Source organism: Phoca vitulina, unplaced genomic scaffold (genome assembly GCF_004348235.1).
Source record: "Phoca vitulina isolate PV1807 unplaced genomic scaffold, GSC_HSeal_1.0 scaffold4, whole genome shotgun sequence".
In the NCBI taxonomy this organism is placed as follows: domain Eukaryota; kingdom Metazoa; phylum Chordata; class Mammalia; order Carnivora; family Phocidae; genus Phoca; species Phoca vitulina.
In genome coordinates, this window is record NW_022589707.1 from 59,473,078 (window position 1) to 59,617,256 (window position 144,179).

Consider the following 144,179-nt stretch of genomic DNA (forward strand, 5'->3'; position numbering starts at 1 on the left):
GAAGGTTTATCTGAAAGGCCAGAAAAATATATTTTATCTCCATAGGTCCCTCATAAGAAGACATCGATGGAGATTACTAGTTGTCCCAACTCTGTTTTCTTACAACATAGCTGTTCCTATGCAGTATTAAGGCAATCAATCATGAGACATAAAGGCATATTGATTTCTATCAAGTTGTAACAGTAGAAAGATGGCTTCTTCTTGTGGTTCCTTATTGGCTATGAGTTCCTAATCAAAAATAGAACCTAGTGTTTAAAAGCATGAATTTGGACATAGACTTCTTGACTCAAATCCTCTTCCCATCATTTAGCAATTGTGTGAACTTGGGTAAGTTACTTAACCTTTATAAACTTCATTTCTCAATTTACAGAGAAAGACTATAATCATTCCTATCTCAGGGTTATCATGAGTAGTAAATGATACAATGTGCTCTGTTTAATACAGCACATGCCACCCAGAAACCTCTTAATAAATAGAAGCTATTATTGCTGCTGTTATTAATATTGCTATCTAACATCATCATGCTCCTGTTTTCTCATCTTAAAATACAATGGGTAGGAGTTAATTTGTTATCTCCTTGGAAATGTGTGCATGTAGATTTTCTCTGTCAGCCTTCAGATTAGGTTTATTTAAATCTCTTTTAATTGTTAAGACACTATAGTTCTTGTTGTCTGACCTGGTATTAGTTTCATCCTACTACTAGCTCCCTGTGGTGCCCCATGCTTAGCACTTACTAATTAACCCACCTAACACTGAGAACACCGCTCCTAGAACTCTACTTCCTCAGCAGTAAGAGTATGTTACACTTTAGAGGAAGAGCTTAGATTGAGCTTCTGGTTCTTGAGGGAGAAGAAAGTGCTGGGGAACCCAGTTTTGGGGAATTAAAAGTAAACTCTGAACTTTTACAGACCCCAAGCAAGCACATTAAGAAGGTGAAAAATTAGATTTAATTATTTACAAGAGATGAACATGAAATATTTTGAATACTAACAGCGAGCACTTAACAAGTTTGTGAAGAGAGAAAGGAATGAGATTCAAATAAGCTTAAGAAAAGTTATGGCTGGGGCACCTGGTTGGCTCAGTTAAGCATCTGCCTTCGGCTCAGGTCATGATCCCAGGGTCCTGGGATTGAGCCCCGTGTTGGGCTCCCTGCTCAGCAGCAGCCTGCTTCTCCCTTTCTGTCTGCTATTCCCCCTGATTGTGCTCGCTCTCTCTCTCAAATAAATAAATAAAATCTTTAAAAAATATATCTTTAAAAAATCTATAGCAAAAATTACAGGGATAGGAACTTTGCAGTATGCTCATGCTATTTGTATATTGCATGTTTTGTATATTTGTATATTTATTTCTTTAAAAATATTCATATACATGTGAGTAATACAAATATGAAGACTGATCCAAAAAATTTGCATGCATGTCTAATCAGAGTTTATTGGAGTGGGCAGTAGTCCATCAGTCTTGTCTGTACTTAGCAGAGGCCAGGGCAAATGTTCCTATCACATGGTAAAACCAGCACCTTGTAGGAGTCCGGTGACCAAATAAAAAGAAGATTGACTTCGGCATCAGGGCTGGTTCTGAAATATGACTCTATGACTTATTATCTTGGTGACTTTGGGCATATTTATACTTCTCTTTAAAATATCCCGTTACTTCATCTATAAAATATCCTAGTGCCTGAAAAAATACTACTGCAATGATTGGAAATAATGCTTGTAAATGGCCTGGAATATGTAAGATACTTGAATAGTAGCTACTGCAACCAAAGAGTAGCTTAATGTCAAAACTGATGTGAAGTATATTCACATTTTTATTTAGATTTATGTGTTGTGAAGAATTTGACCTAGACCAAAGAGGCCTGGAGAATGTCCTAATAAAAATGTTTTTGTTTACCTGGGGGCTTTGGTGCACAAAGATAGTCTAAAAATGTGATTTAGATAGGGACTTTCATGGAAAGAGCCCAGATGTCCATCAACAGATGAATGGATAAAGAAGATGTGGTATATATACCACATAATGGAATATTACTCAGCCATCCAAAAAACGAAATCTTGCCATTTCCAACGACATGGATGGAACTAGAGGGTATTATGCTAAGTGAAATAAGTCAATCAGAGAAAGACAATTATCGTATGGCCAAGTTTGTGGTAGATGATGGGGATTTAAATTTATATAAAACATGGACAATCATGCAGGCTGGTGGGGGACACATATGCCAATTAATAGTGAGAGACCAATGAGATACATGCAGAAAGAAGGGCATGCAAGGTGGAGTGGTGGAACCAAGTAGGAAAGGAGTGTTGGGAGGTAGCCAGCCAGGGACGGCCGCACAGAAGATACAATGAGTGGGGCTTTGAAGGATGGAGTCAGTAACAGTGTAGGAGAGGAACAGCACGTTAAAAGGCCCAGGAGCATGAAACAACACAGGGTTTTGTCATGCTGGGCCATAATGCACATGAGGCACAGGACAGAGAGGAGGCTAGATCAGTAGGGACTGGAATGTCATGTTAGCAGTTTGGTCACCAGTCTTTAAGCCAATGGTTTTCTATCATTTTTGAGTCTCCAGTAGAGAACTGAATGGAAAATAACATGATATCACAGCAGGTTAAAATATATAAAGATATTCAATACTGTGTGTATGTGTGTATATATATCTATATACCACTACTACTAAATGAAGTACTCATACGTGGAATTTAAGAAACCACATAGAGGATCATAGGGGAAGGGAAGGAAAAATAAGATGAAATCAGAGAGAGAGACAAACTATAAGAGACTCTTAACTCTACAAAACAAACTGAGGTTTGCTGGAGGGAAGGTGGGTGGGGGGATGAGGTAACTGGCGGATGGGCATTAAGGGCACATGATGTAATGAGCACTGGGTATTATATGTAACTGATGAATAACTGAACTCTACATCTGATACTAAGGATACACTATGTGTTAATTAATTGAATTTAAATAAAATAAGATTAAAGAAAAGAACAGGGACTTTGGTCACACAGTATTAGCTCAGCCTTCCAATGAGCTGGAGAGTAAGATTAGCCATGTGGACAGCCAGCCAGGTCTATGTATTCAGTGAAACTTCTGGATACCCCAGCTTGGGTGAGCTTCCCTGATGAGCAATTCATACTCTGTTGCCAGGAAAGTTAATGCAATCAGAATGTTGAGGAGAGGACAAGTGGAAGCTCCATGTTTTGAACTTTCCTGGACTCTGCTCTATGGGTCTCTTCCCTTGGCTGATTTTAATCTATTTCCTTTTGCTGTAATAAACTGTAGCTGAGAGTATAACAGATTTCAGTGAGTTTTATGAGTCCTTCTAGTGAATCATCAAAATTGAGAGTGGTCTTGGGGATCTCCGAACTTACAACTGGTATAAGAAGTGAGGGTGATTTGGGGTAATGTTTCCTAACTTTGCAGCTTGCTTTGCAAATTATCTGTAAATCTAAAATTACTACAAATAAAGAGTTTATTTGAAAACAACCCCAGAATCATAGAACCTGCTCTGGCTAGATAAAGCAGAACAGGTAATATCCTGTATCACCTTAATATAGGGATATTAGGTAAAGGAATCTTAAGGCTAAGGAACAAAGCCCCAAATCACCCCATGAAATTTTACTAACTTGATTTTACTGCAATCACTGGTAGCTCTATCACTGGGGCTGCTTCTGCCTCGGAAACTCAACCTTGCAAACACTAGGATATCACCACCCCTGCTGTTCCTGTCACCTGCAAAATAAATAAGTTAGTTAGTTGATTTTTAAGAATTTAAAAAATGGAGTTTCCATTTACAGCATCCCAATCTGATATAAGTTAGCTGCAAAGGACGTTTGGAAATTGAGTCCTGTCAGGACATCTCTGTTGGGGAGGGATGACTTCTTTTGTGAGAAAAGAAAAGATGTAACACCAAGTAGATGACAGAATAAAAATTCCAAAGAGAAAAAAGAGACTGCAACTCTAACTTATTTCTTGATGGGTAGAAAGTTATTAATCCCATGGAGAGGTAGAAATCAGCAAATATAAAAGTAATAAACACTATTATTAGTTTAGTATCTATTATGTGCCGGGCACTGTATATACACTCACTCTAAACTCTCTAATAGCCCTATATGGTAAGCATTATTATCCTCATGTTATAAATGACAGAACTGGAGTCAGAGAAGTTAAACATAACCAGTATCACACAGCAACAAATCTGACTGACTCCTAATCCTCTCCATCTCTCCATCTGTTGCTTCCAGAATGCCACCAGAGCACCTGAAGCTAAGGAGACATTTCTACAGGAGTCATGTAGTAAAGTATATTGGAAGTTGAACTGTGTTCAGTTTTCCTTGAAGAATGGTTTTCATCCTGAAATCCCAGTCAATGCCATGGTTCCAGGCATTGCAATAGAAATGTCTAAGCCCAGGTAAATGCTAGTGAACAAAGGGTCAAGAGAGGTGCCCACTCAGAGATGGTCACAGAGCAGGGAATATAAGACAGGTGACTTTAGACATGGAGGATACAAAGGTTCTGTCTGGCTTCAGAAACACTGTAGAGGTTCACCTTCCCAAGGATGGGATGCCTGGATCAGGCAGCCAGTCTACTGCTTAGCTGCTCATCTGGTGGAACCTGCCAGAGGGCCTGATGATGATACACAATAAACAAAACAAAACAAAACAAAACCCTGCCCATTTTCTAAACTTCCAAGTTTATCATTAGGACATTGTATACTTTTTACCCTGGTTGGGAACTGCCATCAGATTTTCTGCCAGAGACTTAAAAGACCTACCTCTATGTTTTAGCTGAAATATTATTGGGGGAAGGTTATGATTCTCAATAGAAAATTCATATATGGGAGAATAGGAAGGTGGCAGGGTAATTTCTTTGTCTGACTTGCCACATTTAAATTTCTCTTTCTAATCATCCTTGACGATTTCAATGATGTGGACTTGTTTTTGCATAATGTGTGTGGCATAAATGGTTCAGTACCCATGAACAATGCTTTCTTTAGTATCCAAATGAAAGCATACCCGAGTGATGTATTTAACATGCAAATTGGATCACGTGAGGCCTCTGTTTAAATCCCTTCAATGGCTTTCCTTTTAGAATAAAATCCAAACTCTTTACCACAATGGAAAAGAAAAAATGTGCCTGCCGTTGTTATTTCTTTTGACCTTGGTCTTATACGCTTGAATGAATTTATCTACCCAGCTCTGCAGCCATGTGGCTCCTTACAGAGATTCAGGAAATATAGTTCAATTTAGTTAAATAATAATCAGCAAGTATCTGTCATGGGCCAAGTTTGTGGTAGATGATGGGGATTTAAATTTATATAAAACATGGACAATCATGCAGGCTGGTGGGGGACACATATGCCAATTAATAGTGAGAGACCAATGAGATATATGCAGAAAGAAGGGCATGCAAGGTGGAGTGGTGGAACCAAGTAGGAAAGGAGTGTTGGGAGGTAGCCAGCCAGGGACGGCCGCACAGAAGATACAATGAGTGGGGCTTTGAAGGATGGAGTCAGTAACAGTGTAGGAGAGAAACAGCATGTTAAAAGGCCCAGGAGCATGAAACAACACAGGGTTTTGTCATGCTGGGCCATAATGCACATGAGACACAGAACAGAGAGGAGGCTAGATCAGTAGGGACTGGAATGTCATGTTAGCAGTTTGGTCACCATGGTTTTCTATCATTTTTGAGTCTCCAGTAGAGAACTGAATGGAAAATAACATGATATCACAGCAGGTTAAAATATATAAAGATATTCAGTACTGTGTGTATGTGTGTATATATATCTATATACCACTACTACTAAATGAAGTACCATAATTATTCTAAACTGTAATTGTAAATTAATCTACGTTTTAAAGTGATGAATCTTGAACTATTTATAGCCAACCAGTTGACCCCTGTCCCCTCAGGCGATTCAGGAAGTCACCATCAGACATTTCCCTCAAACCCCAACATCTTTTTGTCATCTGAGGGCTTTTCCTGGTGGTAAAAAAAAAAAATATTCTTCAGGTTGTACAAGGGGGAAGCCAAAAGTGCCTAGGGGAGCCAGGATGCCCCTCAAACAATGAAGGAGGAGTATTAGAAAATATTTCTGCGTCTTCAACCCCCAGGGAGACTATTCTCAGGGTTTTGTTTTGGGGTTTGTTTTTTTGTTTTGTTTTGTTTTAACACCTTTTTCCAGAAGTCCCTTGCAGACAGCAATAACAGCACAGCAACATGCCCATTCGTGGCTCTCTTTCCTTCCCCATCTCCCTGCTCCACCCCTTACCATGCTTCCTCCAGTCACCCCCCAAATAATCCTTGTCTCAGGGTTTAGGATGTTAATCTATTCTAGGTATTTTAGCAAAGTTAGGAAAAAATTATAAGCCTCATTTCATGTTCCAGAAAACTCATTTTTCTCTTTTTCATACATCATAAAATTATAGAAGATTGTGAGACTTACGAACCCCCATTTGTAGAGATTTGGACAGAAAACTATAGTACAACAACCAGAGCATAACTCTGGCCATCCATCAGCACTGTGTGGTCTTTGGATAGAATTATCTTCTGTTCTCGCTCTGGAGATTCCTTCCACCTTCTGAGACAAGAGTTCCGCAGCTCCAGGAAACAATGACTGTTCTTTTGTCCTGGTTTATTGTTAATGTCAGAGCAAGCTGGACCCCAGTCTATGTGGAACCACATGACCCTCTCAGCTCCCGTTCTCTCTGACCATCACATCATCTCAGTGGAGCAAAACCAGATTTTATACATTGATTGAAGCTTTATACTATGATCTATGAAGGATTAGTGGTCACAGGTGTCTGATCATGTACTAGCTATAAGCAGCAGGGATGTCCTTGAATGCTTTTAAGCAAAGAAAAGGCACCTGAGTTTTATTTTACCATGATCACTCTGGAAGCCAGAGTGGAACATGGAATGAAGGGGGGTAAGAATCAAGATAATAAGCAAGGAACCCACATGTAATAAACCAGGTTAGAAATTATTAAGGCCTGAATTCAGAGAATGAAGCTGGAGACCAGGAGATAGACTAGAGCAAAATCATAGCACAGGATTCCCAGAGCAGTGGCGGCAAATACAGATACATCTAGGTACCATAGACATTTGGTTATGTCAAGATTTTGTTTTGCACTTGAGACTGAGCTCTACAAAAGAGAAAATAATTACAGCATACAACATACAGGAGTCTACAACTCCTTCAAATGGTCTCTGGAGCAGGGTGATGAATGAGTTTTACAGAATCCAGGAACTACTGAAAATATTAATGTAATTGTGTGCACTTTTATGGAGAGGTAATTCATCATTTTACAAATATTCAGATGGTTTCAAGAACCAAAAGAGAAAGCTTTAGCCTGAGAAAGGTAAAGAGAAAGACTTCATGCCTTTCCCTCTCAGAGAAGCTTGTGCATGAACTGGGAATGAATGTACAAAGAGCTTGTGGAGAAGGAAGAATGACCGAGCCCCGAACAGACTCATGGCTGTGAAGATTCTGGTCCGTGCAGAAAGCAAGGCCCGGGTATGAAGGCAAGAAAAGTATTTAGCAGTAACTGACAGGGAGAGCTCAAGGGGAGATGCAACATAAAGCTTTCTCAAGTTTGTGTTGATGACTTCTATCAGAGCTGCTGGGGAAAATTAAGAGGCCCCAGACTTTACAGAATGAATGATTATTTCCAAGCAGGGAGGTAAACAGAAGAAAATATATTAGTGGCCCAGGTGTCAGAAATGACCAAAGAAAGTACTCTTTGTCAGGGGACACCAGTCCATACAGTGTTTTGTGAATTTTGCAAAGCCTCCCTGCTTCATCCGAAGGGGGTGTCATCTTTAGGTAGCGTCCACAGCTCAGAGGATTCTAAACCCCACGCATGCTCTCAGCCAGCTTCCCTTTAAGGGTCCCACCTGAACAACTGTACACAGCAGCCCCACCGCTGGCATACCCGGACATTCAGGACAGCATGTCAGCAACCCTCCTGCCACATCCTACAACCTTCCCTAGTCATCCCATCACCACATACCAGCTGCTGCCGGACCCCCATCCCTCTGCCACCATTCTACCCTCTCAAAGCCACCTAAATATTCCCCACACCCTTCCCACCTTCTGGGAAAAAAAGTTTATTCACCCATCTTTCCCTCTGTTTGACATGCTTCTTAGAAAGCCTCCAGACAACTTCCTAGCCTCACCCTTTCTCCAGACCATCCCTGGGACTCTCTACACTATTGTTCGGATCATCCTTGATGAACCATCCCTGATGAATCATCCCTGATGAATCTCGCTGGGGGCTTCTCTTCCCATTTCTTAGTCGATCATCTTCCTCGCCTCTATCACCGCTCTCTCTCTTACCCTCACGGGGTTCACTTTCTTCCTCCCTCAGGCCTTCTGGTTGATCTTTGTTGCTCTCTTTGTAGAATCGGGAGCTTATAGTCAGGCAAGTCTGGAGGTAAAGGAATGTCACTGTGAATGTCTCCACTCCACTGTTGTCCGGCTCTGCCTCACAGTTCTGCCGGAACTACCAAATGGCTGCTCTAATTCTTCCCAAATGATTCCGGGACCTGGAGAGAGTGTCTGCCACGTGTCGAGTCAAGGCCTCTTTGCTACCAACTGGAACCTGCCATTTTCTTCCTCAGCTGTCCCAGCTTAGCATGGTGTTTTCTACCACTGCTGGGACCCTCCTGGCAGGGTCTGCACAATGTCCCCACCATTGCTCCTACCCAGGGAGCTGCTTGTGACTAAATGTCAAAGATACAGATGTTCCCCCGGGGGGTGCCATCTGCCATCAATGCCAGCACCCACACTGCTGACATCTTAGGCTTTCAACTTCTCCCCATCCTTTTCATTATATTCCCAAACTGTCCTCAAGAATTAATTAACCCGCTTTTCTCTTGTTATTTACTAAAGTTATTAGAATGCAAGCTGACAACATTTTGGTAAATTGTCCAATAAATTTTAGTTAACATGAAATAGCAGTGACTATTTATTCTTCTAATATCTGGATCAGACCTGTGTAAAGAGTAAATGGTATTTCATTCCACTGACAATTATAAAGATGTCTGTTAATTAATTTTCATTCATTTAATAAATGTTAGGGAGTTCTAGGTCAGAGGTACTTTTATATCATTTCAGAGAATAATGAATTTCCAGCTATAGTTTTTTCACTTTGTTTCTCTAATGTTCAATTTCCAGCTGCTATTTATTAAAGTTATCCATGATCTTAGCTCTAAATTGGAATTCACCTCTAAAAAGACGGCACAGAAGAACAGACCACACCTTCTGTGGGATTTCCCATAACATCCTTACTATTTGTTAGGGGTTGAATTGTGTCACCCACAAAAGATATGTTGAAGTCCTAACCCCTGGCACCTTGGAATGTGACCTTACTTAGGAATGGGCTTGTTGCAGATGTAATTAGTTAAGATGAGGTCATCTGAAGTAGGGTGGGTGCTTAATCCAGGATGATGGATTATAACAAGAGAGAAATTTGGACACAGACACAGACGGAAGATGGCCATGTGAACACTGATGCGGAAATGGAGTTTTGCTCCCACAAGACAAGGAATGCTTGGGGCTACCAGAAGCCGAAAGAGGCAAGAATGGATTTTTCCCTAGAGGTTTTGGAGCAAGCAGGGCCCTACTGACACCTTGATTTCAGACTTCTAGCCTCCAGAACTGAGAATAAATTTCTGTCATTTGAAGCCACCCAGTTTGGAGCACTTCATGTTAGCAGCCGTAACACACTAATAAACACTATCTGAAAAATAGCTCGACTGCTAACCCATGTAGTCAACACCCACTGCTTCAGTGTTCACTACTGTCTCTCATTGCTGAGTGCTAGGAATACGGAGATGAATGGCATGATCCCCAGTTTCCAGGAACTCATAATTCTAGGGGAGCAGGGCCAGGGGAGGCAGACCCACCAACAACCAGCACTAACCAGGGAGATACATGGAATTCAATAGAGAGAAGGACCAAACAAGAGAGCGAACACGTGAACTACAGCTAAAGTAATTGAAGAAGCCTTCACAGAGAAGGTGGCCTTGAAGGCTGGATCTGAGTAACCAGTAGGAAGTCCATAGAAATGGGAAGAACAAACTTTTGAAACAGAACAAATAGCATTTGGAAAGGATCGCATCATCATACTTTACTGGCATGGCGAGTCGAATTATTCTCTGCACTCAAATCCACAGGAATGACCTCCTATCCATAAAAACAAACCATTTACCCTTTGAGTTTTGATATTATGGGCACTTACCCTAAGGTGTCCATTTGTTTGCTCAAAACAGACTACTCTGTTGTCAAATAGAGTCATCTGTAAAACACCTTTCAAAACACTATTTTAAAATGTAGGTGTTATTATGCAGGTCTGGTGAAGCCAACAGATCAGGAGATGGATGCCACTGAATACAGAGTGTCTTACACTTCTCAAGAGCAGGACGCACACCAGGCCACAGGGGCCACGTGTGGAAGCACCAGGTTTGGGCAAGAGGCTGAGGGAGCAGGAGAAAAACATGGGCAAGGACCTTTGTTGTGGTTTCTGTGGGAAGAAACAAGCAAGGCCAGGGAAGCAGGCTTAGGATTGGCTAGTCTGAATACTTTCAGTGGGCTCTGTGGTGTAGGGGCAGCCCCTGGTCCCCTGGTACCTGGCCTTTGGGTGATGAGGGCAGGTGGCAAAGGGTCCAGAAACAGGAGACAGGGTGTGGGGAGCTCTGGATTGGTCAGTTTGCATATGAAAGGCATGCCCCTGGGTTTACTTCATTTACTGTCTGTGGGAACTGGCTAGCCCTAAAAGGGACAGACTCTCCAGGGTCAATAAGGCCTCAAAATGTCAAAGCATCAGAAACACAGAAAATAAAAAGGTATAATTAATACAAACACCTTTCTGATAACTGAATGCAGCTAGATAAGGTGCAATTCTTCCTAAACTGTCCACCTTAAAGAAACTATTTTAGCCTTACATATCTTCTAGAAATAATAGAATCCCAAAGATACACCAGTGCCAGTAACAGGTTCCAGTGCTGAGACTCACTGGGACTTTGGCTGCTAAAAGGACTAGAAGGGGACCCCCGCGTTTCCTTCTGTGTAACAGGAAAGTCAGGATGAGTAGCTAACGAGTCATCTGGACTAAATGAGAACTAAATGAGTTCATTTATGTCGTGTCAGTCTAGCAGATTGATTCATTTGGTTTTCATGCAGAGTTCCAAGAGAACAATGCCAATTATTTCCACAAATAGAACGGAACGATCCAGCTATCTGAGGAGTGACTTTAGCATGCTTATTCCTTTAAGGAATAAGACATATCTTCCTTCTTTATTCCTTAACCCTCTACTTTCCTTCCTTAGAAAAAAAGTATCTTGGAAGTTAAGAAGGCAAAACTCTAACTTAAGAAGTTCAAATTCTTCCTGGGTGTTTGCTACCATTGACGTTGTTAGGGATAAGCAATCCTTAACCTTTACCAACTACTTTTTATTTGCCAAGCACCATGCTAAGAGTTTTGTAAGCAGGATCTCATTTCTTCCTCTTTTTTTTTAAAATTATGTTATGTTAGTCACCATACAGTACTTCATTAGTTTTTGATGTAGTGTTCCATGATTCATTGTTTGCATATAACACCCAGGGCTCATCGCAATACGTGCCCTCCTTAATACCCATTTCTTCCTCTTAATAACTCTTTGAGATAGGTATTCTTACTCCCCTGTGTCAGGAATTAAAAAAACACGAGGTTTGAAGACGTTAGGTAACTTGCCCACAGCGGCCCCTTTAGAAGAAAAGGTATGACAGATAGAAGTGAAAACCAAGTCCATCAGACATGATAACCCGAATTTCTGATGACTGTGCTGGTGCTTCTTCAACTTAACATGCATGGAGACCATGCAAAGATCTTCCAAAAATGCAGATTCTGATTCAGCATGCTTCTGTAGGGACCTGTGATTCTGCATTTCCAAGAAGCTCCAAGTCATTTCCAGCAGAGTACTCATTTTTTGAAATTAATATATTCCACATTTTAGAACAGTTTTTCAGTTAACAGAGTAATTTCACAAAAAAGTAAAGTCCCATATATACCCTCTCCTCACACACCTAGTTTTGCCCCCTATTATTAATATTTTGCATTAGTGTGGTACATTTGTTACAACTGAGGAGCCAATATTGATTATTGTTCAGTAAAAGTCAATAGTCTGCATTAGGGTTACTGTTTGGGTGGTACATTCTATGGATTTTGATACCATAGAATGGTATCAGACAAGACTCATGGGCTGGAGATCCCCATAGTCCTCCCCAGATCCTTCTGTCTCCCCAGTGTCTGCCATTTATCATCATGTGACCTCTGTTGTTTTTCTTATTAAAAAAAAAACATTTTGGTACTCATGTCTCTATCAAAAGTGAGAAAATGAAAGACCAGAAAAAGCTTCATGTTTCCGAAAAGTGGATGAGAGCAATCACTTAGTTTGACACGTATTTGTTGACTGCCCAGTCCCAATTATTGTTTTAGTTTGAGATGCTTTATATAGAACTCCTTTCTCCTGAAGCTTTGTCCTTTCTGCCTCTGGCCAGGTAGGACAGCTACCATAAAGGAGGACAGGACACTTCAGGATTGCAGAAAACCTAGTGTTTTCCAAAGGTGCCCAATTCTGGCTCCTCCTCTTACCCCTTCCAGTGGCTGCTCCCCTCCTTGCCAAAAATAGTACCACAGGGTCCAGTTCTTCCTACACCATCCAGCTCTGCTTCCACACACTCCTAGGGCCTGTCCTGGCTTTCTCTGGTATAAAATACAGCGTACCTGGTAACATTTGAATTGTATGTATTCATTGGATTCATTTAGTATGCCCTTAGGGGCTAACTAAAAATAGTACACAGAACTGGTTTTTATTTGAAACTGAAATTTAACTGTCCTGTGTGTGTTTGTTGTTGTGTGTGTGTTGTTCCTGTGTGTTGTTATATGTTTTGTTTTGTTACTAAATCTGGCAACCCTACCTCTAAGATATCTTTCCTCCCTGCTCAAATATCAGAGACCAAGTGTTTCATCTTTTGCTAGGACCTGCTCAGTGTTCCTTCCTAAAGGGACCCACTCTCTGGAGTTACTGTCCCTATTTTCACTGTAATTCTATAGTGGACAAATGAAATGTTCTGTCCATTTTTTTTCCGATATAATAGTAATAATAGACCTCTCTACTAATTTTTACCCTGTCTTTCTCCTGTCACCAAGGTAAACATGAGGACAATCCTTAAACAGGAATAACTTAGTGAAGGAATGCTATTCCTGTGAATCCTTCCTTGGCAGCATCATCTTCTGGGGCACAACCTCATCTTTTTACTGCTGTGCTTAGAAGTCTTTTCCCAACTTCCCAACTTTATTTTGCTGCTTTTTCTTTTCTTTTCTTTTTTTTTTTTTTTTTGCTGCAACTCACCTCACTCTTTTTATGTGATTCACTCTTGAAGCATCCTTTTTTAGTCCTTCCTTTAATTCATTAGAAACAAGACACTATGTGATGACACAGTTGCCATCTTTTCTATATTCGAATTTTTGTGACAACATTTTTAAAGCCAAAATCATAAAATAAGAAATATTTGCTCAGCCCCAGGCTTGATGAGGCCATCACATCAGACCTCTGGGCACTTTCTTAGTATAACAAGAATAGACCCATGGACCTCTGGAAGGTTTGGTGATTTGTTTTTATGTCATGGAGGTTGACACATGAAGGGACGATTTTTGTAATTGTTTTCCCCAGAGGTTGCTAAGGTTTCACATGGTTCTTCTGGCCTCCCACCCCCTCCCCATCCCCTGCCAATAACGGCTCTCAGACTTTTTCAGGTAAAAGCATGTACTAGCCTCTTCTATCATCACATTGTTATAAAACTAAAAGGAAAAAGCCAGAAGAGCTGGTGGTCATATTGAGAAGTAAATAATTCAAGACTGTAACCTGTATTGGTTTCAAAACTGTGAGGGTTGGGAATTAGGGAGGCACATGAACTGTGAAAGAAAGAATTGGAACAAAAATTCTCAACATACAAGCTTTATCAATCGTGTGTCCGACTCCTCAGTAGAACTGGGTCTCAGCTGCACCAGAAATCCGTCTACTTACCATTACCGTTTTTGTAGAGTCGATGTGTACCATCAGACTAATCATCCCCAGTATTTGCTATACCTGACTCTTTTCCAAAATCAATCCCACCCTCAAAGGCAGGAGATAAACTGCCCCTGAGAACTATTCTAAAGAACTTGCCAAAGTAGGTTGATGTTTTTAATCTCTTCTTAGTTATCCTTGTAATCTGGACTAAATGACTTGACACAATAAGACCTGGATTCATTAAGGTTGTAAAAATATGCTTCACCAACTTGGGGGGGGCTGGTGTTGGTAACCACTGCAGTGAGGTGAATATCACTTGTCAGAGGATTTTTCATTTCTAAATTAATTTAATCATAGAACCTCTCTCAATTCTGCTTCTGTAATCATTATGCACTTTCAATGTCTCTCTGAAGTTTGTATCATTCTAAAGAGGTAATGAAGTGCATAGAGCTTTACCGTCCCTCTGGCAAGGATTTAAACAAATCTGTGAGGAAAGCCAAGCCAGATAGAGAGATACCCAGGTGGTAGCTCCTTTAGGGGTTTTGGCTTAGCTGGTAATAAACTGACACTTCTCTTTAGGTCCCACTGAGGTGGTTTCATTTTCACCTCAAAAGTTGGTAAATGCCACCTGACACAATGTTTTATGTATCTAAAATCCATACACAATAGCATGTGGTGCTATTTTCTTTATAAAAATGATTCTTTTCCCAGAAATCAAATGTGTCCAAAATAATTAAAAACATAGTAAGAGATTTTAACCTTATGAAATTGAGTATTATGAATGTGATTAAAGCCAACTGATTTTATACAAGTCCCATTAGCATAAGAGCAGGAAAAATACTTTAAAAATCTAAAAATAGTATGATGATGCATAAGAGCGAAGGTTCTGACGTGGGATGGATTTTTCATTTAAAGTCATTAACGCATGGCCTATCTATTTTTGTATCCTCCGTGGTGCTAAAGCTCAATGAATCTGGAATAGATTTGCCCCAAATTATGGAATTGTATAATATTACAGCAAGACTAATTGCTAAAGCAATACAGTCCAAAAGTCTCTTGTGGCAGTCAAGAAGAAGAAAACCCAAGTGAGTATTTGATTTTTTTTTTTTTAAAGATTCATTTAAGAGAGAGAGAGCAAGTAGGGGGAAGGGCAGAGGAAGAGGGAGACAAGCAGACTCCCCACTCAGTGGGGAGGCTGATGCAGAGCTGGATCCCAGGACCCTGACATCATGACCTGAGCCAAAATCCAGAGTCAGACACTTAACCAGATGATCCACCCAGGCACCCCAGTAATTCTGTGATTTGTCCAAAGTCACAACTTAGGGCAGCTGGGTTAGAGGCTTAACGTCAGACTCCTAGGCCCTTAGCCAGTTAGGTAGTAGGCCCTACTGTGCTCTGCCCCAACTTTCTTCTCGTTCGGCTCCCTGGGCCACAGATGATAGGAAAGCTATTTCCCACAGTCCCTTTCAGCCAGGATTCTTCATGTGACCTGGTGAAAGGAAAGAATTAACACCTGGACTATAAATCTTCCTCCAGCCTCAGAGATGTTTGAGCACAGTTAAATCTGTAGTCAAAGTTCTTGAGATATCCATTGTGGTCAGTCGAGAGCACCACAAATACTCCTAAGTATGTTGTACTTAGTTATCCAAGACTGTTTGCTGTATAACTTGTCATTTACGGAAGGACTATAGTTACAAGAAAGAGCGGGAGGTCGGCACATGACCTCTGGGGTGCTAGGTGGTTAGCAAAGTGTCTAAGTTCAGGGATTCTGAACTCTGTGGCTTCCCTGTGCTGATGTGATCCACGTTCACTCAGCATCTTTTCATTTCCCATGGCCAGAACGTAAGCAATGCATGTGACTGGGGACATTGGGAACAGTAGCCAAGGTCTCTGTGATGCTCTTGCCCTGGACACCCTCTTTTCTGGAAACTTTCTTAAAGATAAGTAAACATTGTGCTGGGTAAGCCTGTTGTGCCTTGAAAGTCTGAATGATCATCCAGAGTGGAAACCCACCCTGGTGATCTTGCACTGAGTTTCTGCCAAGGGGAACCACCTACACGCTTGGAGGCAGACGTGAGCACCAGGTGATGACACGGGCAAAGCCATCAAAGCTTCTAGGAGGCACAGTGGCAGAAGTATCTGGCTTTTCTGGGGCAATGTCCTTGTCTTTCTACTGTCCAGACTTTAGCATCAGAGGGTGCAAGGAGCAAGCTATGGCAGCAGGGATTTTTCCAAAATAAGTAAGAGATGGTGGGATGCATTTTCAGACCCTGCTCCTGAATGTGTCCATTCTATGAGCCAACTGAACCATTCAAATATGCATCTTTTCACCATGTAGAATGGATTCTTCTTCTGCTCTCAAGAATCCTGATCAATGGGGCGCCTGGGTGGCTCAGTCGGTTAAGCGGCTGCCTTTGGCTCAGGTCATGATCCCAGGGTCCTGGGATCAAGCCCCGCATCAGGCTCCCTGCTCAGTGGAGAGTCTGCTTCTCCCTCTCCCTCTGCCTGCCTCTCTGCCTACTTGTGCTCTCTCTCTATCTCTCTGTCAAATAAATAAATAAAATCTTAAAAAAAAAAAAAAAAAAGAATCCTGATCAATAGAGTTAGGGGTTTCTTGTCTTTCGCATTGAAGGGATTGTTCTGAGCATTTTACTTCAGTTTGGCTTTTGCGTAAAACCCTGATCAGAGTTAAACCCATCCTCCCTATGGGCTATAAGGGGCAAGATTTGTTTCTGTAGCCTTTTGCCTAAGATTCAGAAGCCCCCAAAGCTGCCTATGATGTGTTTTGAATGTCTTGACCACCCACCCAAGTCTTTCAGTCAGTGAGATACCATCCCTCGGAGAGGAAGGAAGACTGGACCTGTGGTTAACTCTGCTTGGGTCCCTATGGTCATGAAAGGTTGGGATAATTTGGCCTTTCTGGCCTTATGAATATTAAACAGCCAAGGGAAAGGAAGCTTTGGAACAAGAAGCTTCACTGAGACCCTGCTTTGCTCACACAACAGAGGAGGCCGGAGAGCCGGTGCAATGGGGATTCCCATCCACCTGGCCAAGGTGAAGGTGTCTCCCTCGTCAACCATCACCTGTCACAGCAGCAAGGCCCGGGCTTCACCACAGTCAATGGAGCAACTGACCAGTGGATCAAATTATGTTTATGGACCATCTAATGGGTATTGGGACATTGTAGAAGCTGCAAAGGGAAAAAGAATGAGAAAGACACAATTCTTGCTCACAGGAACTAATGTACAGGAAGAAAAATCAAGCCTGTTATGACACATTTCGGCAGTTAGAGGAATCCAGGGAGGAAGTTAGAGATCAGGGTGGAAGGTGGATAGTCAGGGAGGAATGGTTGGTCCAGGGATGGTAGGGACCCTGAAGCTGAAGGTCTCTACAAATGAAGAGGCATCATTTGGTGGGCGGGGGGAGGGGGGGGGGAGGGCGGGGGAGACAACTTTCTAAGCAGGAAGGCAAAGGGGCAAACAAAGCAGAGAGGAAGTAGGAATGGAGACGGAACTGCCAGTGGGTGGCCTTACTTGCTCAAGGAGCGATGGTTACCTGAACGAAGCAGAAAGAACGTGCTTCTTGAGAACATAAAGGAAAGGGGCTTGAACAGCATCCTAAATCTTGAGTCCCGCTGTTGCTCTGGTGTCCTCAAATGGAGAAAGGCAATAAAAGCAGCAGGTTAAGGCTGCTTTTCATTGTGCAGTTGCCCCCTGCATGTCTCAGAACTTAGGGCTCGCGTTGGGTGACCAGACACACAAGCACGGGCTATGCGCTGTGAAATGAAGAGAATAAATACGGGTTATGTCTAATTCTTCCTCTTGTGGATATGGGAATGTTTCCATCCATACGTTCATTCAATAAGCACTGAGTACCCAATAATAACTAATTACTAATTGCAACTGAGTACTTACATGTATCCGACTGATTCATTCATGTATGCAGCAGACACACATAATTGCCTCCCATTTTTCTCACTAATAGAACCCTTCTGGTCCTGGGGGCTACAAGGCTGCATTTCCCTGCCTCCTTTGCAGATGTGGACGTGGACACAGTTCTGGCCCGCAGTAGCTGGGAAAACTGTCAATGAGGGGACCTGCTTGCTTAAAGGCAGAGCATTAACATGGCAGAAGGAGGAAAAAATCTGAACATAAGGAAAAGGGCTGGAGCAGAATCCTGAGATGCTGAATGTAGGAGGATCAACCCAAAAGGAAGAAATCAGTCCTTATGAGTCAGTTTGAAGATAAAATATTTCAAGATAAACTCTTTGAATTCTAAGAATGACCCCCTTTTAGTATAACCTATTGCATTATTTGGCTAACAGAATAGTTGTCCTTCTTTTTGTATTATCAAAGGCCTCTCTATTATCCTCACCTGGCATGGGCCAGAGACCCAGAGGGGGTGTGAGTATACACTCCACCTCAGAGAGGAGATGTTCACTCCTTTGAGGTAGTTAATGTTACTACTCTCATTTATCGTATGATAAAATGGCGACCTAGGAATCTAAATGATTAGCCAAAGATGACAAAGCCAGTCAGAGGCAAAGGGAGAACTCACACATGGATATGCTTCCGCTGCTTCCTTTAATGTCTGATAGCATGTGAGGGACAGGCAACACAAGAAGGAGCAAAAAACAGTCCTTGCCTGAGGGGAACTTCCAGTCTTTCTGGGAGCCTGACATATGGAAAAACACAGAAAAGAAACGCTAAGGGAGCACAGAGGAAGAAGAAATCGAATAGGCGGCAGTTTGTAGAAAAGTCTCTCACGGTCGTGGAGTCAGTTTAGGGAAATCACCCCCCACCCTCTTTCTCGACCCACTCCTGAGGGCTTAACTGGCAACTGTTGTTCTCAGACAAGACTTAAGTTTCTTAATTTAGTTCCAACACTGGGATAACTAGTCATGACTATGTCCTATGTGCAAAACACCATGCTCCATCTTTCTAGAAAGAGTCAACAAATGGATGAGGAATGTCTTGGCTTTCAAGAAAATTACAATTTGGGAAGAAAAATATTAAAAAATTATAATAAAGGAGAAAAAAATCATAGCCTAGCAAATTCTGTAAGAGTGAATCAAAGGTGAAAGACAATAGGGATACCAATCTGCTTTGATCTCTGATCTTTGATGTCCTTTGTAGGTTGTATCGGTCATTATTACAAAATACTACTGAGTCTTTACTGCATACCAAGTACCATGCTAGGCTCTGGTAATTCAAAAAAGAACAAGACACAGCTTTTGCCTTGCTGGGGGTTGGTGCCCACAGACCAGGCATTCTCAGGAAGGAGGATGGTGGGGGGAGAGGTAATATCACCTACAAGGGGGGGGGTGGAAATTGGTTCTTGTGAGGATGAAAAAAATTCTGTTTTTAAGTGTATAAGGCACAGATATACATGCAGTATATGAACAGATATGACTATGTGGTATTAAAATTTTATGGGAGGCATCGTGATTAGATAAAAATGTCTAGAAAGTTTCTTTGGGGGGGATGATATTAAAAATGGGTTAAGAAACACTGATATAGACAATTTAACAAGCAATTTCAACACAATGTGATAAATGCTGTGATAAGCCAAGTGGATGGTGAGAACACAAAATAGAGACACCCAACCTGGGCTTTAGGGGACAGGAAGACCGCCCTGCAGTCTCTCAGCGTTGGCCCCTCAGCTGAGGCCAAAATGGTGAGGAAGGGCCAGGAAAGGTGTAGGAAGGCATTCCAAAACTATGGAGCATTGTGTGTAAAGTCGTAGCATTGAGAAAGAAAGCATGCCCCACTAATGAAACTGCATGACGTTCACAAACTTCACCAGAAAGTCCAAGTTGGAAAGGGGACATGAGGTTTCCACTCTTACCCATACCAAGTAACCCATACAATTGCCACTTTTGAGTGAGTCCCAAAGCAACCGAAGGCTCTGCAGCAAGTCAACACTGCAATGCAAGCTGCTCTTGGGCCTTAGGACTCTGCAGATCCGATGAGACACAAAATGTCTGTGACAAATTGGGGTGAGGTACAAGCCTCTGGGAAGCAATGAAAGGAGAGTCACAGCATAGAACTAGGGGGTTTTGAAGCAAACTCACACCCTCTTCTGCAGAAAACTATCCTTTCGGGAAATGGGTTTTGGCTTGCTATGAGGTATTGATAAAGATTAAATGCCTAACTGTGAGATATCAAATGACCCTGTGATCTGAGCTACCAATGAAACCTAGATGCCGAGTGTATATGACGGCAATCTATCAGCACGTTCCATGAGTAGATGATTCAGACTTCTTTGACACCTACTTTGGTTGAATCGCCCCATTTCCTCCAGTCTATACTTAAGGCCCCATGGGAAATCCTGTGACAGTTGATCAAGGAGAGAAAAACTCAGTCCTGGTTTACAGGTGTTTCTGCACGACATTCTAGCAGCAACCAGAGGTAATGGTGGCAGCATTACAACCCTTCTCAGGGCTGACTACTCTACTAGTAGCAGTAAAGGAAATTTTTCCCAGTGGGCAGTTTATTTGATCGTTCACTTTGCACCAGAAGACATATGTATCTACATTGATTCATGGACAGTTGTTAACAGTTGATCTGGATGATCAAGGACTTGGAAAGAACAATATTGGTAAACACCCTCCAGTGAGGTCTGGGGAAGGAGTATGAGGATGAAACTTTCAGAATGGGCACAGAGTGTGAAAACATTTTTATGCCATGTTATTGGTCATCAAAAAACATCTATTGCAGAGGAAGTCCTCAGTAATCAGTTGAACAAATGACTTGTAGATGTCAATATCTCCCCAGTCTTCCCAGTGCTCAATGGGCCCATGTACAAAGTGGCCGTGGGGGCAGGAATGGAGACTATCAATGGGCTCAGTATGCATTGACTTCCCCTCACCAAAGCTGACCTGTCTCCCACTGTTGTTGAGTGCCTAACCTGCCAACATCAGAGATTGAGGCCCCTGGTGTGCCAGTATTCCCCAGGGATGAATTTACGTTGGTTATATGGAGGAGGCAGGAATTTATCCTCATCAAATAGACATGATTCTGGATATGAATGGACCATCCCTATTTATAATGCCCTGCCACCACCACAATTTGTGAACATCTGAAATGCTTCATTCATCATCACGATATCATTCAAATATCACTTCTAAGCAGGGAACTCATTCCAGAGCAAAAGAGGCATACAATGGGCTCATGCCAGTGGAGTTCACTAGTCTTCCAATAGCCATCACTAGCAGCAGTTTGCCCAGTAGAATGGGGAAACAACCTACTGAAGACAGTTATGGTGCCAGTTGGGAAATGATATCCTGACAGGACAGGATTCTATTTTATAGGATGCAGTTTATATTTTGAATCAGTGACCAGTAAGTAAAACAGCCTCACCCACAGTTAGAATACATGGGTCCAGGAATCAACCTATGGAATTGCATGTGGTTCCCCTCATTATTCATAATCCACATGCAGAATTTCTGCTTTCTGTCCCAACAACTCTGAGGTTTGCCAGCTACTGATTCAATAGGTGAAGGTGGACTTGATCTACTGGTTGAGATGATTATCTCTGATTACTAGAAGGAAATTGGTTTGAAACAGGGAGGACGACTTGTAGAATCCAGGGATTTCTCTGCCCAAAAAACGGCAGGTCCACTGAAGAATCAGACCCATTAAGAATGAAGATTTAGAACACCTCACCAATTAAAATACCTTGATCTGCTAAAGTTATGGCTGTCAGGAAAGGAAACATGGGATGTGTAGAGGAAGAAGGAGGTTATAAATATAAACAATGGTCCTGTGACTGGCTATAGAAACAATGACTAATGGCTATAAATTTTTTCTTCTTTGCTGATTATATGAATGGGTATATGTTTGTGTAATTGTAAACACAAATTTATTTTTCTCTTACATCCTATCCTTTATTATCTTATACAAGTTTTTTGGCAGTTTACGACTTAGCCTTTAGGCAATTAAATATTCAAATGGAACTGTGACTGAATTTGAGGACCAGGTATTATAGCCCAGAGATAAATGGTAGGATTACTAATGAAGGTGGATACACTTATTGAGACTTTGGGTTCCTCATTTTGAGAAAAGGATGAGAACATCTTCATTTGTACAAAGGATGGTTACCTTGCTAGATGAAAACAGAGAGCTGTTTCTGTTGTTGTTTGGAAGACCAGTAGGCACAGGAAGGATGTGTGTGTGTGCGCTGACCAGTCAAAGGGACGGATTTTGCCAGTTATTAAGTTATTCTTGGTTAGCTTCAAATCCACCCTTCTATACCCGGTTTGTGATATTGGGGCGGGGACTCTACCAATCACATTTCGGCTTTGCCAAAAGGCTTTGTTTGGCTCTGCCAATAGGGGATCCCAGGAAAACTAGACTGAAGGGGGAAGAGGCTGCTCCTTCCTGTTACTCAGAGTCACTCCAGCCTCACCTCTTCCTTCAGGAAGTAGCAGCCCATTCCCCACCAGCTGCAAACTAGCCTCCTCCTGCTCCATCTCAGAGCCACCAGCACCCGCTGTGCTCTGCCCTGTCTGCGGGGCGGGGAGCTTGAGCCACTCAGGGCACCACCTCCAAGCTTCTGAAGTTGAGTCACTTCAACTTCTTCCCTCATTCCTCCAGCCCTCCAGCAGATTAATAGCCGTTTCTTGCAATCTCTGCTTCTGCTCCATCTTAGTGTTCTCTTTCTGCTTTGTCAGTTCTTCAATAACTAGTTAACAGTTCTTTATATTCAGTTCTCTCAATGGCAGTGACTGGTGTGGTTTCTGTCCCCTGACTAACCCCCAACTAATCCAAAAAAATCAACACAGGCTGGATCATAAAGCATCTTACAATAACCATTAAGAAGTTAGGACTTATTCTCAGTAAAATGGCATTGAAGGGTTTTTAAATCAAGAAAGTAACAACGAGATTTGGACTTGAGAAAAATTACCCCAGCTGCACTCTGGAGAATACATTGGAGGGGTCAATACTAGAGGCAATTAGGAAGGGATTGCAGAAATCCAGGTGAAATAGTGCCTTGAACTGAAGAAGTGAAAGTGTTGATTTAAAAAAAAATGAAGTAGTTGCTACTGAGTAGTTAGGACCATAAGGACTTAGTCTGGATTGGATAAAGGTAGGGAAGGAGGGAAAGAAATTTATTTCCTTTGGAAGTGACAAAGAGGAAGCTATCAAGGTTGACAGTCTCTGGTGATGACAGCTGGGTAAGTAATTCGGTTCATAGAAAAGAAGCCCAAACTGAGGGGTAATCAGATTTAAGGCAATCAAATGAATTTGGTTTTGAACTGTGGGCTTTGGCTTTTAGGACATCTAGAGGTGGTTGGATTCAGAGATCTGGAGATCAAGAAAATTCCTGAATTTGAAAGATACTAACAGCTCTGTTGAGATTTAGGGGCCATTTGTGTGACTTCAGGACCTCGGGAAATTTGCTACAGTCTCCTCCTTTTGAGAGAGCTCTTATATAGTGTTTCCTGCCATGCCATCCATGTCTCTCTGCAGAGGGGACTCTAGTGAGGCAGAGGGGACTGCCCTGAGTGTTGGCATGACTACTAGGTGGCCAGTGCGGGCCACTCATCTAGGAGGAATTGAGGAGGAGGTGCCTAAAAGCATGATGAGAACCTGGTGAGCAAAATGAGACTCTCTGAGAGGGTAAGACCACTGAAAAGCAAATGTCTAACGTGCCACTTGATGAGGACATGACCAATAATTGCTGACCCAACAGGGGACCCATCTATCACCTTTACCGATTCAGTTCCATTCTCCTTTGGGAGGAAGTATAACAGTATAGTGGTTAAAGGCACAGGCACTAGCAAACTCATAAACGTTGATCCCAGCTCTTGTACTTACCAGCTGTCTCACCTCTAGCTGGTTATTTCATTCTTTTAAATTTCAGATTATTCATCTATAAGAGAAAATAATAGCAACCCAAATCATAAGAGAGTTGAGGTTTAAATGAGAGAATCCATATAAAGCCCAACTGAGCATTCTGTTAGCTGTATGTGCTAGCTACCAGTTTATTGCCTCCCTTTCCAAAGTCATCCTGCATTACCAGCTCTGTGCTAATGCAGATTTAAATACTTCCTTGCACTGAGCACAGTATTGAGCTTTGTCGATGGATGGTTACTGCAGGAGGAAGGATTTTTCTCCCTGACTCCAGTGTGCTGCCATTTTTGCTTCTGGCTCCTGCTGTGTAGAGGTCAGCGGCACAGGTCTTGGGATATCCAGGGGTGCTCTGCCCCGGCTGCACACCCGGGATTTGTAGTCTCTTGTCAAGCTTGTAGCCTGGCCCGGACTGGTGAACACTTCCCATGGCCCTCCCAACATGGACCCCAGACATCCCAGGCCTCGCGGCACCTGACTCACTCCATGCCTGCTGCCAGCCTCAGCCTGCCTGTGCTCCCAAAGTTCTTGCGCCAGGTCCTCCAGATACGTACACCGCGTACCCCAGGCTGCATACTGCCCTGCCGATGAATGGAATCCAGCTACCTCAACTCTCTTGCAAGCCCACCTGCCAGCCTCAGCATACCCGCTTGGTACACTTTCTGCAAGCTTCCTGCTTGCCCAGCAAATACAGACTACCTCTAGCCTCTCTGCTGGCCCCCGGGCTTCAAGCACGCCTTTTCCAGCGAGCTCTGAATCCCAGCCTTGGGGAGGGCCCCCCCATTCCAACTCGGTCCTTCCTTGGATAGTGTATCCTTTAGAGTTCTCCCTAGATCTTTTTAGTTCTTTCTCTATTTAATACTTTTTTATATTAAACCTTCTATATTCAAATTAATGGTGATTTCTGTTTCCATAATGGATCTTGACTGATGCACTATTTTTGATATCATTATTTTATTCAACAAACATCTATTGAGTTCTTGCAGTGTGGTTGGCACTGTTGTGCATACTGATGAAACTGCAATAAACAAGACAAAATTCTTGCCCTTATGGAACTTGCATTCTCTAGGAAGACGGATTGGGACACCAGTTAAATGATGTGAGATGTCTGTCTCTAGAAGGCAGAAGATACCCCTCACATGTTTCATAAAGCTTTGAGATCAAATTCATATCTTAATGTTCAAAAAGCTGGTGCAAAAGATCAACTCATTCAAATCTAGTTCATTCAAATGTTTTTACCATAATCTTTTCTTTTAATCATTTAAAAATCACATTGCTGGGACGCCTGGGTGGCTCCGTTGGTTAAACGTCTGCCTTCGGCTCAGGTCATGATCCCAGGGTCCTGGGGAGGAGTCCCGCATCGGGCTCCCTGCTCCGCGGGGTGTCGCTTCTTCTTCTCTCTCCCACTCCCCCTGCTTTATGCTTGCTTTCGCTCCCTGTCAAATAAATAAATAGAATCTTTAAAAAAATAAAAATAAAAATCCCATTGCTTTTGAGTAAGCTTGTCTTACAAGTCCATTGTGATAAACATTTTAAATTTACAATTTTACTCTTTTTATCCTGGTGCTTGGTTCTCTTTTCAGTCATCTAATGTGAGTGGCGGCATTCACTAGATATGCCGTTACTCTGCAGATAGTTATTATTTTAAAGTTGCTTAGCAACAATTATTTAACTTTGAGCTTCTATCAGCTTTCGCACTGAGATGTTTTGAAACCCTGAAAAGGGTGTACTATTTCAGGTATTTAGCATTGAACTCCATTATTTCTTTGCTAAAATAGCACAGTCTTAGAGTTTGTATAGAAATTGCACATTTATTAAAGCCCATAATAATTGCTGACTGAGCCCAGCATTTCTACATGTTTCTATCAGACTTAGAGATATTCAGAGCACAAAACTAGTTGAAATAAATAAATTTGTGTTTCAAATTCACTAATCTTGAGCGTGAAGATGCATTTCTTGATCAAATAAATTCTAAAAATGAAAAGGTGAAAAATGTGGTTAGACCAGATAAACTTAATCAGCCTCTTCAAACTGAATAGCTTTATATGAATCTAATTGACATTACAAAGGTCCTATAGTCTTTTGTCTATCAGGTTTCTTACTAAAGAATAAATTAGAGACTGAAGAGAAGATGCAAACAACCTCACCTGCCGGTCACTGCAAAACCAAGTTTACTTGAAACACATCAACATAAAATAGTGCCAAGGGCTAGAAAGTAAAGAGCTTTATAAAAAACAAAAGCAACAAGTGCAAACACAAAACTAACCCTTATCTTTATTTTCCTTCTCAAGCCAGTGTGTTCCTATAGTACATATTGAACACATTCATGAAATACTATGAATAAATCAAAACTGTAGAGAGTTGGATTACGCTAAAAAAGAAAAAGGGGGGAGCTAATTATATCAAATGAAAGAAAACCTGTGGTTGATTAATAAAATGATTATTTTCCGACTTTATTGAATATTGAGTGTGGGCACCTGTTGTATTTTTTTTTTTTTTAATCCAACAGCATACTCAATAGCAAAATGCTCTTTTTTTAAACAAGGTCCATTATGCCATATGTCGGGAGTGGAGAGGCCAAGAATAATGGTAAACATTCATAGAAACCTTACCCAGTCAAAATATAAAACACTGTCACCCAGGACCCTTAGCCCATGTATCATTCCCAATCCTAACTTTGTTTGCTCCCTTAGAGGTAACTACTTTTTGTGACTGTTATTTTCTTCCTTTTCTTTATAGTTTTACCACTAATACCTGCATCCCTTACACTGTTGTTTCACTTTGCCTGGTTTTGAACTTTGTACCAATGGATTCATACTGTATGTGTTAGGATTTGACTTAAATTCTTTCCATCAGTATTGTAGTTATGAGAGGATGTAGTTTATTCAGTTTCATTGCTCTCTGACTACACCATAACTTTTTATCCAGTCTGTTTGAGGGACATTAGGATTGGTTCTGGCTTGGGTCTGCTAAAATCATTCTTATATGAGCATTCTTGCATAGTATCCTAATCTACTACAAATGCACAAGATTATCCAGTGTACATATGTCAGAGTGATTTTGTGGGTTTTAAAGTAATATTAATAACAAGGATAGCAATAACAATGATAGAAAATTCTTTATAGTTTTTATTATGTTCTGGATACTGTTATGAGCATTTCACATAGATTAACTCATTTAATCTTCACCAAAAAACTCCCATGAGGGCAAAACTTAGTTCCTGGGGCAGGAATTGGGAGTAAGAGAGTAAAAATCTTACTCTTTTTATATTTGAAGTCACATCCTCAAGGTCATAGAAGTAAAAAGATGGGATTCAAATCCATGTAGTTGGCAACAGAATTGGTACTCAACCACCACATCATAATGCAATAGTATTTATACAGTATAACATCTTCAAATTTGTTAGAGAATGTCAAACTGTTTTCCAGAGAAGTTATGCTAATTAACACTCTCATTAGCAAGATAAGAGAGTGTCCATTACTTTCTATCACTTTCCACACCTGTTATTGTCAGTTTCCTTATTTTACTCAATTTGAAAGTTGTGTAATATAATCTCATTGTGATTTATACTTGAATTTCTCTTACAAATGAAACAAAGGATTTTGTTTACTGACCATGTGAATTTCCTTATTTGTGAATTTCTTGTTCAAGGTTTTCGTCCATTTTGTTTTGGATTTTATATCTATCTTATTGATCTATAGTTTTTTTTAAGATTTTATTTATTTGTTTGACAGAGAGAGACACAGCGAGAGACGGAACACAAGCGGGGGGAGTGGGAGAGGGACAAGCAGGCCTCCCGCAGAGGAGGGAGCCCGATGCGGGGCTCGATCCCGGGACCCTGGGATCATGACCTGAGCCAAAGGCAGATGCTTAACAACTGAGCCACCCAGGCACCCCTGATCTATAGTTCTTTAGATGTTCTGCATATTATTTCTTTGAGCATTATTGATGTGATACAACTATCTATTCATATTCTGAGGCATGCATTTGCACTTACTGCTTTTGATGGAAAAGTAACTTGTTAATGTGTTTAGATATGTTCACTTTTTTCCTTTACAGCTAGAGCTGGTTGTGTCTTTAAAATAAAGTCCTCTCCTGGGGCACGTGGGTGGCTGTCGGTTAGGTGTCTGACTCTTGATTGCGGCTCAGGTCATGATCTCAGGGTAGCAGGATCAAGCCTGCATTGGGCTCTGCGCTGGGTGTGGAACCTGCTTGAGATTCTCTCTCTCCCTCTCTCTTTGCCCCTCTACTTCCACCCCTGCTTGGGCTCTCTCTCTCTCACTTTTGCACTAAAAAAAAAAAAAAAAAATCCTCTCCTGGGGCTCCTGGGTGGCTCAGTGGGTTAAGCATCTGACTCTTGATCTCAGCTCAGGTCTTCATCTCAGGGTTGTGAGTTCAAGCCCTGCATTGGGTTCCATGCTGGATGTGAAGCCTACTTAAAAAAAATCCTCTCCTACCCCAATATTTTGAAGATATTCTTTATATTGTGTTCTTACAGTGTCGTAACTTTGTCTTCTTTTGATCTTTAAGAAACCTACAACCAATTCTAGGTACCCAAGATTTTTTTCCCATAAAAATATCTGAATTTCCTAGAACCATTTGATGAAAAGCAGTCCTTTCTGCCCTGTAGGATGGTACCACCATTGGATAAGCTAAGCCTCCATATAATAAAATGTTGCACTATCTTCGTAACTACAGTTATAGTGTATTTCAATATCTGGCTAGCAGAGAAAGTTCTATTACATTCTCTTCTTAGTGTATTGGCTATTCTTGGTCCTTTCCACTTCCATATAAATCTTTAAGCTTTTTCAATTAAAAAACCATTTGGAATTTTGATGAAGATTACATCGAAACTATAAAGCTTCAGGAATAATTATATCTACAATTCTAAATCTTCTAATCTTTGAGCATGGAGTAACACTTTTTAAATGGTACTGTATTCGTAAACCTGATGCAAGTTTACAAAATTTACTGTACATTGACAAATCTGCAATGAGAAATTAACTACACAAAAATGAAGCATGCTAAATGTGCAGATGTTGACCTGCTAGCCATCAGGATATGAATGAATTCAATAATGTATTCAAGATTTAGCCTTAGGTATAAGGAACTTTAATGCTTTAAAGAATTCTGCTTTGTCACTTACTATCTGAGCACCTGGCAATCAGAACTGTATACAAATGTCACCAAGTGAACAAAAGAATACCACATTTTCAGTCTTCTTTAGTGTCTTTAAGAAAAATTTCAAAATTTTCTCCAGAGAGTTTTGAATACCTTTTGTGAAATTGCTTTGTATTTATTTGTTACTATTTTAATAATATTTTTATAAATTTTCACATTGTTGCTGCTTATATAGAAATGCAATTGATTTTTGTACAGCAATTTTTGCATCTAACAAACTTGTTAAATTCTCTTATTCTAATAATTTATAGATTATTTTGGATGTTCAACATATACATTAATATTGTCTCAGACTAACAGTTTTGACTTGAAAAGCAGTGATGACAAATATTCTTGTCTTTTTCCCAAAGAGAAAGCTTTCAAGGATTCATCATTATGTTTGCTGCAGATGTTTGGTAGAAACCCTTTAATTAGATTGATGAAGCGCCCTTTATATTTAGTTTGTTAAGAGCATTTTTATCATGGATAGATGTTGAATGTTTAGCAAATGCTTTTTATACATCTAATGAGATGATGACATTTACACTCCTTTAATTTGATTATGTGGTGGATCATAGTAATTGATTTTCTAATGTAAAAACAACTTTGGATTTCTAACATAAACCTGACCAAGTCATGATAAGTCATGCTTTACTGTATTTGTTTTTACTAATACTTAGTTTAGAATTATGCATCTATATCATAAGTGAAATTGGCCTGTAATTTTCCTTACTCATACCATTATTATTGGTATCAGATATTTGACGGTCTCATAAAATGAGTTAGGAAGAAGTATCCCTCTTTTTCTATTCTCTCGAAAAGCTTGTTTAATTTCTTGAATATTTAGCTGTACTCACCAAAGAAGTTGTTTAGGCCTCAAATTTTCTTTCTATAAATACTGATAAAATTAATTTAAAAGCTATGGAACCATTTTTTTGGCTATTTTGCTAAGCTATATAATTTCTAAAAATTAGCCCTTCTAGACTACAAATTTACTGGCTTTGAGTTGTTCATAGTATCATATCTATTTAATGTCAGAAAAGAAACGGTTATGTCCTCTTTTTCACTCCTGATACTTTTTTTCTTATTCAACTTTACCAGAGATTTGTCACTGAAAAAAGTCTTTTTCAAAGAATAAGCTTTTGATTTTTTATTACTTTCTGCTCTAATCCTTATCTCCTTTGAGATTATTTTGTGCTGTTTTTCTTATTTATTAAAATAGATGCTTCTCATTAATATTCAGGCTTTCTTTTTGCTAGACACATTTAAAGCTATGAATTTCCTCCAGCTACTGTTTTAGCTACAGCCTATAAATTTTATCAAGTATTTCACTAGTGTTCAGTTCCAGTTATATTTTAGGATCCATTAGAATTTCTTGATTGAGTCATTGGTTATTTACAACTGTGTTAACTCCCTAAAATATGGGGCTGCTTAATCATTTACTTCCAGGTAAATACCAATTTAAAAATTATCCTCTCAATGAACTGAACCTTTCATTATATGAAGTTACTTTCTTTATCTCTAACAGTGTTTCTGGTTTTACAGTTGTTTTCAGATATAAATATATCTATATCAGATTAATTTTGGTTGGTATAACTTTCTGTGTTTTATGCTTTAGGTGTGCATATAAGTGCATATAAGTGGTTTTATTTGTCAATAAAATAGTCCACACACATTTAATGTGTTACTGACATATTTTGGTTATTCTATTATCTCAATTTTTTTCTATCTCATTTATCCTCAATTACTAACTTGGAAGTTACATACTCATTTCTATAAAACAATCATTTTAGTGGTTGGTTTTGCATTAGAAAACCAATTCTATATAACATGTAACCACTAAAATGGTCACTATATAAAAATGAGTTATACATTAGAAATCACATTTATACTTAAATTATACTACCTTTATTCTCTTCTCATACAATCCACACTTTATTTTTTTATTTTTAGTTGAAGTATTTGGTTGATGTATAATAGTGGTTTCAGGTGAACAACATAGTGATTCAACAATTATCGTTGTGAACACTGTGTCATGTATTTAAGTGTAGTTACCCTCTGTCACCATACAAAGTTATTACAATATTATTGACAGTTTTCTCTTTGCTGTATTTTTCATTACCATGGCTTATTTTATAATCGAAAGTTTATACCTCTCAATCCCTTTCACTTATTTTCAGTCCCCCATCCCCCTCCCCTTTGGCAACCACCAGTTCTCAGTATTTATGAGATTATTTCTATTTTTGCTTGTTTGTTCATTTGTTTTGCATTTTAGTCCTACAGATAAGTGAAATCATATGGCATTGGTCTTTCTCTGACTTATTTCACTTAGAATAATACCCTCTAGGTCCATCCATGTTGTTGCAAAGGGCAAGATCTCATTCTTTTTTTATGGCTGAGTAATATTTCATTTTATATGTACACATACACTGTGTCTTCTTTATTCATTCATCTATCAATGGACACTTAGGGCCCATATCTTGGCTATTGCAAATAATGCTGCAATAAATATAGGGGTGTATACATCTTTTTGAATTAATGTTTTCGTATTCTTGGGTAAATACCCAGTAGCGGAGTTACGGGATCATATGGTATTTCTATTTTTGATTTTTTGAGGAACCTCCATACTCTTTTCCACAGTGGTTACATCAATGTACATTGAGGGTTGTAGACTCAATGAGGAATACTAAAAAGGAGTGAGGAGTCTGGCAGCCATACACAGACAAAAAGCCCAATATGGCAAAAGAGAGTAAATATGAATCAATTTTTAAAGAGCTGAATAAATGCAATAGCATCTGAAAAATGATCACTTCACAATCTCAAAGTAGACACACATAACTAAAGTTACAAGTCGTTTCAGTAATTTTTTTTAAATTAAACATTTTAGGATGTACATGGGATTACCACTTGATTTTTTTCAGTTTATAATCAACTTAAAAAATTTATAAAAGTGTTTTTATATCTCCCCAACTTTGAGGCAATAAATGGGATTCTCAAGGTAACTACAAATTATATAAATTTAAGGGCTCATCTGTTATTAAGAAACACTGTAGAAACATTACACTATCATTTGTATGATAGATTATACAAAGTATGATGGTACTGAATGTTAAAGCTTCTTTTTAATCTTTCATTGTATCTAAACAATGACTCAGGGAGAATGGATATTTACAAGAATAATCATTAAAGTAGAAATGATGAAACTTTCAGAATGACAATGTATATAAATAACAACCTTGTTGGAATTCCACATCTGTCATTATCACAATATACTTATCTGTTGAAGCTAAAACCATGAGGCTAATGCTTGAACAAGAACAGCATAATACATTACATTTTAATAAAAAAAAAAAAACCCTGTAGCCTGATTGGAAAAAAAGAACAGTATTAAATTTATATATAAAAAAAAATTCTGGCAAAATTCCACAACTTTGTGGAATTTTAGAGTCATTCTTTCTTGTTTAGTCCAAAAATCAAATCCTATCCAGCAAGTACTGTTACTTAAATGCACAGTTTTGTGTACTAGTCATATTGATCTATATATTGTAGACACCACTAATAACATCCCCAAATAAAATATTTCATTAATACCAGGCGTTCTCAAAGCCTAAAAGCTTAAGAAACAAATTCCTAAAAACCGTGAGACTTAAAATAAGGGGTTCTGAACTTAAAATGCTTGTTAAGCTTTATTGTGTAGACTAAAATGTTGGTTTCCTAGATTCAGTAATACTAAATTGTCTATTGGGTTTAGTAGCTTCTTGCATCAGCTCCTGCAACTGTCCAATTTGTTCATCACGAAAGTCATTAAGTTTTTCTTCTGGTAGGGCAGCTCCAAAACATACTTTTTCTGTTGAATTTTGTCTGTTTTCATTAGTTTGTTGCCACAGCACTGCTGCATACACCTAATAAAAAGACCAAAAAAAAAAAAAAAAAAAAAAAACTGAAGGTTATATATATAAAATTAAGATATGTATTCATCCATTTAATGTTAGAGGACTTGAAAAATTCTAAGTCACCTATTTTTCTCCATCACTGAAGATACAAACAATATAGTTATGTTTTTACTACTCAGTGAAAATTTCAAATATACCTTTTTAGCAAAGTTTTTAACCTGGAAATCTGGGGGTTGGGTGTGACCCATGAACAGACTCGAAGAACATGCATAAACCACCCAAAAGTCATATGCTAAAATGTATGTACACAAGCACTGCAGATAGTTGTGGGGCTAGAACTTTCCTCAGGTTTTTAAGGAGGGGTAGGGGCCTTATAGACTTAAAAGTGGGGTGCAAAATTCATTGTTAATTCCCTTGCTTACAATTAAAAGATTAAATCACACTAGAGAGAATGTTTTCAAACCTTTAACCGTTCTATATTTAATAATAATCTCTGTCAGGGAAAAATTCTACACTTTTCATGCTGTCATTTTTCTCTCAATCGGCATCTGCAGCCTAATATTCCAACTACTGTTGTCTTACACAAGTGATACTTTTTTGAAGCAGACTCTCACTCTACAATCAATCTTTTAATCAGACAGGAAGTAACAATGTATTTTAGTTCATGAAGTTAAAAGATTATATGCACCCTCTAGGTAAGTAAATAGTTAACTCTATGTAATGCCACTAACTCTATCTGGTTTAATTAAATTGCTTATAACTGCTGGATAGCCATTATCACCAAAGAAACTTTAATTGAAAACATTCTGACCTTTACCTGTATTGAAAATATTTTCTTTTACAGAAATCTGTTTCATTTAACTGAAAGAGTTGCACGTACCCCAAGCTTTAGCAATCCCACCTCAAAGTATATGCCCAGAGCAAGGTTTCTCAACCTTCACACTATTAACAAATTGAATAATTTGGATAATGCTTTGTAGTGGGGTGGTGGGAGTCTGTTCTTCCAGGGTAGGATGTTTTAGCAGTATCTCTAGTCTCTGCCCATTAGATGCCAGGAGCACACCTCCCTTCAGTCTTGATAATCAAAAATGTCTCCAAACATTGCCAAATGTTCCCTGGCAGGCAAGACTGACCCAGGTTGAGAACTATGGCCCTAAAGAGACTTTCAAACATATGAGTGAGTAGCACAGGAAGCGTGGTATTACTTGTTAAAGCAAAAATTGGAAAAAATCTCATTGTACTTTTCATTAGGAGAAAGGACAAATACACTAAGGTTTATTCAGATACTTCATCTCTTCTTTTCTTTTTTGTCTATACTTTATAAATTTTATTTTTTTATTAGGTTATGTTAGTCACCCTACAGTACTTCATTAGTTTTTGATGTAGTGTTCCATGATTCATTGTTTGCGTATAACACCCAGTGCTCATTGCAATACGAGTCCTCCTTAATACCCATCACTGGGCTAACCCATTCCCCACCCCCCTCCCCTCTAAAACCCTCATTTTGTTTCCTGGAGTCCATAGTCTCTCATGGTTCATCTCCCCCTCCGATACCCCCCCTTCATTTTTCCCTTCCTTCTCCTAATGTCCTCCATGCTGTTCCTTATATTCCACATATAAGTAAAACCATATGATAATTGTCTTTCTCTGCTTGACTTGTTTCACTTAAGCATAATCCCCTCCAGTTCCATCCATGTCGATGCAAATGGTGAGTATTCAACCTTTCTGATGGCTGAGTAATATTCCATTGTATGTATGGACCACAATCTCTTTATCCATTCATTTGCTGAAGGGCATCTCGGCTCCTTCCACAGTTTGGCTATTGCAAACATTGCTGCTATGAACACTCGAGTGCACGTGCCCCTTCTTTTCACTACATCTGTGTCTTGAGGGTAAATACCCAGGAGTGCAATTGCTGGGCCATAGGGTAGCTCTATTTTTAACTTTTTGAGGAACCGCCATACTGTTTTCCAAAGTGGCTGTACCAACTTGCATTCCCACCAACAGTGTAAGAGGGTTCCCCTTTCTCCACATCCTCTCCAACATTTGCTTCCTGCCTTGTTAATTTTTGCCATTGTAACTGGTATAAGGTGGTATCTCAATGCGATTTTAATTTGAATTTCCCTGATGGCTAATGATGTTGAACATTTTTTCATGTGTCTGTTAGCCATTTGTATGTCTTCTTCAGAGAAGTGTCTGTTCATGTCTTCTGCCCATTTTTTGACTTATTTGTTTTTTGTGTGTTGAGTTTGAGAAGTTCTTTACAAATCTTGGATACCAGCCCTTTATCTGTAATGTCATTTGCAAATATCTCCTCCCATTCTGTGGGTTGGCTCTTTTGTTGACTATTTCCTTTGTCGTGCAGAAGCTTTTTATCTTGATGAAGCCCCAAAAGTTCACTTTTGCTTTTTTTTCCCTTGCCTTTGGAGATGTGTCCTGAAAGAAGTTGCTGTGGCTGATGTCAAAGAGATTACTGCCTATGTTCTCCTCTAGGATTTTGATGGATTCCTGTCTCACATTGAGGTCTTTCATCCATTTAGAGTTTATCTTTGTGTATGGCGTAAGAGAATGGTCGAGTTTCATTCTTCTGTATATAGCTGTCCAATTTTCCCAGCACATCTATTGAAGGGACTGTCTTTTTTCCATTGCATATTTTTTCCTGCTTTGTCGAAGATATTTGACCATAGAGTTCAGGGTCCATATTTGGGCTCTCTATTCTGTTCCATTGATCTATGTGTCTGTTTTGTGCCAGTACCATGCTGTCTTAGTGATCACAGCTTTGTAATATAGCTTGAAATCAGGCAACATGATGCCCCCAGGTTTGTTTTTCTTTTTCAACATTTCCTTGGCGATTCGGGGTCTTTTCTGGTTCCAAACAAATATTAGGATTGTTTGTTCCTGCTCTTTGAAAAATGCCATTGGTATTTTGATCAGGATGGCATTGAAAGTATAGATTGCTCTGGGTAGCACAGACATTTTAATAATGTTTATTCTTCCGATCCACGAGCATGGAATGTTTTTCCTTCTTTTGGTGTCATCTTCAATTTCTTTCATGAGTGTTCTGTAGTTTTTAGAGTATAGATCCTTTACCTCTTTGGTTAGGTTTATTCTGAGGTATCTTATGGTTTTTGGTGCTATTGTAAATGGAATCAACTCCCTAATTTCTCTCTCTATAGTTGCATTGTTAGTGTATAAGAAAGCAACTGATTTCTGTGCATTGATTTTGTATCCTGCTACATTACTGAATTGCTGTATGAGTTCTAGTAATTTGGGGGTGGAGTCTTTTGGGTTTTCCACATAAAGTATCATGTCATCTGCGAAAAGAGAGAGTTTGACTTCTTCTTTGCCAATTTGAATACCTTTTATTTCTTTTTGTTGTCTGGTTGCTGATGCTAGGATTTCTAATACTATATTGAACAACAGTGGCAGGAGTGGGCATCCTTGTCATCTTCCTGATCTTAAGGGAATGAGAATGATATTCACTGTGGGCTTTTCATAGATGGTTTTCATGAATTTGAGGAATGTTCCCTCTACCCTCCCTACACTCTTTTCAAAAAGCCAGCTTTTGGTTTCATTGATCTTCTCCATTGTTGTTTTAGTCTCCATTTCATTCATTTCTGTTCTGATCTTTATTATTTCCTTCTACTAGATTTGGGCTTTGATTGTTCTTTTCCAAGCTAGGTCCTGTAGGTGTAAGGTTAGGTTGTTTGAGACTTTTCTTATTTCTTGAGGTAGGCCTGTATCACACATAAGTTTCTCTCTGAAATTGCTTTCACTGCATCACAAAGATTTTGGACTGTTGTGTTTTCGTTTTCATTTTTTTTTTTAATTGACTCTCAATTTCTTTGACTCACTGGTTGTTTAGTAGCATGTTTAGCCTCCATGTGTTTGTGTTTCCACCATTTTTTTCTTAAGACTGATTTCTAGTTTCACACCTTTGTGGTCAAAAAAGATGCATGATATGATTTCAATCTTCTTAAATTTATTGACACTTATTTTGTAGCCTAACATGTGATCTATCCTGGAGAATGTTCCATGTGCATTTGAAAAGAATGTGTATTCTGTTGATGGAATGTTGTGTATTTAAGTCCATCTGGTCTTGAATGCAAAGCTACTGTTGGCTTATTAATTTTCTGCCTGAATAATCTACCCATTAATGTAAGTGGGATATTAAAGTCCCCTTCTGTTACTCTCAATTTCTCCCTCTGTATCTGTTAATACTTGCTTTCTGTATTTAGGTATCCGATGTTGGATGTACAGATGTTTACAATTGTTATATCCTCTTGTTGGATGATCCTTCTATCATTATGTGGTGCCCTTCTCTTTGTCTCATTACTGTCTTTGTTCTAAAGTCTATTTTGTTGGATATGAGTATTGCTACCCCAGTTTTTTTTTCCTCCCTTTTAAATGGAATATCTTTTTCCATTCTTTCCATTTCAGCCTATATGTGTCTTCAGCTCTGAAGTGAGTCTCTTGTAGACAGCATATAGATGGGTCTTGTTTTGTTTTTTCATCCATTCAGTCATCTAATGTCTTTTGATTAGAGCATTTAGACCATTTACATTTGAAATAATGATTGATAGTTATGTACTTGTCATTTTGTTGAACTGTTTTCTGGTTGCTTTTTTAGTTCTCTGTTCATTTCTTCTTCTCCTACTCTTTTCCCTTGTGATTAGTGACTATGGTGTTATGCTTGCCTTCCTTTCTCTTTATTTTTTTGTGTATTTATTATAAGTTTTCAGTTTGTGGTTACCATGAGGTTTATATGTAACATTCCAAGTATAAAGCATCTATATTAAAATGGTGGCCACTTAGGTTTGAAAACATTCTAAAAGAACTTTTTGACTCCCACTTCCACAGTTCATGTAAATGTTGGCATATTTCCCTACTTCCAATTAGGGCCTTTTCTTTTCCACTTAACGAAGTCCCTTTGATATTTCTCGTAATCTTCGTTTAGTTTAACTTTTGTCTGGGAAACTGTCAAATAGGAAAAAAACCTACAACCCAGAATATTCTTTCAGCTCTTTATGGGCCAGAAGGGAGCAACATGATACATTCAAAGTTTCTGTTGAAAAATCAACAGAGGCTTTATGGAGTTTCTCTTTGTTGCTGCTTTAAAATTTTCTCTCTCTAATGTTTGACATTTCAATTACTGTGTGTCAAGTGACGTGGACCTCCTTGGGTTCATCCTGTTTGGAACTCATTGTGATTCCTCGACCAAGATGCAGATTTCCTTCACGCTCTCTTCGCCTTCTGGGACCTCTATAATGTGAATGTGCACTTGATATTGTTCAAGACATCTTTTAGCCTCTCATTTTTAAAATTCGCTTTGCTGTTGAGCTTGGGTGCTTTCCATGACCCTGTCTTCTAGATCATTGATCAGTTTCCCTGCATCCACTAATGTGTTGATTCCCTCTAGTGTATTTCTCATTCCAGTTATTGTATTCTTCAACTCTGACTGGTTCTTTTTTGTATTTTTTTTTGTTGAAGTTCTTACTGAGTTCTCTCCAGTCCAGTGAGCATCTTTATGATCATTACTTTAAATTCTATCAATCACATATATTGCTTATCTCCATTTCCTTTGGAGTATATTCCTCTGTCTCATTTTGCTTGACATTTGGTGTTTCTTTCTATGAATTAGAATTCTCCCAAACTTGAAGGAATGGTCTTATATATGGTCATCCCCAGGGGAAACTATGTATGCTTGGGGACTTTGGCTGCCTGGAGCTATGGCTGGTGTAGGCTGAGGGTCCCAAAGCTCTCTGTGCAGAGGGTATCCTGGCAGGACAGCTAAAGTGAAAGAAAAGTGGGGTGTCCTAGGATACTCAATGCAGAGGGTGCCCTGGTGGGGTGGCTGCAGCCAAGGTGGGGTACACACTGGGTGAGTCCCAGGGTGCTCAGTACAGTAGGTGTAAGATAGGAGGTTCCAGAGCACTCTGAGGTAGGAGGGCCCTAGCAAGCCATCTGGAGCTGAGTGGTGTGGGCCTAGAGTGTTCCAGGGTGCTTTGTTCCTGTGTTGCCTTGACATGATGGCTGGAACTGCAGTAAGTGCTGATGATGGGAGTCCTGATTTATGTTGCTCTGAGGCATTGATGGGATGGCTGGGGCTGGTGTGGGCTAGGGTCTTGGGGCTCACTGGGGTGATAGGTCAGCTAGGGCACCCAGACCCTTCTCCTGTCCATGTTATCAAGGTAGAGGGGAAATGTAAACCAAGGCTCTTGCCAGCCCCTCCTACCCAAAGAGAATTTCAGCAGCTCCCCTCTTGTTTGGCAGATTTTCCCTTCTTGTTTGGATCCTTTATATTGTAGCTGTTCTTTGGTTTTTGTTTTGTTTTGTTTTGATCATGATAGTGTACTTCTTAATCCTCATCACCTATTTTACCCATTCCCCCACCCACCTCCCCTCTGGTAAGCTTCAGTTGGTTCTCTATAGTTAAGGGTCTGTTTCTTGGTGTCTCTCTTCCCCCCGCCCCCACATGAGTAGAATCATATGGTATTTGTCTTTCTCTGACTTATTTCACATAGCATTATTTTCTCTAGCTCTATCCAGGTTGTAAATGACAGGATTCCATTTTTTACGGCTGGGCAATAGTCCACCATATATACATACCACACTTTCTTTATCCATTCGTATATCAATGGATGCTGGGCCTGCTTCCATATTTTGTTTATTGCAGCATTATTTACAATAGCCATAGGGTGCATGTATCCCTTTGAATTAGTGTTTTATATTTTTGGGGTAAATACCCAGTAGTGGGATTACTGGATTGTAGAATCTATTTTGAACTTTTTAAGGATACTCCATACTGTTTTCCCCAGGAGCTGCTGCAGGTTACATTCCTACCAACAGTGCATGAAAGTTTCTTTTTCTCCACATTCTTGCCAACACTTGTTTCTTGGGGTTTTGATTTTAGCCATTCTGATAGGTCTGAGGTGATATCTCATTGTAGTTTTGATTTGCATTTCCCTGATGATGAGTGATATTGAGCATCTTTTCATGTGTCTTCAGCCATCTGGATCTCTTCTTTGGAAAAATGTTCATGTCTTCTGCCCATTTTTCAACTGGATTATTTGGCTTTCTGGGTGTTGAGTTTGATAAGTTCTTTATATATTTTGGATACTAGCCCTTTATCTGATATATCATTTGCAAGTATCTTCTCTCATTCAGTAGATTGTCTTTTCATTTTGTTGGTTGTATCCTTCACTGTGCAGAAGCTTTTTATTTTGCTGTAGTCCCAATAGTTTATTTTTGCTTTTATTTCCTTTGCCTTGGGAGACATATCTAGAAAAATGTTGCTACAGCCAATGTTAGAAAAATTACTGTGTTCTCTTCAAGGAGTTTTATGGTTTCAGGTCTTACATTTAGGCCTTGAACCCATTTTGAGTTTATTTTTGCATATGGTAAAAAAAAAAGTGGTCTAAGTTTCATTCTTTTGCATGTAGCTGTCCAGTTTTCCCAGCACCATTTCTTGAAGAGACTTTTTCCCACTGCATATTCTTTCCTCCTTTGTGACAGATTAACTGACCATATAATCATGGGTTTATTTCTGCGTTTTCCATTCTGTTCCATTGATCTATATGTCTATTTTTATTCCAATACCATACTGTTTTAATTACTCCCACTTTGTAATATAACTTGAAGTCTGGAATTGTGATGCCTCCAGTTCTGTTTTTCTTGTAGTTGCTCTTTTAAATGGCAGCCTTTTTTACTGTGCCCCGAGGCATCTGCTGCAGGTGTGTGCCAGATGGCCTGGGGCTCACTCAGGCAGCAGGCCTATCAAGGCACCCAGCCTCTTCTCCCATCTGTACTTTCAAAATGGAGGGAGAGTATAAAGCCTGGTGCTCACCAACAGCTCTCCTGCCATTTGGCAGGGTTCTAGAGCTGGTTCCTTTACATTCTAGTTGCCCTTTTAAACCAAAGCTTTTTTTCTTTGGTCTAGAGCAAACATATCTGCTTATTGTCCCTCAGTATGATCCCTCCCCACTGTACTTTGCAGTGGCTGTGGTGGGGGTTCCCTTTGTTATCATGTAGAGAACAGCAAGAGAAATGGAAACATGGTATATCTATCTATCTTTTTTTGTGCAGAAGCTGTTCAGTCACCCGTCAGGTTTTTTTCAGGAGGAATTGCTCTATCAATAGTTATGGATTTGGTGTATCAATGTTGGAGATAAGGTCTTCTATGTTGCCATCCTGGACTAGAATTTCAGATATTACTTTAGAACCCATTAATAGGTAAATGAACTAAATGCCTATTAGCATGGATGAATGTCCAAAACAGAATCCAAAAAGTAGATTTTAAAAAGGTATTCATTTGTAGAAATGAGAAAACTGATACTCAAATTCAAATATCAGAGGCCCTTATTAGCCAAAACATCCTTGAAAAAGAACAAATTTGGAGCACTCACAGCATCCAACTTCAAAACTGACAAAGCTACATTAAATAATCAAAACAGTGTGATATAGGCTTTAGGATAAACATACAGATCAACAGAATAACAATGAGAGTCCAGAAATAAACCTATATATATGGCCAATTGTTTTTCAACAAGGGTGTGAAGTCCACTCAATGGGGGAAAGAACAATCTCTTCAAGAGATACTTCAGGGAAAACTGGATCTCTATCTCCCATCTTAAACAAAACAACACAAAATCCATGAAATTTCAGACCTAAATATGAGAGAGAAAATCATAAAACTCCTAGAAGAATCTAGGTAAATCTTCATGACCTTGAATTTGGTAATGAATTCTGAAATATGACCCCAAAACATGAGCAACAAAAGAAGAAATAAACTGGGCTTCATCAAAAGCTTCTGTGTACCAGAAAACATTATTAAGAAAGTGAAAAAACACTACAGAATGGGAAAAAAAAAATTATACGATGAAAAAGCCCAGACTTATATAAAAAACGCTCCTACATTTCAACAACAAAAAGACAACAACCCAATTTAAAAATGCGCAAAGACTTCTAATGTGCTTCTTGACCATTTGTATATCATCATTGTAAGATGATCAGGGAAATGCAAATCAAAGCCCTGTTGTGTTAGCAAGAATCTAAAGAAAATGGAACCCTTGGGCATTGCTGATGGGAATATGAAATGGTATAGCCACTGTGGAAAACAATTTGGCAGTTCCTCACAAGGTTAAAAAATTACCATAAGACCCAGCAATTCCACTCATAGGTATTTACCCAAAATAAATGAAAGCAGGAACTCATACTTCTACACCTCTGTTCATAACAGCCTTACTCACAATAGCTAATATGTGGAAATACCCAAGTGTCCATTAAGAGATGAACAGATAAAATGTGGTACAGATGTAAAATGAAATATTTATCCTTAAAAAGGAATGAAGTTGGATGGAAAAAAGATGGGGAAGGAGCAGGGGACCCTATTCCAACTGGTCCCTAGAATTGAGCTGGATATCTACCAGACCACTCAACACCCACGAAATCAGCGTGAGATGTAAGAAGATATATCTGGATTTCTCCAAACAGAATATCACAGGCAGTTGGTTTCGAGGTATGAAGCAGGGAGCCGTGATTCTGTGGGCAGATATCCAAAGATAAATGGAAGGGGGAGGGAGCCGTGGGGATCCTACACCACCAGTGAGCAACAGCCTCCCGCACTGGGGACAGGGTACAGACTCACGTGGGGAAAGGACTTTAAGGCAGCCCCCCAGACTGAAACCTGAAGCGGCGGGGCCATGTATGCAAACTGGGGGCGGCTGACGGTTTTAGAAGCACAAAGGGCAGAGACGAGCTCCTGTACCCCGACCTGGAGGCAAGGATTGGAAGCCCTGCTGAGGGGCGCACAACCCAGGACACTGCAGTTTATAGCAGCACAGACAGAAACGGAAATAATGTGGCCTGGAGAGCTCACTGAAGAAGAGAGTGTGATCTCTCTGCTCTGAGGCAGAGGGTTGGAAATGGTCTCTTCTGCTCTGTCAGAAGAGACGAGGAAAGCCACCAGAGAACAAAAGCCCCAAAAAACCAGTTTTCACTGAGCCCATTCCCCCACCACCACCACAGTGGGCAGGGCAACTCTGCCCAAACAGGGTTGCCTGAGTAAAAGTGCAGCAGGCCCCTCCCCCCAGAAGACAGGCTAGGAGAACAAGAGGCCAACAACCCTAAGGTCCCTATAAAACAGGTGCATCTTGCTTGGATTGTGGTCAATAATTTGGACTCTGTACATTCCCTCAACCATCCCTCAACAGAATGACTAGGAGGAGGACCCCCAAAATAGGAAAGACTCAGAGACTGACTTCTGCCACAGATTTACAAATGGATACAGATATAACCAAGATGTCAGATATGGAATTCAGGGTAGCAGTTGTGAAGACAAGAGCTAGAATGGAGAAATCGATTAATGGCAACATAGAGTCTCTAAGGGCAGAACTTAAAAATGCTATCAATGAGATCTAATCTAATCTAGATACTCTAACAGCTAGGGTAAGGGAGGCAGAAGAATGAATTAGTGATCTAGAAGACCAATTGATAGAAAAGAAGGATAAAGAGGAGGCCAGGGGGAAACAACTCAAAATCCATGAAAACAGAATCAGAGAACTAAGTGACACTATGAAATGTTCCAATGTCAGAATTATTGGGATCCCTGAGGGGATGAAGAGAGAGAGAGGGCTAGAAGATATATTTGAACAAATCGTAGCTGAGAACTTCCCTAATCTGGGGAATGAAACAAACAGTCGTGTCTTAGAGGCAAGACGACCCCTCCCAAGACCAAGGAAAAAAGGCCAATGCCCCGGAATGTAATAGTAAAACTCACAAATCTTAGAATCAAGGAAACCATCTTAAGCGCAGTTAGGGGGAAGAGATTCCTTACATACACAGGGAAGAACATCAGAATAACGTCAAACGTATCCACAGAGACCTGGCAAGCCAGAAAGGCCCGGCAAGACATTTTCAGGGTACTAAACGAGAAGAACATGTAACCAAGAATACTTTATCTGGCAAGGCTGTCATTTAGAATGGATGGAGAGATGCAGAGCTTCCAAGTCTGGCAGAAACTGAAAGAATATGTGACCACTAAGCCGGCCCTGCAAGAAATATTAAGGGGGGGTTCTATAAAAGGAGAAAGACCCCAAGAGTCATATACAACAGAAATTTACAAGGACAATCTATAAAAACAACATCTTCACAGGTAACATGATGACAATTAATTCATATCTTTCAATAATCACTCTTAACGTGAACGGCCTAAATGCTCCCATAAAATGGCACAGAGTTGCAGACTGGCTAAAAAGCCAGGACCCATCCATATGCTGTCTACAGGAGACGCATTTTGAACCTAAAGATACATCCAGACTGAAAGTGAAGGGATGGAGATCCATCTTCCATGCCAGCGAACCTCAAAAGAAAGCTGGGGTAGCAATTCTTATATCAGGCAAATTAGATTTTAAACTAAAGACTGTAGTTAGAGACACAGAAGGACACTATCATTCTTAAAGGGTCTATCCAACAAGAAGATCTAACAATTGTAAATATCTATGCCTCCAATATGGGAGCAGCCATCTACATAAGCCAACTGTTAACCAAAATAGTCATATTGATGATAATAAGTTAATTTTAGGAGACCTCAATATTCCACTCTCAGCAATAGATCATCTAAACAGAAAAATCAACAAACAAGAGCTTTGAATGACACACTGGACCAGATGGACCTCATAGATATATACAGAACTTTCCACCCTAAAACAATACTCATTCTTCTTGAGCGCACATGGAACTTTCTCCAGAATAGACCACATACTGGGCCACAGATCAGGTCTCAACTGATACCAAAAGTCTGAGATTATTCCCTGCATATTCTCAGACCATAATGCTTTAAAACTGGAACTCAATCACAAGAAAAAATTTGGCAGAAATTCAAACACTTGGAAGCTAAAGACCACTCTGCTCAAGAATGTTTGGGTCAACCAGGAAATCAAAGAAGAACTTAAACAATTCATGGAAACCAATGAGAATGAAACCTCATCGGTCCAAAACCTATGGGATACTGCAAAGGCGGTCCTAAGGGGTAAATATATAGCCATCCAAGCCTCACTCAAAAAAATAATAGAAAAATCCCGAATTCACCAACTAATTCTGCACCTTAAAGAACTACAGAAAGTGAAATAAACGATGCCTAAACCATGCATTAGAAAAGAAATCATTAAGATTAGAGCAGAGATCAATGAATTAGAAACCAGAAACACAGTAGATCATATCAATGAAACTAGAAGCTGGTTCTTTGAAAGAATTAATAAGATCGATAAACCACTGGCCGGACTTATTCAAAAGAAGAGAGAAAGGACCCAAATTAATAAAATTATGAATGAAAGGGGAGAGATCACGACTAACACCAAGGAAATAGAAATAATTATTAGAAATTATTATCAACAACTATATGCCAATGAACTGAGCAATCTGGATGCAATGGATGGCTTCCTGTAAACCTATAAGCTGCCAAGACTGAAACAAGAAGAAACTGACAACCTGAACAAGACAATAACCAGTAACGAGATTGAAGCAATGATCAAAAACCTCCCAAAAAACGAGTCCAGGACTGATGGATTCCCTGGGGAATTCTACCAAACATTCAAAGAAGAAATAACACCTATTCTCCTGAAGCTGTTTCAAAAAATAGAAACAGAAGGAAAGCTTCCAGACTCATTCTATGAGGTCAGCATTACCTCCCCAAACCAGGCAAAGACCCCATCAAAAAGGAGATTTTCAGACCGATATCCCTGATGAGTATGGATTCCAAAATCCTCAACAAAATCCTAGCTAATAGGATCCAACAATACATTAAAAGGATCATCCACCACGACCAAGTGGGATTTATCCCCGGGATGCAAGGGTGGGTCACCATTCGCAAATCAATCAATGTGATACAACACATTAATAAGAGGAGGGAGAAGAACCATATGGTCCTCTCAATTGATGCAGAAAAAGCATTTGACAAAATACAGCATCTTTCCTGATTAAAACTCTTCAAAGTATAGGGATAGAGGGAACATTCCTCAAGTTCATAAAATCCATCTATGAAAAACCCACAGCGAATATCATCCTCAATGGGGAAAAGCTGAAAGCCTTTCCCTTAAGATCAGGAACACGTCAAGGATGCCCACTCTCACCACTATTGTTCAACATAGTACTAGAAGTCCTGCAATCAGACAACAAAAGGAAATAAAAGGTATTCAAATTGGCAAAGAAGAAGTCAAACTCTCTTTTCGCAGATGACATGATACTTTATGTGGAAAACCCAAAAGACTCCACCCCCAAATTACTAGATCTCATACAGCAATTCAGTAATGTGGCAGGATACAAAATCAATGCACAGAAATCAGTTGCTTTCTTATACACTAACAATGCAACTGCAGAAAGAGAAATTAGAGAACAATTCCATTTACAATAGCACCAAAAACCATAAGATACCTTGGAATAAACCTAACCAAAGAGGTAAAGGATCTATACTCTAGAAACTACAGAACACTCATGTTCCATCACAAAAAAGATGGAACAACATTCCATGCTCGTGGATCAGAATAATAAACATTGTTAAAATGTCTATGCTACCCAGAGCAATCTATACCTTCAATGCCATCCCAATCAAAATTCCAATGACATTTTTCAAAGTGCTGGAACAAACAATCCTAAAATTTGTATGGAACCAGAAAAGACCCTGAATCGCCAAGGAAATGTTGAAAAAGAAAAACAAACCTGGGGGCATCATGTTGCCTGATTTCAAGCTATATTACAAAGCAGTGATCACCAAGACAGCATGGTACTGGCACAAAACAGACACATAGATCAATGGAACAGAATAGAGAGCCCAAATATGGACCCTGAACTCTATGGTCAAATATCTTCGACAAAGCAGGAAAAAATATGCAATGGAAAAAAGACAGTCTCTTCAATAAATGGTGCTGGGAAAATTGGACAGCCACATGCAGAAGAATGAAACTCGACCATTCTCTAACACCATACACAAAGATAAACTCAAAATGGATGAAAAACCTCAATGTGAGACAGGAATCCATCAAAATCCTAGAGGAGAACATAGGCAGTAACCTCTTCAACATCAGCCACAGCAACTTCTTTCAAGATACATCTCCAAAGGCTAGTGAAGCAAAAGCAAAAATGAACTTTTGGGACTTCATCAAGATAAAAAGCTTCTGCACAGCAAAGGAAACAGTCAACAAAACAGAGGCAACCCACGGAACGGGAGAAGATATTTACAAATGACAGTACAGATAAAAGGCTGATTTCCAAGATTTATAAAGAACTTCTCAAATTCAACACCCAAAAAACAATCAAGTCAAAAAATGAGAAGACATGAACAGACACTTCTCTGAAAAAGATATACAAATGGCTAACAGACACATGAAAAAATGTTCAACATCATTAGCCATCAGGGAAATTCAAATCAAAACCACATTGAGATACCACCCTACACCAGTTACAATGGCAAAAATTGACAAGGCAAGAAACAACAAATGTTGGCGAGGTTGTGGAGAAAAGCGATCTCTCTTACACTGTTGGTGGGAATTCAAGTTGGTATAGCCACTTTGGAAAACAGTGTGGAGGTTCCTCAAAAAATTAAAAATAGAGCTACCCTATGACCCAGCAATTACACTACTGGGTATTTACCCCAAAGACACAGATGTAGTGAAAAGAAGGGCCATATGCACCCCAATGTTCATAACAGCAATGTCCACAATAGCCAAACTGTGGAAGGAGCCGAGATGCCCTTCAAAAGACGAATGGATAAAGAAGATGTAGTCCATATATACAATGGAATATTACTCAGCCATCAGAAAGGTTGAATACTCACCATTTGCATCGACATGGATGGAACTGGAGGGGATTATGCTTAAGTGAAATAAGTCAAGCAGAGAAAGACAATTATCATATGGTTTCACTTATATGTGGAACATAAGGAACAGCATGGAGGACATTAGGAGAAGGAAGGGAAAAATAAGGGGGAAATCAGAGGGAGAGATGAACCATGAGAGACTATGGACTCCAGGAAACAAACTGAGGGTTTTAGAGGGGAGGGAGGTGGGGGGATGGGTTAGCCCGGTGATGGGTATTAAGGAGGGCACATATTGCAATGAGCACTGGGTGTTATACGAAAACAATTAATCATGGATCACTACATCAAAAATTAATGATGTACTGTATAGTGACTAACATAATAAAATTAAAAAAGGAATGAAGTTCTGGTATATTCTACAACATGGATAACCTTGAAAACATTATGCTAATAAGCCAACACAATGAATATTATAGGATTCCACTTACATGAAATATGTAGAATAAGCAAATTTAGAGAAACAGAAAATAGAACAGAGGTTGCCAGGGGTTGAGAAAATGGGATTTATTGCATAATAAGCACAAAGTACCTGTTTGGTTAAGAAAAGGTTTTGGGTATAGATAGTGGTAACGGATGCACAACATGGTAAATGCAATTAATGCTCATGAATTATAGGCTTAAAAATGGTTGAAATGGCAAATTTCATGTTATATATATTTTTATCACATTAAGAAAAAGGTTATGCAAGATGTTCTACATCAATTAATGGTGGGGTAACTTCTATCAGACCAACCCTCCTCCAAATAACCTTGTAAACTCTGGACAAATATAATCAAACAACAACCCCAGGGCACCTGAGAACAACCAAAGTCAAACAGAAAATAGAAAGGAGTTGACTCTTCAGAAAATGACAGAAAATACTAGATTAGACTCCCATTTTTATGACTTTTTGTCTAAGATCCCAGTTGGTGCCAAGAGGTAACTAAAGAATCAGTAGACATTGTACAATAACCACAGCAATTGGAAAGCGACAAGGGGAAATCACAGGAAAAAAGAGCTACAGAAAGGGAACTCTGAATTCTGTAAATAAACTCTGCCAAAATCTCTGGCTAACCCCTTAACTATGAATGCTCAGGACAGACTCACACAGCCCCTCCCCCCCCCAAAAAAAATGGCAAAAAAGAAAGCAAGAAATAGATATTTCAGCAGCTTCTTGTCAGAGGAGACAGAGTTTGGGATCTGAGTTCTGCCAAGGTAACTGCTTGATAAAATCAATAAGCTTTGGAAGAAAATAGTGGAATAAGGTCTCTACAATGTATCATTCAGTCCCCAGGAAACAAATCCAAGATTACTAGAAACATGAAGAATTTCAAAAGAAAAGACAATGTCTGAAATGATTCAGATATTACTGGAAAAGAATTTTATTTTTATTTTTTTTATTTTTTATTTTTTTTAAAGATTTTATTGAGAGAGAGAACAAGCGTATGGGAGAGGCAGAGCGAGACGGAGAAGCAGGATCCCTGCTGAGCAGGGAGCCCGATGTGGGGCTCGATCCCAGGACCCTGGGATCATGACCTGAGCCGAAGGCAGACGCTTAACGACTGAGCCACCCAGGTGCCCCAAGAATTTTATTTTTAAGTAATGTCTCCACCCAATATGGGGCTCCATCTCACAACCCTGACATGAAGAGTTGCATGCTCTACTGACTGAGCTAACCCGGTCCCCCAGTGGAAAAGGATTTTAAACCACCTATTATGAATACGTGCAAGTATGTAAAAGAAAATTTGGTCATAAAGAATGCATAGATGAGAAATCTCAAAAAAAAAAAAAAATGAGAAACTGTTAGACCCAGATGAAAACTCTGGAACTCTAAAATGCAGTATCTGAAATGTAAAAAACCTCACTGGTCTTAATAGCATACTAGAATTGAAAGAAGAAAGATTCAATAAACTTGAAAATAAATCAGAAGTTATCCAATCTCAAAGAAAAAAACTATTAAATTTAAGATCAATGTTATATGGGACAATGTCAAAACATTTACATATTTAAATAGAATCCCAGAAAAAGAGAATGAGGCAGAAAATATATTTGAAAAGTAATTATCTTAAAAATGTACAGATTCAAAAAGCTTCGTAAGCTCCCAGCAAGATAATTACATAATGAAGCCACTCCAACTAGGTGTTATACTCAAATGATAAATTATTGAACACTACATCTGAAACTAATGATGTACTATGTTGGCTAATTCAATTTAAATAAAAAATTTAAAAAGTAATAATAATGAAGCTACTCCTAGCCATATCAGAGCAAAATGTTAAAAAGGACCAATAAAGCAAAAATCTTATTTATAAATAGTATGACCATTTTGTATACATTTTAAAAATAGAATATTATTCACAAACATTATATATATGTATATGCAAAATATATCAAAACAAACATGGGAACAACAGACACCAATGTCAAGATACTGATTACCTCTAAGGACACAGAAAGGGGAAAAGACTGGGGTAAAGTTTTATCTGCACTCTTAATGTCTTTTTAAAAGACTGATCTAATGGAAATCCTGTAAAATGTCAGTATAGGCAGCTCCACTAGAGGCCTCAAAATGGACACAAGTGCCCCATACCAATGATTGGGGGCAGACTGTAATACATCTTTCATACCTACAGTAAATAGTTTATTATCAGGACCTCTATAATGCTCAGCAGAGACGGCATGCTTCATTCTCTCCTCTTGCAATATCTCTTCCATGGTCAGCCATCATAAAGGGAGAGGTGCGTATATTTCCCTCTTTAGGCCCAAGCTGATTTACAGCCCCATGCCAGCCAGGAGAGTAAAGGAGTTACATGATCTTCATTGATGGCTCCATGCAGACCCTGCTCTAAATCAGGATGTGTCATAATGGACACCATCTTGGACACTTGTTCCCAAAAGCAAAATGCCTTCAATGCCCACATCCCATAGATAGAACCATGCTGTGATGGACCCCCTTCCTTTGTGTCTGAATTTATTCCCCAATTCCACCAGTTTGGTGTATAGTTGCTCAGTGTGGTTCTGGGGTTCCACACCCTGTGGCGTGGCTGCTCTGCTTTCACTTTGGTGGTTACAACCAGCTGAGCTGAGGGAATGAGAATGTCTCTGGACTCATCCCAATCTCTTCCTCAGTTGAGCTCTCAACAGGGCTGCATGACTTGGTCCCAGGTGGGCTTAGAGATAACCACCCAAACTCATTGCTAGGGCAACTTACAACCCTTCAGCCAGGGCCAGTCTGCATGCTAGAGTTTCTAATTTATCATCTTGTTTCCTCAAGCAGATTATCAAGTTCTCTACAGTCTTTGCTTGTGCTAGTGCTCCTCTCTAAGCATAATTCCTCCTGCATGTGGTACATTTTCTCCAAGGCAGCTAATTCTGCTTCTGCCCCAAGGACAGGTGTAAGGAGGGGCCACCCAACCTCAGAGGCATCTACTCACCTGTGTATCCATCCTCTAAATCAAAATTTCCTCTAGACACTTAAGCATTTTCAAGGTGTCCCTGTACTCACAGTGTGGGCCCCATCCATCAAAGATTGCAACTATAAGGCCAAATGTGGATGGTCGGCCCAGAATTTCCCCCTTTCCCACATCTAGGTACTCACAGGGTTTTTTCCAGCCTCCTGGCTGGCCTGCCAATGGTCTAACTGCACCCCAGTAGACTCTAAGCCCAGGGTGGGTGATGGTCTGGGGAGGCCAAAGAAAAGACCCAGCAACTGAAACGTAGGTTTATTGGGAGAACTTACATACAGGGAGTCCAAGAGCAGCTGACTGGACAAAGCATTCACTGCTAGGATCTATATGTAGCAAGCTTTTATAATGTAGTGACTGAGCCCAGCAGCCAGCTGTAGCCCTTCTCCTTATTGCACAGCCAGTGTTCCAAAGAGATCTAGGCCTGCCATTTAGGACTCTTCCTTACAAAGGAGATGCTCTGGGTTAGCCACCCCAAGAGCCCCTGACCTTGAATAGTGAACAATACATTCTACATATTTTGCTTGATGGGAATACAGAGGGAGAAACAGTAACAGGAAAACATATGAAAGTACAAATCTTACCAGTAAAGGTATATAGTTATAAATCTTACCAGTAAAGGTATATAGTTATACTCAGAATACTCTAATGGTGGTCAGTAAATCACATAAATCCAACATGAAGTTTAAACACAAAAGTATTAATGGATACACAACATAAAAAGTTGTAAGTTGTGAAAATAAAAATAGAAAACATGGGGCGAAGAAGTAAAAATGTAAAGCTTTAGTATGCATTTAATGTTATCAGCTTAAAAGAGAGTGAAATAAATAGACTCAGAAAAGATGAAGGGAAAGGAATCTAAGCCACTAAAGAAAATCATCAAATCACAAAGGAATAGAGCAACAGATGAAAGGAACAAAAGAATTGCAGAATAGCCAAAAAATAATTAACAGAATATCAATAGTAAGTCCTTACTTATCATTAATAACTTTAAATATAAATGGACTGAATTCCTCAATAGAAAGATGCAAAATGACTGAATGGATTACAAAAAAAAAAAAACTATGCTGTCTACAATAGGATCACTTTAGAGTTAAGGACACATATAGACTGAAACTAAAGGGACAGAAAAGATACACACTATGCCTATGGAAATCACAAGAAAGCTAAGGTAGCTATACTTAGATAAAACAGACATCAAGACAAAGACTGATAAAAAACAAAGAAGGTCATTATATAATAATAAAAAGGTCAATCCAACAAGAGGATATGTTAATATTTATGCAGCCAACATAGGAGCACTTATATATATAAAGCAAATGTTAACAGACCTACAGTGGAAACAGTCAGCAATACAGTAATAGTGCGAAACTTCAATACCTGGATCTGGACAGATCATCTAGAAAGAAAATAATAAAACACTGGACTTAAACTACACATTACACTGATGGACTTTCCATCTAAAAACAATACACATTCTTCTCAAGCACACGTGGAAAATTCTCTAGCATACATCATGTTAGTCTACAAGGCCTTGAATCACATCAGGCATCTTTTCAGACCACAGTGAAACTGGAAAATTCATAAATATGTGTAGATTAAACAACATACAACTGAATAACAATATGTCAAAGAATAAATCAAAAGATATATCAAAAGATAAATCAAAAAATATCTTGAGAAAAAGGAAATACAACACACCAAACTTATGGGATGCAGAAAGGCCAGTTCTAAGAGGGAAATTCAAAACAACTACATTAAAGATTTTATTTATTTATTTATTTGAGAGAGGGAGAAGCAGACTCCCTGCTGAGCAGTGAGCTCCACACGGGGCTCAATCCCAGGACCCTGAGATCATGACCTGAGCCGAAAGAAGACGCTTAACCAACTGAGCCGCCCAGGTGCCCCAAACAGCTACATTAGAAACAAGAAACATTTCAAATAAAAAAAATTTTTTAAACCCTAATTTGACACCTGAAAGAACCAGAAAAAGTAAACATTTAGCCCAAAGTTCATAGAAATAAGGAAATAGCAAAGATCAGAGCAGAAATAAATGAAATAGAGACCAAAAAAAGGCAACAGAAAAGTTAAATGTAACTATGAGTTGTTTTTTTTAAAGATAAACAGACAAATATTTAGCTAGATTCACCAAGAAAAAAAGACATTATAACCAATATCACAGAAATACAAAAGATAAAAGACTACTATGAACAATTTATATGACAACAAATTGGACAACCTAGAAGAAATGAATTTTTAGAAACACAATTTACAAAGACTGAATCATGAATAGAAAATTTGAACAGACCAATCACTAATAAGGAAATTGAATCCATAAAGTCCAGGACCAAATGGCCTCACTGGTAAATTCAAACTCTTCCAAAAATGTATGAGTAGAGAATATTTCCTATTTTACTCATTTTACAAAGCCAGTATTACCCTGATACCAAAACTAGACAGCACTGTACAAGAAAAGAAAATTAGAGGTCAATATCCCTGATGAACATAGCTGCAAAAATCCTCAACAAAATATTACCAAGCCCAATTCAACAATACATTAAAAGGATCATATACCATCGTCAGGTGGGATTTATCCCTGGGATACAGGATGGTGCAATATCCACAAATCAGTGTGATACACGACATTAACAAAATGAAGGATAAAAATCGTATCAAGAAAAGCATTTGACAAAATTCAACATCCATTCATGATAGTGGTGAGAGTAGATGTAGTGGGCTTAATGGTGTCCCCCAAGATATCAAGTCCTAACCCCTGGAATGTGTGAGTGTTATTCTGTATGGCAAAGGATTTGCAGATGTAATTAAAAGTTTAATACTTGAGATGAGGAAATTATCCTGTTGGGCTCTAAATACCACCAGAAATGTTCGTCTAGGAGAGAAGTGGAGAGAAATTAGACACACCAGAAAAGAAGGTTATGTGAAAATAGAGACAAAGTTTGGAGTGATGTGACCACAAGTCAAGAAATGCCTGCATCTACCCAAAGCTGGAAGAAGCAAGGCTCAGGTTCTCCCCTAGAGCCTCCAACACCTTGATTAGGACAGTTGGCATCTAGAACTATGAGAGAAGAAACTTTTGTTGTGTTAAGCCATCATGTTGTGCTAATTTATTACAGCAGCATCAGGAAACTGTGACAGCAAGAAACTACTGAAAGTTTTAGAAAAGTCTAACAGAAAAAACTACCCTTCATGCTATGATAACAACTTAAACTGTTATCAAAAGGCGAATTCGCTGTAGCTTGCTAATTCCTTTTCTCACTAGAGTTTTTGAAAAGGCAGAGGACCTACAGTACCAGTTTATCAGTGACAAAACAACTAAAATATTTTGAGACTAGTTCTGCCTTCACTGTATCTTCTACATATTAAACTTGAATCCAGTTGATACCACTGAAATACTGATAACAAAGTGGATAGAATCCATTAGAATAGGACTTTAACATATGTAAAAGATAATTTTATTAAGTTGACAGTTTTTTATCTCTTATTAGAAAACTGACTTCTATTGAACAGGGTTTTTATCAAAGAATAGAAGTGAACTGTAGGGGATTTTTTTTTACCAGTTTCGGAAATTAATAAAACTAAACGGAAAACCTAACAAGATAAACAACCAGAGAGATGTACCCCGATATTTATCACCTATACCAAAAATCAACCTGTACCTAAGAAGCCTATACATTTAACCCAATTTACATAATAACATGTTAAACATCACTATGGGAATGCAATCAGCAAAATCCAGGCTACAACAACAACCCCAATCTAAGAGCTAATAAAGGAAAAACAACTTTACAGTGAGAAACCACTAAGACACCACCTTAACCAAATGATCGAGGTTAACATCACCAGTAATAAGTGATAGTGACAGCATGGTACCCCCTGATAATACTGCACTGAGAAGGGTATGTCATCTCTGTAATATTTCTCCCATTAATGTACAACCTCAATGTAATCATAAGAAAACATCAAACTGCAACTAAGGGACTCTTCACCAAATAACTACCAGTAGTTTTCAAATGTTTTAATGTCATGAAACCAAAGACTAAAGAACTGTCACAGATCAGAGGAAACAATGGTAACATGACAACCATATGCAGTGTAGAACACTGGATTAGACCCTGAAACAGAAGAAGAACATTAGCATAAAAACTGATGAGACTAGATATACTAAGTAGTTAATAATATTGTACTGATGTTAATTTCTTAGTTCTGATCATTGTACTATAATTATGCCAGATGTTAACAGGTAGGGGAGCTATACTATTTTTGCCACTGGAAATCTAAAGTTAATTCAAATTAAAAAGCTAAAATATTTTTTTTTTCATTTCAAGAAAAGGGAGATTTAACAGACCTCAATTATGATGTATCAATTTATTTGGATTCTTATTCAAACAAAAATGCTGCTAATTTAAAAAACTGGATGTTTGATGATATTAAGAATTACTGCTAATTTTGGAAGTACAGTAATGGTATTATGATCACAATTTTGGAGTTTCTTTTAGAGATAAATAAGTATTTGTGAATAAAATTACGGCTTGTGATTTGCTTTAAAATAATCTGAGGGTGAGGGAACAAAGTAGATGAAGGTACAAATGAAACAAGATTGGCCATAGTTGAAAAATGCTAAAGCCAAGTGATAGGGATGTGGTGGTTCGTTATATTCTCTACGTTTGTATATGTTTGAAATTTTTTCTATTAACTAAAAATTATATACACACACTGCACGCACATATACAACACAATTTAAACAGAATTAGCCATGCAAATACAATTCTACTAAAACTATTATTTCAGGGGCACCTGGGTGACTCAGTCAGTTAAGTGTCTGCCTTAGGCTCAGGTCATGATCCCAGGGTCCTGGGATCGAGCCCTGCATCAGGCTCCCGGCAAAGCAGGAAGCCTGCTTCTCCCTCTCCCACTCCCCCTGCTTGTGTTCCTGCTCTTGTTCTCTCTCTCTTCTGCCAAATAAATAAATAAAATCTTTAAAAAAAAAAAAACAGCATTATTTCAATCACTCCTAAACTTACTTACAAAGCTTCCCAAAGCACTGGAAAGTTCCCTTGGCCTAATCTAAGTACAAGTCTGTGGACTCTAGATTAGTCTGCTCTCATATTAACTTCTCTAACCAAAAACCATAGCTCTTAATTCTTTTTGTTTCAATGAATAAAGGATATTAAGTGTTTTGACTGCTATATTTAATTTTTGTAAATCAAAGAAAAACAACCTTTTTCAGATTTAATATTAACTGTTCTTTGTCATGTCAATTTATAACATTTTTTTTTCTTACACAGTCATCAGGGTTCAAAGAAGAAAACTAGTTTGCTCTGAGGCTACCCTCAAAAATTTTTTTTAAAGATTTTATTTTTCTGGGCTTACACTTTTATTTGTTGGTACAAGACTCTAGTGCTTTTCCTGCCTCAGTCATGGAAGCCCACACAGAAAAAGGGGCCAGAAAATCAAAGTAGTTTGGAATGCTGAGCCCCCAATGTGGAGAGCAGGTGGAGAGTCCCACAGTCCTGTGGGAATGAGACTTTATGGGAATGAGAAATAAACTTCTGTTAAACTACAAAAAAAAAAATATGTATCTTAGTAATCTCTATACCCAACATGGGACTCGAGCCCGTAACCCCAAGATCAAGAGTGCATGCTCCACCTACTAAGCCAGCCAGGCACACACACACACACACCCCCCCCCGAGATCTTTATTTCTAATGAGGTCATAATGATTACCTGGGTAACAAAGTTTTGTCCTTTTTATTTCCTGTTAAAGAAATGGTTAATTGGCAAGAGAGTGAGGATGAAACAATATTAATTAAGTTTCTCCTTCCTCTCTAGTAAGTGTTCATTAGAGAACACACTAAGGTTCTTTAATGAAAAAACCCCTACCTTTACCAGCAGTTTTTCTTCTGTTTCTGGAACTATTTCTTAAATACCTTACTATTACCATAATTTTTAAGCCATACATATTTTTTAAAACCTAGGTAAAACATAACAAGAATTTTAAATAGGTTTCACAACAATTTCCTTACCAAAGAATAGGATTTCAACTTGATACTTTAGCATATGCTTGTGAACCCTGATTAAATTCACTTAGTATACTATTAAATACCACTTGTATTTATAATGTGAATCACTGGATTTGCACCACCCGCCCTGCAGGCTAGAATCAAAGTGGAATAAGATTCCTTATAAACCTGGCATACAAAAATTGAGACTAATTGGTTCTTATGAACAAATCTGGGCCACAATTTTTTTTTTTTTTTAAAGATTTTATTTATTTATTTGACAGAGAGAGACACAGCGAGAGAGAGAGCACAAGCAGGGGGAGTGGGAGAGGGAGAAGCAGGCTTCCCGCCGAGCAGGGAGCCCAATGTGGGGCTCGATCCCAGGACCCTGGGATCATGACCTGAGCTGAAGGCAGACGCTTAACGACTGAGCCACCCAGGCGCTGGGCCACAATTTTTTAAGATGCCAATAATGAACACTGTTGGTAAGAGAATAAGATTTGAACATGGGACAGTGATAGAGTCACAAAAAGCCAGGAATCAAGTAAATAAAGCTATGGACTTCAGACAGTTCAGACTATAATTGTGAATGATAGGAATATCAGGGCAGAAAAGGTACTAAACCCATCATATCTTTAAAAAGTCTCACATGTATATAGAAACAGATATAAGGATTAGTCAAATTAAATATAGTACACCTAAAATATTCAAGAGTTAAAAAGAGCTCCCTAAGTGAAAAAAGCAACTTGCAGAATATTATGTAAAACAAAAAAAAGTCATTTGTATATGTTTTTAGAATATGTACACAATTATGTAGGTAATAGAATACTTATATATTTATACATGTAAATGAAGAAGCTGAAAGGACGCTCACAAAAGTTTGGGGGGTGATCTTTTATATTTTGTTCTGAACATTTCACTTCTGTAATGTTTTGATCTTTTATAATATTAAATATTATTAAGTAATTAAATGGAAAGAAAACAAAGCAAAGAGAAGCTTTACTGGACAAATTTTAGAATGGAGGAAATTATAGCTCTGGTTTTCATGATTTGTCCTAACAGCAGAGACCAAATCAATTTGCCATAAAGATTAACAGAAGAAAACTCAAATTCTCATTTTGTTTAATCACACATCTAACTACTTGCCCTTTGTTCTTTAAAACAAAATTACAACTGAACAGCCCAAAAATGCAGTCAGAAACATTAATTCTGTAAGAAATCATGATATGATAATGTAAATTGTCAAAGCCTAAATAAAATTGCTTCACAAGAGGATATTCATATTTAGAAAAGCATTTATCATAGGCCCCTTTGAAAAGTGAAAACAAATGGCTTAAGAAGCCTAATCTTTCTTTTGAACTACATATTATATGTATTATTATATGCCTATAAGAGGAATTGATATGAATATGGTGCTGCCATGCCCACAATTTCCTGGAAAGCTAAAATAAGAGTAATCTCTCAGAGTTTTGCTAAATTAAATTATTTGTTACTCCTTCAATGTAAACTCCCAAAGAGAAAGAAAACTAGTAGATCCAGAAGGAAAGTTATCTTTCTCCCAAAAATTAATTACTGTAAGATTTTATTTAGCAACATTGAACCAACAAAGTTTGGAACATTTAGTCAAGCTTTCCCTGGAGAACTGATTAAAAATGCCATGCCTCCTGGAGGAACAAAAACAACAAAAACAACCCCCTCCATAATAAACCTGAAAGTTACCTGAATTATAATAACTAAATTCAAAGACACCTTAGGGATTTGAAGCACAGCTGCCCAAGTCATTAATACAGAATATTTTATATTACAGAAAAAAGGAATCTATGTTGTCAATAATAAATCTGATCTTTTGGCTGACAGATTTTATGATTTTCATATCAGTGATGACAGATCCATTTTTATAGCACAAAACATATCAAATACAACTGTTTTTCAGCACCCAAATAGTTATAAAACATCACAGTGATTCACAGAACACAAACAAGAATAGAAAGTAGCACCAGTGTCACCAATACGTATTTCTCAGGTGGCCATGAAGATGGGCCTCTTGGGAATCAAGTTCCCTAGGTTCCTCTTCCCAGGGAAGGGAAGGAGACTCAGGACTCACCTGTGACTCCAGGGATTAGCAAAAAAGGTGTTAGTTGCTCCTCAAAGCAGAGCAAAAAAAGAGACTGAACACATGAACATGGAAGGTTCCTGGTTAGGGATGTAGTAAGGAAATGTAGAGAAGATCTGGTTCACAAATGCTCTTTACACTTGTTTACTCTGAATTCTATATGTCCTTGACATTAGTCCCATACAAATCAAGTATTTCATAATGGCAGAAATGAGAAGTCAGTACAAATAAATAAGTAAATTTCTGTTTATGAAATTCATCCAAAAGTTCCTAGAAGCTTACTATTAGCATTGTACTTAAGGTAAATATTATTACATAAGATACCTTACTTAAAGGCAACTCTTCATCACCCAAAAACATTCATAAGATTAAAAAAAAAAAAAATTTTTTTTCCTGGTCATTTTTTAAGACTATGAAGGTAAATGCATTATATGTACATTTTATGATTTAGCAATTTTATTCTTTTGTAATATAATTTGCTTAAGTTTTATAATACCTCATTATGTTCTAGATATAGAATTAAATGTGTAATATTATGATAGGTTAACACAGGATATTTTAAAATGATAAAAACTTGTCAAGCTCTCTAACTGGACATCTTTATTAATCAGAACTACCAAATATGTATAGTATAGGATTATTGTGACAATTAAATTATAAACAGTTAATATTTTTAAAAGGTCTTTGCATTCAGTCTGTAAAATACCATAGAATTCTCTTTGTGGTTACGTGTCTTTGTGAGTATTCTTGCCTGGAATGCTCTTCTCATGCCTGGCTTCCTACCCTCGTCATAGCTTAAATGTCTCTTCCTTAGAAAGGCCTTCCTGACTCTTTCCTATATAACTGTTACTCCTGTTCTCAATACTCTAAGTTTCCTGCTCAGTACTTACCCTAATCTGGTGTTTTTATTTCCCCCACTAGAATGAAAAGTCCATGAACATAGGGACGCATCTGTCTTTTTCACTACTGAATTCCCTTCATCTAACATGGTGCCTAGATCAAAGAAAGTGCTCAATAATTACCATCTTATGATGAATAAATGAATGCTGTCCAAACATTTACCAGAAACCACTCTCCCAGGGTATTATAGGCACAAGGTTGATGCATAATCTTCAAATATGCTTACTTTATCTAGTTTTTTTAAAGAGTCATAATTTAAGATATTGAACAGAATATGGATATTTTCATAAAGTGAAAATATAAAATCTTTTTTCTTACTGATGACATTGTCAAATATTTTGGCCTTGTGTACCATACTCAACGGTTGTCAAATATTTTGGTCTCAGAATTTCATATTCTTAAATACAAAAAGGTTTTTATCTGAATTATATCTATCAATATTCACTGTATTAAAAATTAAAACATTTTAAAATTCATTAAAAATATATTACCAGTAAACTCATAAAGTAACAGCACATTTTTATGAAAAATAACTTCAAAAAAAAAAAAACACCTTAGAAGAATGGTACTGTTTTATAGGTCTGCAAATCTAATGACTGGTTTACTACAAAGACCTCTGGATTCTCTTTCTATTGTGATATGTAACTTTGGTTGAAGTATATGAAGAAAATCTAACCTTACATTGATTAACATTTGTAAAAGGGAAGCAATTTTAATACTTTTTCTGATAATTGTGGATATTATTCTTTGATACTATACCAAAACTAAACAAGTGGTAGTTTCGGGAAAGTTGCAATGTACCATATCAATGAACTTTTCCTACTCTATTACATGAAAATTCATTGCTCCACTTTACCCTTTGAATGAAATTTTTATCTCTACATGGTTCTGTAATACCATGCATTGGTCATTTATAAAATCACTACTTTCACTAAGCTATACTAATCTCCCAAATGCTGATGTTTTACTCTACAATATTTTAAAAATTACATTTATTAATATCTCCACTGATAAAATGAGCAAAGTATTTGTCTTGGGAACTGTCTTCCAATTGGGGGATGGAGAGAGGACAGTTTTCCAAAATCCTAATTTTTGCCCAAAAGCTCAATTTTTACCTTTAGCAAACAATGTCAATAACTTTCCATGAAGTGATGGGCTCACTCCACTCATTTTTGAGAAAATGTCTGCAAATTCCCAAGTCCAAGAAATGATTACTTGTTGTCGTTCTTTTCGGTAAAAACTGTATACATTTTAAAAAGTGAGTAACTTAACTTTCAACTCAAATATCTTTATAAGTGCTTTTATTCAAGACAATCATCATACTTTGGTATGAAACCAAAGTGTTTCATGAGTACTTCCTATTTCTTCACACAGAATATTAAAAGGACATACTCAAAAGTAAAAATTTAATAAAATTAATAACACTTACTGTTTCATTAAAGATATTCTTAAACAAAATTGGCTTTTAAAAAAAGGCAGGGGAGTTCAGGAAAGATCCAGAAGAGGATCCTGAGTTCCCTTTATCCCACAGACACAACAAGATAACAACTACATTTATGCAACTGGCTCTGAAAATGACCAGAAGACTAGAAGAATGTGTAGTTATTCACAGTTACTCACAGAGAGGAGGCCACATTGAAAAGATAGGAGAGGTAGAGACTCCAGCAAGACTAAACACAAATGGGAGGGACACCCCAAGCACAGAGAAGCCGGAAGAGCAGACACCACACCAGGAGCTTTTTAAATAAGCAGGACTTACCAGGTACTTTAAACCTCATTGGGCTTAATATCAGGGAGAGCCAAGGTTGATAGGAAACCAAGTCCCTGTCCTTAAAGAGCCAGCATAATAAACTGGGCCAGAGACACAAACAGAAGCACCATTTTGAAAAGTGCCTGGGATATACATGAAGGAGATTTATTTACTAATCTCAGAACCTGTGCTGGCAGGGCAGGGATCTTCAGGAGATTTCTCTAGGAACGAAATGCTGGCATTTTGTTGTTTCCTTTCCCCAAACTAGATAGTTCTAACTTTCAAAAATGTCTGGCTAACAGTATCTATCTTGCTAGTACAACATACCCAGCCCCTACATTCTCCTAAGGACCCACCCATCTAACCTCTCTGCCTTGGCTGACTTCCCACCAATGCAGCTCCAGCTCCAAAACACCCTGCAAGCAGCCTCAGCAGAGACCACCACTCCAAAGTGACTACTGCCCTGAGGAGAGGGGAAGATAACCGCACACACCAGCATGTCTGCAGTTCTTGTATAGCTGAGCCTCTTAGCTGGTTGCACAGGGAGCAAGTCCTTCCATTCAATTCACCTGCAGCTGTGGCAGGGAGGTTAACTGCAGACACCTAGTCTGGCTGCTGGCCCCATCCACCTAAAACTTGTGGTGGCCTCAGCAAAGCCTCTTAGTAGTGCAGGGACAAAACCCTGACATGTGCACCCACAGCAGGCAGATCAGATCATTGCAGCTAACTGGGCTGAAAGCAAACAAGCTCAGCCACAACAGTAGGGTGCATGCAATCCACACAGAAGACACCCCTGGAGTGCCTGGTTCTGGTGACTAAATGGGACTGAGCTACAGGACACCACAGGACCTATGGTACACAAGGCCACTACTTTCAAGACCAGGAGATGGAGCCAACTTCTCTAATACATAGTTACACAAGAGTTAGACAAAATGAGGAGACAGAGGAATCTGTACTAAATGAAAGAATAGGACAAAATGACAGAAAATGAGCTAAATGAAATGGAGATAAGCAAAATGCCTGATAAATCAAAGTAATGATCATAGATATTCACTGGACTTGAGAAAAGAGTGGAAGAACTCAGTGAGAATTTAAAGAGATGGATAATATTAAAAAGAATCCACAGAGCTAAAGAATTCAAGAACTGAAAAAATGCACTAAAGGGAATCCACAGAAAAGAGGATGCAGAAGAATGGATCAGCAATGTAGAAGACAGGATAATGGAAAGCAAATAAGTTGAACAGCAAAAAAAAGAAAAAAAGACATACTAATAAAAAATGAGAATACGTTAAGGGAACTCAGTGACACTATTAAGTGTAATAACATCTGTATTATAGGGATCCCTAAAAAGAGAAATGAAGAGAGAAAGGGACAGAAAACATGTTTGAAGAAATAGCTGAAAACTTCCTAATTGGGGGAAGGAAATGGACATCCAGATCCAGGAAGTACAGAAAGCCCCTAAAACAAGATTAACCCCAGAAAGTCCACACCAAAACACATAATAATTAAAATGGCAAAAAGTAAATGATAAAGAGAGATTTTAAAAGCAGCAAAAGCTACATACAGGAGAAACCCCGTAAGACTATCAGTTGATTTTTCAGCAGAAACTTTGCAGACCAGAAGACAGTGGCATGATATATTCAAAGTCCTGAGAGGAAAAAACCTCCAACAAAGAATACTCTACCTAGCAAGATTATCATTAAGAATAGAATGAGAAACAGTTTCCCAGACAGACAAAAGTTAAAGGAGTTCATCACCACTAAATCAGCCTTACAAGAAATGTTAAAGGGACTTAAAATGTAAAGTCCATAACCAAAGGAAAATTATAAAAGCAAACATACAGTAAGGTAGTAGATAAATCATTTATAAAGCCAGTATGGAGGTTAAAATATAAAGGCAGTAAAATGAAGTATGTCTATAAAATTAGTCAAGACACACAAAATAAAAAGATGCAAACTATGCAATCATATACATAAAATGGAGGGGGAGGTAAAAATGTAGCACTTTTAGCATGTGTTCAAACTTAAGTGATCATCAACTTAATATAGACAAATATACACATGTATATTACCATAATGTAACCACAAATAAAAAACCTATAGATACACACAAAACCATCAAACACAAGGCAAGAGAGTAAGAAAAGAGAAACAACTACAAGAACTACTAGAAAACAATTAAACTGGCAAAAAATACATACTCATCAAAAATTAAATGTAAATGGACTAAATGCTTCAACCATAAAATATATGTAACTGAATAGATTTAAAAAACAACAACAGGGTACCTGGGTGGCTCAAACGTTAAGCATCTGCCTTCAGCTCAGGTCATGATCCTGGGGTCCTGGGATCGAGCCCTGCATCAGGCTCCATGCTCAGTGGGAAGCCTGCTTCTCCCTCTCCCACTCCCCCTGCTTGTGTTCCCTCTCTCACTGTCTCTCTGTCAAACAAACAAACAAACCAATAACAACAACAACAAGACCCATCTATATGCTGCCTACCAGAGACTTGCTTCAGACCTAAAGACTCATACAGGCTAAAAGTGAGAAAAATGGAAAAACATATACCATGCAAATGGAAAAAAAAAAAAGCTGGGGTAGCAATAATTATATCAGACAAAATAGATTTTAAAACAAAGACTGCAGCAAGACAAAGAACTACACTACATAATAGAGGGATCTATCCAACAAAAGGATATAACAAGTATAAATATCTAAGCACCCAACATTGGAGCATCTAGGTAGATAAAGCAAACATTAAAAGACATAAAGGGAGAAATTTGACAGCAATATAATAATACTAGGGAATTTTAACATCTACTTATATCAATGGATAGATAACCCAGACAGAAAATCAACAAGAAAACAGTGGCTTTGAACAACACAATAGACCAAATGTATATACAAAACATTCCATCCAAAAATACACATTATTTTCAAGTGCACATGGACAATTCTCCAGGACAGATCACACATTAGGCCACAAAATAAAGCTCAATAAATTACTCAAGAGACACAAAAAGATGTAAGATATGAGGTCATATACATAAAACCTGGAGGAGAAAGTGGAGTTAAGAAGATGGAAATGTCACACATCTTTTCCAACCACAACGATATGAAATTAGAGATTTAAAAAATCTAGAAAGAACACAAATGCATGGAGGCTAAACAACATGCTACTAAGCAATGAGTGAGTTAACCAATAAATCAAAGAGGACATCAAAACATACATGAGGACGATTCAAACACACGATCCAAAATCTTTGAGACAGCAGAAGCAGTTCTAAGAAAGAAGTTTATAGCAATACAGACCTACTTCAACAAAACAAAAAATCTCAAACAAACTAACTTTTCAGAAAAAGAAAAAACAAAGCCCAAACTAGTAGAAGGAAGGAAATTATAATTATGTGTATATACAGATATACAGAAAGACAGACACACACACACACACACACATATAATTTTAAAAAGATTAATGAAACCAAGACTCAAATTCTGAAATGAAGAAAAATAATTGACACCATAGAGATGCAAAGAATTGTAAGAGAATATTATGAAAAAGTATATGCCAACAACCTGCACTATCTAGAAGAAATGGATAAATTCCTAGAAATATACAATCTTCAAAAACTGAATAAGGAAAAAAAAAATCTGAACAAACCAATTACTAGCAACAAAATTGAATCAGCAATCAAAAAACTCTGAACAAAAGTCTAGGACCATAAGGTTTCACATAGGAATTCTACCAAACATCTCAAACTCTTCTAAAAAGAGAGAAAGGAAAACTTCCACAAGACCAGCATTACCCTAATACCAAACCGGACAAACACACTACAAAAAAAAAAAAAAAAAAAAACCTGCAGGCCAATACCCCTGGTATGCAAAGATGCAAAGATCCTCAACTAAATACTGGCAAACCAAATTCAAAATTACATTTAAAAAATCATTCACCCATGATCAAATGGGATTTATTCCAGGGATGCAAGGGTGGTTCAATATTCACAATCAATGTGATATACCAAATTCACAAGAAAAAACATAAAAACCATATGATCATCACAACAGATGCAGAAAAAGCATCTGACAAAGCACAACATCCATTATGATAAAAACTCCCAGTGGGAGGAGCAAGATGGCAGAGAAGTAGGAGACCTAAATTTCGTCTGGTCCCAGAAATTCAACTAGATAGGGATCAAACCATTCAGAACACCTACAAACTCAACAGGAAACTGAAGAAAACAATAGCAGCAATTCTATGAACCGAAAAGCAACCACTTTCTGGAAGGTAGGACGTGCAGAGAAGTGAATCCAAGGCAATATTTGGGAAGACAGACCCCAGGGGCGGGGACAGAGCCTCTGTCAGCCAGCTACCTGCAAGTGATAGAGCAGCGGAGCACAAAATCAGAACTTTTAGAAGTCTGCTCCACTGAGGGATGTCGCTCCAGTGGCTAAGCAGGGGGTGGAACCCTCATTGGGACAGTGTGGTCTCAGGACCCTCGGGGTCACAGAAAGACCGGGGGTGCCTGAGTGCAGCAGAGCTCCCAGGTATCAGAGCAGGGAAGCCGGCTGCAAAGGCAGAGCCGAGGAGTGGGCTCTCAGCTCGGGGTTGCCATAAACCGTGATCTACGGCACAGTGGGGCCACTGCTCCTCCAGCAGAGACCAAACAGATCCAGGGAGACGCCCCTTCCTCCCTGGGGAGGAGCGGCGCGGGAGCACACCACAGGTATTTGCTGGATTTGGAGACTCCAAACGGGGTCGGGTGCCAGAGATAGAAACGCTCAGTCACAGGCCGGGGGAGCATGGAGTTCAGCTGGAGACAGGGGAGACAGGAGTGATTGATTGCTTTTCTCTGGGGGTCACTGAGGAGTGGGAACTGAGCTCTCAGCTCCTCCGGGACCAGAGATTGGGAAGCCACCATTTTCACTCTCATCCTCCAAAGCTGTACAGAAAGCTTGCAGGGAACAAAATCTACTGAGAGCAAGCCTAAGCAGATTATTTAGCCTGGTCCCTGACAAGGGCGGTGCAATTCCACCACAGGCAAAGACATTTGAGAATCACTGCAACAGGCCCCTCCCCCAGAAGATGAGCAAGAACAACCAGCCAAGACCAAGTTTACCGATCACTGAGAACTGCAAAACCCCAGTGCTAGGGGAATACAGCATATAGAATTCATGGCATTTTCCCCATGATTCTTTAGTCTTTCAAAGTTAATTTTTTTTAATTTTCTTAATTTATTTTATTTTATTATTTTTTTTAGTTGAATTTTTCTTCTTTCCTTTTTCAACCAACATATTATCAATTCGTTTTTTTAAAATCTTTTTTAATTTTCATTTTTACAGTCATATTCTATTCCTTCATTGTATATAACCTTTTTTGTATATATATGTTTCTTTCGTTAAAATTTGGGGATACGGTTTCTTCTAAAAGACCAAAATATACCCTAAACCTAGTGTATGACATTGTCCTAGTCTCGCCATGATCACATATTTTTTTTTAATTTTAAAAAAAAAATTTTTCAACCACCTTATCAATTCGTTTTTTAAAATCTTTTGAAATTTTCATGTTTACAGTCATATTCCATCCCTTCATTGTATTTACCCTTATTTTTGTATATATATAAGTTTTTCTTTCTTTAAAATTTTGGGAGGCAATTTCTTCTAAAAGACCAAAATACACCCAAAATCTAGTGTGTGGATCTGTTCTATTCACCAGCCTGATCCTGTTCTTTTTTTCCCCCCGGTTTCAGGTCTCTTCTGATTTGTTTAGCATATATTTTTCTGGGGTCGTTGTTACCCCTTTAGCATTTTGTTCTCTCATTCATCAAGTCTCCTCTGGACAAAATGACAAGATGGAAAACTCATCTCAAAAAAAGAACAAGAGGCAATACCGACTGCCAGGGCCTAATCAATACGGACATTAGTAAAATGTCGGAACTAGAGTTCAGAATGATGATTATAAAGATACTAGCTGGGCTTGAAAAACTCTTAGAAGATACTAGAGAATCCCTTTCTGGAGAAATAAAAACTAAAATGTAACCAAGTCAAAATAAAAAAGGCTATTAATGAGGTGCAATCAAAAATGGAGGCTCTAACTGCTAAGATAAATGAGGCAAAAGAGAGAATTAGTGATATAGAAGACCAAATGATGGAAAATAAAGAAGCTGAGAAAAAGAGATAAACTACTAGATCAGGAGGGGAGAATTCGAGACATAAGCGAAACATTAGAATAATTGGGATCCCAAAAGAAGTAAGACAGAGAGGGGCAGAAGGTATATTGGAGCAAATTATACCAGAGAACTTCCCTAATTTGGGGAAGGAAACAGGCATCTAAATCCAGGAGGCACAGAGAATGCACCTAAAATCAATAAAAATAGGTCAACACCCCAACATCTAATAGTAAAACTCACAAGTCTCAGAAACAAAGAGAAAATCCTGAAAGCAGCACCAGACAAGAGGTCTGTAACCTACAATGATAGAAACATTAGATTGGCAACAGACCTATCCACAGAGATCTGGCAGACCATAAAGGACTGGCATGATATATTCAGGGCACTAAATGAGAAAAATATGCAGCCAAGAATACTATATCCAGCTAGGCTGTCACTGAAAACAGAAAGAGAGATTAAAAGGGTCCAGGACAAACAAAAACTAAAAGATTTTGTGAACACCAAACCAGCCCTACAAGAAATACTGAAAGGGGTCCTCTAAGAAAAGAAAGAGCCCAAAAGTAACATAGCACAGAAAGGAACACAGACAATATACAGTAACAGTCACCTTACAGGCAATACAATGGCACTAAATTCATATCTTTCAATAGTTACACTGAATGTAAATGGGCTAAATGCCCCAATCAAAAGACACTGGCTATCAGATTGGATTGAAAAACAAGACCCATCGATATGCTGTCTGCAAGAGACTCATTTTAGATCCAAAGATACCTCCAGATTTAAAGTGAGGGGGTGGAAAACCATTTACCATGCTAACGGACATCAAAAGAAAGCTGGGGTGGCAATCCTTATATCAGACAAATTAGATTTTAAACCAAAGGCTATAATAAGAGATGAGGAAGAACACTACATCATACTTAAAGGGTCTATCCAACAAGAAGATCTAACAATTGTAGATATTTATGCCCCTAACATGGGAGCAGCCAATTATATGAACCAATTAATAACAAAATCAAATAAACACACTGACAATAATACAATTATAGTAGGGGACTTTAACATGCCCCTCACTGAAATGGACAGATCATCTAAGCAAAAGATCAACATGGAAATAAAGGCTTTAAATGACATACTGGAGCAGTTGGACTTCACAGATATATTCAGAACATTCCATCCCAAAGCAACAGAATACACATTCTTCTCTAGTGCACATGGAACATTCTCCAGAATAGATCACATCCTGGGTCACAAATCAGGTCTCAACTGGTACCAAAAGACTGACATCATTCCCTGCATATTTTCAGACCACAATGCTTTGAAACTAGAACTCAATCACAAGAGGAAAGCCAGAAAGAACTCAAATACATGGAGGTTAAAGATCATCCTACTAAAGAATGAATGAATGGGTCAACCAGGAAATTAAAGAATTAAAAAAATTCATGGAAACAAATGAAAATGAAAACACAACTGTCAAAATCTTTGGAATACAGCAAAGGCGGTCCTGAGAGGAAAGTACATAGCAATACAAGCCTTTCTCAAGAAACAAGAAAGGTCTCAAATACACAGCCTAAACCTACACCTAAAGGAGCTGGAGAAAGAAGAGCAAATAAAGCCTAAACCCAGAAAGAGAAGAGAAATAATAAAGATCAGAGCAGAAATCAATGAAACAGAAACCAAAAGAACAGCAGAACAGATCAACAAAACTAGGAGCTGGTTCTCTGAAAGAATTAATAAGATTGATAAACCCCTGGCCAGACTTATCAAAAAGAAAAGAGAAATGACCCAAATAAATAAAATCATGAATGAAAGAGGAGAGATCACAACCAACACCAAAGAAATACAAACAATTATAAGAACATATTATGAGCAACTATATGCCAGCAAATTGGATAATCTGGAAGAAATGGATGCATTCCTGGAGATATATTAACTACCAAAACTGAACCAAGAAGAAATAGAAAACCTGAACAGACCCACAACCACTATGGAAATTGAAGCAGTAATCAAAAATCTCCCAAAAAACAAGAGCCCAGGGCCAGATGGCTTCCCAGGGGAATTCTACCAAACATTTAAAGAAGAATTAATACCTATTCTGAAACTGTTCCAAAAAATAGAAATGGAAGGAAAACTTCCAAACTCGTTTTATGAGGCCACCATTAGCTTGATCCCAAAACCAGACAAAGACCCCATCAAAAAGGAGAACTACAGACCAATATCCCTGATGAACATGGTTGCAAAAATTCTCACCAAAATACTAGCCAATAGGATCCAACAGTACATTAAAAGGATTATTCACCATGACCAATTGGGATTTATCCCTGGGCTGCAAGGTTGGTTCAACATCTGCAAATCAATCAACATGATACAATACATTAATAAAAGAAAGAACAAGAACCATATGATCCTCTCAATAGATGCAGAAAAAGCATTTGACAAAGTACAGCATCCTTTCTTGATCAAAACTCTTCAGAGTATAGGGGATAGAGGGTACATACCTCAATATCATAAAAGCCATCTATGAAAAACCCACAGTGAATATCATTCTCAATGGGGAAAAACTGAGAGCTATCACCCTAAGATCAAGAACACAGCAGGGATGTCCACTATCACCACTGCTATTCAACATAGTACTAGAAGTCCTAGCCACAGCAATCAGACAACAAAAAGAAATAAATGCATCTGAATCGGCAAAGAAGATGTCAAACTCTCACTCTTTGCAGACGATATGATATTTTATGTGGAAAACCCAAAAGACTCCACCCCAAAACTGCTAGAACTCATACAGGAATTCAGTCAAGTGGCAGGATATAAAATCAATGCACAGAAATCAGTGGTATTCCTATACACCACCACCAAGACAGAAGAAAGAGAAATTAAGGAGTCAATCCCATTTACAACTGCACCCAAAACCATAAGATACCTAAGAATAAATCTAACCAAAGAGGCAAAGAATCTGTACTCAGAAAACTATAAAATACTCATGAAAGAAATTGAGGAAGACACAAAGAAATGGAAAAACGTTCCATGCTCATGGATTGGAAGAACAAACATTGTGAAGATGTCAATGCTACCTAGAGCGATCTACACATTTAATGCAATCCCTATCAAAACACCATAAACTTTTTTCAAAGAAAGGGAAGAAATAATCCTAAAATTTGTATGGAACCAGAAAAGACCCCGAATAGCCAGAGGAATGTTGACAAAGAAAAGCAAAGCTGGTGGCATCACAATTACGGACTTCAAGCTCTATTACAAAGCTATGATCATCAAGACAGTATGGTACTGGCACAAAAACAGACACATAGATCAATGGAACAGAATAGAGAGCCCAGAAATGGACCCTCAACTCTATGGTCAACTAATCTTTGACAAAGCAGGAAACAATGTCCAGTGGAAAAAAGACAGTCTCTTCAACAAATGGTGTTGGGAAAATTGGACAGCCACATGCAGAAGAATGAAACTGGACCATTTCCTTACACCACACACAAAAATAGACTCAAAATGGTTGAAAGACCTAAATGTGAGACAGGAGTCCATCAAAATTCTAAAGGAGAACACAGGCAGCAACCTCTTCGACCTCAGCCGCAGCAACTTCCTAGAACCATTGCCAAAGGCAAGGGAAGCAAGGGCAAAAATGAACTATTGGGACTTCATCAAGATAAAAAGCTTTTGCACAGCAAAAGAAACAGTCAACAAAACCAAAACACAACGGACAGAATGGGAGAAGATATTTGCAAATGACATATCAGATAAAGGGCTAGTATCCAAAATCTATAAAGAACTTATCAAACTCAAAACTCAAAGAACAAATGATCCAATCAAGAAATGGGCAGAAGACATGAACAGACATTTTTCCAAAGAAGACATCCAAATGGCCAACAGACACATGAAAAAGTGCTCAACATCGCTCAGCATCAGGGGAATCCAAATCAAAACCTCAGTGAGGCACCACCTCACACCAGTCAGAATGGCTAAAATTAACAAGTGAGGAAATGACAGATGTTGGCAGGGATGCAGAGAAAGGGGAACCCTCCTACACTGTTCGTGGGAATGCAAGCTGGTGCAGCTACTCTGGAAAACAGTATAGAGCTACCATATGACCCAGCAATTGCACTACTGGGTATTTACCCCAAAGATACAAATGTAGTGATCCAAAGGGGTATGTGCACCCCGATGTTTAGAGCAGCAACGTCCACAATAGCCAAACTGTGGAAAGAGCCAAGACGTCCATCGACAGATGAATGGATAAAGAAGATGTGGTATATATATACAATGGAATATTATGCAGCCATCAAAAGGAATGAAATCTTGCCATTTGCAACGACATGGATGGAACTAGAGGATATTATGCTGAGCGAAATAAGTCAATCAGAGAAAGACATGTATCATATGATCTCACTGATATGAGGAATTCTTAATCTAGGAAACAAACTGAGGGTTGCTGGAGTGGTGGGGGGTGGGAGGGATGGGTTGGCTGGGTGATAGACATTGGGGAGGGTATATGCTATGGTGAGCGCTGTGAATTGTGTAAGACTGTTGACTCACAGACCTGTACCTCTGAAACAAATAATACATTATATGTTAAAAAAAAAAAAAAAAAAGAAGATAGTAGGAAGGGAAAAATGAAGGGGGGGAATCAGAGGGGGAGGCGAACCATGAGACTATGGACTCTGAGAAACAAACTGAGGGTTCCAGAGGGGAGGGAGGTGGGGGGATGGGTTAGCCTGGTGATGGGTATTAAAGAGGGCACATATTGAATGGAGCACTGGGTGTTATACGCAAACAATGAATCATGGAACACTACAACAAAAACTAATGATGTAATGTATGGTGATTAACATAATAAAAAAAATAAAAATAAATTAAAAATAATAAAAAAAAGAACTCCAAGCTACTGTTTTCCATTAGAGTTTCCTCATAGGTATGATAACAACAGTTTTGGGTTTTTTTAAGATTTTATTTATTTATTTGACAGAGAGAGACACAGAGAGAGAGTTTGGAACACAAGCAGGAGGAGTGGGAGAGGGAGAAGCAGGCTTCCCGCCGAGCAGGGAGCCCGACGTGGGGCTCGATCCCAGGATCCTGGGATCATGACCTGAGCCGAAGGCAGACACTTAACGACTGAGCCACCCAGGCGCCCCAAAAACAACAGTTTAACTATGTTCTCTAATGTATTTATTTTGCCATCTTTCTTGTGGTTTAAGTTCACTATTCAATTGTTTATATGATAATAGTATATGGCTTCAGTGTACAGCAAATTATGAGAAATTATGTTAGTCTGTCCTCCTCCATCCCCAAATTGGTAGACAATTTTTACTCCAAAACTTCACTCCTGCTTATTCAAACAATTCATCGAGAGGACTAGCGGCACAATAGTCATAGCTATATAAAAGAACCATGAATCAACATGCCTTAAGTTTAGTTTGGGGATAATTATTACCTTGCCACTGTACATTCAGAAACAATGACATTAAATACAGTCATTCTCTTACGTTAGAAACCACAATGGTGTCCTATTTCCTACTGGATCAAATTTAAATTCTATCAACCAACCCCAAAATTATTTTCAAATTAAGCAGGTATTCCCTACTCCCACAGTAATATATATTACTGTGTGTGTGTGTGTGTGTGTGTGTGTGTATCCAACTCTAAGCTGGCATGTACCACAGTTTTATTAATTATGTATCTATCACAGCCACTAGAAGCTGCTATTTAGCAGGGAAGATATTTTATTCAAATAGACAATGAAAGATCAATGAATTAAGAAAAATACCAAATCACCTTTCTCATTAGATCCATCTCTATGTCTGCTTTTTCCTGCTTCTAAACTTCTACTCCAGCTATTCTTTCCATCTGAAATGCCCTCCTATTTCTTATCAATCTAAAACCTTGCAGGGAAGCTATAGGTAGACCAACATTGAAACTAATAGCTATAAAAGCTCTTTATATTTTAAAATTCACATTTAAAAAAATACTAGACAACAAATTGAGTAAGGTCAATATCAATGATATTTTACATATTAATATAATTTGTTCAATTCTACTTATTTGCACATTAGAAATGTTTATGCTTTCTCTTTTCTGTACTTCAACTAGATGCTTACAAATTTATTTTGCTTTGTATAGGTGATGTGCATACACCAAAAAGGCATTTTGTATGTGTGCGCATGTGTGAGAGAGAGAGAGATGGTGAATATCAGATCGCCTGACTTAAGAATTAAAAGTGATTGCCTTTAGGAAGCAAAAAAAAAATGCAGGAATGGGGAGGGATGGGATAGGACAGCAATGTTTATTATAAATGTTTTGGTGCTACTTAACTTTTGAACCTATGTAAACTTACAGCTTTGAAAAAATAAAAAGAATGTTTGATGATTATGTCTTTCTGGCAGGTGACCATATACCCTGCTTCTTAGATTTCTAATCTGCATTCATTTCCTAAAGTGAAGTCTGTCTTCTGATTTTTCTGTCAGCTTTATCGGTCTCAAATCTCTAAGACAGAAAGAGCCAGCATTAGCATCACTGGAAACTTGTTAAATATGCAAATTTCTAGTCTCATCTCAGATCAACAGAATCAGAAACTTCAAGTGGGATCCAATAATCTGTGGTTTAAGAAGCCCTCCAGATGATTCTTCTGTACCCTGAAGTTTGAGAACAACTACTACAATGGTTTAACCTTCTCTTTTCCTGACTCCTTCCTTCACAAAGGTTGCATCCTAACAATTTCCATACAAACACAGATATACATGCACAGCCCATGCAAAAGATTGGTTCTATTTAACATAAATACCTGGGGAAACGGGACCAATTATCACTAACACTGCTCTTTATTCTGCCGTCTAATATCCAGAAACTAATAGGTGTTTAATAATAAATTTGCAATGTTTTAAGTGTTGCACAAAAAGAAATAATATGGAAGGGATGCCCTGAAGTCCTTTTCACCCAATAAAAGTATCTTTCTTAACTATAAGTTACAATAAAAACAACTACCATAACATTAAAAAAAAAGATGTACTTACAATATCATAATTTTTATCACTTTGACTCATCCACTCTTAATTCTTAATCAAATAAAAAATAGAATGTGTTCTATAGCACACGTCCATAAATGCTAATAAACCAAAATGAAGCTTCTAAGGATTATTAATTCTTCACAGCTGTAAGTATTTGGAAAAACCAATTGTCACTGTTATCCTAATGATGAAAAGCTAATATGGACCCTGGAACAAAACTGAAATCAACTGAATGTCTGTTGGAGAAGAAGAAAACAATATAGTTAAATGGAGCTTAGCTGAGTACCAAAGTAAATTACAATAGCAGGAATCATAATGTGTAGCTAGTTTTAGTTTCTAAAAATTAATCAGTATTAAAATTAAAGTGACTATACAGGTCAGAGTCTTAGCAAGATTTTTTGTAATTTTATCCTACTTTGGTATATCTTAAATTGCAAACACTTTCAAGCAAACACAAGTATATTAATATATTCAGGTGGTATGGATTTGGAGGAGGGTTATTTTCCTTAATAAAACCTTTATTCATTGTATTAAAATAGATTTTTTTTTTAAAGATTTATTTATTTTAGGGAGAGAGAGAACATGCACGAGCAGGGGGAGGGGCAGAGTGAGAGAAAATCCTCAAGCAGACTCCCTGCTGAGCACAGAGCCCGGGCCTCCATCCCAGGACCCTGAGATCATGACCTGAGCTGAAATCAAGAGTCAGAGGCCTGGGGCGCCTGGGTGGCTCAGTCGTGCCTTCGGCTCAGGTCATGATCCCAGGGTCCTGGGATCAAGCCCTGCATCGGGCTCCCTGCTCAGCGGGAAGCCTGCTTCTCCCTCTCCCACTCCCCCTGCTTGTGTTCCTTCTCTCGCTTTGCCTCTCTCTGTCAAATAAAGAAATAAAATCTTAAAAAAAAAAGAGTCAGAGGCTTAACCCACTGAGCCATGCAGGCACCCCAAAATGGAAATTTAATGTATTCAGTATGATCTCAGGATGAAAATAACAGACCTATAAATGATTATCAACTTAAGGAAAATATTATGCAAAAAAGTTTTATATATATCATAGTTAGCAAAATAACGTTTCTGGGAAATTTTATCGACCGGAACATGTTAGCCTAGATTTACTAGAAACAAGAGGTCCGTATTGTGTTACATATAGCAAATAATTTCACCTTAAAAATTCTAGGCTTTAATCAAAATAAAGAAAAATTGGACAAATTTCTATGATGGCCAATCCATAAAATGACTCAAGGTGAAAACTATGAAGACATAATTTCTAATCATTTATAATGCACCTGGCTACACAGTACTTCCAACTCTAAGCTCTGGCTTATTTCTCATAAATATCATACCATACTGTAGTAAAACCAACTGTAAACTCTGGCTCATTTCTCAATGTTATACCATACTGTAGTAGAATCAATTTAAGAAAAATAATTCTCTTTTACAAATTTGCCATTTCATATACAGTCTTACCCATTCTTTTTAAATAAACTTCTCAAACAGAAATAGGACTCTATTTTTAAAAGGCTCTTAAATATAATTTAACCACAAAATCTCAATTAAATGTAAAAATTATTAATTTCCACAACAAATAGTTCTCAACTGCCATAACAATGAAGAGATACAATAATGAAGATAATACAAGTCACATAAGGTTAAATTTGATGTATACTCTGCTCAGCTGAACTGGACCTTAGACTATTTTTCCAAAAACTGTATGACTTGCTAGACTATAATTTTAAACAAGTAGAGATCAGAACCACCGCAGCTACTAAGAATCTTAATCACTACAGGTTCCAAGAAGAATGAGACAGTGACTGATTATGTTGGACCTGTCTCCCATTCTGCCTACTGAGTCAAGGGGAACTGAGCCAGCATGCTCTACTTCTCATCTTTTTCATTTCCCACTTTGGGAAGGAAATATTCAGACAGTAAGAAAATGCAGAGAAGTGGAGATGCTGCATGCCACAGGATTTATGCTCCTATCTCCCTTAACAAGTTTCCCCATTTCACTGAGTTAGGCCCTGGCTTTGTAATGAGACCAGCTTCCAAAGCGTATACATAATCTCCAGTGCACAGAGATAAGTTTTTATACTAATCCTCATACAATGATAGAAGATATTTTAAAGAATACATCTGCACATAACTAAATATTTAGCCCTAAGTAGAATTTCCTTAAAATCTCTACACTTCATTAGTAGATATACAAATTGTTAACATTAACTAAACCACTATGCTAGGGAAAATGCTTTTGGTGTTTCTGATTTCAATAACACAATCTAATACTATACTGTCCTCCTTTTCCAATAAGAAAAAAAAATGTTACTACATTGGTAAAACACACTTCAGGAGCAATTAAAACTTTCATGATAGATCCTTCCCTTTCCAGTCCAATTATGGATTGATTTTTAAAAGACAAATAACTTACAAGTCACTAGAGAGAAATTATTTTGAAATTCCCAAGGGGCTATGATTCAGTCTATATTTATGAACTACACTTTTGAAAATTAATGGGATTTTTTTCAGTTCCAAGTAATTAAAGCCCCTGGTATTCCACCCTGGTAATTGGCAAAGTATATTGGAATTTTTGATAAATTTCATCTCATTGCCTTTTCTTAAATGCCTGCAGGCTTGTAACAAACTGTTAAATATGAGAGACGTAAACATGGGAAGGAGAAGAAATGGAGAACAGGATAAGATCAGTTTGATTACTTGAAGGACAGGATAGTAAAAAGTATTTGTTAAATTGGTTGTTCAAGTTGACTCGGCAGAGATTAAAAAGCTCTGGTATTAATGGTAACTAGAAATAAGCTACCTGAGTTCTGGGAGGAAGAAAGAATTGGCAAAGTGAAAAAAAAAAAAAAGGTAACAAAAATAAAGATGACACTGAGCATTTAGGTCTTTCTTATTTAGTACAAATTAGTGATTCTCTGATTAAAAACTAAGTAAAGAAACACTGCTATTGTAATCATTCCTTCTTCCAATCCCAACTAACAGCAGCTAATTACAGAGTCCCACAGACCACATGCTAGTTATTTTTTTAAGAGATGACAAAAACCCTAGATTCACTGCAGCATTATTTACAGTAGCCAAGATATGGAAGCAACTTAAGTGTACAATGATAAATATATGGGTAAAGAAGGTATGTGTGTGTGTGTGTGTGTGTGTGTGTGTGTGATGAAATATTACTCAGCCATTAAAAAAGAATGAAATCTTGCCATTTGTGACAACATGGATGGATCTAGGAGGTATTGTACTAGGTGAAATAAGTCAAAGATGTACCATATGATTTCACTTATATGTGGTATCTAAAACAAACAAACAAACAAACAATAGAAACAGACTCACAGACTCAGGAAACAAACTGTTGGTTACCAGAAGAGGGAGGGGGTGGGAAGGACCAAATCAATAAAGAGGATTAAGAAGTACAAACTCCCAGTTACAAAATAAGTAAGTCATGGAGATGTAAAGCATAGGAAATATAGTCAATAATATTGTAATAATTTTGTATGGTGACAGACGATAACTAGATTTATTGTGGGGATCATTTCATAATGTATAAAAATATTGAATCACTATGATGTACACCTGAAACTAATAGGATAATGTATTCAATCACACTTCAATAAATACATAAATTTCAGAAATAAAAAAGAGATGACAAAGAAACTGGCACAATGTGTTAGTTTATACCAAATTCCAAAAATTTTCCCATTCAAAAAAAAAAGTTCTACTACCCCAGTTTCACAGGTTTCCTTTTACACAATGACTGTATACTGTTCTTCAAACCGAAGGCCTCAGCAGCCCTTTGCTATTCTTTCTATAAATTTACTTCTAAATTCCAAAGGTTCAGCACTACCAAGTCCAAAGCCTAATCTCAAAACTTGACATCTCTGCCTTTCACTACAATCCTGTATTGACAACTGCCTATAGTTCTTCTCCATTTGGATACTTTTCCATCAGCATCCAGTGGGTAACATGTCCTTATCTTTCCCAGTGACCTCAGAATACAACCTTTCTCAAACATTAAAAATCATACAAACAGATGTCACCAAAAATAGCAGAACTACAGAAAGGGTTTATTCCTAAAACTCTGTTAATGTTTAAAAGATCCCTGTGGAAACTCCAATAGTTCATCCCTCCACAAAAGCAACAAATATACTGGCAAAAACTGGCAAAACCAACTTTTTCAGAACTCTGGAAACTAATGGAAAGCTTATAACAACCAAGTAAACGTTTAGCCAAGAAAAAAATGTCAAATCTTGGTCAAGGAGCTCTGTGATATTTGAACTCACTCTGGTCCTGTCCCATGCTCTCCAGCTGGACAGTGGTTGAGGACATCAGGTCACTTTCCCAGTATAGGTATCCAGTATCAGAGGGAACAGAAAAGACCTTATTCTCAAACAATTAGGATTTTTTTGTTGAGACCTGTTTGGTGACTCCTTAAAGGAGCAGCTCAAAGGGCTTGCTCTTATCTGTCCTCTCAGAACTCTCCCAGTGCTGGGGGGGACTACCAGGGACATTTGTCAAAAATACATCAAGCAAGCATACTAGTTACTGATGCCTGGGGCAAGAGGTAACAGTTGACGCAAACAACAGACTAACCAAAAAACTTGGAATAAAAGGCTAATCAACAAAATGCTTTGCAAAATAAAGGTTTTGAAAAGCACCCACATATTTCTGGGAATTTAAAGGTCACATACAATGGCCACATGTCTAAAATATTGAAGGAATTTGGATTCTGTGTTACTGCTTTGAGGAAAGCCCCCCGGGAGGGACATCCACACACACTTTTCAAGAGCAAGACATAAATTTTTATCATAAACCACCGAGACTTTGGGATTGTTACAGAAGTTGGCATTAATTATGTGAATATTAAAGACCTAGAATCTAAGGAACCAAGAAGATAAGCATGCTATTTTGCTGTAAAATGAAGAATTTGTTTAAAGAAAAATGAATGACTTTTTTATACTATGTTCTGTTCACTTAGGCTCTCAGCAAATGTATTTTCTCTATATTGCTGAATCACTAACAAACATTAAAAAGAAAAACAAAAATAGGCTGTTTTCATATGTGTATACAGGTATATTTTTCTCTAAGTTATTTAGAGCAGTACATGTTAGCCCCCCCATCTTAAATTTCATAATACATATTGTTAGGTAAATAGAATTTCATGTACTCAAATTTAACTTTGCTAGAATACATCTTTCTTATAAGGTGAGTTTCACCTGAGTCAGAGAGTTTCAGCATTAACACCTGGGAGCAATAACTGAAAATAACAACTATGAACTAGTTTCACGCTGAAAAGGAAGAACAACACAGTCGATACAAATCTATTCATAGGTATTCAAATCCATGCAATTATTCTTCTGAATGATAATGCTTCAGATGAGAACTATATGACAAAGAATAACTGTGAATAATAAAAAGAGAATCTCTTGAAACAATGGGAAGGCAAAGCAACAAATAAAAAACATGCAACTGTTAACAGTTCACCTGGAATGACCAAAGCCCTAAGCCTGCATTCATCTTGTATGCATTTTTAAACAAAAAAATTAATACTTTTACAAAATGCTCTAAAAAATATACAGCAAAAAAAAATTTTGGAAGCAGCATCTCAAAAAATGTCAAATAGACATAAAATATTAACTTCCTTGAGCATGTTGCTATATGCCTTATTTAAAAGTATCATGAATTTCTTTTCCTTACAGCAGCATCAAAATGCCAGTTACTGAGTTTTCCAATTTACCTCTCCTATTTGGAGTTTCAGTATTTGGTATTATTTAGTTAATGTACATTCAATTTTCTGATTATTATGTAGTCCATAAATGTTAAAATAAGTAAAAATATATTAATATGTATAAAATATACAGTATTATATAAAGTAAAATAGATTACAGACTAAATGCATAAGGTAAATGTTCTCCTTAAAAAGATTACAGATGCCAAAAAAAAAAAAAATTACAGATGCCCACCTAAATCCCCCCCCAACCAAAAATATGCATCATTAACTATTACATTTGTAATCTATGGCAGCATAGATTGTCCAAATACTGCTTTATACAGAATCTATTAACTGGAATCTCTTAACAATAGGAATCGGTCAAAAATGCCTAAAGATACATACCTTACTGTGTAATGGGCATTTCTGAAAAAGCTGCATGCACCTAATTTTATAAGTTGAATTATTAAATGAACTACAGAATGAAAGGGTTTATTCCTAAAACTCTGTTAAAATGTTTAAAAGATCCCTGTGGAAATAAAATCATCAGTCCTACTAATCACAGCTTACGTTCATATTCTGCACACTGGGTTTCCTTAAAATGATTCTGCTCTCTATTATTTTCTAATTACTTTTTTCTAGCATTATAGCACATGTATCTTCCCATTTCAAAGATGTACTTATAAATAAGGAAACTAGGAAAGTGGTTATAAAAGAAATGCAGATTTAAGAAAAAAATGAAAAAGAATGACAGCATTCAAATTCTATATTCCTAGAGAAAATAAATGTCAGCCTCCTAGATATAATCTCCTCATTAACCCACCCTGAAAAGGAAACCAAGGAATCTAACAATGGCTGTGATTTCTAGAAGGGTTCCCCACTTCTAACTAACTGGAATGTAGAAACCAAAATATTCAGTCTTGTTATCAGGAAATAGAAGGAAATTGTCCTAAAAAGGATATCATGCACAAAGGAATAATAACTTGAAGAAGTCTGGAGAATATAGAGAAGGAAATTTGGGAGACAGTAAAATGATCTTGGAAATTCTTTTAGTTCACTAGCCCATTAGTCTCCAGAGTGAGAATGTGAGCACCTGAAGGATACAGGATTACAGCAAGGCAATCCACCAGAGTAAGGGAAGAAAATAATCAGAATCTCCATGTAAGTTTATTTTAAAAATAAGGAAAATTTTGTTTTATTGGTATTTAAGTTACAGGCTGTCACTGACACCCTCTTAACTGTGTAAGAGAATCATGCAGGATTCAGGTAATACATGAGGTTAGTTCTCTAGTTCCTCCGTGCCACCAAAGCTGACAGAGACCTCTCCCTCTAACCTCTATGTCTGCTTCTGGTGTATGGTATTTGGATGTGCTAGTTTGATAAGCCAGTTAAATAGATTTTCAATTAAATTATCTAGCTTAATTAAACTAATTCATAAAATGGACAGGTGGCTTTAAAAGATGCCTATGAAGAATCTTCTGGCTGAACACAATTATTAATACCACAAGCACCAGCAAAGAAGATACAGCAAAGAGAACACTTTTCCAACTACTAGTACTAGTACATCACACTAATAGTACATGTACTACTAGTACATCAACCAGATTAATGAAGTAAAAACAATGGCAAAAATGTCCCCTGGATATGTGATAAGAATAGAGTTTACTTCTGTGGTCTTCCTTCCCAAAACTCAGAACCTCAGTTTATTCATGAGGAAAACATCGACAAGCCCCGGTTGGAGGACGTTCTACTAAATACCCAACTTGCACTCCTCAAAACTGTTACGGTCATCAAAAACTGGGAAAGTCTGAGAAACTCTCCCAGTCCAGAAGAGGGTATAGAAACAGTACAACTAAATGTAATGTGGTCTCCTAGACGAGATCCTGGAACAGAAAAGGTCATCAGGTAAAAACTAAGCAAATATGAATAAAGAATGAAGTTCTTTGGTTGTGATAAATATGCCTTACTTTTTGAAAAATGGCAACATATTCAGGCCTAAAAAACTCAGCCCAAAATTTTCAAAATCATCAAGACTACCTGCAATACAAATTTATATTCACTATTGTTAATGATGAACATTTGGCCTTAAGTGAATAATGTGTTTCAGATATTAGCTAATGACATACTCAAAAGTTATAAAATAATAAGTATATATAAAAATCTATGCCCCCAAAGCATGGAGACCACAATTCTAGAAAATGATGAGGTTAATTAGATGTGATACTACTGTTAATATATCACCAATTATTTATTGAGTATATATTAAATGTCAGGTGCTAGAGATACAAGGATAATCCTACAATTTCTGATTCAAAGCAGCTCATAATTCAGTGATCAAACAGACAAGTAAAAAGGTAATTAGCACACAATGTAATCATAAAAAGCAGCAAAAGAATAACTGCCACAAATAGAAATGAATATAGAGTTCAATGGGAGCACTTGGGCTGAGAAATGAGACATGAAGCAAAGAAGATGCCTGAAACAAGGTGCCATCTAGACTAACTCTCAAAGTATAGGAATTGGTCAAACTAAATAGGAGGAAGATGTTCCAGAAAAAGGGACCAGCATGTACAGGAGTCTAGAGCTATGTTGTCCAAGAGCAGAGCTACTAAACAACATGACTATTGAACGCTTGAAATATGATTACTGAGAACCTGAATTCTTAATTTTATTTCATTTAAAGACTGAAGCAGTTCAGCATAGTCAAGATATCAATTCTCCCCCAAGTTTAACACAATTCCTATCAAAATCCCATAAATGCTTTTGTAGGCATAGACAAGCTTATCCTCAAATGTATATGGAGGGGAAAAAAAGGTCTTAGAATAGTCAAAACCATTTTGGAAAAGAAGAATAAAGTGTAAGGAATCACTCTTCTTGATGTTAGGACTTACTACATAGTTACAGCAAACAAGACAATGTGGTGGAGGGATAGCCACACAGATCAATGGAACAGACTGGAGAACTGAGAAACACATACAAACATGCCTAACTGATTTTTTTTTTAACAAGGTGCAAAAGCAATTCAATGGAAGAGAAACAGTCTTTTCAACAAATGGTGCTGAAGCAACTGGACATCCATAGGCTTAAAAAAATGAACCTTGAACTAAACCTTACACTGCTTGCATACAGTAATTCAAAATGGCTCACTGGCTTAAATGTTAAATGTAAAACTATAAAACTTCCGGGAGAGGGGGGAATATAGGAGCAAATCTTCAGGACATGGGAATCATCTGACTTGACACCAAAAATATGATCCATAAAAGGAAAAAATGATAAATTGGACTTCATCAAAATTTAAAACCTTTGCTCTGAAAAAGACTGTTATAAGAGAATGAAAAACAAATTACAGTCTAGAAGAAATGTGTGCAAACCACATATCTGACAAAAGCCTAAAATCTAGAATACATATAAAGAATTCCCAAAACTCAATAGAAAAAAAAATCCAAATAGAAAATGGGCAAAAGGCATGAACAGACATTTCGAAGACAACATACAGATGAGAAATAAGCACATGCAAAGATGTTCACCATCATCAGTCACTGGGAAAGTGCAAATTAAAACATAATGAGATACCACTACACAACTATCAAAATGGCTAAAAATTAAAAAAAAAAATTGTGACAATAAGTGCTGGAAAGGATGTAGAGAAACTGGTCAATTATATATTACAAGTAGGTATGTAAAATGGTACAGTCACTCTGGAATATAGTTTGGCAATTCCTTTCAAACAGACTTGAGCTGCATAAAATATTTTCCCTGTAAACACAACCTTCTTGTTTTGATAGGAAACATTTTACTTTAACAACTGCATCATGTAAGATATTGTTGTGCTGTACTAAGAGAGGAAAGTGCAAGCATTACTTTGGTACTACACACAGGCACACAACCAATCTAGTTAGTGTCCACGGACTGTTTCAGCTCAAGTGATGTTCTTCTAGGCACTAGTGTCATGCATATGAGAATATGCAAGACAGCATGACTTACAGTGATACCTATTAATTGGTAATTAAATCAAAATGCCTGTTTTTTAAATTATATATAATTAAATTTGCTTCAGCTTAAAAATATAGTATGGAACTTTAAATTTAAAAGAAAGATCTATTGATGCAGAATTGAGTACATTCAAAAGCTAGAACTAGGACCAAAATATTAAAAAAAAAAAAAAAAAAAAAAAAAACCTGGAAGAAGTGATGACAAATTTCATGATGAATGGCAACTGTAATTTACCAGAGCAGAGCAAAATGAGGAAGCTGTTTGGTTTTGTGCCAATTATTAATTTACAGCTCCAAATTCACCCAAAGACTGCTCTGTGAAACGGACCTGGGCCCTTTAAGTATTTTCTTTCGCCAGCTGGCACAATGTTAAGCTTCGTCAGGAGAGGGCACAGGAGCGACTCTGCAGGAGTAAATGGCTTTGCTTCCTCGGGCTTGCTCCAGCAGAGCTCCTCTAGAACACTCAGCTCACGCAGTGCCCAGTGGCCAAACAACCAGCGGCCAACAGCTCCCCTCTCCAGTGAGACACTTCCCTGTACACAGCTTGGCAAGCTCCAAACGGCAGATTTCTAGCACGTTCTGCCCACATGGCACCACAGCAACTTCTCTGTCATCCAGTGAGTTACAGCTATGCCCCCTCCAGCAAGGTCTGGATTTAAGCCCTTAAGCTTAGTGGAACATTTTCATTGGTAATACTCTTAGGAGTGCTATTGCTGGCAGCCCTAACTTTTCATCTTATGTGACCAGTAATTCTTTTAGGTTTAGATTTATTTCTTAAGACCCAAATGTCTTGCCAGGTCTAATTTGTTCATGTAATACTTTCTAACAAAATGGATCTGAAGAAAATATTCTTTTTATTTGGAAGATGGAGAAATTAAACTATGAAACATGACAAAGGTGATAAAGCAAATCAGTGGACAGAGTTAAGAATTTAAAAATCCTGACTAAATTCAGTACTTTATTCCCAAAACTATAGTAAACCACTTCCCTATCAAAACTATTGCCTGATAAACTTTAAGTGGCTAAAAATATAACAACCACACATTCTGATTAGTAGAGGATCACCCTGGTTTATTACCATTGTTTTTACATTTCATCCAGTTTAAAATTTGTCCTGAATTTTTTCAATTTTACCAAAATATCAACAGCTGCATTAAGATAGCTGGGCTGGTATTGGCATACCTTCATTTCGTACTTCCAACTTCTGCCAGTCTAGTCTAGTAGCATAAGAGATGCAACAAAGACAAGCTTTCAATTTAAGATGCCATTAAATCTAGAAGATGACTACTAATAACCCACGTCTCTTTCCTGACCCTTTCCTGATGCAGTGTAAGTAACATGTTCTTTTTGAAGACAACATGCAAGGCCTGACTGATAAGCAAGGGCACTCACACACAGCGGCTCCAGATTCTTAACTTTCCAGTCTAGAGTAGATGGAAATTCACTCTCTTAAAGGTGAAATAGCTGACATTATTGTCAGTGCTACTGCAAATTCTGCAAAAAAAAAAGTTCAACATCATTTTTACAGTGATAATATATCTTGGTGGAATGCCAAAGAAACAGCTATTATTAAATTTAGAGACCCTCAGAGAAGGAATGTACTTGGAATCAGTTGTGGTGCGTAATTTATAACTGTGCCCAAACTGTGATATTCTAATCAAAACAGAATCTGTTGTCAAAATTGACACTTTTTAAAAATCTATAGTTTACACATTAAGAGTAATCCACAAAATTTTGTAACAAAACTGACAGTGAATGCAACACTTCAGCATGGCAGTATGAACTTTCTCTTTATGCTGCCTATCATCTACAGATTTAAAAAATATTGGAGCTTTAAAAAAACTAATTTGTAAATCAACCTAAGTATTCTAAAATAACATTGAACTTTTTTGTAAACAAGTCTTTAAATTTTGGTTGCATTTTGTTCAAATCAGTAGGAATTCTTAACATATGAGACAAAGAGGCAAAAAGCTTAAGCTTTTAATTCCAACAAATGGCATTTTTAAAAACAAAGCTTGTAAGCGGGAAGACTGAAATTTGCTGCTACTAAAATAAGAAACAAATCAAATTTTAAGAGCACAAATGGTATACAAGATTAATTCTGAAATTCTATCATTACGTATCTATCACAATTTCTGACAGCAATCTTTTGAAGGAGCTATTTATAATTGGATGTATTTATATTCATACTAAAATAAATAAATATTGAAAAGCCCCATGATTTTGGAGCATCTGAATTTGGCAAAACATTCAAAATAATCATAAAGACAACTTATCTGACAGGTTCTGTCTTATAAAAATATTTGTCAAAGAAAACTATTCTAGGGGCGCCTGGGTGGCTCAGTCGTTAAGCGTCTGCCTTCGGCTCAGGTCATGATCCCAGGGTCCTGGGATCGAGCCCCGCATCGGGCTCCCTGCTCAGTGGAAAGCCTGCTTCTCCCTCTCCCACTCCCCCTGCTTGTGTTCTCTCTCTCGCTGTGTCTCTCTCTGTCAGATAAATAAATAAAATCTTTAAAAAAAAAAAAAAAAAAAAAAAGAAAACTATTCTAAATGGAGACTAAAAAATAGTACCTGTTAAAATATTTGGGCTTAAATATTGATACATTTAAATGCCAAAAAATGTTGATCTGAAAATATCCTCCATTGAGCAGAATTTACCTTTAACTCCTTTGATATCTCAGCACCTATAAAAAGGTGGTTTTCTCAATTAAAGAAGTCAACAATTGAAATCTGTTAATCATAAAATATAACTTTGAAAAGGATAACAGCAAGCAATTTTAAGGGAAAACTTTCAATAACAAAACCATATTGCCAAAACTATATTCTTCACAAAAAAGGGACACAGTATTATAGAAACAGCTAAAAAGGACTAATATTAATATATCCCAAGAGTTATTATCCTACTTATGTTCTTTTTGTATTGTTCAGATAGAGGGGGGGTTTTGCCTTAAAGTAAACATACATATAATTTTTATATTTTGACAACTTATTTTTGGAAAGTTTTCACAAAGAGCTATTATTTTTAAAGATCTTATTTATTTATTTCTCAAAGAAAAGCAAGAGCATAAGTAGGGGGAGTGGCAGGCAGAGGGAGAGGGAGAAGCAGGCTCCCCACTGAGCAGGGAGCTCGATACAGGACTCGATTCCAGGACACTGGGATCATGACCTGAGCCAAAGGCAGATGCTTAACCAACTAAGCTACCCAGGTATCCCCATAAAGAGCTATTTTATAGGTCTATCAATAAAAGCCAAATATATAAGTTAATAAATATACATTTTATGTATGTTGTACAATTTTATGTTAGTGCTTTCCTCCCAATTATCCCAGTTTTGACAAATTATACAGATAATATATAAGATAAAACACTTGCACACTGAAAAAGGCCAGAATGTTACTAGCTACAAGTAAAAAAAGTCATGTCACTCCCTTTTTAACTAGATAATCATCTAGTGTTCAAAACAAACAAAACAATTGGCCTATTTAAGTTTCCACAAATTTTCCAAATCTTTATTTTGATCTTTTTCAAGTCATCATTTGAGTAATTCGTAATTTTACAGTTAATCTGCTGTACCTATGTAAAACTTGCATGGTGTTTAAAATTTTATTAAAAGTATACTGTTTTAGTGAGAATCACAAATATTAACTCAAACACAACAATGTATTTGGGAAGCTATCTGCCTTGCAAGACTGTGAACTCTAGAAAACAGATTGTATCTGCAATTTTTACCACTATGAATTATCATCTGTCTATGGTGGTATATGAAACATAGCAAGCATTTAATAAATATTTACAGAATGAATAAATTTCTTAAATTAAGACAAGGGCGATTTCAGAGAAGACCTGACAATGATAAAGAAAACAGTAAAGAGAGCAGGAAGCATGAGACAGCCATTCAAAATTTTAAGCAAGTTAACATAAAAGAATGCATGTTGCAGCAATTTCTCAATTTCTAAAATAAATACAACTCTATATATCAAGTTTCATACATTTATAAATAGTAAATAACTGTACTAAATTTCCCCTAAACTGATCAAAAAAAAAAAAAAAAGACACCAAAACAATTATTTTAAACACTATTCAAGGGAAACCCATTAAACCTTTAAAAATGTATTTAAACTGTATACAATAGGAAAAAAATTCCATTTTAAAATTAGTGAAACCATTTAAAATACTTAAAATAACAATAACATATCTATATCAGACAATGCAAACACGAAAATTACTAGTTGCAATATGAAAAGATAAATATTTCAGATAAAATTGAAATCAACTTTTCTGAATTTCATGTGCTAGCCTTTCCAGATATAAGGATCTTCTGCCATCATGTGGAAATTTTTGAAATTACACTTACACAAAAAAATGCCAGTATCTCATTAGAGTATTTATTTCCCAATAGTAGAATCCAGTTATAAGCTAGATCCATATTCTTAGAAGAATTTAGTGAAAATGATCATGCACAGGAACTCTTAGCTCCTGTCTTCTTCCTAAGATGGTGTTTATTGCAGCTTAAGGAAACTACATGACAGACATTCAACCTCTTTTTTGTTTCTAAGACTCTTGGCAATCATGGCTATCCTAGGTCTCTCCCAGTTCATGATCTTAAATTCCTTAAATATTCGTTCCTTATCTTTTCCCCACTTTAGGCACTTAAAAGACTATATTCAATGGAAAAGGAAAGAGGAATATAAAGCTACTTTAACTTGTCCTGAGTAATTAGGAACCACAGATGTTGAATGTAAATTTTATAAAGACCAAAAGCTTATTAACAGCTACATAGCAAAAAATAAATAAAAAATAAAAACTGAACCAGCTATTCATACATTCATATGCCTACTGACTTATCAATGTATCTAGATAAAAACATGAATTAAAGTGCTTGGAATAAGCCTAGTACCCTATGAAATAGAACACTGAATTCTTATTTATAAAATGCAATTTAAGAATTCTCATATCAGAGTAAAAGCCTTTGCTTAAACTATTAATCTTTATAAAGACTACAATTCACACATTCAAATGATTGGTTTACTTTTTAATCTAACTATGGACATTAGTATGTTTGGTCTTCATCTGAAATATAATCACACATTTTTTCTTTTGGGGGAAAAAATAAGATTTACTGAGCATTTATTATAAGCAAAATACTGTCCTAAGAGCTTTAAAGTGCACAAAGATAGGTAAAACATAATTTTTGTCCTCAAGGAACTTATCATCTATTAGGGCCAAAAGGATGTACACAAATAACTATAACACAATGTTGAAAGCATTAAGTACCAAAACAAAAATACCAAAAAATACTGTTTTAGGAAATTGGAAGATAGAATTTTGTTTTTTACTGAAGAATTAGTTAAGAAAGAGTTGATAGGAAAGTACTGGAGCTGTTGTAAAGACATTTTAAGATGTGGCCATACAGAAAAAGGAAAATATTTAAGCCAAATGAATAGTGAAAGCCAAAACAACTTACGGCCACAGCCAGAGAACAACCCTCAAATAGAACTGGAACGAAGGATACATGGCAGAGAATATTGAGATGAACGATAGGAAAAATATATTTGAGCCAGATTTTGCAAAGTTTTAAACTCTAGGTTAAAGAGAGGTCAATGGGAAAACAGTGATGATTTTTGACAGAGGCAATAATATGGTCAAAGTTGTGTTCTATAAATTGACAAGAGACTAAAGGCAAGATTATTTATGAAATTACTACAGATAGAGGTAATGAGAATGGAGACAATAAGTCAGGATTCTGGTATGGTAAAAGGAAACAGAATCAACAGGATTTAGCAACTAACTGGATATAGAAGATAAGAGAGAAGGAAGAATTAAAAATAATGAAATCACAAAATTTGTTTTCAACACCCTCAAAGCTCTTCCCTGGAAATCTTGCCTCCTTCCTTTTAATCTCCTTCTTCCCCCACACTAGAGGTAAAATAGCTAGCATTTATTGAGTACTATGATACAAGGCAACTGTTATGAATATATTATCTTACTGACTCTTTAACCTTAAGGGGTAACTACTGCTGGTACTCCCATTTTACTGTTGAAGAAACAAGCTTGGAGTGGTTAAATTATCCAAGGTCACAGGGTAAGTGACTGGATGTTAGCCAATGTGAGATAATCATTAAAGCGTTACCGACAATAGATTAGAATGCAATCTCCCATAAGGGGTTTAAAAACCGCATTTTTAAAACAAACTCAAAGAGGGGTGCCTGGGTGGCTCAGTTGGTTAAGTGGCTCCTTTCAGTTCAGGTCATGATCCCAAGGTCCTGGGATCAAGCCCTACATCGGGCTCTCTGCTCAGCAGGGAGCCTGCTTCTCCCTCTCCCTCTGCCTACCACTCTGCCTACGTGTGCGCACATGCTCTCTCTCTCTCTCTGTCAGATAAATAAAATCTTTTAAAAAATAAATAATTAAATAAACTCAAAGATAAAAAATCTTCAAAATCCAACAGAATGGATCCATATGAAGGAACAAGCGACAAGGTAGATACACTGAGGAGAAAACTGCCTAATTGAATTCAATTGGCAAAAAAGTTGTTTTCCTCCCACTGGACTCATACTACCCATTGTTTGCTCTACTGACAAAAGACCAACATTCTCAACTGCTATTTTTTTTTTTTTTTAAGATTTTATGTATTTGAGAGAGAGTGAGCACACAGGAGCAGAGGGACAGGGAGAAGCAGACTCCCCTGCCAAGTAGGGAGCCCGATGCGGGGCTCGATCCCATGATCCTGGGATCATGACCTGAGCCGAAGGCAGACGCTTAACCAGCTGAGCCACCCAGATGCCCCTCAACTGCTATTCTTTAAGGTACAATGAGTCTCATACTATCTTATACAGATTTGTAGCAAACTTAATAAACTCCTTAAAGATACTGACCATGTATTAACCTCTGAATCCCCTGAAAAACAGTAGGCACTGAATGAATGAGTGGACACTGAATGAAATCAACTCAGGTGGGCTGCTTCTGTTTAGTCCTCCCTGGTACAATGTGACCAACATCTTCACAAAATTCAAGGCCCACATTTGGAACAATTTCTCCATGTCCTACCTTGGATGTGATGAAAACTCTCTCCTGATTCTTTGCTTCCTTTCCAGTTTTTGACCTTATTAATGTCCTCTGGATAACCCGTCAACACCCTCAATTTGTAAAAACCGTGGAAAAACAAATGGCTAGCCCTATTTATGTTAGAAGAGGTGTTTCTCCTAAATCCCAAGACATTTCCAAAGGTTCCCTAACCCACTGACTCCCTCCTCAGTTATCAAGGAAAGGCTTTACTTTCCATGGTGTCCAACAGTACCCATGTTCAATCATGAGAGGATTCTCCTTTGATGGACTTTCCAGTAGGCTGTGCAGAGGATCTGAAAGATGGGGCCAAGTTCCCAATGCTCTCAGCTTTGATTTGTATATCCTTTCCCAGAGAAACAGTATAACAGATAGTAGTTAGGCTCCTAAACAGTCCTGCAGAAAAAGTCTATTTAACCACAGTACAGTTAGAATATTACACAATAGCAGTTACATTTTGTTTTCATATTGTTTACGCTATATTATGGACTAAATAGCTGTTTATTGGTTAATTCTGCTTAAAAGCATTTCAGTATCCAAAAAAGGAGGATGAATTATCATTAGTATCTTCCAAGTATTAAGCAAAGCAATAAGCTGCTGGGAATCAAACTAAAGTAGAAAGCTAACAAACGTGTTATAGTTAAAAGCAACATACACTTCTGTAATTACAAAGATAAAACAAAAAGAAAAACAAATCATTAGGATTTGGGATCCAGTTTGCTTTTAAGAAAGAAAAAACTACTAAATAACTTTTTAAACTTTGGATAATTTCACACTAGTCCTGCTACTATTTAAGAAAATATAGTTTAAAATATACTGTAGTTCAATCTTAATATATGAACACTTGCCATCTCCTTAATTTAGGGTGTGAAGCACATTTTGATAGCATTTAGTTGAAAAGAATAGAACTAAAATGATCTGGTATGTCTCACTCATCAAAAGTGCCAAATCTAAATTTGTTCTTCACATCAAACAGAAATTAGATTTTATTCTTTTTAGACACACGCCATCGACATTTGTAGACACACCCTATTTAAAACAAATTTGATGTATGCAAATGCAGGTTTACACAAAGAAACAAATTATGGGCTGATTATTCGCTTCACAAAAGGAGTCTCAAAAGAATTCCCTTTAATAGTAAGTTTGCCAGTATACTTAAAATATAGTTAAATTTCAAAAGAAATCAATTTATAAACAACTTTTCAGAAATACGGTATAAAAGTAGTTACAAAAGTATCAAGCTCTAGAAACTTCTATTATTACAATCTTTGTCCCAAAAGCTTGTCAAATCTAGGTGAAACAAATTAAATACAAGAGCTGAAAATGGCATAGAAATGTAGATCTTAAATAGTTCTTAAATATATACTTTTGTAACTATCCTAACAATAATCATTAAACTACCAAATTCTTCTTTAAAATTATATGCAGAGATTAGCAAACAACAGTCAATATGGCTAACAGTGACCCATGAAACCAAAGAGCAAAGAGTCTGTTTTGCCTTCTCCATGCATGTAAGCCAGAAGTACAAAAGAAGAAAAATCCAGAGATCCCAATCAGCATTGCAGTTTTTGTTTTGTTTTTCCTCTGCAGTGTTCCAAATGCTCTGAGATGTAGAAGACAGTATCTGGGAAAAGGAAATCCAAATTTGATGGTCCAAAAATGGACCATTTTGGACCAACTAAGGGAAGATGGAAAGATCCTAATGCCCCCAAATGGTCATTACTGGCTAATTTCTTCCCATTCTGTTCAGATTTCCACACTGAGATCGAATCCAAAAACCCTGGCATATCCACTGAAGACCAAACATATGTGGAGTAATATGACAGCAAAAAAGCAGCCTTGCAATAAGGTAGTGAGGCTAAAAAAGAAATAGAAAAAAAAAAATTAGCCAGCTTGGGAAAATTGGATGGTACAAAGGAGAGAGCTTGTTGCCTGAAAAAGAAAAAAAAAAGAAGAAAGTGAAGAGGATGACAGATAGGAAAGGAGGAGAGGGAGGTGTTTGAGGAAGAGAGGAAGATAGAGAAAACTGAGTATCTATCTCCACATGAATTCCAGAGTAAGGAAAACATGGTTATAACAGTTTTTGAGGTGTCTCTGCCCTCATTAGATTTAATTATGAAGTTAGAATATGATCATACTGCAGTTTCTAAAAACATCCTAGAAATACTAAGTGATTTACATGAATGAAGTAGCCAAGGGTGTTAGAGCACTCAAAATTATATCAAAGTTATACATATTTCCAAATATCTTAAAATAAGAAGTTTTTCTCATTCCGTGCATCTTGCTCTTGGCCTTGTAAAGGCACCTAAAGATGTTCATGGCATTTTTTACAAGTGGTGTTCACTAGGGTTATTGGCTAGAAATCCTGAGTTATCATGAAAAAGTAACATGCACAAACCATCGAGGCCCATGCTGGGAAGTGTGAGGCAGTTGAATAAGAGGCCTTTTGAAGGAGTCGTGGTTTAGAATGTGTGCTGTGAAGCTATACCCACTGATGCTACATGCCGATGTCATTGTAGCTGGTTTGGGATACGTGTGTATTGTGTATTTGCCATGCCACCCTACTGCCGTTCTTAGTTTGGAAGGGGGAAATCTTCTATGAGAAGTGTATGCATTTTTTTATTCAATGGAATAATCTTTAAACAAAATGTAGACCTCTTCACCTTCAGCAAAGACTCACTGCATCAAAGTCCAGAAATCTTTGCCTAAACATACAATAAGCAACATTCTACAATTTTTATTTATAATAACGGTATCTTTTCGAAGGAAAATAAACCGTGTGTGTGTATTTAAAATCTATTCAGGGGTGCCTGGGTGGCTCAGTCGTTGGGCGTCTGCCTTCAGCTCAGGTCATGATCCCAGAGTCCTGGGATCCAGCTCCACATCGGGCTCCCTGCTCGGTGGGAGGCCTGCTTCTCCCTCTCCCACTCCTCTGCTTGTGTTCCCCTCTCGCTATGTATCTCTCTGTCAAATAAATAAAAAAATCTTTAAAAAAAAAAAACTATTCAAATAAAGCATAAATATTTTAGTGTTTGAGAGCAGAGAAGTCAAAATGCATTTATTTTGGAAATGCTTCTGAGTTGTAGTGATTTAGGAGTTGAGAAGAGCAAAAACTTGTAAATAAGATAAATATGATCCTCCCTTGGGAATTAAGCTAACTAAATCCACACACCATGGGAAGTATCTGAATTCTCTCAGGCCCAGATGAGAAATTTGGTAGCTTAATCTATTAACACATTAATGGCAATAATGCTTTGACAGAAAGTGCTTACAATGAAAATAATAAAATAATAAACTATTACGAGGGGGCCAACTTGTTAATATGTGTTCAGCACTGTCCGGGGGAAAAAAAAAAAAAAAGCAGTGAAGCAGTAAAACAGTAAGCAGGATGTTTTCTGCTGTAGATACAGTGAAGCCTAATGAAAAATCTCTCATGCCTACCCACTTCCCATTATTTTAATTCCATGTTACTCAGCAACCTTCTAAACACTAATTCAGTTTCTGAGAAAGCTTAATAGAGATCCACAATCCCTTATTTACAGTTCTGAAGTCAAAAAAGTTTTGACAAACAAAAGCTTTTTCAGAACTTATTGGCAGCAAATCCTGATCTAAATGGACATAAACCCTTTATTTACTCCACTTAATATTAAAAGTCAAATATTTTACTGTGGAAATATTAATGTATTTGATTACAGGGTGTCAACCCAGATTCTATGGTGGTATTTCTTAAAATTCAATCATATTCCTTTTTATCCTTCTAAAAATCTAAAAAATTCTGAATTGTGAGACACAACTGAAAAAGAGTTCCCTGGATCTAGATATAAATATTCTGACTCCTGGAAAAGAAGAGCCCCCTTCACCAGTCCCCATTCCCCCACTGACAGAAATGAATATTCTAGTTTATACTTCAATCATCATTCTGGTTTATATTTCAATATTTATAAATTTAGTTAACGTGAGTCTGATGCCAACACCTGATCGCCTCCGGGTATATTGGTATATAAAGTCTAATTCCAGACCTACAAGATCAATTACCAGGAATTATAATCACAATGTTTAGTGGCACATACCCACCTGGAATCTCCTTTCTAACCTACTGGCTTCCAAGCCACCAAGTCAGCCTGTTTACAGGTCTTCCATTCTCTCTGACTAACCTACCAGAAGACAAACAGATAGTTAACCAATCTCCCTCCCAGTCCCACCTGTCAGCCTGACACAACTTCTACAATACTTAGAAAAAGAAAATGTGCAAAATTAAAATACTATATTTTTTAAGTTATTAAGTAGCAATTTAATTTGATCAAATTAAGTTACTGGAGAATCAATGACTAAATACAATCTCTAGGAAATTAAGCAAGAGAAGATTCTTCATGTTGTTTAAAAAAAACTTAATACGGGGCGCCTGGGTGGCTCAGTCGGTTAAGCGGCTGCCTTCAGCTCAGGTCATGATCTCAGGGTCCTGGGATCCAGCCTACATCGGGCTCCCTGCTCAGTGGGAAGCCTGCTTCTCCCTTTCCCTCTGCCCTTCTCCCTGCTTGTGTGCACATGTGCACTCTCTAATAAATAAATAAAATCTTTTAAAAATAAATAAACAAACTTACTACTATACCAGAAAATGGCCCTGATGATTCTTTTCTGATCTCGGTTTAGAGCACTAAAGATTCAAAATACGTCTTCCAGTGGTTAGGTAAAAGAGAATAACTAGATAAAGTTTTATTTTGAGTCTACACATTTTTTTCAGCAAAGCTTCATAGTTTTTAGTGTACAAGTTTGTACATCCTTTGTTTGCATCATCCCTGAGTATTTAATAATTTTTGATGGTAAGTCGTATTTTTAAATTTTAATTTCCAAGTTTGCATTGCTAGTAGATAAAAACACAGTTAATTTTTGTATAATGATCATGTATCATACAACCCTGCTAATACTAATTTTAGACTTTTTTTTGTAGATTCCATCCAATTTTCTACATAATCACATTGTGAATAAACACAGTTTTCTTTCTTTCTTTCCAGTCTGGGTACCTTTTATTTCTTCTGTCTCATTTCAGTGGCCATTTACGATGTTGAATACATGTTTAGATTTTTTTCATTTCATTTACAAAACTCAGCAAGAATCATAAAACATATAGCTGACATTATTTATTAAACATGAAGAAGTCTAAGTTTAACTTACAAAATTCATTTTTTCTAAAGATTTTATTTATTTATTTGAGACAGAGAGAAAGAGAGCACACAAGTAGGGGAGGAGGGTCAGAGAGAGAGTGAGAAGCTGGCTCCCCACTGAGCAGGGAGCCCAATGTGATGCTGAGCCACCCGGGTGCCCCTAACTTACAAAATTGAAAGGGCAAAATTAGGAAATGTATTTATAAGGTGCTGGTATTTGACTCTTTTAATGTGTTTGCCTCAAGTGCTTTAGGACATGAGACTGGTAACAAAAATACTGAGTATATCCAACTGAATTTTTAAAAATAACATTTACTGGCTTTTCTTATAATTACTAAAGTAGCCCTGATCTTTGCAGAGAATCTGGAAAATAGGTGGTTCAAGGAAGAAAATTACAATCATCCTTTATCATATCACCCAAAGATAAACACTGTTTACATTTAATTATAACATGAACAGTTTTCCCAGTGATTAATTCTTCTGAAACACTATTTCTAGCTGCATACTAACCCATCCATCATATGGCTATGCTATCATTTCATTCTTCTGCCCTCATTGGATATCTATGCTGTTTTTGATTTGTCATTATTACCATATACATGCAGCACAATGAATATCCTTGTAAATAAATCATAGAATGATCTTTTACTAGAGTCCCTTTTGCCCATTCTTTTTAAAAGCTGTGTTTTCCCAATCCAAGCCAATAAACCTTTTATATTAACTCTATTAAGCATATATCACATTAATTCAAAATATATTCCATTTGTTTTTTTAACTTTTTAAAATTCAGGAGTTATTAATTTTATGTTAATTGTAATGCTATTACAAAAACAAACAAAATATATTTTTTTTACCCATTCTATTACTATAAAAACATATTACCCTAAAACTAACAGAAAAGATGAAAGAGAAAAATCAGTGTTACCAATGAAAAGTGTAAAATAGGTTAAGCTATTTGATAGAGTTAATATAACCGTATCTTAGAGGTGAAAGAACTTACCAGTTCATTCCTATCTTCAAGGATAAAATATTATTTTTCCAACTGAGACCACTGAGGCCTAAATAAACCTTCCAAAAAATTACACAGAAAACATATGTGCTTGACTAACTAGAGTTTAACAGTTACATCAACAACTTCCATTCTCATTTCATTACTGAAAAAATTTTGGCAATTAGCATCTTGGGCTAATAAACTTAAAATAAATTAGTCTTTAAACGATAATTAAACATTTGCTTATTATGCTAGAGGTGTAGAGGATAAAAACATGATTAAGAGAAGCTTCTGTTTCCCTTAGGAAAAACACAAAAAATGGAGATGCAAATACACAAACTGTAGTAAGCAAACAAGCATAATTCAAAAGAAAAATACTGATAACCATTTTATGCTGCAAAAGTTTAATAGTTTTTTGGAAACATTAATTTCATGAGGTAAGAACACAAGATTTTTGTCCTATCTAGCTGTGTGATACCAAACAAGTCATTTTACTTCAGTAAGTACCAGTTACTTTCTCTTTAAAATGATAGAACTGGGGTTTCAGTTTAAGATGACAGACTGGAGAAATCATAGCAGCATATTTCTTATTTCCTCCCCTCCCAAAACCCCTTTGAACTGACAGTAAAGGATTTTTAAAAGAAGTAATCCATAATGACCGAGAACAAGAATAGAGCCATTAGCAGCCAAGAGATTTCAGCGCATTTCTCAAGACAGAAAGCAGGTAGAGGAGTGAACTCATAAAACAGTGCGGATACAGGGATCCACAGCTTAGAACAGAAAAGAGAGAACATAGCTGAAGATCAAGCCAAACTGCCAGAGCCAACTGAACACAAATATCATGTAGGTAAGGAAATCAGGAGTGAGAAGCAAATCTAAGGCAGATAATGGAAACTCTGTAAGCCTAAAAGTAATTTTCCAATCAACAAGCCTAGCTGTAGGCAGAGTTCTGTTTCTTACTGCTTTCCTTGTAAATAAGGACAGATAACCAAAATTCACAAGATATTTGAAACATAAAAGACATCAAAATAAAATGAAAAGTCCCCTTAAAAAGAGATAAATAAGGAATAGAAAATATTGCTCTTTATTATAAGCCCTCCCACACTAATTTTTTAATCACATAACATTACGTTGATTTTTTTTAAAGTTTAAGTACATTAACTAAAAAAAATAAGAGTATATTATAGCGATCTGAAGCTCCCTTTCAATTCTAATACTCTCTATGTAAAATTTCAGACATGTATTCTTATTAAGCAACTGTAAAATATATTTCAAAAAATAGTAGGTAAAAACCAGTAAAACTATGCATATACAATCCTTTATCTTCTTAAATTCTGTACAAAACCTTATTTCAAATTTTTAAGACTGTGTGTTATGTATAAATAAATATGTACAGATCTATTTTATTTTATTTTATTTTATTTTTTTAGGGGCTTCTGGCTGGCTGTCAGTAGAGCATGCAACTCTTGATCTTAGGGTTTTGAGTTCAAGCCCTACACTGGGTGTAGAGATCTATTTTAGAACCATAACTACTAGCATATTAATATTATTATACTATCACCATTATTTTAAATCTGTAAATTCAAATAAATTTTAAATCATTTAAATAAAAGAAACAGACCTCTATGTCTTGGTAACAACATCAATATAGACAATATTGATCAAATTAGGATTTTTAAAATACCTTTATAACACAAGCACTGTCAGAACACATCTCATGACATCAATAAAAATTAAATATTCCTAAATAAAAACAATATCTTAAAAGTATTACTAAAAAGCCAATGCTTCAGAAATGGAAAAAAAAAAAAGATGTTTTATGTTCCAATGATAGTTTCATATCTTCTCCTTTACACCCCTTTTCAACCACCAGATAAGGACCAGAATATGGCTAAAAAATTTTTAAGAGGTAAAGCTTAATGTAGAAAACATACATCACCATTCAGTAAACCCTCACCATCCAATAAACCATCACAAAAACACTACATTGAGTAACATGCTGAATAAACAGTACAACTGAGAGGTTCACAAATGACTCCTCATACTTGGTAGATGCATCCCCAACATCTATGATCCGTCTACGGAACAGAGAGGTAATTCATTCCTTTTCTTCTGCAAGCTAAAATACAAACTACAAATCAGGATGTTCAAAAGCAACAAAATGAGGTCCCCAAATTAGGTAAGAAAGGCATACAATTATAAAAACTACAAAATACCCATCCAAGCCTAATTATCCTAAGTTAAGGAAACTTTAAATATAGGTGACAGGCAACTTAATCATACATGTTTTATCTGATGATCTACTTCAAAGTCCTAAATAAGACAAAGATACCCCATGTGAGTTACAAATGGATGGTTACATGAAATATGAAGCACTTCCTCTTCTCCAACAAATACAACAAAACATCAAATGTTATATATGATACCTAGACTGCCATACAAATCTAAAGAATTAAACACAAGACGGACAAAAGTATGTTCCTTTGCAGAAGTAGCCAGAAACAACCAGATACAGAAGAAAAGAACAGAACAGTTCCAGCACTGTACTACTACCTTCATTCTCTTAACTCCTGAATGTTAGTGGTCTATCTTTGACTACCTTCCCCCACATTTTACCCAACCTGGGCACTTTCAGCCACAACTTTGAACCAGCAACTAACTACAGATGAGGAATTTCAATTCTCTACCTCCAGCCACAATCTCTCTCCTGAGTATGAGACTAATATATACCTCAGAACATCTCCACTTGACTGTCCCACCAGGATGCTTACCACAAAATACACTATACTGTACTCATTCTTCACCTGCTTCTTCTAAATACCTAGTCTGGTTACTGGTATTATGTTCTTAAAACTGAGAGTTTTCCATTCTATTTCCTCCCCTTTCACTAATCCTCTGTGGGTCCTCGAGTTAAGTCCCATTCTACCTTATAAAAGATAACACATCCATACCCTGTGCTCTCAACACCTATATATATAACATCTCTACTACATCTCTCCTAACAGTTCCCCCTACCTTCAATTTGACTCATTCTTCAATCATTCCTTTATATTGCTGCTAAAGTGATCTTTCTAGAATATAATTTGAATCATTTCACCACTGCTTAAAATCTTTCAGTGATTCCAAATAAAAACCTAAAATCCTTAGCAGAATATCCTGTCTCTTGCCACCTCTCTAGCTTTATCTCTTCCTAATCTCTCACTTAAGACACTAAATTTAAACACATCACTGAAGATCCTGGAAAAAGTCATACTGTTTCTTACTTCAATACCTCTGCATATGTTACTCCTGCTACCTAGAAAGTCTTTTTCATGACATGGTAACTTTGACTTGCTCAAGGCTCAGCTCAGACATTGTATGTGGCCCTCAACTTCCTCCATTCTCTACCTGCTCCCATCGCATTTAACAGACACACATTCATACTGTATTATAACTGTCTAATATACGCTACTAAATTTTGGACACCGTGAAAGTAAAATACAATTATTATTCATTTTTGTGTCCCATAATGCCTAGCACTTTGCCTGGCAATAATAAGTGATCAATAACTACTTACAGAATGTGTAAGCCATTTGGCTTTTTCCAGAAACAAGTTTTACTATAAACATCCCCCAACAGACACAGAGCAAAGCAGCTCCTTAAGAAAAGCAAAAGAAACCAGGCAAGAAAGCAGGAGACATAAACAAATGGGGCAGAAAAGGAAAAATTAAACGCATGGAGTCTCTTCAGAATGACTCCTGAGAGCTCACTGTTTTTTACCCTTCATCTCAGGTTCTATCACAAACATGTTTTACTTGCTATTTAATCTTCAATGCTTATTCTAATTTCCCAGAAAATAAGTGGCAAGAAGTTCTTCTCTCCACAACTGGGCAGGCAAAGAAAAAAAAAAATGGAAAGTATTACCTAAATCAGCTATTCTTCAAAACTGAGCAGTCAGAAGTTTAAATATGCCATAATAAATAAGACCCCTGATCTACCCAGACCCAATTCCACTTCTAACAGTTGCCTCCTAAAAGACTTAAGATTACAATAAATATTTTACCCAACCAGATATCAAACATTCTCCTTCAAATATTCCCAACATCTCTTTCTGAACCTACATTTTTTTTCTCTTATGGTAAAATACTATATAAATTCAGTATTTACTCTGTAAATAAGCATATACATTTTTATCCTTAAGATAAAATGAAATACTTTTCTCCTACCTTCCCCTAAGTGGTCATGGAACAGAAACTTCCCCAGCTGAATTCCCTCTATCATTTGCCATGGTTTTCCGTGATTACAAATGAAAAGAACAGAGAACTTTCCTCCTAATGCTGGGGCCTCTAAGATGCCTTAGCTTTCCCTTCTCTTTTCTCCAGTGGGACCCATACCTAAGTTTGCCCCGTAAAGTAAAACAAATTCAGAATCCATTCTAGTCCGTAAGTAATTTTAGAAGTGAGAGAGTATCAAAACCCAAAGTCCACAAAGCACAGGAAGTCCACAACTGTGTTACTCTCAATTAGCCTGACAGAAACATAAGCATCAAGCTAGTAATACTCATGTGTGCCAAATATGTAATCATCATTAACTAAAACAACAGAAATCCAGGCCATAACTAGTCGCAACATGTATAACACAATCATAAATTAGATGTTTTGAAGAACATGTAGCAGGGAAAAGCCCAGAAGACTGAGGATATCACTTTCCAGTATCACTGCCCTAGCCAACATGTTCTCCCCTCCAAGTCCTTAGAATCTTCTCTATCATTCATCCTTGAAAAAGAGAAACTACTCTCTTGGCAGAATCCACACCACCGCTTCCAACTCCAGGCTTAGACTGAGCTGCCTTGCAACTGTGAGAATTGTTACTTTATCCAAATAGTTAGATTACTAGGTTTAAACTAAACTTTACCCAGCTGCTAACTCATTAATTACAGAGCCCTAGCCCCACGGAATACACTTTTCTTCATTCCAAAAAATAAGTGGAAATGTTAGATCAATAATGGGGAAGAAGGGACAAGGCTTACCTATTGAAACTTTCCAGTAAATAAATTCAAAAGGAATGAGGGAATAGAAAATCACCATGAGAACACAATGGCAAGATCCATCAATGATGCTAAACTAGTTGGCAAAATTTGAGAAACAAAATATTTGCACAGTTTCAGAGTATCTCCTCAAAATATATACTAATTTCAAAAAGGAAAATAGTCACTTTACAGTGGAGAAACTTAACCAAGTGATCACAGTTAACATCATGAGTAGTAAGTCATATTGATATCATGTGCCCTCTGATGTGTTGAGAAAAATTCATCACCCTTGTGGTATCCTTCCCACTAATGCACATCAATCTAATCATGAGAAAAAAAAAATCAACAAATCCAAATTGATAGTCTACAAAATAATTTACCAATACTTTTCAAAAAGTGTCAAACACATGAAAGATAAGATTAAAGAACTGTCACAGACTAGAGAAAATTAAGGGGACAGGATGACTAAATGCAATGTGGGATCCTGAATCGGATCCTGCAACAGAATAAGAACATTAGTGGATATACTGGCAAAATGTGAATAAAGCTTCTAGTTAACATCACTACAGCAATGTTAATTTCTTTTTTATGTCAATTTCTTATTTTTGGTAACTGCACCATGGTTATGTACCATGTTAACATTTGGGGAAGCTGGATGTAGAATGTATGGGGGGAACTCAGTACTGTCTCTGTAACTCTTCTGTATGTCTAAAATTATTTAATTAAAAAAAAAAAAGCTGAATTCCTGATACCAAGCCTCCTCGGTCAATCAACACATTTACCCGGTTGTTTTTTTATGCATCTCTCTCCTCCAGCGTATTATCAATTTATTCTGAGTTTCTACTCTTGCTAAAGCTTCCAAGTTCTTACACTTTAGGAACTCTCAAGGTGCCCTTATTTCTTCTGAAACAGAGCTAGAGACCCTCCTTCTTGTCCTGCCACAAACTGACCTGGCTTAAAAGAGGTCACTTAAACACTCTAACTTCTTACAGATTCACTGCAATTAGCAATTTACAAAGCGCTTTTAAATGAATTTACATACACTAATTTAGAGGTGCATAAATACTGTTATTATTTCACAGATTAGAAAATAAGACTAGGAAAAATTAAGTGATACGACATTTAAAAAATTCCAGAATCTGAATTTGAATCCAGTTCTTCTAGCTCTAAAACTAACTTACCAAATATTAAAAGAAAGCAATCTGCACTTAAGATTCAACTTCCCTGGCTCCATGGAGGCTACTTACCGCTAACACACATGATTTTAAAGTTCTAAATTTCAAGATTGTCTTAAATAACCCTCTTGCAAGCTACAATCAAGAATTCTAAGATTCAGTAAAAAAGGTCTGTGTTCACCCTAACCATAAACTTTATAATTAAAAAAAAAAAAAAAAAGACAGTCTAGCCATCAATTTTTTAGGCTTTCCAATAATCGCTTACCTCTGTTCTTTTACCGACACTGGTTCACGCTTTCAAATACCTGAGATGTCGCTCTAATTTCCAATGCCATTCATATCTTAATATTTGCAAATCATAACTAAGAGCAATGCTGCTAGGCCCCCAACCCCACGAAATACTCTAAATATCTTTTTCCCTCACTCAAAAAAAAAGGGGGGGGGAGTGGGTAGTCAAAGGGCTAATCCCTAATGCATGTGTCTGAGATTTAGTGCAACGAGACAGAGCAATGTAACTAAGTAACGGAACCTGAGACTCCGGAGAAATCCAATTTTCACCTGACTTAACTCAGCATTTTTCTCCTCCGCCGCTTGTGGTCGTATCCAATATCTGCCTCGGTCAACTGAGACCATTAAGACCCAAGAAAGAGCACGGAAATTTAAAAAACAGTAATTATGGAAACAATCTAAGTCTGAAAACTAGGTAATGAGAAAACCATTAACTTATTAACAGGCGCTTGCTACATGCAAGGCACTGGAGGGGCAAAAAGCTACTCGAGGTTATTTATTCAATTTTGTAACCTCCCATCCTCACCCCTCCGGCGCCGGGCACGCGCAGGAGCGCAAAAGGATGAATTGTACTGGAGACGCCGAGGTAACGGGATCAGCTCCAGCCAGGAACCGGTGGGAGAAACAGACCGGCTCGGGATGTAACTTTGGGAAGTACTGTTTGAACAGCTTTGAGCTGTTTAATTCAAACGGAACAGGCTGCCGCTGTTGGATTCTGCGTGGCGCCCGGGGAAACCAGCAGGGACAGGCTGTCTCTCACAGGGACACCTCTGAGGGTCTGGGGCGAAGAAAAGGTGGCATTCACTTGCCTCCCATTCCTGCAAGAAACGCTGGGCCTCGTCAGAACCAACGGTCTTATGTCTCCTAAATTCGTCCTTCACGTATTGGTCGCCAAGGGCTTTGAGATCTGGAGGCAGAGCCCGGTGCAACAGCAAGATGCGCCGATACAAGGCCCGGACCCGCGAGACGTGCCGGGCCGGCATAGCCGCGCGCGTGGACCGCACACCGCGCCTGCGCAAAGGAACGAAGCGTGCCCACCGCGGTGAGAAGCCGGGTATTAGTAAACCGGAACACGAGCGGAAGAGGGCGCGCGACCTTCATCCGGTTTGGTCCGCTCTAAAATCAGGACCTTCCGGAAACCGGGCTGCTGTGGCTGACGCGAAAATGGGCGGGTTCTTGCCTGGAGGGGGCGTGGCCTTGGTGGAGATGGGACTGCGGTCCGGCCCCACTGCTAAAGCCAAACTTGTCCCAGTGAGAGAGGCAGCCAACCAGAGGTCTGGCGTGGGCCTTTTGTCACCCCCTCAGTCACACCGCATCCTCCTTTCCATTCATCTTATCCTTCTCTCCTGATAAAGGCCTGAGAAAGCCTTCATCAAAATCGGGCTCCTCCGGAAAGTCTTCCGTGGTTGGCTAGACCCACTTCAGGTGTCTTACAGTGTTCCTGTGTTCTCGAGAGGGATCAGAGTGGGATTAGGATTCATCTCTCCATTCAGGAGCACCTACCCACGTACTTTGCACAGTGCTGTGCTCCTAATTTGTACCCTGAAGGTGCAGTCTCTTTCATATAACTCACGTGAGCTGTGAGCCAGCAGGTTTCTTTTTTTTTATGTTATGTTAATCACACATTACATCATTAGTTTTTGATGTAGTGTTCCATGATTCATTGTTTGCATATAACACCCAGTGCTCCATGCAGAACGTGCCCTCTTTAATACCCATCACCAGGCTAACCCATCCTCCCACCCCCCTCCCCTCTAGAACCCTAAGTTTGTTTTTCAGAGTCCATAGTCTCTCATGGTTCGTCTCCCCTCCAATTAGTCCCCCTTCATTCTTCCCCTCCTGCTATCTTCTTCTTTTTTTTTTAACATATAATGTATTATTTGCTTCAGAGGTACAGATCTGTGATTCAACAGTCTTGCACACTTCACAGCGCTCACCATAGCACATACCCTCCCCAATGTCTATCACCCAGCCGCCCCATCCCTCCCAAACTCCACCACTCCAGCAACCCTCAGTTTGTTTCCTGAGATTAAAAAAAAAAAAGAATGAAATCTTGCCATTTGCAACGATGTGGATGGAACTGGAGGGTATTATGCTGAGCGAAATAAGTCAATCAGAGAAAGACATGTATCATATGACTTCACTGATATGAGGAATTCTTAATCTCAGGAGCCAGCAGGTTTCATTAGCTCAAGTCAAATTGGCTGCAGAAGAATCATAGAGAAACATTTTATTTTTTAAAAAAGATTTATCTATTTGAGAGAGAGAGAGAGCAGGGGGAGGGGCAGAAGGAGAGGGAGAAAGAATCTCAAGCCTACTCCCTCTGAGTGCAGAGCCCAACACGGGTCTGATCTCACACCCTGAGATCATGACCTGGGTGGATATCCAGAGTGGAAGACTTAACCAACGGAGCCACCCAGGGGCCCCTAGAAACATTTTAAATGTATTGTTTCCAGGGCCACGATCCTGGAGATGCTGGTTAAATTGAGCTGAAAACATAAAATCAAGACATTTAAAAAGTCCCCACCTTTAGCAAAGGTGATACTGAGAGTGTGACTGCTTTCTAAAGCTGGCAGCAACTTGGCCTCTTTCCTTCTCCCCCATCACACCTTTGGTCCTTCAGCAAATCCTGATGGCTCCACCAACAAAATATATGCAGAACTCAACCATTTCTCACCATGCTGGCAACCACAACTGTTTCTCTCTCCAGTCAACACCTCCTGATATTGTGGTAGCTTGTGTTCCTGCTTCCAGCCATGATCAACTTCGGTCATGATCCACCTAAACTGTAAATTAGATCATGTTATTCCTCTGCTCAACAAAATCCTTCAGTAAAACCCAAGGTCTCTCCACTTCTTAGTGTTCTAGATTTTCTCCTACTGCTCTCTCCCTAGTTGGTCAGTTCCAGACACACTAGTCATCTTTGAATAGGCCAGGCACACTCCCAGCTGAAGACCTCGGCACTTGCTGTTCCCTGTGCTTGGAATGCTCTGCCACATATGTATCTTCTTGTCTAAGACCTTCATTTCACCCAGCTCCTTAACTTCAGGTCCCCTTCTAAGACCCTCCCTGGCGACTATATTTGAAATTACAACATCACCATGCCAAGAACTCCCTAAGCCCCCTCTCTGCTTTATTTTTCTCTAAAACACAAATTTTGCTTACTTGCTGATTGTCTGTCCCCCCCACCCACCCACACACACCCTAGAATACAGATTCCATGAGGGCGGGCATTTTGTGATTTGGGGGGTGTCAAATGACTCAGATGACCGGCCGGTGATGAAGGGGCAAGAGTATAAGAATTTATGTGCTTCCCTCACAAACTTTTTTCTGTGCAAAGACTTTTTGAAAGACAAAGAAGACACACACCCTGCTAGCAAGGGCAGGGACTTATTCATTTTAGTGTTCTTTTCAGGGCCCACCACAGTGCCCAACAAATAGTAAGTACTCTAATATTGATTACCTTGAATAGACTTTTTCCTTCTGCTTAAAATTTAGAAAAAATATTTGTTTAAAAGAGCAAAGAACATTTTTTAAAAATGGATTTAATTTGGTATTATGACAAACCACATTAATGGCAAGAATTGAATGGTAGTGTGGTTATTTTACTTCAGGAAATTTTTTTTAACCATACTTCATCTGTTAATATCCCTATAAATTGAAAATTAATTTCTTGTTCCAGTTTACTTTTTTTCTGGTTTCCTTTGGGGCTAAATTACATGTATAATAAATACTTCTTTCAGAGCCAAAGCTCTTATAAAAATGTGGAAAAAACATTCTGCCAATGAATTAATAAAAAAATAACAATAAAAGACTTAATTCAGCCTAAAGGGAGCAGAAAAGGTCCACAGAACATTGGGCAATCAATACTCAGAAATGGCAAATGATGGGTGAGAGAGCAGCCAAGACATAGCGGTTAGGCCTTGGGAAGAGGAATCAAGTAATAACATCTATAATGATAAATGGCCTTTATTTATTTATTTTTTTTTACAATGAGCTGGACAGTGAGGTATGTTTTGAGGACAAAATTTTCTCTGATTCCTTGATCTTCCAATTTAGGCTCACCAGTTTTCCTCTTGTGGTCAAAACAGCCATGAATTGAAAATAACATCTGAGTTATATTCCTGGCCATTAATCTGGATCTGTACACTTCATGTAGGCCTTTCCTTTATTCCTTTATCTTTCCTCCATGTGTTTCTTTTTCCTGTGTGTTATTAAGCAAGTCACTCAACCACTCTATGCCTGGATTGTCTAACATGCCAAATGCTGGGTTAGGTAATTTCAGTACCTTCTACTTCTACTAATCTAATCATGATTTGTCCCAGATTCGCTCCAAAATTTTTTGTAAAAATAGAAGCAGACACATATACACTCTGAAATAATTGCTTTGAAAAGACTTTTTTTTTTTTTTTTTTTTAAGTAGGCTCCACACCCAACTGGAGCCCAGTGCAGGCCTCAAACTCTTGACGGTGAGATCAAGACCTGAGCTGAGATCAAGAGTCAGCTGCGGAGGGCCTGGGTGGCTCAGTCGGTTAAGCATCTGCCTTCGGCCCAGGTCATGATCCTGGGGTCCTGGGACTGACCCCTGCATCCAGCTCCCTGCTCAGCAGGAAGTCTGTTTCTCTCTCTCTCTCTCTCTCAAATAAATAAAATCTTTAAAAAAAAAAAAAAAAAAAGAGCCAGGCACCCCTGCTCTGAAAGGACTTTTAAGAGAAAGGGGAAACTCCTCCAAACTCTGTGTGGAACACATCATGTAAGCCTTTCAGGGCACACAAAGCATAACCACCACAATATATCCATACCCATAACGAAGATCAGTGTCGCAATTGCTCTACGCAGTGTGGCACCTGCACAGACCAACTCCCACACGGACAGACAGAGAAGAGGCGGCCAGAGAAGTTTTTTGACAAGCAGACAGAGAACTTTGAGGTCAAAGGAGATAGAGAAAAATCAGTGAGTAAGAAAAAATAAACTAAAAAAAAAAAAAAAAGGATTCTACTTTTAAGTAATCTCTACACCCAATGTGGGGTTTGAACCCACAACCCCAAGAACAAGAGTCACATGCTCTTCCGACTGAGCCAGCCGGGTGCCCCAAACATTTACATTTCCTAATTATATGTATTAGGATATAGCTTTATATTACTTGTGTCGCTGGATTTTTTTTTTTTTTTTAGCTTTTAATTGTGCACTTACATGCATCAGAAAAAGCTATTCAGTTTTTTCTAGTGATGAATAAAAAATGTACTAAAAATTTTTTTTAATTTTTAATTTAAAAAAAGAAAAAGTAAACTGAAAGAAAAAGACAGGAAACACCTGTGTGGAGCATACTGCATTGTTACTTTGTATTATGCTCTAGTGTTTACATTAAGTATGAAAATAATTCTTACCTGCGAATAAGGTTAAAGTCTTGTCCTCTACAGCGGAATGAGAGAGGGCTGGTGAATGGGAGAGGCTGGTGGTGAAAGATCTGGAAACTGCTCTATGTTATTAGGCATGGAAACACACCCACAGGCTTGGATTTGGTTGCATAAGTTGCTCATTTTTGAATTTACAGCTACTAAATTCCAAATTTTCAATCTTTGAGAATTATGAAAAGGTAAATGCCTGGAACAAGATATATCTTTGACTCAAACAACCTTCACATGCTTAGAGGCCTGGAGAGATGAATAAGCTGGATTTAACCACAGTCAGTACCTATAGTCCGCCAAACAATACCACAAATGGTCTTTCATCTTTCACTTTATCTTGGAGTCCTAAATAGGAACGTCACTACGTTGAGGTGAAAACGTAAGAGGAAGGACTTCTTTAAACATTTTTACTTGGTGTCTGAGTATCTCTACCTATTGAAATGCAATGGTAAGGAAGCAGATATTCTTGAAAGTCAAAATTTCAAGCTTAAACATAATAGTTCAAAGAATGGGAGAAGCAAATAAATTCATGGAGAGTCTGTTCTTTCAAAGTCACTTTGGAAAACATATTAGTCTTCCTTTAGTATATTCCTAAGTTTTTGAAATATGTTACATAAGAAATATCAAAGAGGCACTAAATGTGTTTATACCTGTACAGAAAGATCTAACTATAAGGAATGTTTTAAATGTTTACAGTTGTTGATAAACGAGGATAGAAAATCAACCAAAGTTGAGATACACTGTCATGTATAATAATTTAAAGTACTAATGATACTAATTTTTTTCTAAGGGGAAAAAAACTGACCATTGCTGCAGAAGCTGAAAACAAATTCAACACCCATTTCTGATTTTAAAATAATAAAAATCAATGGATTTCTTTTTTTTTCTTTTTAGAGAGGTGGGGAGGGGCAGAGGGAGAGGGAGAGAGAGAATCCTAAGCAGGCTCTATGCCCAGCATGGAGCCCAACACCGGGCTTGATCTCATGACCCTGAGCTGAAATCAAGAGTCGGACACTTAACTGACTGAGCCACCCAGGTGCCCCAGAAATCAATAGATTTCTCAAAACAAAATCCATCATCTTAGTTAACAGGAAAACGTCTAATATAGTAGGCAAGCTTTTGCATAAAAGGGAATGGGAAAAGAACATATATAATATTTCCCTTATACAAAAAGATAAACCAAAAACTATTTTTTAAAGTTACCTATGGGGATGAGTTTTGGTGAGGGGCAAGGCAGAGAGGATAGGAATGGAAATAAGATGCTTCTAGGTTTACATTTTTATATAGTTTCAACTTCTGAGCAGTGAAAATATCTTACATAGAAAAAGAAATCACATTAAATTTTTTAGAAGCTAACACTAATATAGAAAGCAAACCTTAAGAATGATCACTGAACACTGCTTTGGCCATACACTGTGAGTTTTGTTCAAAACAGTTCAGCACTTACACTTATATCCTCCTTTCCCAAAAGTTATTTAGTTGATGTAAAAATAGATGTTTACTTCTCTTTCATAAATGTTCTCTAATTTTACTGCATTATAATCAAAGAAAAAGTTGTAATTTATCAACTTGTCAGGGAAAAGGAATTTCTTCAAATTTCCTTTAGCCCTTCTACACAATTTTTTGAGATTCTAAGTATGCTTAAAAGAATGTTGTTTCACAAGAAACAACAGGTGTTGGCGAAGATGTAGAGAAAAAGGAACCGTCTTGCACTGTTGGTGGGAATACAAACTGGTGCAGCCACTGGTGCAGTATGGAGGTTCCTCAAAAAGTTAAAAATAGAACTACCCTATGTTCCAGTAACTCCACTACTGGGTATTTGCCCAAAGAATACAAAAACACTAATTCAAAGGGATACATGCACCCCTATGTTTATAGCAGCATTATCAACAATAGCCAAATTATGGAAGCAGCCCAAGTGTCCATCAGTAGATTAATAGATAAAGAAGATGTGATTCATATATAAAATGGAATATTACTCGGCCCTTAAAAAAGAATGAAATCTTGGGGCACCTGGGTGGCTCAATCAGTTAAGTGTCTGCCTTGGCCTCAGGTCATGATCTTAGGGTCCTGGGATCGAGCCCCTCATTGGGCTCCCCACTCAGCAGGGAGCCTACTTCTCTCTTTCCCTCTGCTCCTCCTCCCCACTTGTGCTCTCTCTCTCTCTCAAATAAATCAATAAAATCTTAAAAAAAAAAAAAGAATGAAATCTTGCCATTTGCAACAACATGGATGGATCTAGACAGTACAATGCTAAGCAAAATAAGCCAATCAGAGAAACATAAATACCATATACTTTCACTCATATGTGGAATTTAAAAAACAAAACAAATGAGCAAAGGGGAAAAAAGAGAGAGAGACAAACCAAGAAACAGACTCTTAACTACAGAGAACAAACTGGTGGTTTCGGGGAGGAGAGGGGGGTTGGATGAAATAGGTGATGAGCACCAGCCATTTATAAAAGTGTTGAATTACTATAATGTACACCTGAGACTAACATTACACTGTATGTAAACTATACTGGAGTTAAAATTAAAAACACTAAAAAAATAAAAAATGAATTAAAAAGAATATGTCATTTCTACTTTGCAGGTCCAAAATATATATGTGAAATAGATCTTAGATCAAGCTGAATTATTCCAATTTTCTATTTTTTAAGTTTTTGCCTCCTTGATCTCTCAATTTCAGAAAGTAGAGCATTGGAGTTGGAAGTTGCCAAGTATGATTATGGATTTGTCAGTTTCTCTATTTGCTTATATCTGGTTTTGCTTTCTATGTTTTGACAGTTATATTAGACATAAAAGTTAGTTTGAAAGTCAGTTATGTTAGACATATTAAGATTTATGATTGTTCTATCTTCTTGTACCTTTTAGCAAAAGTTCTTCTGGGCCCTTTAAATACTTTGTTTTAAATTCTATTTTGTCCGATATCAATATATAATTACAATTGCTTTCCTTTTGTTAGCATTTGCTGCAGGTACCTTTTTATTGTCAACCATCATCTGTCATTCTCTTTTGTCTCCTCTTCACTATTTATAGCTAGATTTTATTTTTATTAACTCTCTCAGTAGATGAGTTTAGCCTATTCATATTGATTGTGTTTAATGGCCTTTTTGAACTAGTCTCTGCTATCATATTTTGTTTTCTGCTTACCACAAAGTCTGGATTATTTCTACTGTATTTCCTTTTATTGAACTATTAATTGGAAAGTTTTACATTTATTTCTGTATTTCTGGTTATAATTCTTGCATTTTAAATGTGTATCCATAGTGTTACATTGTTCAAAAAATATTTAAAATTAATCAGTAGCCATGTCCTCTTCTAAATAAGATAAGAACATTGGCATGATTCTGTTTCCCTGCCTGGCTACCTTCTGCAAAGTCCCCTGTGGTTATCAGTTGGAATTGTGGGTTCAGAATATTGCTTAAAAGTACTCTTCCTTAACAATCAATACGTATTTAAACATTAATTTTTATGAATTTCTTGCCTTACCACTACTTCTGTATTCCATTTCTTCTTCCTCAGTTTATTTTAGAACCTTGGACTAGGCTTCTGGTGGTTTGGGTTTATTTGGTTTGCTGTGGTTTGGCTTAATTCTGATCCATTTAAAACTGAGGGCACATGACTTTCAAGTCTCGGACATTCTAGTCTATCATATTTCTTTAAAATTTACCTTCCCTCTCTTATCTCCATTGTTGCCTTCTGGAATTTATACTGAATGGATGCTGAAACTTTACATCAGTCACTAATATCTCTACTTTACATATTTGTATCCCTTGGTACTCTCTTCTGGAAGAATTCCTTGACTATCCCAATGTGTCCATCTACCCTACAGCTCACCCATTAAGTTTTCTGTCTCATTCACTATTCTTAGTTAATGATGCACTATCCTCTCTTCTCTTCTTGGATACTCTTATCCCAAAGTCCTTGCGTACTTATTCTAAAGCCCTGTTCTGCTTGTCTGTAACTGTTTCCTGAGGTGTAGGTTCTTCGGTTTAAGTCCATTATCTTTCCTGATATTGATTCTCCTCCAATGTGGATGATTCCCATTGGGGATTTACTTTTGTATTCAGATGCCCTATTCATGCTTCTATTCTCTCTGCTTTATTCGAGGGACAGGCAAGATAAGCTACTAAGGATAGTCTGCCCATCTATTTTCAGTGAGAGTAGGGGCACAGAAAGGATGTGCCAGTAGGCTGTCATGCCAGTTTGGGTATCTCAGTGGGCAGTCTTCCACTTTTAAAAATTCCTTTCCCCTTGGGTCCTTGTCAAGCCACCAAAGGCACTCACGTCTCTCTCTGATCCAAGTTCCTGTACGCACTGCCCTCACCTGCAGACAGACACCCGGCCATTCCTGCTGTAGCACCCAAACCAGTCACCTTCTTAGCTGTCAGGACCCTCCCTGCTCCCAGTTCTATCTCCCCAAGCATGACCTGTTCTTGGAATCACTCTCCTCTGCTGCTAGCACTACTCTTCTACTCATCTTTTGAGCTGAATTTCCTTTTTAAAGGATATTCCATCTACTCTCCTTTTCTCAGGGATGCCTCACACTTCCTAAAACATCATGAATTTCCTTTATTTTTCCAATCCAGTTGCAGCTTTTTAAAATATACCTTTTAGCACCTTTCTAAGAATTAGCAGGAATGGGTGACTATACTATTTTTCCAGTTTATTAACATTTGAAGTACAAAGCATTATTTATCATTGTAAAAATCAGAATCAAATTGAAATGTCTGACATCAGGGAATTGATTAAGCAAATTATGATATATATATGCAATGGAATATCTAATACGCTTTTGAAAATGATGCCTATGATGATATTTGGTCTGAGAAAGTGCATCTTAATTATTGTTAAGCACCAAAAACAGGAGATAGATAGAGAGATAGTAATTTTTTTAAGGTAAAAAGGAAACCTAGAAATAAATATTTAAAATATTAACAGCAATAACATAACAATAAAAAAATTAAAAAATAAAATAAAATAAAATAAAATAAAATATTAACAGCACTGTTGTTTCTGGGTAGATTGCTGATGTACTTTCCAATTCTGAACAAGTTCTATCCCTTTTATATATAAAATTTATTTTATTTTACATTACTATTTTTAAAAGCTATTGAAAAAAGAGTTTATATTATTTTCAAGCTTGCATAAAATCTTTACAAAAACTGATCAAAAACTAGATCATGGGGTGCCTGGGTGGCTCAGTTGGTTAAGCATCCAACTCTTGGTTTCAGCTCAGGTCATAATCTCAGGGTCCTGGGATCAAGCCCTGCATCGGGCTCCTCGCTCAGTGCAGAGTCTGCTTGTCCTCCTCCCTGCCTGCTCTCCCCCTGTTTGCACTCTCTCTCAAATAAATAAATAAAATCTTATATTATATACATATACTCAGTTGCTCATCTAAGAAGACATTATAGATGAGTGGCATTTCAGCTGGGCCTTGAATGACAGATACAGTATGGGCAGGTAGGAAAGACTGAGACCGCTTCAAAAGAAAAAACCAACATGAGAAGCAACATTGTACTTGCGTCATTAAAACAGTGAAGAAACCAAGCTTAATTAGAATTGTGAATAGTCTAGTTACTGTGAATAGTCTAGACAGTAGTAGAAAATTGTCAAAAAATAAAATGTTTGGAGCTAAAGAGAATAAACGTATGTTTTGATATATATATACATGCACATATATCTATATACATATATATATAATACATATATTTTATAAATATATATTTTTTAACATCTGATTACAGTGGTGAAACTGGGACCAGAGAGGTGACTTTGCAATTTGAATGGGTTTAGAATATGGAGAGCCTTAAAAGGCATACAACACAGTTCACCATTTTTTTAAAGTAAGTTCTACACCCAACGTGGGGCTTGAACCCAAAACCCGAGATCAAGAGTTGCATGCTCTACCGGCTGAGTCAGCCAGACGCCCCCACAGTTCACTATTTAGAGGGTAAGAAATGAGGAGTTACTAGAAATTTTGAACCAGAAGGACATGGTGAGAACAGTGTTTGAAAAAGAATAATCTGGCAGCCACGTGCAAAATAGGCTGTTAAAAGAATAAATTAATACCTACTTTCATTCGAAGGAAAGAAGGGCCTTGTGGTGACCCCATGACTACAATGTGCCACTCACAGAAGAATATGATTAACTCAACCATCTGCACTTGAGTCAAAAAAGAGAGCAAGAGATAGCCAGGAGGTGACGGCTGGAGGTAGGGGGAGCTCTAGGAGTATAGTCATGGGACTTTGGAGGACACTGGATTTAGGGACAAACCAGATGGGGGGAAATGGGAAACTTGGCTGAATGAAAGAGTATCCCCAGTCTCCCTTGGGTGGTACACCTTACAAAGAAAAGTCGGGGTGGGGGGGTACTGCTCTTGGAAATGCATTATACTTCAGTCACATTGAGTTTGAAGGGACAGCCCAGCCCTACATGATGCATTGAAAAGTTGCTTTTTGTACCAGTGGAATTTGCTATTGGTCTGTGTCAGTGCTTCTCAACTTTGGCTGTATACTACAATCACCTGGAAAACCTGTAAAAAAAAAAAAAAAAATCTGATAACCAAGCCCCACTCCAAACCACTTGAATCAGAATCTCTGAGAGTGGGGTGAGGCATTGATATTGCTTAGGAGCACCTCCAGTGATTCCAATGTGCAGGCAGGATTGAGAACCAATGGTCTAAATTTCTAATTTGGAGACACGTGGGTTCTGGGAAAAGTACCCAAGATATTAAGACACTGTGTTAAAAATTGGTTACTAAATATCCAGTACTTCAATATCGAAGAGTTTCTATGATGATAGGAATGGAGATTTTTTATATAGCTAACAATATTTTAAACCATAAAAGCAAAAATTGTATCTGAGGAAGAGAAGTAAGAGTGAAAAGAGATTGATATAACTCTGGGTTGTATCCACAATGATAAAGCAGAAGGTGGAGAGCTCAGTCCAGAACTGTCCCACTTTCCACATGCCACATCCACCATGCTGGAGTGTTTCTCTCAGAACATGGTGTAAGCTTTCCAAATAACTAATGAACATTCAGAATACAGCTTACCTATACAAAGTTGGCACCCTTGATAAAGATCCACAGAATCTCCATTATCTGGATCTTCTTCCTTCCTCCTCTCCTCCAATCCAAGACTTCCACCAGCATTCTTGATTATATCCCAATCCTTCTGAGAAGTGGCTTCATAATTATCCACTCATTCTTTCTCTCACTGGTATCTTCAATTATTCTCTTTATGAGATTATTCTGTGTGGCTCAGAAACATTTATGAGAATACTTCACATAAAAAAAAAACCAACAACAACAACCCTCCATCTATTCTGCCTCCCCCTCAAATTACCATCCTATCACTCTGCTTCCTTCATTGGCAAACTTGAAAAAATTACATATTTCTCTATCTCCATTCCTATTCCCCCACTTAATCCCTTTTAATCTATTACTGGCCCCATTACTCTTCTAAAATCACTTACTTCAAAGTCACTAGTCATTTGGCTTAAGTTTATATACCTACTGTCTCCTGACCTTCTGGAAATCTTTCTAGAAATTGAATCTTTTGGCTCCCATACATCTGTACTGTCCAGATGACCCCCCTGTAGGGTCCCATTTCCTCTGTGTCCTTAGCTAGCTATGGTTCTTCTTCCCATCCCTAAATGTGAGTACACCCAAAGGCTCAGTCCAAATATCAGCTTTCAGTCAGTGCCCTTGTCCTGTCCAGCTGTCCCCAGCGATTGGTGATGCTCTGCTGCCCCCACCTGGCCAAGCCCATTCTAACCACTTTGGAGGTTCTCACTGTACCCTTACCTGGAAAAGTGCCAGGACACTTTATCCAATCACACACACCACTGACCTCTCTACAATTTCAGCCTTCCCCTCTATCTAACCATGGGATAAGTTCAAATTGGATGGCCCATCATCTCTTTAGAGTTTATGTCCCAATGAAACTCACCATTTTTCTCCAAAGACCTCTTTCTCTACCATTCTTCAGTTTACCTAGACTCAAGACTGGAGAGACATCTATAACAACTTTCACTCTCTTCATCTATCTTGTTATTGAAGAATTCTTGTTGAAACTTCTTTTGTAAATCAGTCACTTTTTTCCTACGTCATTGACCCACCTGCCTAGACTCTTTCCCTCATTTAAATGATCACACACAGTCACCTAAGTTCTTCAAAGCCTTCAAAGCTTTCCCATTGTCTTCAGGGTAAAGTCTGTGCCCACAGAATATAAAATTAGATTAAAAAATCACATTGAAACCAAAGGCAAGACTTGGTGTAAGTCTCATTATATTATATATGTATAAAAGTATTTTTATCATAATATACAATTTTATTATAATATACATTATAATGTACAATTGTATATTATATAATTTTCTTTAAAATTGAAGAAAATTCTAAATGATAAATTCAGACAAAGATTTTAACTTCATAATGCCATTATGCTTTTAACCTACAGAAAGCAAAAGTGAGCAAATATATAAACAAATGCAAAAAATAAACTGTCTGACAAGGGAAGTCATTCCTCTTCCCCAAGCCCCCAAATTAGAGTAAGTTCACAATATGTGTTCTTCATACTCACAAATTTAAAGTGACTAAATCATATTTATATTCAGCTAGATTCCAGCTCTGCCATTTTTTAATTATGTGATCTTGGACTAATGTTGAAGCTCTCTGGGTCTGTTTCCACTTCTTAAAATGAGAATGAAATATTGTACCTCAAAAGCCTCTTCTGTGTTTTAACGATTTAATATGCAAAAAGGATTTAGACTAGCTAGTCTATAGCACATAGAAAGTGCTGATTAGGGGCGTCTGGGTGGCTCTGTTGGTTAAGTGGCTGCCTTCAGCTCAGGTCATGATCCTAGAGTCCTGGGATCAAGCCCCGTGTCAGACTCCCTGCCTGCCGCTCCCCCTGCTTGTGCTCTCTCTCCCTCTCTCACTGTCAGATAGATGAATAAAATCTTTAGGAAAAAAAAAAAGAAAGTGCTGATTAGTGTTAGCAATGATGATGATGATGTAAATTGATAGCCAGTAGAAACTGCACTTATTTTAAGAAGTGGGTCTTTTTAAACTTCTCTTTTTTTTAAGATTTTATTTATTCATTTGAGAGAGAGTGAACGAGAGAGAGAGAGGGAGAGAGAGAGAGAGCACACGAGCCCAGGGGAGAGGGGCAGAAGGAGAGGGAGAAACAGACTCCCTGGTTGCCAGGATCATGACCTGAGTTGAAGGCAGACACTTAACCGACTGAGCCACCCAGGCACCCCTAAAACTTACCTCACTTTAGATGTAACATTAATCTTAGATGTATGAAACTTAAATTAATTGAAATGATGTAATGCAATTTAGATGACTACCTAAATTCTTTTTTTTTTTTAAGGTTGTATTTATTTATTTGACAGAGAGAGAGACAGCAAGAGAGGGAACACAAGCAGGGGGAGTGGGAGAGGGAGAAGCAGGCCTCCCGCTGAGCAGGGAGCCCAATGCGGGGCTGGATCCCAGGACCTGAGCCGAAGGCAGACGCTTAACGACTGAGCCACCCAGGCACCCTTGATGACTACCTAAATTCTTAAACCAGAGCTTATACCTGGGCCCCTACTATACACACACATGATGACTTTCCTTTAAGCAACAAGAACAGTTGTTCTTAAAGAGATAATCTCATGTAAATCTGCACCGAGTTTACTGATTCAATACTGCAATATCTGACAGACTCTCAGCATCAATGATAGGAACAGAACGTTTCAGTCTTGGACTTGTGTTGTGAAATCACTTGAATTGCTACTCCTCATGCTGGATGAGAATGACAAATTAAGTGAAAATTAGTGGTTAGTCTCTGTCTACCATTCTATAGTCATGATGATGAAGGAGGATCATTTATCTAGGGAATGAAGAGTGGAGGTTGGATAATTCTAGAGACTACATTATTCTGAACCAGTAACTTCTTAGAAATTGTTTTCAAGGTTGCATTAAGAGTGTTTAAGCAAAGTAACATTTGTTCTTCCTTCATAAAATAAGACTTTGGCAGTGAATGTTTACAGGATTTCTTTAAAAATATAACAGCAAATATCACAGATGTCTTTTTATTAGGCTCAATTTTAGAACAAATCATAATTTTTTAAAATTATTTAATTGGATCTCAAAAGGCCTTTTGGATAGTACACAATAATGTTCTTAAGCAGATGAGATTATTTTAAAAAGGATATATGATGGAATTATAGCCTTTCTCAAGTATGTCACAACATATGCAACTGGTAATGAAATATACATTTCAAAATTAAATCAAATATTTAATAATATATTTAATATAATCAAATTATTAACAAAATTTTTTAAAAGAAAAAGAACATAAGTCCAATCTTCCTTTATGGATATATGTTGGAATTACAGCCTCTCTCAAGTACTGTGGCAGAAGAAATATTTTATAGAGAATCTACTTTGCTATGTATACATGCATGTTATTAAAGAAAAGTTTGTGGGGTGCACCTGGCTGGTTCAGGTGGTAGAGCATGAGACTCTTGATCTCGGGGTTGTAAGTTTGAGTCCCACATGGGCTGAAGAGATTACTTAAAAATAAAATCTTTTAAAAATAAATAAATAAAAATAAAAATAAAGAAAGAAATTTATTTGTTCACAAGTACCCAATTTAAATGTGTTCACAAATGTAAAATAAATCAGTTTTTAAGATACCTAATTATAGTCCAGCACCATTATAAATTAAGACATAATCAAAGGGAAGGCTTAAAAACTTATGCAGGAATTTTTTCATTTTTACTCTATTTAACAGGCTCCTAATGGGTCCATAAAAGGCCACTTGAGATGCCTAATCTGAGCACACACAATGTTTTCCATAGTCCTCTTACTGAAGAACCTATATTATGTCTCAAGAAGATGAGCCTGAGGGAAGAATGATTTGTCCAGAAAGAACATTTACCCTACATTGGTGCTTCTCAAACTATAATGTGCTCACTAATCATCTGGGTAACTTACTAAGATGCACATTCTGATCCAGTTGGTCTGGGGAGGACCCTGAGATTCTGCATCTCTAACAAGCTCCCAGGTGATGCCGATGTTGCTGGACCGTGGACCACACTTGAAGAAGTGAGGTCCTAAAACATAATCCATAACTTCAGCTAATAGAGAATGACATCTTACTCCCCCAAACTGCATCTTCTTATTCAGATATGTATAATGTGGATATTTTGGATGACTTGCCATTATCTAAAATTTTTCCAAACTGAAGTCCAATTTAAAATATTTTCATTGCTCTCAAAAAAAAAAAAAAAGGGGTATGAGAAGAAAAAGAAGGGGCCCCTGGGTGGCTTAGTCATTAAGCGTCTGCCTTCGGCTCGGGTCATGATCCCAGGGTCTTGGGATCGAGTCCCGCATCGGGCTCCCTGCTCAGCGGGGAAGTCTGCTTCTCTCTCTCCCTCTGTCCCTCCCCGTGCTCATGCTATCTCTCTCTGACAAATAAATAAAATCTTTAAAAAAAGAGAGAGAGAAGAAAAAGAAAAGAGAAATAATCTTTTTTTAAAGAAAAACCTCATCTGAAAGGAAAACATAAATAATCGAGAGCAGAAAAAGAACAAAAATAAGGCTCAGGTATAATAATCTTTGAGTTAATAAGGCCAAGGCAGGAAAGAAAAGATACTACGAAGGTGAAGGTGAATCAGTCCAAACAGGGAAGTATTATCTTCAGGTCTGGGGCTTGCCCAGCCTCAGTAGATAGCTTTCGTATGGGGTATGGGAGGGATTAAGTCTTAAGTACTTAAGGCTAAAAGTATTCAGGAAGGCCTACAGTTGCCTAATCAAATTGCTTTTATGCCTTTGGATCAGCGTTACTTTACCCCACAGGGAATTTAAACACAAACATAAACATGTATTTAAATGAACTTAGAAGAAAGCTTGTTGTCTCGTCTCCTGTTTTAATTAAATATGTCTTATATAAGAAACATATAAATGCAGGCTCTGCGGTTTCCCTGGCAAGGCTACAGCACTAAGTAAATCCACTATAGTATTATTTTGTTTGCCTTTTTTCCCTTAATTAAGTTTTTAAAGTTTCCTTAGCTCTCTGTGTGGCTGCTTCAGCTTAGGCAGCCCGGGTTTGTGGTGAAGGTTTGGGCGAGCACATACCAGCCTCCCCCGTGCCCCTCCCAGGCGCCTAATCGTACCTCTTGTGCAGCTAGATAGGCAAGCAGAAGAAAGAAGAGGGGAAAACATCCCGACTGCACAATAAATGCCTTCCACAGAAGCCGCCTTACATCGTACTTAAGAAAAGCCCATTATTTTCCTGGCATACTGACAGAGCAGAGGACACTCAAAACATTGAACTTCAAGATGTGGACCGCCTTCCAGGGCTTATGGAAAACAAGGAGAGCATCCAATTTATATAATGCCAATGTATTCAAATATTTTGCTGGCCTGAGTGCTATCTTCACCATAGATCTCTGGACTGAAGGCTCCTCTAGAAGCCAATTTTTAGAGGCTGCAATCATGTCCTAGCAAAATAACCAGTATGGGGGCAATCAGGATACACGCCTCTAACTTCCCTCTTCCTTTTGTTAAAGTCTCGGCAAAGAAAGTCAAGTTTGACTAATGCACACACACTACTTAGCAGCTTCAAAACCTTTTGAATTTTTGTCTGCTTTTTTTTTTTTTTTTGGATTTTGCTTTCTTTTAGTATAATATCAATTAGACCTTAATTGAATGCTGCTAAAAATCTAGAGGAAAAAGGAGCATATGCACATCGTGAAGTGTGTGTTTTGACACAGCAGGGCTCCAAACGTGTGGAATGAAGCTAATGGTGACGTGCATGGCTTTGGAGCACTTTGAAATATGGATGTGGCAGGTCTGAAGTAAATGTAAAATCGGGGCGCCTGGGTGGCTCAGTCGTTAAGCGTCTGCCTTCAGCTCGGGTCATGATCCCAGGGTCCTGGGATCCAGCCCCGCATTGGGCTCCCTGCTCGGCGGGAGGCCTGCTTCTCCCTCTCCCACTCCCCCTGCTTGTGTTCCCTCTCTCGCTGTGTCTCTCTCTGTCAAATAAATAAATAAAATCTTTAAAAAAAAAATGTAAAATCAAATATAGTTGACCCTTGAACAACACAGGGGTTGGGGTGCCAAACCCTTGAGCAGTCAAAAATTCATGTATAACTTTTGACTTCCCCAAAACTTAACCAATAACAGCCTACTGTTGACCATACCGATAATATAAACAGTTGATTTTAACACATATTTTGTATGTTATATGTATTATATCTGTATTCTTATAATAAAGTAAAACTAGAGAAAACAAAATGTTATGAAGAAAATTATAAGGAAAAGAAAATATATTTATTATCCTGTACTGTGTTTATCGAAAACAATCTGCATACAAGTGGACCCACGCCGTTCAAACCCATGTTGTTCAAGGATCAACTGCCCACATCAGATATCTCAGACCTAACACAATAAAATGTAAAAAGGGTGTAAAAATCTCAATCATTGTTTAAATAATAATTAATGTTTAAATGATTTTTGATAAAATTCATTTCACAAAAAATGCTAATCATGACTCACATAAGATATAGGTATATATTTGCATATCCTTTTTATGTCTTATGGCAGCAGAGAAAAAAACTTAGTAAGTCCATGCAGTATTCTCTAACCTATGCCTCTGTTTTCCAGGTTACGTACTTGGTTTAAATTAGCTAAAATTTATATATGAATAAAGACATACAAAGAAAGAAGAATGGAAGAAATACACCTAAATGTTAAAAGTGATTATCTTGGAAAAGTGAAATGAGAAGCAATTTTTCATTTTTTTCTTTATGCTTTACTTCTCCCTCCCCCCAAACTTTCTGAGCCTTTTAAAACAAAAGAAACAAAAAGGCTATTCCACAAGCAGGCACATAATTAATGATTTTTCTTGTTGATATTTGTCCCTCAACTATTTTACATGATCACTAATTCAATCATCCAACATAATTTATTAAGAATCTCCTATGTGCCAGGCACTGTGCTTGGCATTGGGAATGCGCTAATATACACACAGTACATGTTTTTATCAAACAAATGTCCAGCCAAATGCTCTTCATTGACCTATGGAAAGGTGCTAGAAATGCAGGCACCAGGTTACACCTTCTCCTCTACTAAATTTCTCCTTATTTTCCACCTTTCTGTAATGTCAGCAGAGTTGAATTACTCCAAGCAAGCTTTTTTATCACTTCGTTTGGATCTTTAAGGTGATGTCACCGGATGTTACAGGAGTACCTGACTTTGGCCATGAAAGCACACACGTGTAGGCCCTGTGTCCGTCTTTCCATGGCTTTGTGCCAACAACCAGTAATGATATCGCAACCTCCACACTCCTCTGAGGGAGGGGCAGGCCTGGGAGGCCTCAGTGAACCCCTGCTCCTCTCCCCCTGAAGACACTCATATTTAGGAAGCCCCAAAGGAGGCTGTGTGAGACCAGGCTCATTAAACACAATAAACAAAAACTGATCAAACACTCAAAGACCAAAGTCTGCAAAAGATGCTTAGCTAGTTAAATATAGATCTCCAAAATGGAACTTTTGTGTTTGCTCCAGGTTCCAGAAGAAACCACTGTGATTAGCAACTTCCAGCTAACATTTAAATTCTAATATAGCTAAGTCATGTTCCTTCACTGTCTAGGTGTAGCGTGTTATTTAAAAACATCTGCTGCCAAGCCCACCCTGTTGCTTTCCACAATAGACAGCACATTAAAAAGATTTCTTGACTAGGCATTTAAAGTCCTTCATGAACTGATCCCAGCCCTTGTTCCTCCCAATCTGTTTCTGTGTAACCATTCAGTCCAGGCAATTGGCATAACTGGCTAGTTCTAGAACATGCCTCTTCCTTTCCCATTTTTGTCTCTTTATCCTCAAAGATCCCCTTTCTTTTCTCCATTTTATCCATTCTCCAATGATAGGTGACATTTACTTCTTCAGGAAATGCCCTAAGAGAATTTCAACTCCAAGAACGCCCTTCATCCTCAGACTCCATTGTGCTACTCTCTGTAGAACTCACTACGCCATGAGTTGGTATAAGGGGGCAGACGGTTTGGACTGAATGGCATTGTCAATCCCCAGTCCACTCTTGGAGTACCTTCTCTCTCTAGCTCCTTACCATTCAGTAATGTTGTTGTTTTGTCTTTGCTTCTCTTTTGCCTGCATAAGGCAGCCCACCTAACCGAGAGCTTAGATGGATCTTTAACAGGCCATAGGGTCCTTTTGAGTTATAGAGCACACAATGAGTAATCAAAGAAATGTTAAATTATTATTTATGATCTCATTGCTCTTCAACTTTTCAAAATTGAGTCTACCCAAGTAGATGTTGTGCTCTGTGGAGGCAAGGGTCATCTCATACTCCTTTTACCTAACAGAGCTCCCACAACAATACTTTGCACATGTTAGGTGCTCAACAGATATGTGTTTCTTGATTTCTTATTCAACACTATCAATGCCAAAGTGGCCCCATAGAAATACCACAAGTAAAAAAACTTGCCTTGTAGTTTGGAGCTGATGAGCTATCTGGCTCCATTCCTTTTGGACCCTCAGGCAGACCCCTTTTATAGACTAAGTATTCTTCAACAATACTCAAACTAGATATGGTTGCAGTGGTTCCGATGAGAAAAGTGAGAATGAACAGAGCATAATGTCTTCAGCATAATTATCTCTTCTACTAACAATTCCATGTAGGCTCTGTAACTCCATGATAATTTTGTGGCAGAGATTGTTCATGAGTCCCTAATAGTATTCCCACTTCTTCCTTTTAGAGACAGAAATCTCACATTTTAACTGAACACATGGCTGCCAAGCTGACATCATATTGTCCAGTCTTCCTTGTATCTAGGCAGAGACATATGACTCAATCCTAACCTGTGGGGTGCGAACAAAAGTGATGTGTGCATATTCTGAGTCAGATTCATCAAAAAAGAATTGAATTCTTTTCAATCTCATTTATTTCCCCTTCCCTTGCCCAGGCTCAAATGCCGAGCATAAAACTAATGAACCAATTTTGAACATACCAACACAGCAAAGGATGGCCTAACAACAAGACAGAAGGAACCCTGAGTCCCTAAGTTACTTCATGAAGCTTAACAACCCACATACCCTAAGTTGCCAATTAATTCTGGACTGATATATAAAGGAAATATAATATTCTATCTCATTTGAACCATGGTATTTTCAAATCTCTTTATGAGAGTCACTTAGCCTTTACCCTAATTAATATGGACATTTTCCAGATAAATAAGACCTGTTAAGATAAACCTCTGTCCCTTGATTATACCACATACTTTATTTTCCAGAAGCTTATGCACAGGATCTGGCTTCTGGCTGGATTGATTTCAGTATACAAACCTATTTAAGAATGTAATAGAGACCTGGCACATCACCTTTACCAACTATTGCTTTATTTGAGTTACAAAGTGTGGTTTCTCTAGGATGAGTCCATCAAATTTTGGCCTTTTCTCATTTTGTCTTTCTTTTGCCAAACACAGGCTTAAGTGTCACTTTTTGTTACATGAATGCATGCATTTGAGGTTTTTCAACAATGCCCTAGTAGTCCAAGGAAGAACTACCATATGGCATATTCTCCAGGAATACATTATGTCTAAAAACTGGAGTCCTAGAAGGAGGGTTCCAATCAGAGAAGCCAGAAGCTGCGTACCTCTTAACTCTCAATCTCAGACACAACTTGTGCTGAATTTGCTGAAACACTTGTGCTGAAGCCCTGAGATACCACGTTAAGAAGTCCTACCCTGGGGCTGCCATGCTGTGAGGAAGCCCAAACTAAACCTATAAAGAGAATCCACAGGGAGAGGCCTGGGATACTATATAAAGAGAGAGATGACTGGCCAGCTCTCAGCTGTTCTAGCCATCTACTATTCCAGCCCCAATCACTGTCTGACTACAATCAGATGAGAAATTCAGAGCCAGAACTACCCAGCTGAGCCCTTCTTGAATTGCTATACCATAAAAAAGAAAGAAAGAAAGAAAGAAATACTCTAAAATATATTGTTATTTTAAACCACTAAGTTTTGGGGTAGTTTGTTACACAGCCTAGACAACTGTAATAGTCACCAAAAGCATAGAACCCACTACCCAATTTTGCTGGGACCATGAGGGAAAAGGGGTATTTCTGACCACAGTCTTTGCAGCCTGAGAGAATTTTAGCATCTAGACCACAGAGTTTGGATTCAAGAGTCTTGTCTTTACGCTTTGTTCCAACTTGCTTATACAGGATAACTTTAAGTAATTCATTTGAGTTTTTCAGATTTTGCATCTACAGAGGCTCTTAGGAAGGCTGTAAAGAACAACAGGATACCATAGGAACAATCCTCCCAAAGGAAGTGTTCAGGAAATGTTACCTGGTACTTGATTGCCTCATGCCCACTCATCTTCGTGAAGGTCTCGTAAGAAGCCAAAGCTGCATAAAATGGACAACAATTTGATGGGTAGACTTCCCTCTACTGCGACTCCAACAGACTCAGTAGAGTCGACTGACTCCAATTAAATGTCAGTTATCTTCTGACTTGTTACACTACAGATGAAAGACGTTAGCCCTTCCTTGATCGTAGAGGGGAATGCCGCTTCCCATCCTAAATCTCTGTTGTTACTCCACAGGGGCAGGCCCCCTTGCTCTTCAGGAAGGAGAAGCAGTCGAAGTCTTCTCTTTTTATGAGCTTTGCTCTCTCTGAGATCCCAGGGAACATATGTGGTCAGAATCATTTCTTCCAGCCCCACAGCTGTTTTCAAAATTCCTCCCCTTGGCAGCCAGCAAGTCTCTTATAATCTCTCTGGAAATAGCTTTTCCCTGAGAATAATCGCCGTGGCAATGAGGCAGGGAAGAACACAAAACTGTGTCCCAGGAAAGCCTCGTCCGAGGCCATTATTTAACGTTAATCCTAGCACAGTATGGTGCCTCTTGGAGGCAAAGATTGCTCTGGTATAGAAAGCAGGCTCTGCGGCTGCTCAGCATGGGTAGCCTAACACCCAGGGGGAAGCAACTGCAGGAACAGTTCGTAACCTGGGTGACTTCCAGTGTCCAAGAGTTAAAGGAAAACAATGAAAATTAATTATTTCGCTGTATATTCAGATATGTATCCTGCCTCTAACCAGACAAAAACAGAATTTGAAATAACTGCTACCCAAAAAGCTAAAATGGAGACTGTTTTCTGAAAAAAAAATATGCCTATACTTTTACATATATGCAATATGAACTGCTCAATCATCGTATAAGTTTTGAATGGAAATCTTGAACAGGTTATGCGTTAATAGTAAGATCATTAATCTTAAAAAAGAAAGATGAGCACAGATCACTGATACTGCAGTTATTAGAATTTTGGAAATTTAATTAAATAATTACATTGAATTCAGTGAAACTGATTTTGTTTGCATCAAGGTAACTGATAGCATCCCCTAGAAGATATAAATGTAGAAGAACAGGCTATGTTTAGGGTGACATTTTGCTGATATTTTCCTCACCTTCCAATCTGTTTCTACAACCCTATTTTTGCCAGAGTAGAAACACAAAGAAATTTTGTTGCTGACTTCAATTTTTAAAAATCCAATGCAAAGCTAAATTCAATCCTAAAGGCTACCTTGCCTCTTAATTTTAAAAGTATTAAAAATATCAACTGGTACACATGTGAAAAGTTATATTTTTAAAAGGTCCATAAATTCAAACTATTAGCAATTTTTAAATCGACTTTTTTTCCTACTATTATAATTTTTAAGTGTCGCCGGCCTTTTAATGGAAGCTTTCAGAGCCATATCCTGAGTCATTTAATTTCTGTTAACAGATCTGTCCTGGCTTCTTCTTGGCGTTTATTCCTATGCCACCCACGTAGAACTCCCAATGTGGATCCAAGGACTGCTGAGCTGTGAACACTCTATTTGTGTAATTCTGCCAGTGACCACCCTAAAGCCTCAGAAGAATCAAAGGAAAGCAAAGATATGCTGAAACGTTAAGAAAAAAAAAGCCAACCTTGAGGACACGTACAAGAATGCAAGTTCTATACTGCGCCCTGTCAAACGGGCGTCCTCAGGGTCAGGACCACCAGTGTACAGTTTGTAGCTGTTAGGGCTTCTGGGCATGATCTGTGGCAAAGCTGTATGTGCATATGTACCAGCCTGCCCAGCGCTTCACACAGAAATCAGGACTAACCACAGCTGAAAGAGGAAACCCTCACTTGGCACAAAGAATAGGTGAATTGTAAGCCCTGGGCCAAAATACCTTCTTTTACCTTCCTTTGCCCTTAAATAAGATATGTGTGTGTGTGTGTGTGTGCACTTTGTACCTTAAAATAAAAAGACATGACACCGCGGGGCTTTCCCCCTCAGCAACTATGGTTTAGGCAAAAGCTAAGAAAAAGAATATAATATAATCATTTAGACCTTCACTGCTGACTTTCTTGCCAACATCACCAACACTAAAAAGCTTGGTTTCATTTTGACTTCAATTTGTAACTTCGATTTTATTCAGTACTCTGAATGAAAGTAAGGGTAACATCAGTTAATTATAAGTTAATTTTGGCATAATCTGGAATAAATTAGGTGATTGCTTAGTTCATGTAAATATATTGTAATCATAAATTGGGATTTTAGACTTCGAAGGATGCTTTGAAATTATTTCCCATCTAAACCTCTCATTTTAGAGATGAAAAAACAAAACTGGAGATCCAGTGTGATTAAGTGACCTGCCCAAAGTCATACAGCTAATTAAAAGCCGAGTAAGAACTAGATTCAGTGTCTCCAGCTTCCCCATCTGCTGTTTGTTTTTTTCTATTACACCTCAACTTTTGATTAGTCATAATAACAGGTAGCAGTGACTTGGATTAAACAAAACAGCAAAGAAACCTGGTGTCTCCTGTCCTTGTTTCCGAGCTCCTTGAAAATAGGATTGTCTTGTTTTGTTGTTTATTTAATTACCTTTATATCCTCCGCAGTATCCAACAGCTTAGATTTGCAGCAGAGATGAGTTAAATGCACCGAATAACTGCAGGAAATCGATGGATGTATCTTTAGAGGAGCAGCAGACTGATGTTAATATTAGCACTGTGGACAGAGAAGGCAGGCTGCCAGCCAAGTGGAGAACGATGGGGGAGCTGGTCTGGAGGTTACATTTTCCATGTCTATACCACAAAGGATAAACTACATGGAGGCAATAGAGACTCAATGGGAAAATACAAACAGCTGTATTTTTTTAAATCATGTGAAGAAGCCATTCCTTTTTTCTCATTATCCTTCTCAAGTTGCTAATGAATCATTCTAACATGTATAACTCTATCAGTTCTCATTCATTCTTATTCTTCTCATTCTCAGATATCAACCATCTCCCCCATTGTGTGTCATACAACTAGCTCTGAGGATTCAAATTAGGTTGCTAATTAAAATTTTAGCAGGAGTTTCACGTATTACGAAGAGCATTTGACCTGAGAATTTGGAGACATGGTTTCTAGTCCTGGCTTTGTCAGTAATGAGCTGTATGACTTGAGACCAGGAGTGCAAACCCGCTGGTGAACCCCCCTCCTCCTCTCAGCTTTAAAATCATATGATTCAATATGCTTTCTTAAGGAAATTGCAAATACTTATAGAACAGTACCTAGGACTAGGCACGTGTTTACTGTTCTAAAGAAGGTAATTACCTCATTTGGAGAGAGCAACCTTAACACACCAAGTTATCACCATCATAAATAGAAGACTCCAGTCACATGTTAGGCAATGAGGAGGTGATGATGGGGGCAAGGGGATTCAGGAAGTATAAAACAGGGTCTCTGCCCTTAAGGGCTTTCGCAGGCCAGCTGGGGAGACAGAACTCTCACTGTAAGAAAATAAGTAAGGTTCACATTGGTCTTGTCACACTAAGGGTCTAATTAGTGTCCAGTGGTTTTATTTGGGTAATGTTTTGTTTTTAAGATTTATTTATTTATTTGAGAGAGGGGAGGGGCACAGGAAGAGGGAGGGAATCTCAAGCTGAATGTGGAGCCCGAGGCTGGGCTCAATCCCATAACCCTGAGATCGTGACCTGAGCTGAAATCAAGAGTCCGACACTTAACTGGGTGTTATACGCAACTGATAAATTATTGAACACTACATTTGAAACTAATGATGGACTACACGTTGGATAATTGAATTTAAATTTTTTAAAAAATAGCAATAGCCATTCTAACAAGAAAAAAAAAGTCTGACACTTAGCCCACCAAGCCACCCAGGCGGCCATGGGTAATGTTTTTTAATAAGCACTGAATTTGGTTATATAATCTTAAGCTCCATTTGCACCCAGGGAGAGAGAAATGTGACCTAGACGGGACCCACAGATCCTGAAATTGTGAGTCCGCAGCAAGATGAGCAAGCGTGAGTGTGTCCTTCATACGGGCCGGGAGACCAGGGCAGTCACGGGGCCAGGTGCTCAGAAGGGCCCCACACTGGGATTTAATGCTCGGTGATCGCCACCTTGAAATTCTTAATAATGTTATCTTGGGATCTGGATTTTGTGAGTGAAGCCCAATGGGACAATGGCGCGTGCCCCAGGATCTTGGTGCCTCAGCTGTCGTGTGATCCTGCCTCCAGCCTCCATCCATCTCCTCACCACGGGTGGGCTGTCAGTGGCCTGCTTCTCCATTCCCAGACATCCCACCCCAGCCTCCCCCTCGCCTGCCCCACAACAGCTGCCGCCCTCCGCTGCGGCAGAAGCCTGGGTGCAGTGTAGAGAGAGAAGCTCCCCGGCACATCCCATGGGCAGCAAGCCAGATTCGCTTCCCTATTCCCATCCAAACTATGAGCACATTCCAGCCCTGAGGGTTAAAGAAACTTAGGAGTCACCCATCGGCTGTGGATTGGAGCATCAGCCTCAACTTCCCTAGATCTCCTCCCACCCCGTGCTGAGGCATCTTGCCTGGGCTCAGCAGCTGGCGGGAGCAGAAGCTGGTAACCATCGGGCCCCTCCTGAACACAAGCCACGCTCGCCCTCCAACAGCTGTGAGGGTCCGCGCTCACCGTTCGGCTATGTCCTGCTCCCGCCCTTCTTCCACCCTGCCTCAGCAGGGCTTGTGTTTCTCTTCTGAACCCCCGCAGGCAGAAGATTTCCCCTTTGTTTTTTATATTGTGTCCTGAGGGGCGCCTGGGTGGCTCAGTCAGTTAAGCATCTGCCTTTGGCTTAGGTCATGATCCCAGGGTCCTGGGATCAAGCCCCACGTCGGGCTCCCCGCTCTGCGGGGAGCCTGCCTCTCTGCCTACTTGTGCTCTCTCTATCTCTCTGTCAAATAAATAAAATCTTTTTAAAAAAATGTTATATTGTGTCCTGATATTTGCATTTAAAATTGGCATTGCACAATATAAAAATAAATGGGAAATTTCATGCAAACATTTAATATCTAAATTTTTCTTTACTTAGAATGACATGAAATAGCAAATAAAACACATTGACAAGGTCGAGAGAGAGAGAGAGACCATGGCATTTTTAACAGCATTTTTTCCCCTTTTTATTTATTTTTCTCCTGCCTTTTAAACAAGGGCTCCATACTTTTATTTTTGCACTGAGACTTACAAATTATGTAGTCAGAAAGAGTTTTTATTATGTAGAGTATTATGTATGTATTATGTAGAGTCTTTATTACATTTTTCCTGTGTTATAAATTTTATGGTCAGAAAGAGTTATTTTCCCATTAGCAAAAAGAGAAATTCTGTCCTAAAAAAGTTTACTGATTTGCAGTGATGTTTACATGCTTTCAAAAGGTTGAAGGATTTCCACCAATCCCTAATCTCCTAATCCTCTTTACTTATTTTATTTTATTTTACTTTTTATTTCCTCTGCCATTTCCTTGAAGACTCAAGCTTCCAGAAAAGTTGAGCTTTAATACCCGATGTTTGCAAGCACTTGTTCCAAGAGTACTTGCCTACATTATGTCAACCATTTTGAGGCAAAACTTTTCACTCAGTACATACAAACTATATGAAGAGGGACCCTCAGAGTATAAATAGAACCTGCTGCCTGATCTGCTAGCGGAAGCTAATGACCTTTGGCCTGAGAGACTTCCCTAGGTCTCACCCACTGAGAGAGTACAAGAGTACTTGCAGCAGGAGGAAAAAGATTTTAAAAGTGGACAATAGTGATTGGTTAATATATTTATTTCAAAGGAAAATATCATAGAGACAAATCATATTATATATAACAAATCAATTATATTACAGATGGCATTAAGAGACTATGAACCTATAATTTTGTATTCTGCTTGATTCACTTGATCTTAAAGTATCCCAAATGTATCTACTATAATTTACTTAACATTTCATACCTTTAGATCTTGTTTCTGGTTTTGTGCCCCAAACTCTTCTATATTTAGAATTATTTCTTTAAAATAGATTCCCAGTTATTGCTACAAAGAATATGATATTGATAAAGAATACTGATACACGGGTGTATCAGTATACACCACGCCTGGGTGACTCAGTAGGTTAAGCGTCTGCCTTTGGCTCAGGTCGGGATCTCAGGGTCCTGGGATTGAGCCCCATGTCAGGTTCCCTGCTCATCGGGGACCCTGCTTCTCCCTCTCCCTCTGCCTCTGCCTCTCCCTCTGCTGCTCCCTCTGCTTGTGCGCTCTCTCTCTCAAATGAATAAATAAAATCTTTTAAAAAAAGAATATTGATACACATTCAAATTGCTTTCAAAAAACATCACAGAAATTTCTACCCCTACCTATAAACTTGAGCATTTATAGCATCCTGTCCAACACTCATCATCTAATTAATCAATTAAGTAGTCACCTTCCAATTCAAAAAGTAAATCATGTTTTATTGTTGTTTTAATTCGCATTGCTTTGATTACTAATAAGACTGAATATTTATTACTCATTTTTACTACTTTTTAGCAAATTGTCTTTTGATTTCCTTTTAGTAGAATGAATAGGCTATGATGGCAAAGATGGGCAAGATAGCTCTGGGCTTACATCCTACCAGCACGACAGTGCCAAAAGAACTTCTCTTTCCCAAACTATCACTGGCCTCGAGAGGATAACACACACAGTCCTGACCCAGTCACCATGGGCAAGGGGTAGAGTTGTACTTCCATTTGTGAGGCCTAGGTCATGTGCCAACCAAATGTCAGGGGATGGAGTCAGCTCAGTTGATCTGGGAGCAACAAAGATTGCCTGGCACAAGCGCTTGAGCCAAGCCAAGGAAAACCACACGGTCCCTAACTTTAGACACATCATGCCATATGGTGTTAGTGTATTTCCACACTTCGACTGGGAGTAAATTCTCCTGGGCTAAAGGGAATTGAAGAACAAATCATCACAAAGTAATCATTTCTAAAAAGCAGAATGTACTTGCAGGTGATCAATTATCAAGTACTTAACTTCCCACAGACAAAACTAATGCTCCCTTTTAGAACTAGGCATCTGCTAAAAGCAAGAATTGGACTAGATCTACTGTACACAGTATATTATGACAACATCAAGTTGTATCCTTAATGCACGTCTAAACAAACCTTCCCTTGACACATCAGTCATTTTTATCTTTTCCTCTGAGTGAAATTTCTCTGGAGTGAAATAGAACAATAAAAACCTTTGTAAAAAATAATAACAGAAAAGTATATCTTTTTAGAGATACATTTTCAGCTTGTAGGGTTCAGATAGATATAAACCATTAGAAGCTGAGTGAACTAAATTTTGAAATTTAGATGTTCAACAATGCACAGTAGTATACAATGAAAGACTTCTATGAATATGAAATACCTAGGAATTAATTTAACCAAAGAAGGTGAAGGACCTGTGCTCTGAAAACTATAAGACCTTGATGAAGAAACTGAAAAAGGCACAAATTTAAAAAAAGATATTCCATGCTCATGGATTGGAAGAATTCATATTGTTAAAATGCCCATAGTACCCAAAGCAATCTACAGATTTAGTGCAATCCCTATCAAAATTCCAATGGCATTTTTCACACAACTAGACCAAATAATTCTAAAATGTATCCGGGACCACAAAAGATTCCAAATAGCCAAAACAATCCTGAAAAAGACAGAACAAATCTGAAGGTATCACACTCCCTGTTTTCCCACCATCTACAAAACTATCGTAATCAAAACAGTATGGTATTGACATAAAAAGAAACACATAGATCAATGGGACAAAATAGAGAGCCCAAAAATAAACCCAAGTATATATATGGTCAATTAATTTACAACAAAAGGAGGCAAGGATATACAGTAGGGAAAGGACAGTCTCTTCAGTAAATGGTACTGGGGAAGCTGGACAGCTACGTGCAAAAGAATGAAGCCACACCAGGGCGCCCGGCTGGCTCAGTCAGAAGACCACATGACTCTTGATCTCAGGATGGTGAGTTCAAGCCCCACGTTGGGTGTAGAGATTACTAAAGATAAGTAAATAAACAAATAAACTTAAAAAAAAAAAGAATGAAACTGGACCACTTTCTTACACCATACACAAAAATCAACTCAAAATTGATTAAAGACCTAAATGTGAGACCTGAATCTATAAAAATCCTAGAAGAAAACACAAGTGATAAGCTCCTTGATATCAGTCTTAGTGATATTTTTGGGGATCTAGATCTCACTCCAAAGGCAAGGGAAACAAAAGCAAAAATAGACTATTGGGACTACACCAAATTTAAAAGCTTCTGCAAAATGAAAACATCAACAGAAGAAAAAGGCAACCTACTGAATGAGAGAAGGCAAATCATATATCCTATAAGGGAGATATCCAAAATATTTAAGAATTCATACAATTAAATAACCAAAAACCAAATAATCCAATTTAAAAATGGACAGAGGGGCGCCTGGGTGGCTTAGTTGGTTACGTGGCCAGCTGTGGCCATCATCTCAGTATCCTGGGATCGAGCCCCAAGTTGGGGGACTCTGCCTGAGATTCTCTCTCTCCCTCTCTCTCTGCCCCTCCCCCCTCCATTAAATAAATCTTTTTTAAAAAATGGACAGAGATTCTGAATAGACATTTTCCCAAAAAGACATACAGATGGCCAACAGCACATGAAAAGATGCTCAGCATCACTCATCAGGAAAATGGAAATCAAAACCACAGTGAGATATCACCTCACACCTGTCAGAATGGCTATTATCAAAATAACAAGAAATAACAAATGCTGTTAAGGATATGGAGAAAAGAGAACCAACCATCCCGCACTGTTGGTGGCAATGTAATTTGGTGCAGCCACTATGAAAAACAGCGTGACGGTTCCTCAAAAAATTAATAGTTGAGCTATCAGAGGATACAACAATTCCACTTCTGAGTATCCATCTGAAGAAAACAAAACACTGCTTTGAAGAGATATATGCACCCTTACTTTCATTACAGCATTATTTACAACAGCCAAGAGATAGAAACAACCACAACAACCACAGTGTCCATTAGTGGATGAATGGATAAAGAAGATGTGTTTGATATATATATATATATATACCTATATATATACACACATACACACACACACACATACACACACACAAAGGAATACCACTCAGCTATAAAAAAGAATGAAATCTATCTTGCCATTTGCAACAACATGGATGGACCTTGAGAGTATTATGCTAAATGAAATAAGTCAGACAGAGAAAGACAAATACCACATGATTTCACTTATATGCAGAATCTAAAAGAACCAAATAAAACCAAACCCAGACTCATAGATACAGAGAACAGATTGGTGGTTGCCAGAGTGGAGGGGTTGAGGGAGGGAGCAAAATGGGTGAAGGGGATCAAGAAGTACAAACTTCCAGTTATAAGTCAGTCATGGGGGTGTAATGTACAGCATGGGGAATACAGTCGCTAACACTGTATGAACTTTGTACGGAGACAGACGGTAACGAGACTTACTGTGGTGACCATTTCACAAGGTATACAATGTCAAATCACTATGTTGTACACCTGAAACTAACACTGTATGTCAAAATAGAACAAAAAAAAGACTTCTCTGAAAGTGTAAACAAAAGGACCATGTCACATAAGATCACTGGTTAGTTATTTGGTCTTCTTAATCATACTCTTTCCCACTTACATTTTGATCACAAAGAGACCAAGTGTCATGAAGCACGAGTTCAGATTTACTTATGTTGGCCCTGAAGTGTCTTCACCTCTCTTTTTCACTGCTCCTTTCATTGCTGGGGGGAAAGAAAGGTGTCGGGTGGGGCAGGGGGGATGCACAAAGAAGCTGAGGAACTTGTCTAAAGTCCCACAGACAATCACTAACAGAGCCAGAAACCAAAATCCTGTTTCCTCCAGTCTAATCCCTAAATCCTTCCAACAAGCATCATAACCTCAGCAATTGGATTTTTCTGGGTGTGCATTCCAATGGCTAGAGATCAGGCAAACTGTAAATGCCACCAGTAAGTGCTAAATATGAACTAGTGAGCACCCAGAGCTGAACCCAAATCCCTCCTCTAAACACTCGCGAGTCAACCCATTTTTCACATATTTTCCTGAGTTCTCTTGGATATTATTATAGCTCTGGAAAGAGAGTTGGTTGGAAAACTTGGCATGAACTGTGCAAATAAAATGAAATGAATAAGTTTTTCTTTTTGGAGAGTTTATTTCTTCAAAACATCGGCTCAGAAGCTGTGGAAGCAGCCGTATTTAATTAAACAAATGCTAAGAAACCTCATGTTTTCAGTGGAGCAGACATGGTTTTTGCCATCCGTCTTTTTGCAATTGTAAAGTCTCCACATAGTAGATGTGGTAAAAAGAAATCATGATTGGTTTCTCCCTTAACAAACGTTCTTCACGGAAATTGTCATCATCTTAACTGCTGTCAGAATGAACAAAATACGACAAAATAGATATAAAAGGAGTAGAATTTCCAAGTAGGTTTTTGAAAAGGTCCTGATTTCTGTGATATGCTGTCCATTTCCTTATTCAAAACACATATACAGTTGTCATCCATTCCAAAATGAACATAAAAAATGGGGGCTTTTAGACAGATAGACGATATCCTGATTTTGAAGATATCAAGGTACCTGGAAGTGCCTTGAAAACCTATAGTTAAGAAAAATGAGATGCTACGTGTGCTATAATATAATATAAAACAAGTTGGAAATCAACAAAGTGACAGGATTCGTTTTTCGTCTTGGATAAATCACTAAACATGTGCAGGTCTTCTTCCTGTATTTGCAGAGTTGGAAGAATAATGTTACTCAGACTCAGAGGGACATTCTGTGGTTACCAGATAAGAGGACTGGAAAAGCAAACAGTAGTAGTATTACAGCCATTTCCGATTCTCACTTCTAAAAAATATTTACAATGTAGAATTATACAAATCTCACTTCCAAAATGCCCCGAGTCTACATATTTGTCTTCATTTCCACCATCATTACCCTAATCTGAAAATGACATGATCTTATATCAGGATGGCCTCCACCCTCCCCCAATTCATATCTCTGCCTCCTTTCGTGCTGAGGACTGACCCCAAATCCCGAAAAGATAATGGTTCCCTCTCCTCTCCTACCCTGATATGTAATTTGACTACAAGTGGGGTATCTTTTTCAAAAGATAAATGAGATTCTGAAAAACTGTTTGCTTTTTTTGGTTTTCAAGGTAGGCATACGACTTGCATTTATACAAGACTATTGTTGGATATAGAAGTGTCTCTATGTTTGGGTCTCTGCATTCTGGGCCATATTAATTAGAATCTAGAACTAAGTTCTGTTGAATTAACAACAACAACAACAAAAAGCCATGAAGATCATAGCTTCACATTCATGAATCCTAATTAAAATTTCAAGCTCAAGAATCATTGTGCATGGTACAACGGAAATGCTACTTATGTGGCACTTTATATTTTTGTAAAAGAAAATGCTTCTGAGAAGCACACATCTGTTGTTTTTGCCCGCTCAGCATCCACTAACTGTTCTTCTCTGGGAGACCAAGCCTCATCCATTGGATATGCCTCTGAGACGACTTAAATCAAGGCAATGAGCATGTGATCCAGGCTAGGTCAATCTGAAGCTCTCGCTGGAATCTGAACCACGAGCAAGTAACTATGACAAAAATAAATTCAAGTTATTCACCCTAATGGCAGTAACCTTAAGAACAGTCCACTGATTCTTGCTACATATATTCCTAGAGCTATTCTAATTCCCATCCTTTTGGGGGCCAGGGTTTTTTTAGTTCTGGTAACAATATCCTTCTACTAATTTCCTTTTTTGTTTAAATTATCCAGAGTTGGGGATGCCTGAGTGGCTCAGTCGGTTAAGCGTCTGCCTTCGGCTCAGGTTATGATCCCAGGGTCCAGGGATCGAGTCCTGCATCGGGCTCCTTGCTCAGCGGGGAGCCTGCTTCTCCCTCTGCCTGCCCCTCCCTGCTTGTGCGCTCACACTCTCTCTCTCTCTCTCTCTGACAAATAAATAAAATCCTTTAAAAAATTTTTTAAAATAAAAATAAATAAATTATCCAGAGTTGATTTTTGTTTGCTATTTGCAACCAAAGCTCTATGGACATTCACATTTTTACTAGAATTTGAGGGAAATGGAGACAAATTACAAGTCAGCATCATATAATAAAGAACAGTAAGTGGAATTTTATAAATCTAAAATATTCTTACCCATCCCAGACCTAGGGAATTTCTCAGTGTAAGTTTTTTCTCCCTGGGCTTGACGCTCCATCATGTTTTGAAGGATCTATTTCTCTTGGATGCATACATCTTTTTCCAATTTCCTCCTCTTTCAGGCCTATGAGGGCACCTTAGATCCTCTCTCCCAAGTTCCTAGAGGAAACTCAATAATAATCTTCTCTTAGCCTCCACTCCAGAACAGGCTTACAAAGTATTATTTCATACCAAAACCCAAAGCCACTTATTTACTTCCAAACAACTATGACATGGTGGGGGGGGGGGTGCATAGATAAAACAGATTGGACATATGTTGATAATCACTGAAGCTAGGTGATGAATTCATAATACCAATCTCTCTACATGTATAGATGTAATAGAATACTAAAAAGCTTGTAAAAAAAAAAAAAAAAAAAAAAACGAACAGATGACACTCATACAGAGAACGTAACTACGAATTGGTTCTTTCTGTAGAGGTAGATCTCTCTCCCGTGGAAGTCTTGTGTCTATGGGGCAAGTCTTACAAATGGCAAGAAGCTGTGTGCAGTTACTGTCCAATCCCACTTTTTTAAAAAGGCCTGTTAAGGGAGTTTCCTAAAACACATAAATTGGTGAACCCCACCGCTCACTCATTCTCCTCTCTGAAATTTGGCACATGCTGTTCCCTCAACCTGGAACATTTCCCCGCACTGGACCTGCTAACTCATATTTGTGTTTCGGATCTCACTGCCTTTGGAAGGCAGTTTTCCCTACACTAGCTTAGGTCCCCCACCTATTTGCCCCACAGTCCTCTCTCCTTCCCTTCCCAACACACATCACACGTTCAGCGTGTGTGTTTATGTCAACCCCACATGCTCCGCAAAGTCAGGAACACACTGTGTCTTGTCCTCAGCTAGAGCCAGAGTGTTTATCACAGTGCCCAGGATACAGAAGGCATCCAATAAATATCTGTTGAACAAACAACTGAGTGAGTGATTAAATGAGACTGGGTGAAAGCACCACCCTAGTTTCTGGTCAAACAGCAGGTAACCATACATACGTGTCAAGAGAAGGAAGAAATGGAGAAAGGGAGGTTTAGTATCAGAACTGTGCAGAAAGGAAATGTATCTAGATGCAAATGGCATAGAATGTATATAAAGCACTGGTTTTATATACTCAAGCTGGGTAACCCTGACCTTCTAACTGAAGTAGGAGGTTAAGAAAACAGTGAGTAATTGGCAGGCAACAAAAACAAATCACATACAAATTTTGATTACTTTCAGATATATTATATTTTCTTCCAATCTGTCATCATTGCATTCACACTTGACTTACCATACCTAAAGGTCTATCGGTCCTCTCATCACTTAATATAATTATTATATTTAACCCAGGAACAAAGGACATTAACAGTATATTCTTTTAAGATAAAACTATTTTGTGTGTTAATGCTATGAAAGACTGAGCCAAGATGGTATAGAAATGGGTAATTGTCTTTCTTCTTTTGTGATTTATGTCTCTGTGCATCTTTGTGTGTGTCTATGTGTGTTTGTATGATTTGGGGTGAAAATCACTCCATGGGGCTGGTGTGGTGGACATTATGTAAATCTGAAAAGTAACATCAAAATTCCCTCCTTTTTATCTCTTAGAATTCTTGAGTTGTCAAGGGTTTCTTTGGTAATTTTCTGATATTTCCCTACAGTCACAGCAGGACTGATTTCTTTATCCCTAACTCAGAAAAAGCATTAGGCCCAGCCTTGAAATGAAAGTTTTCATAATATTTAATTTTTTTTTTCTTCCTTTGCTGTAGCTTAAGTCCCATTACTCCTGGTCCTGTTCTTGTTGACTAATGAGGATAATTGGTCCCTTTCCTCCTGAAAACATCCTTTTATGTATTTTGGAGAGTTATTATGGCTCTTTTCAGCCCTCTCTTCTCTAGGCAGAACAGACCTGATTCTCTTAACCTTTCCTCACAGGGCTGATTTTCCAAACCTTTGATCATTTTTGTTCTTCCCCTCTGAACTCTCTCCAATTTGTCTGTCTCTTTCAAAACGTGGTGCCCAGGAGAGAATTCAATCCTTCAGTTGAATCTTAACCAACATGGTGTTAACCTGGCCAATGCTTAGTCGATGTGTAATAGAATCTTAAATATTATTTATCCAAGTTCTGGTATGGAACTTTCTTTTATTTAAAAAATAATAGAAACTAGGAATCCTCTTTTGACACTTAGTGTTCTTTAAATAGTCCACGAGATAGTATATCACAGCATTTGAAAAACAGTGAGATGTCAAACAGTAGTGAACAGAACTTGAGTTGGACATACAGAGTCACATTTTTAGAGCAGATGAGCTTCCTAAATGAAAATAAATAGAGCTTTCAAATAGTGAGAAAGATTTCCACAGTATTATATGTCTTTTTGCTCTGTTGTATAGGATCTGCTATTTGTGAAAGACTTTGTTCTATGCTTATGTTGCCTGAGAATCTCCCGGGAATAAACTTTCATAACAACTCAAGTTGATCTAAGGCTTATTTTATTGATTTGCATCACAGCTTAACATTATACTAGTAGTTACCAAAAACTATAGTCCATCAGCTGGCTGGACAAAAGGACATAGAGCTTTTCCACTGAAACATGAGAGAAGATTAAGGAATGGTTTAGAAGAAGATATGTTTTGCATGTTTTATACCATTAAGAAAACTAAGGTTGTACCAAAACTTCAGCTTAAGTTCTTCCATTTGTACCATTCCTTCAAATAAAGTAATTTGGTACCCTCCCCCCCCCCAAAAAAAGTAAGGAAAATATAAAAAAGACATACAGTGATTAAGTGGCAAACGATTGCTTTTGCAGGGTTTAAGCTCTAAAAGATGAGACAAGACAAAGAAGCATGAAATACTCAAAAAGCAGCTTAATGCTTCACCGTGTGGTTCTAAGTATAAATAAGATGGTAATTCAGAGAACGGAGAGATCAGTGTAGATTTAAAGAAATAACAAGAGATGACTTCAGAGAAAAGATGGGCTTACAATGAGCATTGAAAAAAAGGCAGCCGAGAAGAAAGGAAGAGAGAAGAGTTGAGAAGCAAAGGCAGGAAAGGAGAAATGAACATGCTGGGTTCAGAGGACGGAGAGGAAACTGACTCAGCTGGGACGGAGAAACGAGCTGTGCAACAGTGAGAAACAATTAAAGTGGACTATTCTTAGGGGCTGTTTGAAAACCAAGCAGGCACGTATGAATTCAATGTGGTAGGGCACTGGGGGCAAGTGAGGATTGATGAGAGTTACTATTCTGGAAGATTAGTCTGGTGGCAGCCTTCTGTGTGGATGGGACGAAGTGGGCGGGGCAGCGCTAAAGCAAATGCAGAACCTGTGAGCGTTCGATCCATCACTGAGCGCTTCGGGCTGTCAAACTTGTCCTTTTAAATATTTGAGCCCAATTATTCTCCCTTTGCTGTACTGCTAGGTGACTTTCATACAAGTCAAAGAAATAGTCAAAGTGAAACATTTCAGTCTTAATCCATCAACACATGTATTTGAAGCACCTTAGAGACCCAGAAAGACCATTTAAGTGTGGGTATTAATAGAGAAATTCAACTTTAAATGCTGAACTCTGATAACACTCTTTCTTTGGAGAGAATGGGGTGGGGGGAGGGCAAAATGGAGATAGAGAGGAGAGAGAAAAAAAAGAGGAATCAGTACGACCACTAGATGTCACTGTTGCCAGCCTACCTCAAGGTTAGAAGTGCAGTATTCAGTGGGCTTAAAATAAAAAGAGTTTTCAATGCAAGAGAAAAAATTTTAAATCCATATATTTGCAGCCAAAATGTCCCCCAACTTAGCTCTCCCTCACATCCAATCTCTTCCCTAGAGGCAAATTCAGGCTACCTGTCTGAGGGCGGATTAGAACTTCTAAAATAAACTGGCTGCAATTCTTATTTTGAATACAGCTTCCTCTTTAGCACTGGGCATTCGGCAGTGCTGCATGTAGGGCTGGCTATTGCTTCTTAAACAGTGTTCTCAGCCATACTGACTTAGTGGGTTAGTTCTTTTTCGAGTGATTTTTTAAAAATTTTATTCACCAAATATCTGACTCGTAGTGTTCAACTTAGTCACATGGGTCAGAGGTCTATTGCTATGGCAGAATCCCAGAGTCCCCTGCGTCACTATTCTGTGATGGAGCTTTTAATACAGTGGGCAATTTGGAAGCTCAAAGCACATTTTCTCATGTGTTTACACAGTCCTCATTACTGAGCCATTAAAGATATTTCGGGTATTTTAATTATTCGAGATGTTTAGGCTATAGCTTATGTTCTGAACATAGCATCCTATAACAATATCTTTTGTGTACCTAATAAAGGCTTTTAAGTAGCACTGTGTGTACTTTTTGTAAATAGATACTACATAAAATACCTCATGAAATATTTAATGACCATTCCCTATGGTAACTGAATTGTATTTAACCCAAATTCTTGGGTTTTCTTCCTACTCCCCAAAGATACCATTTAAATTAAGGTGATGGGAAGCCAGACACACACTGAAATGAAAGCACAGACTTTCATAAGCCTGCCACATTAAGCATCTGGATTTTTTTCCCACCTCATTTTC

At 38.0% G+C, this 144,179-nt stretch overlaps 1 protein-coding gene across 1 annotated transcript; it reads right to left on the reverse strand.

The window, feature by feature from the left end:
- Positions 1-31,564: 31,564 nt before the first annotated feature.
- Positions 31,565-105,701, reverse strand: SDHAF3 (succinate dehydrogenase complex assembly factor 3). The gene is made up of 2 exons (XM_032402085.1): positions 105,423-105,701; positions 31,565-32,965 (listed from the first exon to the last, which is right to left on the reverse strand). The coding sequence occupies exons 1-2, from the start codon at positions 105,594-105,596 to the stop codon at positions 32,762-32,764; spliced, it is 378 nt and encodes a 125-aa protein (XP_032257976.1). The 5' UTR covers positions 105,597-105,701; the 3' UTR covers positions 31,565-32,761.
- Positions 105,702-144,179: the final 38,478 nt, after the last annotated feature.

Coding starts and splice junctions, on each gene's coding strand:
- SDHAF3 (XM_032402085.1), bottom strand. CDS start 105,596: ATGCCGGCCCGGCACGTCTCGCGGGTCCGGGCCTTGTATCGGCGCATC. Junction 32,966..105,422: donor GTTTCTTGCAGGAATGGGAG/GCAAGTGAATGC, acceptor TCTTTTTATTAG/GTGTATGCAGCAGTGCTGTG.